Consider the following 144,179-nt stretch of genomic DNA (forward strand, 5'->3'; position numbering starts at 1 on the left):
CCGAAACATTGTGGTAACTCGGAAAGGGAGAAGAAAGTCACTGGAATGTGCAGCGAGTATATTAGTAAAGACGGAATATTGCAACAAGCCACATACGAGTGCCTCAAAACAATCTGCCGCAAGGGTTCGATAACAATCAAATATCAAGTATTTAGGTTTAAACTTAATATAAATAATCTATAAATACACAACGAACAGCAAGATATATAGGCCCAAAAATAACTAGTGTAAAACAATTCAAACAGGAAAACCAACGGTCTAATCTAAATAAAAAAAACGAGAAACGAGAAACTCTTATGAACCACACCAACAAACGAAAACCACTGATTAACAGGGTCCTGACTTAGGACAGGCGCATACAAATGCAGCGGGTTTAAACGTTTTAACAGGCGCCAACATTCAACCTTACCTGAAACAGTAGAGTAACATTACAACATAGAAAGACACGTTATAAAATATCAATTGAATGGATAAACTCGATCAGAAACTTTTATAATCAAAAACAAGTAAACATAAACTGAACAAATAAGTATGATCTATGCCACAATATGAATACAATATAATTAAAAAAAAATGTAGGAATAATGTCAAAAAGACAACTCTAACCTGGGACAACATGGCGTTTAATAAAATAACGTACACAGTTAAATTTCAAGTTAGTAATTTTGTTGTTAAGAGTACGGAAACAATTTTCTACAAAATAAATAAATTTGTTGTTCGCAGTTTGAGTACTGAAGCAAAAATCTATCGTCATACTAAATACTTATCAAAGGTGTCGCATATTAAAAAATAGTGAGACGAGATATAACTAACACAAAATAAGTAGATATTGAATTACAGAAATGCATTGCAAATTGTGTCAACAGGTTGTTAACAAACAAAATCATAGTTATGCTGAGATAAGAGAACACAAGAGAGTTCTCAATCCGATTGTTTTGTCTTATCCTCTAGCGTGTATGTATTGACACGTCTGATAGATTGTCAGCTAGGTGTATGTGTGGACACTTCTGAAAAGATATTCAGTTATGTGTATGTGCGGACACTTCTGGTTACATAATTGGCTAGCCTGTATGTATTGACACTTCTGATTAGATAACCAGCTAATCTGTATGTATGGACACTATTCAAGGACGGAAACAGGGTCCGAGAAAAGTGGATGGGCAATAATTCCTCGTATTGTAAAAAACTATAATCGACCGTAGTAAAGCCTGAAAAAAACATTTGAGGATTATTTGACATAGAAAGCTACTGATTTAATATACCTTGATTGTAAGTGTTTTAGCCAATCATTGTTTCCAATAAGATCCATGATAAGTTTTATGTTACAGCTGTTATCCTAGCTAATGCTAGCAAGTTAAAAGTTTGGTTGGCTTGCTTGCTTTGTTTGTATTAAAGTTTGCTCAAGCATTGTAATTAAGATTGACATCTGCATACAATATAATTATAGACGGAGTTAAACCTGTATATAGGTAAATTTGATTATTTGATAATGTCCAATCAAATTTAAATACATGTATAATGTATTAAAGTTTACAGCCGATTGCATTGAGTGTGTAGTTAAAGGTATAATATGTTTGTTAGCTTGTTTGTTAGCTGAACCGTGAAGTCATTATTAGGTTAGGTAAAATACCCTCCTTTAAGAGTAGACTAGTCCGACAGAGAACCAATCTATCTGTCTGTAGGACTAGACTACTTCGAAAGGAGGGTAGTATACCTCACCTAATAATGACTTCACGTTTCAGCTCGCAAGCAAGCCAACTAAACATATTACCCTTACCTACACACTCAATGCAATCGGCTGTAACTCCTCCTTTGTATATTGCTTTCTGATATCAAACTTTATTACAATGCTTGAGCAAACATTAATACAAACAAAGCAAGCAAACAAAACCTTTAACTTGCTAGCATTATGATATTAGCTGTAAAGTAAAGAATATGTTTACATCTTTTTGCAGATCAAAATGATTCATTTTATTCACATACATAATACTAGTTCTCACGCTGTTTACGTGAAAGTGCCTTCGTTGTGGTATTAAAAAATCACAAGCTTCGAATATTAGAGTTGGCACCACCGCTGATCAGGTTAAACAATGGAGTTCAACTGATAAACTGATAAAGTCGGATAAACTCTTATTAATATAATTATATTCTTCTATTACAGAATGTCATCCAGATTCATCAACAAAGGTCTGCTATGTGACTATATAAAAGTACCTTAAGATGAGAAACGTCTTTGTGAAAATCCTACACTGGGTCTAAATCATGAATTAGTCATCGACAGTTCCTTCTATGTTCACACTGAAAACTGGTTCAAAATAGACAGGCTTTGATGGTATTCGCCATTACCTATATCTAAAATAGTTACCGATAGATATTGAATGGTCTGTTTACCTTGATTATAAGAAGCTTTTGGAAATGAAAATAACAATAAAGTGTTTATGTGTATTTTCATGATAGTATGTATGCATATGCATTCAAATTAATACTTGTCTTGTTATCAAAATTGATTATTCGCATGGCAGAAATGTTGGAATTATATCAGCCAACGAACAGTACAGTACTGCTCAAAAGTAATCAGACTTTAACTTTGTTTTGTTTTGTCTTCGAGAGTCGCAAAGTGTGTTTTTGGTTTTTAGATCTCTACAGATGACACTTTTTCTCTTTTTTTATGTTTCTTGTCTACTATATATTGTCTTGTTATACAGGCTAGCCAATTATATAATCAGAAGTGTCCGCACATACACATAACTGAATATCTTGTCAGACGTGTCACACATACACCTAGCTGAATACTACAAATGTATCAATATTTCCATTTCTTGTAAGTATCAAAGAATGATAACGATGTTAAAATGACAAAATATATACGTTACCTACATGTTGAGTGTAAAGACATAACAGCAATAACAGTTATGTTTTACATATGGGTTTTTTCGGAATTATATGAGATTTACTGCTTCACTTACCTTCCGGAGCAGCTGCTATCAAGTGTAGCCTTTTTATGGGTTGTTCATACTTTAGTTCAAGTTTTACATGCACAAAGGTTTTTGGACAAATTAGATGATTGACCTTTTTCAGTCTTTTTGTTTCATTCCTTTGAATGCGTTAATTGTCTCATTGTTGAAAGCCGTACGGTGACCTATAGTTGTTAATTTCTGTGTCATTTGGTCTCTTGTGGAGAGTTGTCTCATGGGCAATCATACCACATCTTCTATTTTATATTAGTTTTTCCTTTTTGAACTCAAATGGAAAACTTCTAAACGTTATAAAAAAATCTGCGTTTATATTTCCTTTATCGTTTCATAGCAACGAATGCATATTATATTGACTTCTCATCTAGAAAACATTGGTCGATTTTCTTTTATATTACACAATAAAAAGGATGGAAAATTATAATATAGCAACTTGTCGTCACCATTTGTCCCTCAGTAGATGATAGTATCAATTATGTTATTTCTTCTAACAACAAGGTTAATAAAACAAACAATTTTTATGTAATATGGATTTTTTTAAACAAAATATTACACTACTATAGTAGCCACAAGTCCAAAAATTCCATGAAAAAGATGGCGTTTTAAATCGAAAACGTGGTCGGTGACACCATTTTCGTTTATTGGCTAATCTTAAATCTTTTGTCTAGCTTACTAAACTTACTCTCAGGAAGATTAGTTTTAACTAATGGGAATATCCTCTTGAAATAAAGATTATTTATTTTATTTATTTATTTTAAAAGACATTATGTTATTGTTCTATTATAAATTTGAAAATACTTTGAACGACAAACGACAAATTTATTTTACTCCCGTAGTGGTATTAACCATATGTGGATTCTTAAAAATTCTAAAGAACTTCTGGACAATTTTAAATCTCGGTCTATTTCTGAAATTAATTCTAACATAACTTTTGATTTCTTAACCCTGTACACCAACATTCCACAAGTGAAATTATAAAATTGTTTTGAATAAACATTGAATGACAAAATTTCTTCTTATGTGACGTTTACATTTTCTGACGTCAGACACGCGAAGCAATGAATATGGTTTTTAATTTGATAGATGCTTTTGTTCTTTTTTGTAAATAATTGTTTGTTTTGATATTGTAACACAGTGATGACTGCTGTACCCATATTTTGACTATTTTATTTATAATGTCTGTTTTGTTCACGCATCGTTGTAAATATAACGGAATTTGATAAGACTGTCGTACAAGTGAGAGGTTTAGCGCTATAAAACCAGGTTCAATCCACCATTTTCTACAGTTGAAAATGCCTGTACCAAGTCAGGAATATTACAGTTGTTGTCCATTCGTTTGATGTGTTTTGTCATTTGATTTTGCCATGTGATTAGGGACTTTCCGATTGAATTTTCCTCGGAGTTCAGTATTTTTGTGATTTTACTTTTTACTTATAAAGTAAAAAGCAAATTTAAAGAAATTAGTGTAAGTAGATCTGAATAGAATGATTTGTCTTTGATATTATAAAAATTCTATGTTCTTACATAACAATCAATTATCTGACGTGTGCATGTACTTCGGTTAATAGTTTAAACTGGTTAAATGTGGAAAAACGCATTCAATATCAAAAGGCAATACTTGTATTTAAATCATTAAATGATATGGTTCCTAACTATTTACAAGAAAACTTTCATTTTATTGGTAATCAGAATTATAATTTACGTTCAGCTTATGAAAAACTATTAAATCTTTCGAAACCAAAAACAAAACTTTTTAAAGAATCATTTACATATTCAGGTTCTCAAATATGGAACAGTTTACCAAATGAAATAAAAATGAGTAATACACTTGTATCTTTTAAAACAAAATGTTACAAATTTTTCATCAATTGTGCAAATTAATATGCTTTTTCATTATTATCTAGATACAATTGTATATTGTGTATAATATATCATTATAATACTGTATGTACTTATAAATATGTTATTATTATTTTGAGGACTCTCAGGAAGATTAGTTTTAACTAATGGGAATATCCTCTTGAAATAAAGATTATTTATTTTATTTATTTATTTTAAAAGACATTAAGGTGACAATATACCTCCTGTATCTATCTCTTTTATCTTAAATATTTGAAGCATTTACTAGAATGCATTACCGAAGGGACAATAGCGTAAAAAGAAAAGCCAAAATCAGGTAATTGACCTAGTGCTAGTAAACGATAAACAATACTTTATAAACGTTGCGCTTTTCCGGATTAACTTCATCATGAACGCTCAGACCCAAAATTAATTGTGAAAGCACGGATCCGGACTTTAAAAGAAGTAATACGTGAAGAGCTTAATGATACAAAAACAAAGAGACATAAAAAGAATTCTAAATAATTCTGAGGTGAAAAGGGAAAAAATTTAAAAAGCATGAGGGAGCTGCAACCTTAGTTTCTTAATAATTTTCTAAATTACTAGTAACCAATGGAGAATTTGAGAAAGGTATATTATAAATCATATATAACCACTGTTGTACGACTTTGCCCCCAGCAGAGCTATAGAAAAACAGTACATTAACGGGTGTTACACGGACACTTTTTAGATGATACAAGGACACTTTTTAGTTGCTACACGGACACTGTTTATGAATAGAATCACTCGTGCAAGATCAGTGAGTTCATGGGCACTTTAAATTTCAATCAGATTTGAACATTTTGTTTCACCGACATATTTCCTGTCTTTTAAATTAAAATATTTACGTTAGCATCAATAACTATATTTTTTTCAAACAATTCCAGTAACTATTCATATTAATACACTAAGGGATTGACCATTTAACATCAAAAGGTGGGTTATGGTTTTTTCCTAAAAAAAAAACATTTTGATCCCCAATTTTATGAGAAAAAATATATAATGTATTATATAGTTGAAAAACTAAATAATTTTCTTACTCAGAAAAGAACACACCCCCTTTTGAAGCTAAATGGTCGGTCCGTAAATGCTTTTTTTTTCAATATATGACCTTGAATAGTATTATGGACAATGCTGAAAGAAATACTGGTACCAACGTTTATATTTCAATAAAAAAGACAGGAAATATATATAAAAAAAATCAAATCTAATCAAAAGATAAAATCCCTATCAACTCACCAATGCACGATTGATCCTATAAATAAAAAGTGTCCGTGTAATACATGTTCAAATAGGCAGCAAATCTTGAAGAAAATCATTCAACTTATGTCATCAATTTTGGACGGTAAGCTCTGATTGGATCATAAAAATTATAATGACACGTGTTTAATCCTGATCAACACTATCAGAGACATATAAAAACCTATAAGCATGAACATTTTTTTTAATCCAAAATATATGCCTATATATATATCTAATGACAAGACAAAATCCATTTTTTCATAACATTTCATTCACTAATGAGATAGGAAATTCATTCTTTTGATACACTTATATTGTTATTGAATTCATATAATATTGAATATATTTGGCGGCAAACGTACGATTTTTACGATTTTTTTAGGGGGAATGGTGGAAAGGGGGGTGGGGGGTGGAATGGCACATCCTGCCTTCTTTCAACAAAAAAGGATCTTTTTTTATACATTACTTACTTGCGAAGTTGCATTTCAAAAAGTCTCAAATGTGTAAAACATTCAACTTTAACTTGAAATGGTTCTTTTTATAAAGTTATTAGATTCTTGAATTTTTTGAGAAAAAAACTCTCGGTTGAAGGGAAGTGAGAAAAAAAATGAGTTTAAACTGTAACTTACATTAACTGGTATATGGTCATTTAAGTTTCTAATATCTTTAGTTTTGTTACCTCTTCTAAATGCAAAATGTACTTCTTCCTTCTTGAAACGTCGTACAAGTCAGATACAAAACAAAGGTAACTAAAAACAGGCCGGAAACAACCTGCCGTATAGTAGTTTGTCTGCACTTGTAGTCAGGTCAAGGTCCTCGGCTATCGCCTCGGACCTTGACCTGACTTCTCGTGCAGAAAAACTATCCGGCAACGGTTGTTACCGGCCTGTTTCTTTGTTACCTTTGTATTGTATCTAATCCTTAAGAGTTTCTACAAATGAACTTTTTGACATCATCAGTGAGATAAAGTAAATTCTATTCACACGTCATCATTGTTACATCATTAATGAGATAAAGTAAATTCTATTCAAAAGTCATCATTGTTACATCTTCAATGAGATAAAGTAAATTCTATTCACACGTCATCATTGTTACATCTTCAATGAGATCAAGTAAATTCTATTCACATGTCATCATTGTTACATCATCAGTGAGATAAAGTAAATTCTATTCACACGTCATCATTGTTACATCTTCAATGAGATAAAGTAAATTCTATTCACATGTCATCATTGTTACATCATTAATGAAATAAAGTAAAATTCTATTCACTAGTTAAAGATTTTGTAAAAGGATTTTTACATGGTTATTTTCGATTTTTCCCTACGAAACACAATAAATCGACTTCGACTTAGTCAAATAATTTCAAGAAATATATAAATGAACCGATCAACAAGAAGTCAACTGTTTTATAATTACTCACAGGCACTTGGGAAATTGAACACCTATTTCTCCTGGTTTTTTTTTTTGTTTTAATTTCGGTGTTTAAATTCTTTTTTCTTTTAGTAAATCAAATTTCTTAAATATTTCAAATTATTTTTAGTTATTTAATTTGTGCATGTTCTAATTCATACAATTTTACAATAGCTGTACTTTATACGTGCTGTCCCTCTAGTCGTATGTAAACAATTAGAACAGAGGGGCAGCCCATATAAACTATTATTATTGTGTTATACGGACGAAAAAGTGGACAGGATAGATGCATTTTAAATCGACTCTAGTGAAGGCAAGATAACAAATACATCAAGATTCAGACAATATTTGAAAGAAAGAGGCTTAAGGATTTCAGCGAGTCTCGATTTTGGTTCGAAGAACGAGAAGTGTATTCTTGCGAGGGAAGTTAGAACTTATTCGAAAAATACCTATATAGTCGAATTACTCATATGGTCCGGCCCGTTAATAACCAAACGAGTATATACTCATATGATCGGACCATATAAGTATACCCATATGGTCATGACCATACGCGTATGGTCCAAATACTCGTATGGTCCAGAACATATATATACAAGAGCGTCTCATGAAGAATAAAAAGAAGCTAGAATAATCCTTAAACTTCACGTTCCGCTATAAAAATATGATGTCGTCTCACTAGACAATTTAAAATCTGGTGATTATGTTGAACGCATCTATCCCATCGAACTTGAAATAAACAATGACACAGATACATTTAAGTCTGCTTCATATCATGACTTTAATCTAGAGATTGACAAAAGAGATGATATTAGCTTCCCAAATGTGAACTTTCCATTTCTATATTGCAACATTCCAACAGCGCCTGCATATGGAGTATATATCTCCCTGTTGATACGTTATTCCAGAGCTTGTGTTTCCTATCATGATTTCCCTGACAGAGGGTTGCTGCTTGCAATGAAGCTTTTTGACCAAGGGTTCCAAGTGTTAAAGAAAGTCATCCTATCGAAAATTTTACGGACGCCTTCAGTTGGTTGTCTGACTGTTACGTAATATATGTCTCACCTATGACGACAGATATGTTTAAATTGTCGTAACCACAAACCTGTCCTCCTTTCCTCGAAGAGACCCTACCAAACCAGATTCATCACTAAAAGCGTACTTACATGAGCAACACGAGGTATGCCACATGTGGAGCAGGATCTGCATAAACATCCAGAGAACCTATTATCACTATCATATTTTGAATTTAATTTGCAAAACGCGAATCGTATGAAAAGTCAAATTGATAAGCAGGTAACTATTGACACTGAAGTGAGAATCTAGATCCCCTTCTCAACCCATTCGGACGGATTACACAAAGATCTTAAAAAACAAAAAAACGAAACGAAACGGAATGAAAATGAAACATCTATAAAAATGCAATTGAATTTGAAATAATAAGACGTAATAAATTTCCTTGTTTTTTCAAGAATAAATGCTGTCCATTTTTACTTTATTATATCAAATATCCCGGTGCATTGGTGTTATAAAAAAAAAAGGTGTTTCGTCGTGCGGATTCATTGAATCTCAACAATTTATTTTTGTTTTGCATGAAAAAAGTCCCATTATTTTGTAGTCTCGCTCCTCTCGGCGATATCCTTATGGTGGTGACCATTAGCCTCAAATCAAGGATCACCCCCTTATTTCCTCGTTACAGTTCTGGTCAATTACGTTTTCAAATTAAAATGTCATTATGTTAAAACGTAATTTCAAAGTGGGTGCCATTTTTGTTTACTCCAAAATAATGAAAAATAGTAAAAATGATAGAAGACACCAACCAACTACAAGATTATTAGACTATAGAATATCATTTTGTTTTCTTATCGCACTTTCAGAAGTTTGTCATCCCGCCACGTTTCAGTCCAACTAAACTATTGCCTTCGAATATGCATACACTATTTGCCGATTGATTGTCGCTAAGCAGACCTCAACCAAATAATGAATTTATATTTATAAACATGGACTTTCAAGCAAAAAAGTTTCTTTGATACATAATATATTTAAACTTGAATGAGTTAGTCACTTGCATCTTTCAATATGAAAAGAAATATGTGTGATATACCCATCGAAATAATTTCCTTCGATGATCTGGCGACTTAGAACACTTACTGGCATCTAACAAATTCTACTGATCTATATAAAATGTTGTGAGGAGACTTCACGAAACCTGAAGGCATGGTTTTTTTCTTTCTTTTTTTCTTCTAATTGTGCGACTGATGTTGATACCTAGGTTCCTGAAGTAGCGAGTACAATTTGGACTTCTGTTCAATTATGTGCCGTAGTTTATGTCCTTGTTCAATTTAGTGGTCATCATTTTGGTATGTTGATGGCTGTACAGGTACATATATATATTGTGAGTAACTTTTTTTAAGACACATGGTATTTATAGGTAACGAGCAAAGCTGGTACTCACGTAAAACTGAATAAAACTCACCACAGTGTGTGCATTTACAAAGTCAAGTTATCTAGACCATGTGCTATTCGTTGTTGTTTGACTTGAATGTACGCATATTTACTTGGAGAAATCGTTGGTTGGCGTTGTCTTATTACTGTCACCACTCGTAGCGGACGTAGCTGTTTATTTCCACAATCCGCACACCAAAAAACCCTTAAGAGAAGATGGTCGTAGTCTCAATCAAACCAACTCCTTTTCTTTCCTGGTAATATCTTATAAAACAAGCAAATTTTATGGTCATTTTTACTATTTTTCAGAAAAGAACTAATTAATTCCAACCTGCAATATAAGCCCACCTATAAGATAAACAGAATGTGATATGGTACAGCGTGTAACTTCTATTATGAAAAATACTTTTATAACATTTTTTATAGATATTGAATATTTCAAGATAAGGTGCTAAGTATAATTACTCAATATTTGTCCAGCGTGATCTGCTTACGGAAGGTTAAACATATCCTGCTCCACATGTCTCACAATTGAGAACACACACACAATAGGGATTTCAGAAAGAAGCAATCAGAGCAACATTCGAGAAGTCAACAATTGGCAAATTACGGGAACCTACAGGCTACAATCATCTAAAGCAAAATTTAGCAAAAACCAAAAATCTGTAATATTTGAACTCAGCTCCAAAGCAGGAGAGGATATTTGGTCAATTCCTGGTTAGGGAGAATCTCTGGAAAGCATTAGACAAACCCATATAAACAAAATAAGTAATCTGAAAGGGGGTGGTATAGCTAAAAATTCGTAAGGGTTCCGTGGAACTCAGTGTCTCGCATACTTTTGCTGTTGTCTATGTTTTCAGTGTGACAAAAGTCGCAGGCTCAACAAAAATGGGGAAAAAATTATTAAAAAATTTCCTCTAGAAAATCTTTTGATTGTAAGAAGCTTCTGTCCAAGTTTGGTAAAAATCCAGGATGGTTTATGAATCCGTAATAAATGTTTTAAAAACTTTAACTGCAGACTGTATGTAATGTTAACTGGAAGAAAAACTAATTCCATTTATAAGTAATATACGGAAAAACAGGAAATAATTTTTTACAAAATTTCCTTCTAGATACTAGCTTTTGATCATAAACAAGCTTCTGTCCAAGTTTGGTACAAATCCAAGATAGTTTAAGAAAGTTGTTAAAATTTTAAAAACTTTAACCACAGAATGAATGTAATATTAACTGGCAGAAAAACTATACAAGTCCATTTATAAGTAAAATATTGAAAAAATGATTTTATTTTTAAAAATTTACTTTTGGATATTATCTTATGATCATAAACAAGCTTCTGTCCAAGTTTGGTAGAAATCCTGGATAGTTTAAGAAAGTTATTAAAATTTCAAAAACTTTAACCACAGAGTGAATATATGTGGACGCCGCCGCCGACGACGCCGACGACGGAATGTAGGATCGATATGTCTCGCTTTCTCGACAAAAAGCAATCCCATTTGTTTGGGTTATTATTGACTGCATCAGAGAGTCTTTTAACTTTTATTCCGCTGACACACTCAACATCGACCAAATACATATATACTGGCCAGTGTCAAATTAGGAGTGGATCCTGGATTTCTGAAAGGGGTTGTAATTCCATAAAACGGTATAAATACTGCCGAACGGAGCGAGTCGAAAAGAAAATATGCTAAAAAAAATATATATTTTACAATCAAAGCACGCCCTCTTCTCCCCTTACTGGGTGCGCCGCTGCAAATATCATATAGTCTTGAAAATACATGTGCAGGCCGACCAAAACTCACAATACCTATAGCTGCTATAATATATAATTGTTCACAATTCACCTCAGTACATTATCTATACTAGGATTTCAGCACTCTGCATTTATATGTATATGTGGCATCACCATAAGATATAATCTATAGAAAGATTACAACTAAGGCAAATATTGATTACTTCTTAAATCGCATATACAAAAAGAAAAGATGGACCAAGCTGTCTGTTTGGGATGCAATATTAACTGTTTTTATCTGTGACTAGATTGGCTGTTTGTCATATAAGCTACATTGTAGGACCTTAGCAGGATGTCATCAAATACATATATTAAAATTTCACATGTCTCGAGTTCACTGTACATCTATCAAATTTGTTTATTAAAAATAAGGAGGTGTGGTATGATTGCCAATGAAACAACTATCCATCTAAGTACAAATGGAATTGATGTAAGCAATTAAAGGCAACATTAACATTTGGATAAAGTTACCTTAACACCTTTCAAAACCGACATAAACATTAAAGTTGTATGATCGACATGTTTCAATCTTTTACGATTAACCACAAGCCGTACGACGGCCTATCAAAGGAAAAACCGGCCAGTAACTAACCATAAAAATCAGTCGAAAAAGGCTTAACTCATCAGATGGATAAAATAAAAATGATATGCTGATATTTTTAGCTAATATACTACTGATTAGATTTACCTTTTAAACATTGTTATCAAACCTCATTTTAAGTTTAAAAAAAGACCGAAAAACTCATTTAAGTTATCCTACTATTATCAATTAGTTGGAAATCATAAAATGCGTTTATTTGAATGGTGCATGCTTTGTTTTATTTGTTATTATATATGTTTTTATATTTTCGGCGAAAAGTTCATCAGATCTTATGTTTCAAATGTTTGTCAATATGCCGAATCAAATAAAGCTGTACTTACTTTATTTACTAATTCATTTAGAGGCACACGTTTACGATAATTCAATTTTTTTAAAAGTCTTTTCACTTAAAAAAATTTCCCTCGAGGAATTCCGGATACCTTACAGGTCATGTACCAAGAAAGTTCATGAGTTATTTACGGTGTGTGGTTTCCGGTATAAAAAAAATGCCGCGAAATGATGCTTAGTTCTGCATCACAAAAAGAATCTTACAAGTGGTAAACATATGGGTAAAGTTACCTTAACACCTTTTGAAACCAACATAAACATTAAAGTTGTCTGATCGACATGTATCAATCTTCACGATTAACCACAAGCCATACGACTGCCTAGCCCAGGAAAAACCGACCAGTAAAAAATATTGTCTGTACATTAAAATTTTCATGAAAACATTGGAAAGAACTTTATAAACTCAAAGCAATTTTATGAAATGTTGATTTTCTGTTTTTTTTTAAGTCTGATTCTTTAACGTCATCACAATGATTTCAAACGGCAGGTTCAGATTGATTGCCGTTTAACGCAACTTTCAACACATGTGCCATTTCATGGCTGTCGGTTTTTATTGATGGAGGCAGCCAGAGTGCCTACTGAGAACCATCAACCTTCGGTATGAAAGCTGACAATCTGCTAGGCTCAAATGTTGGGGACAACTGTTCAAATTAGATGATATTCCAATTTTGATTTTCTTAATGAACTGCCCCAGTTGACCAGGGGTCATTTGGGGGAAAAATGTTGTAGGTGACATGAAGATATTTTCTTTGTGATGTCAAATGTTCTATGTGAAAAAGCACTAGTTGTATGGTCATGTATCCAGCTAATTGATATTTCCTTTGGGTTAAGGGTTTGATTAGCATGATTAGTAATATTTTCCTCTAAGTTCCAGAACAGCATGAATTTTAACCTTAATTGAAGACTTATTTAAACAATATAAAGGTGATTAAATGTTTATCATGAAGCAGCTTCCTGATACTGTTTGCTAGATTTCACGTTGCTATAAAACATCTTATTATATTTTTTTTGTATGGTAAAAAACATAGAATAGATAACATCAAGCTGAAGCAATCACAGAACTTTATATATCCGCAAGTTCTTGATTCAGTCAAGTTCACAAACAAAACCGTCTTACATAATGATAAAATCACATAAACCATCTATGTAAAATGTAATGCTCTGAATTCTACATCATTTGTTCTCTAGTCTCATTGGCAATTAATGCCAAATCTTCTTATTTTAATATTGAAGATTTAAAACAAAAGTATGTTTTCACTTTTCATCTAATACCCAGTGTATGAAAGTCCCTTTCGTCTGAAGATAGGAAAAGTATGTCTAGTCTCCTCAATTGTATTTGTCATTGAATTTTTATCCAGTAAACTAAAACCTCTATACTCGCATATTTTGTTGTTTCAGTTGATTAATTTTTCCTTCATGTTTTTTGCTCAATATTTTCACGTCTTATTGATTTCAGCTGATCTTTTTTTAAATAATTTTGTATGATCATCCAGGGCTCACACTACCAGGCAACTAGGGCGAAGAAGTCACTTTTCCGTCCGTCACTTCGCTTTGCCTGACCCTCAAAAGCGAAAACAAGTCGCCTTGTTGTTTATGATACTCGCTTTCAGTTGCTTTCGTCGTCGGCAATATTCAATTTTTACCAAGTCGTTGAAACAGCAATTTTTCAGTTTAAAGTAAAAAAATTCAAGGCATAAACGATTTATTTTCTTCAGAAAAGAGGTTAAAGCATTGATTTTAAGGTTGGTGGCATGTTATTTCATAAAAACAATTGTTTATCACTTGTGGTACTTGTTACTCAGAGAGCTTACATCAAATCATTCTAACTTTCGGCAAAATAAGTTGTTACTTCATTAGAACTTGATGAAATTTGCCTAAAGTAAATTTGTTATCCATGTATTGCATTAAAAACGTCATACATGTATTCCTTTCCAAATATTGTGTCAAACATCGTTTATATTTGTAAATTTTTCTTCATCCGCCATTTAAATTATTAGGCATATTATTGTACAACTACAGATCGGAGTCGTTTGACAGGCTATGACCGAAATCCGGATTCTTACAATAATGACTACAGATGCATGAATGGCACTGCTGACAGACAAAAATTGTTCCCAAAAGGAAAAATTACACATTCCACATGCATTAACATACTTTTGGTTAGATCTTCTTGATTAATGTATATATTTCCATGTATATGCATTGTTTCAATTTATAAGTTAAAGTTGCTCAACTCTGGGACTATTACACTAATATAACTATATTATGTCCAAGCTTAACTGTTAAATTTATATATCCTTTAAATGAGAAATACTTAGTTTCATGAACATGAGAACAGAGTAGGTTTTTAATTGAATTTTAATTGATATAACAACTTTCTTTTCCTTTTTGATATAAAAAAAATCTTTTTTATTATTGCCAGATATTTAATTGTTTTTTTCTGACAAGAGGACTCATATGATTGTGTAACTAGATATGATAAAATTAAACAACTTTAAATTTGAACAGTTACTTTAATTGTATACCCAGGTACAAATTGAACAATATAAAAAAAATAGAAACATATGACCCTTAATGTATTATAGTAAAAACCAAACATTGTAGCGCCGTGAGCGAACAAGCACTTCTCTTTCAAATCTCACCACTTCTCCCTCTCAATTTCAAAAAGAGAAGTCACTTCTCCCTATGATTCTGAAGTAGTGTGAGCCCTGTCATCAGTGTACAGTGTAGTTTATCAGTTCAAAATCTGGCAAGTGGCAGTCAAGGGTCTAACTTAAATAAGTTATTAGAGAAAAATAACATACATGTGTTATAACAGATACTTTCATGAGTTGTCTGCTCTTTATTTCTTAATCTGTTGTTATTAGTTAATATATCAAAATACATTTTTAGGCAGTTAAGCTGCCTTATGCAAGCACCCTAGATTTGTGTTCTACCCAATAAATGCTGAAATACGTGCCATTGTTATTAACTAGCTGGCTATTATGTTATTTATAATTAATTGGACAATTTTTTTAATACTCATATTTCTGGAATACATGTACAAAAAATATGACCAGAAAAACTTTAATGATCGTCGAACTACCCAAAACTTTTGAAGTTGCACATAGGAAGTAGTGCTCAATAGAAATCCGTACGTAGTTTATTATCCCCTGTGCTTTTGGCTACGATGTCAAAGAACAATTGTCATGATTGTATGAAATATTTCATCGCCGAAAATCGGTAATTACAAGTCGTTTATATTTCCCAAATGGCAAAATGCGCAGGAATATTGTTCATGTTCAACAAATCTCTATGATAGAGGAAATAAAGTTATATAACTGGGTGGTAATTTTTAACTTATCTTGCCATATAAGATTGTTGTTATTTTATGAGTGAAACGAGGTCATGAAACAGATGCGGAAATAGACGTTGATGGGATGTTTTAAGTAATGTGGACAACTCGTCCCCGAGACAAGTCAGACCGAATCCACTCAAACTGTCTAAGAAGACAACTTTGACCGTTTGTCAGATTTACTTAGGGTTTCATAAAATATTAGACTAACATGTCTAGCGGAGCCATTAATCTTTTGTTTGTGCATTGGGGTCTATTTAAGGGTGTTTGGCGGGGCCTGAAGAAGGGAGGGGTTTACTATAGAACCCTATGGGATTTTATTTTTTTAAATTTTCAAATGACTATTTCTCGAAATCAGTAAGTGATAGACACATGCAGTCTTCAGTAATGAGAACAGGACAATAAAAAAAATCAACCAAAATATAGGGTGAGTCCCTGGGGGTCGTCCCAACCCCCTTCAATTTGAAAATGTACTTTTATCTTGTAAACCGTCGCGATCCCCACCCTAAACAATATATATACTTGTATGGGACAATAAAAGAAATCAAATGAAAAACAATTTGGTGGAGTCCCCGGTGTTGTCCCACCCCCTCCTGTTTGAGAACTTGGAAATGGTCGAGATCCCCACCCCTAAACCATATATATTCATGTATGGGACAATAAAACAAATCAAATGAAAATAATTTGGTGGAGTCCCCGGTGGTGTCCCACCCCCTCCTGTTTGAGAACTTGTAAACAGTCAAGATCCCCACCCCTAAACCATATATTTTCATGTATGGGACAATATAACAAATCAAATGAAATATATGGGGAGTTCCTTGGGTCACCCCACCCCCTCCTGTTTGAGAACTTGGAAATGGTCGAGATCCCCACCCCTAAACCATATATATTCATGCATGTATGGGACAATATAACAAATCAAATGAAATATAGGGGGAGTCCCTGGGGTCACCCCACCCCCTCCTGTTTGAGAACTTGTAAATGGTCGAGATACCCACACCTAAACCATATTTATTCCTGTTCATCATTTCAAAAAGATTTGAATGACATACAGGGTCAATCTCCTAGGTGTCACATATGCATATCACTTTACTAGACCAAACCAATATGAACTGGACTTTGCCCAATGTCAGGAGACCATGGGAATGACGAATTATGGAGGCTTTGTTTGGGAGACTTCGTAACGGCATCCTGTTACAATTATTTCTTGTTTATTATAAAATTTTATTGATGCAAAAAATGAGTCTAGGTGAATTGAAATTACTTTAACTATTTATTAAATTATTTCTGGGCCTATAATAATTTTCATTTATGGCTCATTTTAAAGAAAACATATAAATCTTTCAAGCAGTGTAAAGCCAGAAAATGTTTGACCAACTGCTTTATAATCACCTGTCATTTTATTCCAAACTTGGTATGGAGTAACATCATGCACTTGGGGGTGAAGATGGGGGTCATTTACATTGATATATGAGTTGCTTTTGAAAACCTTGATGAAATATTAATTAATTTGCCTTAATAATCAATTCATTTAATGAACATAAATGTACAATATACAAATGTTTAATGTTTGTTCTTTCATATCTTAAAAAAAATTGAAGCAACACTGCCACAGTTTTCATAATTACGTTTGCCTTGGTTTTTGGTTAACTGCCTACAGTGCTTACAGTGATTGATTTTTTTTTAGTGGGCTCATGGGATTTCTTGAAACTTTGGGCAGAAACTTAATGCATAACCTTGATAATTAATTTTCCAATTCAATTAATACATTTTTGATCAACCATGGTAAATCAATAAGATAAGGCTTTCTTTAAGAGATACACTAAGCTGTAATAACAAGGCTTAGTTATTACAGGCATGTAACTTATAAAATGAAACACTTGGAAATTACTGGAAAGCTTGCTCAGAACCTCATTACATGCTCTGATCATTATTTCTTACAATGAACTATAATACATTGTGATATATGTCTGAGAAATGACTTTGAAGAGATGTAGAAAAGCTGTAAAAACACCCTTTAGTTTTTACAGGTATATATTTTCTGTAATAACATAAGTGTACTACATGTATACATGATTGGCAAATTATAAACTGTTATATCTTTCTAAAGTTTAGTATACATAAAGACAATAATAATACCAGTAGAACTTGTATACAGTTTAACAAAGTAAAGGATGTATATTGCCTCTTTGAAACATGTAACATACATATGTTATCACAGTTTTTATACGACCGCAAACAAATTTTGCGGTCGTATATTGGTATGACGTTGTCGTCGGCGTCGTCGTCATACGAAGACACATTGGTTTTCGCACTCTAACTTTAGTTTAAGTGAATGGATCTCTATGAAATTTTACCATAAGGTTCAATACCACAAAAGGAAGGTGGGGATTGATATTGGGGGTTATGGTACCAACAGTTAAGGAATTAGGGGCCAAAAAGGGGCCAAAAATAAGCATTTTTGTAACTTCCAGAATTCACTTGTTTGTTAGTGTATGGATCTCTCTGACATTGTATCACAAGGTTCCATATCACAAAGGGAATGCTGGGATTAATTTTGGGGGTAATTGCTTCCAAATTTTAGGAATTAGGGGCCAAAAAGGGGCAAAAAATGAGCATTTTTCTAGTTTCATGACAATAACTTGTGTGTAAGTGTATGGATCTCTCTGATATTGTACCACAAGGTTCCATATCACAAAGGAAATGATGGGATTGATTTTGGGGGTAATTGCCTCCAAATTTTAGGAATTAGGGGCCAAAAACAAGCATTTTTCTAGTTTTAGGACAATAACTTGTGTGTAAGTGTATTGATCTTTATGAAATTGTACTACAAGGTTCCATATCACAAATGGAAAGCTGGGTTTGAGTTTTGGGGTAATTGCCCTAAACGTTTAGGAATTTGGGGCCAAAAAGGGGCAAAAAAACTAAGCATTTTTCTAGTTTCAGGACAATAACTTGTGTTCAAGTGTATGGATCTCTCTGAAATTGTACTGCAAGGTACAATACCACAAAGGGAAGGCTGGGATTGAGTTTTGGGGTGATGAATCATAAGGGGTTCAAAAATTTTTTGGGGGGGGATTTTTTTTTCTTTAAAATTTTTGAATTTAATGTATTCAATCTTCTTTATTATTTGAAATATAAAGGACCCCTCTTTTAGAAAAATTGTTCCAAAAATAATGAATTTTCCCCTTTTTTCATGTTATTAGTTTAAAAAAGCTCAGTTTTTCTTTTTTCTTTTATACAACAGCAAAATGACCCCTTGTCTGAGAGATAGCTCTCATTTGTGGGGTTGTTCCCAACTGGTCAATGGGAGATATTTCATAAATTATTCCTGTCACAGTAAATTCATTGTTCTTTATTACTTTAATCAAAAGTCTTGAAACTAATTGAATATATCAATAAAGGTGGTAGAATTTGATGTCGGGTGATGATCATGACCTTGTACCAAATCTGGGATAATGACATGAAAATCACTTGTTTAAGTATCATACCTCTATTTTCTTCCAAAAAATCACTTGTTTAAGTATTATTATTATAATTACCCCCACTAATTTCAACACCCCCGAGGAGTAAAATTTTGATCGCCAACAATAAAATTTAATTACATAATCTGTAAGATGAAACCTTGAAATTTACCATGTTTACAGGAAAAATACTCCCACTGCTGGAGAAAATTTGTTAAGAAAGTGTCAGTTCATTATGTAAAGCCTTTATTATAGCATTTTTTCAACAAATATAGAATTTACAGCTAAATGATTGCATCAAAGGCATAAAGCAAAAGGTTTATTTTTTTCAATTTTACTAATAAGAAGATATAATCTTAACCTATATTTTTTTTTAATTTTGGTAAAACTACAAAATCACAATTTGTGACAAAATTTCGAATTTGCTACTTAAATAAGTGATTTTATAAATCACTTATTTCAGTTTCAGTAATTCCCCTGACTGCTAACTGAAAACGGTTTTCGAAAAAAAAAACGAAAAAAAATCCGGATTTTTAAATTTTTTTATTATTTAACGTCAATAAAATGTTTCCAATCACAGCTGAAAAGGGGGTGGACGGGTAACCGGAAACACACATATATTTTATCTTGGCCTTATTAAAGTATGTGTCTAGAGTAGGTACTTCAGGGAATATAGATAAACTTTGGAATTTTGAGAAATGCTTATAAAAAAAAATTGTTGCTTCTGATTTAGCAATTTAAAAGATTTACCACTAAATGTAAAAGAGCCTATCTATCTTATTTCAAGTCTGGTCCATGGGTTATACATGACCATGTTAGGTACCTTACTTAAATTGTGGAAAAGTTATTTACATAGAAATAAATGGATCTGTACATTCTTTATCCCTGGTTGCATGCAAAATGCTGATAGTCATGGCAAGGCAGTTACAGAATATACAAATTGGACATATATTTAAAAATACTCCATAATATGATGTCTTTAAAATCTAGCACAACATGACACAAAGTGTTTCATTGTCAGGAACATCGGCAGTGCTTTTGTCAGTAACCTTTAAGAACACTTTGATAGCTGAGGAATAAGGAAAAAAAGAAATCTACAGTTTGTACAAACGTTAATCCAGGTTAATTACAGAGGCTATAAGATTTCAAGTTCTGTGGGTTCATCATTATTCTTTGGATACCAATTATTGTTGATTTTATTTGTTAAGGTAAACCACAAATTTCAATGTTCAACAAAAAATATGCACTTTCTGTAGATCAATGGGCTTGTAGTTGTAGGTAGACTTTGACATAACCAGTCAGGGGACTTATTGAAATAAGTGATTTTTAAATCACTTATTTAAGTAGCAAATTCGAAGTTTTGTCACAAATTGTGATTTTGTAGTTTTACTAAAATTTTAAACACATAGGTTTAGATAATATCTTTTCATTAGTAAAATTGAAAAAAATGAACTTTTTGCTTCTTTTAAGCAGCAAGGTTTATGCCTTTAATGCAATCATTTAGCTGCAAATTCTATTTTAGTTGAAAAAATGCTATAAAAAAGGCTTTACATAAAGAACTGATACTTTCTTAACAGATTTTTCCTAGCAGTGGGAGTATTTTTCCTGTAAAATTCAAGGTTTCATCTTATAGATTATGCAATAAAATTCTACTGTTCGCCATCAAAATTTCACTGTTCAGGGGTGTTGAAATTAGTGGGGGTTATTAAAATAATGATACTTAAAGAAGTGATTTTTTGGAAGGAAATTGAGGTATGATACTTAAACAAGTGATTTTTATGTCATTATCCTAGACTTAGTACAAGGTTATCACCTGACATGACCCGATCATCCTATCAACAACAGATGTTGGTTCTGATAATTTTAGCAACATAATTAGTCCCTGGATCATTAGTATTCTATATTTAAAGCTACAATAAAATTAAATCACTTAGTCTAGTGATTAATTTGTACTACTTAAATAGGTGATTATTAAAGAAAGACAACTCTTACTTCCAACCTTTATGGACAGAATGTTACTTGAATCAGTGATTTAGAAAATCACTCATTTAAGTAAGTCCCCTGACTGATAACACAGTCTTAGAATGTTCACAAGCTTTTTCTCAATCCACAAAATTTGAATCCACGAAAATAAATGAATCCACAGTATATAATATTATTTGTATTTTACATTTATAGGAGTAATGCAGTTAACAGAGGCATCAAGGGTAGAGTGTAGTGGGAAAGTCAAGTATTCCGGGATTGATACAGGAAATGTATCGTGGAAAAATGGAACTCTTATTATCCAGCTTCATAATGGACGATGGAGCATGAACTTAGAGTATGATGTCAGTCCAGGCAATTCACACAAATGTATAGCTGTAAGTGGAAGGGTTTAAATCAGTCTGGGTCATATACAAAATAAGAAGATGTGGTATGCGTGTCAATGAGACAATTCTCCATCCAAGTTTCAATGTGTAAAAAGTAAACAATTATAGGTCAAAGTACAGCCTTCAACACGGAGTCTTGGTTCATACTGAACATCAAGCTATAAAGGGCTTCAAAATTACTAGGGTAAAACAATTGAGACGGGAAAACAAACGGTCTAATCTATTTTAAAAAACGAAAATGAGAAACACTTATGAACCACATCAACAAACGACAACCACTGAACAACAGACTCCTAACTTATTGGTCAGTGAAGTTAATTAAACTCCAAATTTTATATTATCATGTAACCTTCAGTAACCTTTACAATTATTAATTAACTTAGCTTCTAACTATCTTATTAAATTCCTATCTTTTCTTTCTTATTTTTTTTAAATGGAAGGTTGTGGTTTAAAAATGTGCCTCCCACGTCCCCTCCCATAAGTTTAATTCTACAATAGCCCTTATATTTAACATTTTCATATTTTTCAGCTTTCTCCTGGTGTCATCAAGAAGTTAATTTGTAAGGCTCAGCTCGTTATTGAGTTACAGACTGGTAGTTCCTCCATGAATTTTCATTTGAAGCCGCACGGTCCTAAAGATGAGCAGGATATGAAACGAGTTTATGAAAAATTACTAAACATTCAGAAATTAAAGGATGGTTAGTTTATGCATTAATTTATTACAGTAATGAATAAAAAGAATGTTTGAATATACACCAATGAGACAGCTACAAAAAAAACCACATTAAAACCAAAAAAAAAACATTTTGATTAAGAGTGATGATATTTCAACCCCTGTTTCACTCCAATTCCTAGATAAATTGAATTAACCAAAAAGAGACTACCTAAAGTTAACGTTCTATACCAATTTCTTCATTTGTTTTCCAATATATTAATTGTATACATGTAAATTAACATGCTAACATAAAAAGACTTGCATAAATTTTATAACGATGATATTTGACCTCTGACATTCAGTAAATTTTATTTTCTAACTAGAAACATTTACCCTCAAACTTCTGATTATTATCCTAGGAAGGTAATCTTGACCTGATTGGAAATTTTTAGACAAAGATTGGAAAGATTGTAGGTACTTGTCATTGGGATCAAAATTCATGACATGAATAAAAGGAGATGTTAAGAATCTAGGTCACTGTGACTGCAATTCAACAGCACAAATAACAAATAGGTTAATGTGACTGCAGCTCAACAACACAAGTAAAAAAAAGTCACTGACAGCAATTCAACAACACAAATAAAAATACCAAAAAGTTCACTGTGACAGCAACACAAATAACAAAATGACATCTAATTGAACTCGTAATTTTATATTACCATCTATCCTTTACAATTAATCACTTAAAAATATCATATTAAATTCCTGTCTATTCTTTCAGATTTTTTTTAAAGGGGGGGGGGGGGGGGGGGTTGTGGTCTTTAAATGTGCCTCCCATGTACTCTTAGAGGGCAAAAAACAGCAATAGACAGGTATCCATTCAATATTTCAAGCTCTAAATCATTTTGATGGTAAATAAGTTATTAATAGATTTAACAGAAACAATGACAATACAAACCTAGAAAAGTCCATGCATGGGGATCATGAGTACAGATGAATATTGTATAAAATTATGACAAGTATTAAAGAACATGTTTCTAATTTAAAATATTGTTTCATACATTAGAACCAGGTTTAGCCAAAGCAGAAGTAAAGATGACACCAACCAAACAAGTCATTAGTAATTACCATACAGATCATCACATATCACCTGATACATTCACAAGGTACAGGTAAATTGTTTCCATAGTAACTGTTGTACCATGCAGATCATCACATATCACCTGATACATTCACAAGGTACAGGTAAATTGTTTCCATAGTAAATATATATATAACTGTTTTACCATGCAGATCATCACATATCACCTGATACATTCACAAGGTACAGGTAAATTGTTTCCATAGTAACTGTTGTACCATGCAGATCATCACATATCACCTGATACATTCACAAGGTACAGGTAAATTGTTTCCATAGTAACTGTTGTACCATGCAGATCATCACATATCACCTGATACATTCACAAGTTACAGGTAAATTGTTTCCATAGTAACTGTTGTTCCATACAGATCATCAAATATCTCCTGATACATTCACAAGGTACAGGTGAATTTCAACAATATCAACTGTTGTACAATTCAGCATATATCACTCACATGGTACAGGTGAATTGCTACCATAGTAACTTGTACAATTCAGGACAAACCTTCACAAAGTACAGGTAATTAGCTACCATAGTAACTGTTGTACAATTCAGCACAGTGACATCTCATATCATTTACATAGTACAGGTAAATGACTACCTATTAACTGTTGTACAAATGTTGTACAATTCAGGACAATAAGGTCTCATGTCATTTACATGGTACAGGTGAATTATTTCCACAGTAATTGTTGTACTTTTCAGCACAGTGTGATCTCCTTGCATTTGCATGGTACAGGTAAATGGTTTCCATAGTAAATGTAGTACAATTCAGGACAGTGTGATCTCATATCATTCACATATGGTACAGGTGAATTGTTTCCATAGTTATTGTACCATTCAGGACAACACGATCTCATCATTAATTTCACATGGTACAGGTAGATTGCTTCCATAGTCTGATAGTAACTGTGGTATAATTCAGCACAGTTAGGTCTCATTTCTTTCACATGTTACAGCTAAATTGTTTCATAATAACTCATGAACTGTTGTACATTAATTCAGGACAGTGAGGTCTCAAGTTAGGTCTCATATCCTTCACATTGTACAGGTAAATTGCTATCATAGTAACTGTTGTACAACTCAACACAGTGAAATCTCATATCATTTACCAGGAACACATCAATTGCTACCTATTACCTGTTGTCAGGGGTGAAACTTAACTTTGTAAGGCCAGTAGCCAGCTGGGCTACTAGACTTGAAAATCAGTTAGCCCAGACAAAAAGTTAGTAGGCCACTTTATTTCACATTGAGTATCACCGGTGAAGCCTGCGAAGCGGGCTGAACTTGCTAGGGGGTTTGGGGGCATGCCCCCCCCCCCCCCCCCCCCCCCCCAAGAAAATTTTGAAATTTAAGACTCAAAACCCTGCATTCTGAGCATACCTGGAGGTGATTTAGATGCTTGGGAAAATGTAAATTTTGTCTTATTTTTGTTGTTGACTTCAATCAAATTTAATAAAAAAAAATCATTTACAAAATGGGAATGAATCTCCATACCCTGTGTACCAGTTTTTTTTTAATATCTTTTTAAGACAACTAAAGAATTCTCTGTCCTTAAATACATGTAGATGATCGATGAAATATTTACTTTTATTTCTTTAATAATCTAATTTATTAAATATCTTGATCGATTTATTTTGCGTAACTAAGTACATTTGTAAATAAATGACCCCCCTTTTTTCTCAAAAGACTTGTACACGTATTTCAAAAGCATTGTCATAAAATTGATATCTCCTCTGATTTTCTCTTTTTTGTAAACTGTTCAGTAAGTAGGAAACTAAAATCATTTTGAACTAATGTTATTTATTTGTGGTCGACAATATTCTACTTTCGTTTTTGACCTTCATTCTCTGGACACCACGTGGGCTTTGAAAAGGGAACTACAAAAGGTACTGTTTTCCAGATTCTTAACAACATTATATATTATACGTTCTTTTATTTGACTGATATTATTTCATAACATGCTATTGTCATCTTCTCTGAATTTCTTCGCTTTCTTTAAGCCAAAACCTAACAGGGTATTTGATCGCTTCATATTGTAAATGACCATCAGAACGTCTCTCTTGTTATCCTTGCAAACATACAATACTTTCCGGACTTTAAATAGACGACCAATCAGTGACCTGAATTAATGTGAACTATATTTAGTCAAAGGTAAACACTGATTTTACATCCTTGTTTATCGCGACAATACGACTCTCGACACTTGCCTGTATATATTTTAAAAAGATTTTTTTTTCTTTTTGAATTTATATTTTTGTCAGTGAAGTAGCCGGCACTTGGAGCCACGGTAAACAGCGGATTTTCGTCTGTAGAGTACTTTGTTTTCAATTCGCCACCTGGGCTACCACAACTGAATAAAAAGATCGCCCAGGTAAATTTCTGGTCGCCATGGGCGACTGGGTGACCGTTAAGTTTTTTCCCTGGTTGTACAATTAAGAACAGTGAGGTCTCATATCATTTTCATGGTACAAGTAAATTATACAAGCCAGTTTTATCCCGTTTATTCAGGCATGTTAGGTACATGTACAGTGACAGTAAACACAATATCAATTTAAGTATGAATATTAATAAAAGGAGACCGTTTGTTATCTGAGACAGCAACCCAACAAACACAAAATCCAAGTTATTTAGAGGTCAAGCTACAATCATCAGCAACTGACAAGTGTCTGTAGAGTTTGTAGTGCTCTAAATTGTCTTGAGTTTAAATAAGTGGTGGAAAATTTAGATCTGCCGTCAACACTGATTTCCATAAAGGACAAAAACATTAAAAAAAAAGGTAAAAATTAAAATATAGAAGACTTTTTAGTTTTCTCGTTTGAATTGTTTTACATTTGTCATTTCGGGGCCTTTTATAGCTGACTATGGCTTTGCTCATTGTTGAAGGCCGTACGGTGACCTATAGTTGTTTATTTCTGTGTCATTTGGTCACTTGCAGAGAGTTGTCTCATTGGCAATCATACCACATCTTCTTTTTATATATGATGAGATTTCTGACTTTGGACATGCACATTTACCATGACAATATACTCAAGAAAAAACTTGCAAAGTTTCCTAAAATAGTAATATATAAAAAGAACTTGCAGAACATGTCTACTTCATGGATTTGATTTTTCTATGAAATCATGGAATATAATAATTATATTGGCTTCTCCTTTTATTCAAATCTTGACATTATAAATGATATCAGATTTATTTATGTTTTTTTTTATTCCCTATATATATATCTCCAAGTTATATGTATTTTATAAGTTTTATCTGGTATTTACATTATTGGTTAAACAAAGTTATATATATTTTATAAGCTTAATATCCTTACATTATTTGTTTGACCAGTGGTCTGGTTCTCTTTATTTTTACTGCAAAATGTCAAGCCAGCTGTCGGACAGACAGCTTTGTTGGGAAAATATAGTTTAATTGTTCATAATGAAAATGATTTGTTATTTATTTTGCAGTGTGAAACCAAAAGACAGAAAAAGATCGTTAGACAATGATAGTGATGAAGAGGGAAAAGAAAATAGGTACAGTAGTCCTCTATTCCTCAATAGAGAGGCCTTCTCTTAAATTGTTCCTCATTAGAGGTCAAACTGCCTACAGTCTGACTAAAGAAAAAACAAGTCTTCCCCCCCATCCCCCCCCCCCCTTTGAGAAGCAAATTATTAAATACATTTGTCTATATAAGAAAGAGCAAACCTTCATATTGCATAGTGGCCTTGGTGGCTGAGTGGTCTAAGTAATTCTTCTACATGTATCACTAGCCTGTCAACACTGAGGTTGTGAGTTTCACCCCACATGTGACAGATACATGCAACTTAATTCTTAATTGACTAGGATTGTCGGTTTTCCTGTAGAATATCAGTGGTTCTCTCTGGGCATTCTGGCTTCCCCAACCAATAAATACTGACTGCCATGATATAGACAATTGTACTGAGAGTGACATTAAGAATGTTCGCTCCTCTTGCTTTTGAATTTTTGCCAGATATTCGGAATCCTCTAATTTTATCCATGTAATGGCATTAAGAATTTTGCCCGCTAACCCCTTCTTTTCTCTTCATTATTTTATATGTAGTTTAAAAAGCCAAATTTGAAAATTTATAAAATCCTTGTTATTTTTTCATAGCTTTGTAAAGAAAAAAGGGGCCAATGTTAAATGTATGAAAAAACTAGAGAGAATCATTTCCCGCCAAATTTTAAATGGCTTATATCTCGAAAACAAGCACATGAACCCTTCATTTTTTTCTGCTGTTTTAGTTCCTTTATAAAGTATCAATTTATAACAGTCTTTTAAAAAGCTTGTTATTTTGAAACAGAGTAGCAAACATCCTTAAGGAAAATCATCCCTCTGATGAGGTCTATTTATAAAAAAGACCAAACTTTATAGGGTAATGTTATAAAGCAAGACTGTCTCTCATTGGGTCCTTTGAAAGACATTTATGAAAAATGTCAAGAGAGTCCATGCATTTGAACATTCATCAATTATTCATAGGTTCTATGTATATAGCTATCATAACATTAAGCAAATTTAAGGTGGTACCCAACACCTTGACTAATATTAATTTGGCTTGTTTAATTTTCATAAAATTTTGACAAAATGTTTACTTTGACCCTTTGACAAAAATATAAAAATTTCAAAAAATTTGAACCAACCAATTTATCAGAAAAATTTCATTGGTTATATAGCAGTTTGACAAACACTAATTTTGATCATTGAGAAGCTTAATATTTCCTTAACAATACAACGTAATTAAAACGTTTAGTTGATTTTTACAGAGTTATCTCCCTGTAGTGTTAGGTACCACCTTAAACACAATTTTTTTTACATGAGTCAAATGAAAGGCTGATATTCCACATGTAAACTAAATCCTGTCAAGAGATTTGCAGCAACATGAAGTGAAATAAGACAGTTATTGGTTTCAATTCTTGCATGTTCTACCATATTTACATTCAACATCAAAGTAATAGAAAGAATGATACATTTTTTTCTTTATTTACATTTAAATTAATGTAATAAAAGAATGATAACACACAATTTTGAATGAATTAGTTGTTGGATTACTAGCTGAATATTTTATGTCAATCAAATAATATTCATGTATAACTGTACATGATGTACACAATGGAGTTATCATTATAACACATTTCTGTAGTATTTTTTTCATCCTTTAGAACAAGAAATGGCAATGAGAAGTTTTTAGAAAGGGCAGCTGAAAAGTCAAGGTTGTGGCGGTCATCAGAAACCACTCCAATAAAATTTTATGGTCAAAGTTCAACTCAAACAACTTATGGTACCCCATATAGGTATGTAGTGTTAACCTTGAGTTTAAACAGGAAAACAATATACTGAATGAAAATTCAGAACTTTTTTAAATGTTTTTATTTTTGCAATGCATTAAGTTTGCTAAAATGAAACCTCACAATTAAAAATTTTATAGCATTACTGTAGTTTCATTTATATTCGTTGGTACCAAGTTTTTGGGATTGAGGAAAACTTACATTTTCGTGGATAGTTGATTTCGAGGAGGTTTGGCCAAAGTCTACATACAAGCATACACATTCTGTATGTGCCTGTCCCAAGTCAGGAGCCTGTAATTCAGTGGTTGTCATTTGTTTCTGAGTATCATATTTGTTTTTCGTTCATTATTTGGTACAAAGATTAGACCGTTAATTTTCTTGTTAGAATTGTTTTACATTTATCATTTCGGGGCCTTTTATAGCTGACTGTGCGGTATGGATTTTGCTTATTGTTGAAGCCCATACATTTACCTATAGTTGTTAATTTCTGTGTCATTTGGTCTCTTGTGGAGAATTGTCTTGTTGGCAATTATACCACATCTTCTAATTTTTATATATAGATAATTTGTAATTCGCTGATCCTTTAAATTCCTGGTTAACCTATACCGACAAAATCCTAGAAAATTGATATCCAACAAATAATAATGAATCCACAATATGTGTATGCAGCATTTACTCTTAATTGCAATAACTAAACTTGCTTTTGTGTCAATTGTCCCAACAATAGCAGTAATAAATGTACCCATTGATTTACGAAGTTACATTAGTTGTATTTACAGTTTCTGCCTGAGGACATTTTGTATGTTTTAGCAATTGAGTACCATGATACTGTCAGAAATACATTTTTTGTTAAGATGGTAAAATTGGTATTCCTCAATGCTATATTTGTCATCTCTTTAAATTTCCTCCTTCATATGATGCTATTTCAAATTTATGTGAGGAGCATTGATATATGCATACATAGACGACTTTCCAGTTGGAGCACTGCCAGCTTTCTGGTCTGACAGTAATTATACTGTGAAATTCAAAATTAGGGCATTTTCAAAATTGATTCTGTTAGTGGGAGGGGGGCATAGGAAAGCATTTCTTAACAAATATTTTTGGTGGTGATTTTTTAGGAACGATAGCCAGTTATAGAAAATAATCAATTAAAGTTTTATGCATGGTGGGATAAAATAAAAAGTGCCTTCAAACCCCTTATTTCATTGATATCATTTTTTTTCCACAGCAGTGGTAGAAGACCTGGATTGATGCCAGATCCAACTCCATCAAAGATACCAAGACTTGGTAATGTTAACTACAGCTGGATGAAACCAAAGTTAACAGCCCCGTCAGATACCTGTCAACAACAACCAAACTTTCATGGGTATGATATTAATAATCTTACCGCAATAGTAATCAAACTTCCCATCACCACTGTCTAGGAAGCACACTTTTATCATTTCTATCAATAGGTGAGTTTTAAGTTCACTTTATAAAAGAAATCTACATGAATTTGGTTTGAATGGAATGTTGTCCCTCAAAAGTTGACATCAGGTTAAGTAAACACAATCAGACAATTCAAACCAGTTAATTAATGTTGATCATGATCAAAGATATGCAGACGATATTTAAAGCAGACAACATATAGAATTTTCACGAATGAAAAATAATTTTATACTCTAATGTAGTTAATAAAGAACTGCTGAAACAACCCCTCCCAAATTTCGTTGTAGAGTTCCCTTAAAAAATGAAAACAATATGTTATATATTTCATGCGTCTAAAGCGCTTTTCTGGATTTACCTTCATCAGGAACTCTCAAAGCTGAATATATAAAAGCCAAGGATGTATAAGAACCGAAACAGTTGAAGAGCTATATGATAAAAAAAGACCTTAAAAAAGCCAAATACATCTATAAAGGTCAACTTTGCCTGAGGGAGTTGAAACCTTAGTTTCTAATCTATTTAATTTAAAAATTTATATTTTCAATTTTATAAAGTTTGTTTTAAATCAGGTGAGCTGATGATACCTACGATATCCTGAAGTGGATACCGTTGGTATGTAAGGTTGTAAAATAAAAATAATTGGATATCGCTTAATTGACAGACAAGTTACAACACAAATAGTTTAATTCTTTGATGAAGACTGTATTCCCATAAACCAATCTCAAGTTGTTTTTTTATGAATTAGCTACACAGCTTAACCCATGGTCAATCAGCATAAATGACGACATTGAACAATCATTCTTACTGTGACATAGGAAATGTACGGAAAGGGCACAAATTTGAAAGTCATCTATGAGATATATGGAAAGAAATAAAAACTTAAAACTTTTAAATAAAAACTGTTGTACTAAAACAGGAAAAAAGGATAACGCTTTCCGTCAAGGGCACAAACCAGACACATTATGAAAGCTTAACATTAGTACTATGGACATGTTCAGCTGAAATTTAGGACCCAGACTAAAAGTTTATCCTAGTTTTTTCCCAGAGTAATGGGATGAATAATGTTATGATAAGTTGATTTTGTATTTTTCAGGTTCTCTAACCTTGGTAATACTTGTTATATGAATGCTATACTCCAATCCCTTGTCAATCTTGATACCTTCACCACAGATCTACTGTATGGAAACAAAAGAATTCTTAGGACGTTGGAATCTTCTTCATTGTATAAGTAAGTTTGAAAATGTTCAGTCCTCAAATTTAATTGAACATATTTGAGCACTTGGAGATAGCTGTCCAAACAAAAATTTGCTTTTTTTTTCTACAAAAATAGGAATTTGTGTATATCATGTATATAGGAAAATGGTTGCATCAAAAGTGAAAATCAAGAAAACAATTCAAACTGAAGAAAATGGAAAGATAACAAATAGAAACAATGTTGTTTTAAACAGTAATTATACCCCCTCTTTAAAAAAGTGGGGGTATACTGTTTTACCTCTGTCTGTCCGTCCGTCCATCCCATGAATATTTTTCGTCGCATTTTTCTCAGGTACTACATTACAAGAATTTCTGAAATTTAGTTTCAAGGTTTATATGAGTGAGCTATACTGTGTGATGCATTTTCAGATTCATCACTCAACAACTTCCTGTTTACCGAACATTTACATATTTTTACACTATTAAAATTATCCATATTTGGGGGGGGGGATATCATCAGTGAGCAGTAGCTGGCAGTTTCACTTGTTTCATCAAAATTTCAATGAAAGGTTAAAATCACATTTCTCATTTCATAGGCTATCTCCCATTCCAGGAAAACCCAAACACTTAAATATAAAAAGTAAGGAGATGTGGTATGTTTGCCAATGAGACAACTATCCACCTGAGATAAAATGAAGTGGTAGTACTTAAGCAATCAAAGGCCACCATATCATGCATATGGCCTTGTACAATGAGAAAAACCCATACCATATTCTAGTATGTTACAATAGCATTTTTCTGAAATATATGTTTGTAATTCAGATCTTATCTACTCCAAAGGGATCTTAAGAGACATGTTTATTTTGCCTATTAAAATGTAATTCTATTTTACAGGTGTATGGTCCTCGTCTTCAATTCTAGATTGAAGAATGTTACTGATATCAATAAAAGAGAATATCTTAGGAATTTGAAACAGGCCATTTCATCATCAGCTAAAAGGTTTTCTGGATATCAACAACATGTAAGTTGTACAAAAGATCAAATACTGTAAATTCAGAAATTATTGCGTTCATATATTATTGCGAGTTTTCAAGAATGGACAAAAATGTGAGTTTTATTATTGCTATTTCGAAAAAAAGTGCATACAGGTTATATTTCAGTTATCACAACCTGCAGAATGCGAGTTCTTATTATTGCGATACTCATCCAGTCGCATTATTGCATTAATAAAAACCTCGCAATAATTTCTGAATTTACAGTAATTGATTGCTGGTGTTAAAAGCCACTTTCTGCACTATTGGATATATTGATGCGGTCAATTTTTATTGGTGGAGGAAGTTAGAGTGCCGGGAGTGAATTACCGACCTTTGGCAGGAAAACTGACAATCCGAGTCAATTAAGATTGGAGTCAAACGCACCGTGGTTTGAATTACAAACCTCAGTGTTGATAGACTAGTCACTAGTGAAATAAATAAAAAAAATTAAAAATAACTTAAAAAATCATTTAGAAGTATATTACGTCAGGTGAGTTTTGTCATTTCTACTTGCCAACTAGGGGGCAGTCAGAAATACTGGACCCAAAAATAATACCACTTCCTCTTGACACTGGGCTCTAGATGGAGCTACCATTACAGGATACTGAACATTTGTTAAGAATTATGGGAAAAACCTTAGTACTTCAAAACACCAAAAAGCTGAAAGCTGTATTATATAGTAAATATTATCATATGGCTTTTTCAATATCACATCCGTATCAACCTGAGACACCAATATCATCCCAAGAGCTCTGCTTGAGGGATTATATTGGTTGAGGGTTGATACGGTGTGTGATATTGAAAAAGGTGTATCATATACACTTTATTATATACATTTGAACCTCACGTAGATGTTTTTTCACGTGACGTAATACAAATTATCTGTTTGACAAATCCTTTGCAACTGGGACTGATATTGATAACGTGACTTCATACAGATTAGGGGTGTGATAAAGCCTTTACAACCGTGACTGAAATCGATATAGTAGACTCCGGCAAATCGGATACCCAAAATGTCAGCTAAAAATATCCGATTACCCGATATATTCAATTAGACGATGAATGTATATTCATTGAATATTCTGCAATAATGAGTAGATATAATCCTGAGATGTTACTAACCCTGACAATTGCTAAATATGTGAAAGGGCTGGAGGATTGATGGAGTGATTTTTATCAGTTACATCACCACGATTTTTGTGTAAAAAATTATCAGCTGATTATGTAATGATTAAATTTGTTTGCAGTTTTTAAATCCTTTATTTATTAGAATAAATCAAATGTCCTGAAATATTTATGTGAATTATTATCTACCATCCATAGTTTGTCTTTATTTGTTTTGTAAGCAAATTAATATCCATTATTTACATTATCACACAGGTAAACTAATTTGGCTATAAATAGATCTAAGCATGTCTGTGTAGAATCTCCAAACTAAAATCGTATTTGTTATAATTTTATTTCTTAAAATAATCAAATTTAAATTTATGAAAATAATCATGATTGATAAAATATTATTGCATAAAGTTTACGTTTTCTGAAGACTATTTATATTTAGGTCATAGTTCTAGAGGCTTCTTTGCCAATTTGTAAACATCCAAAATGGCGTCCATGACATGTGGTTACTTTTGTACATGTGAAAAAAATATATCTGACAAAAGTCAGATTTCTCTTGTCAAAAGGGATTTATATTTATATTGCAATAAATTATTCAGAAGGAGGTACATTCAGTTTAGATTATATTTCTGATTCTGTGAACATTTAGAGTTTAATCAAAATTCTTCAAACAGCAACGTCAACTTGTCAACTGAGTCTTGCATATTTTATAAATGAATTAAAACCATTTGAAGTAAAAGGGCATCTAATTCACATGACAAAGGAAGACAATGATTAAAGACAACAATTTATTAATAAATAGTTCCTTTTATTTAGTAAAAACAAAATCTTCTTGTCTGCAAGATTGTAAATTCGTAACTTCCGGGTCCATTTCCTGTCAGAAATATATTGAAAATATCCGATTGCATGGTTTTGAACAAAATACCTGAATATTCTTGCCGATTTGCTGATATATTCTTATATCCGATATTCGATTACACGATAAAATTAACATTAAACATATAGGGAAGGGTTTGGTGTTTTGAAATAATATTACAATAGCCGATATATTCGTTTAGCCGATATCCGATTAGGTGGAGTCTACTGTATCATCATGGATGGTGGTTGCAGCACTATTGCTTTTGATCGTATTACACATACAATTTATCTGTATTTACTAAGTATATAATAAAACAGTGTATTAAAAGGTATTTGTTTGCTCTTCTGTAAAGACATTTACACAAAACAGTGATGAAAATATACCCTCTCCACCTGACCGCTTGTTGCAATCTTAAAACATTTTAGTTAAACAGTTAAGACCTTCCTGGGTTTAGCCTGGTCATTATTAATGAAAACAGCTTACTGTTCTTTTTTGCCAAAGTACACTTCTTAAATTAAAATGTATATCTATGCGTGTTTGCATAATTTCATGCAATTAATTATGCCTAACAAGTGCTTTACATTGTTGTCATTTAATGAATATTTTTAATAGTTAATTATTGCTTTAAAAGAATGGTTTCGTCTATTTTTGGGTAAATTGTGAAAAATTATGACGGATTTTAAAACATTATACAAGTTATAGATTGTTTAGGAAATTTTTATGATTATGTGTTTACAATCTTGCAAGACTTTCTTCTAGCTATTCTAGAAAAAAATTTTTACTGCTGGGTTGAACACCACATGATGTTAAAAAAACAGTGTTATAAACCCCCCACCTAATAACCTACATTTTTTTTTAGGGATTAGCCCCTCTATAGATCTTCTTTTTTTTCATTGTGAAAAGTTTCACAGATTTCTACTATTATTCCTGTATGATACATTGGACTCTGGTTTAAATTCCAGGATGCTCATGAATTTCTTGGTCAGTTGTTAGATCAGTTAAAAGAGGAAGTGACCAAGATATCCAAGTCAACACCAAGTCCACATCGAGATAATGAGGAAACAGAAAGGACACCTCATGAATGTATTAATCCTACTGTACAGAACTTTGAATTTGAAGTACTACATGGCATCAAATGTGAAAAGTATATATACATAAAAATGACGTACTGTGGATTCCTTTATTTCATGGTTATTTATTATTGCGGATTGAGGAAAATCTGTATTTTCATGGATACTGTAAATTCAGAAATTATCGGGTGCATTTGTTATTTCGATTTTTGAAGGATGGACAAAAATGAAGGATTAATTATTGCCATTTCTGCATACAGATATATATTAGATATCAAAATGAGAGTTTTTATTGTTGCGATACTATCTCAGTTGCATTATTCGCAATTATGAAAACCTCGCTATAATTTCTGAGCTTACAATACTTCATTTCATGGTTGTTGCTAATTCTAGATCTGCATACATGCCACTTTAATTTGGGGTTCAACTATGCTCACAAAATCCACAAAAATAAGTACCACATGATTGGAAACTCATCCACAGTATATAGATATATATATAGATGCTGTTTTATTTTGATCAGATTTATGAATTTAGCTATAGTTGTCATTCTATTCTGATTAATAATTAAAGTTTTCCTTTTAATCCTACTACTGATTTAAGAATATATGGTTGCAGTCTAGTCTTATAACCTTTCATTTATCAAGAATAGCATATGTGTCTAATAATGGTAATCTGTTTTCATATGATATGAAAGTTTGGAACAACACCATGACTGTGGTTTAATATGCTTTAGCAAATGGGGAAAAAGATCTATATAAAAATTTGACCTTTATATTTAAATATTTCAGCTGTGGAGAGGAAGTGACTAAGGAAGAACAGTTTAATGATCTCTCTGTAGACATGCCTAGAACTAGGTAGGTATTATCAGAATCTACAACATCATCATGATCATGAACATGTATATATAGATTCTACCACTGCATCGAGTGTGATACGATATTTATCCACTCGAGACGCGTTTTAAATATTTAAAATTTAACTGTCGAGAGTGGATAAATATCGTATTACACGAGATTTGGTGGTGGAATTTGTTTCTCTAATGATTTTCAAACATATACGCAGGCAAATTTATTCATTCTTTTCGATTGATCTGCAAAAAGATGTGCTCTTTTTATGTGACGTCATCAGGCATGGTCGCCTTTTTTCATGCCATCACAATAGGAAATTCAGAGGAAAGCAAGAAAATTCGACGTCATAATCGGATTTTAACCAATGAAGAACTGAGATCAAACGAACCACACATTGATTAAATTTTTTTTATACAATGGGTGCAGAAAGGTATAAATTGACGAAGAATTAGAGAAAAATATTTACATTCTTCATTGAACTTTATTAATTAATATCTTAATGATAATGTTAGGTTCCATATAGGGTTTGGCATAATTTTAGTCCATAAACCATCATAATGGATGTTTGATGTAGATACACAAACTGACAAATGCTTTATAACAATAAGAAGCAAACAGGGATAGATACACTGTGCAAAGAAGAATATTTTGGGACTTAAAAAAGTACAATCAAAATGCAAGGAATAGACAATATCTATTTAAGAATATGACCATTTCAATCAGGATTATACAAATTGCTGTCTCATGTGTACACCCATTCCATGACCAGGTGTAATAGCTATAAATTTAAAGGCAGAGGCTTCAATAGAACAGCCAAACAATCTACAATGGTAACTTAGCCTGAGGTAGCTTTAACTTTAATTTTAGTATACCGTCTTTTGGTATGCATAGTGCGCATTTGTGTATAGTGCGCACCCCCTTTATGGTCCAAGAAACTTGAGAAAAAAAAGTTTCCGCTTTGTATAATACACATAGACCTTTTCGGAAATGTCACAGCTCCAAAATCGGTAAAATGTTGCTTGAGCGTGATTTTTTTTCGGCAAGGAAATAATGAGAAGTCATGATTAATATCATGGAAAGAATTTATTGTAGCTGAATAAAGAATTTTAATAGTTATCTTCTTTTTATAACCCACAAGTTAATGTTTGTCGTTTGTTGGCAAACAGGAAGTCTAAACTGGAAGTTTTTTAAATGGTCACCGATGTTGGTGAATTCCATACGGAATACGTAACTAATACGAAATTGTATTATCTTTTATGTATTATTTAATTTTATGTTATGAATTAGTGCTGAAATAAACTGTTAAAATCTCATAATTTAATTTTTTGTTTGTTGATTCTAGCTGTTAATCCGGATTATCACACCTCAATCAATGGGTCTAATTGATGTCAAAACAATCCATGCATGACAGGTTCACCTTGTTCCTAATTAAATTCGTTCAGGTTACAATTATGGGATAATCATGTTTTCAATCATAATTTCTTGAACGGTTTAAACAGTTGTTACTATTTAAAAGTTACAAAGTAGAAAACGCATTTATAAAAAAAAAACTTCTCATAGACTAAATCATCACTTTACAATATTAAGTCACATGACTGGCGATCACCTGATACATTAAAAAAAATGGTGGTTTATCTTTTCAAAATGAGCGTGGTTTATTCAATTTTCATACACTTATCTTCTACTCTCCATGATGAACACATACAAAACAGTAAGTTATGACCACAAGAAACACAGAGCCTAAATTAACCGACAACAAAAGCTTCATGGTGTCTTTATTAAGACATGGCAAACTTCCGGATTGCAAACAGATGGACAAATTTACACGATAAACGAACGTAACTTCAGAGATATAAAATGTATTTTATTTGAATAAAACATGACATATCAAGTACAATAAGATACATATTACAAATATAACTTGTAAAACATAATAAAAGTTGAGGTATTGGCAAAAAATTCCGTACTCTTCACTGATCTTCACTTCACCTGTTTTTTTATTTGTCGGAGTTCGGACCTGAAAAAAAGCTAAGAAAATGTTTGTAGGCATGTATAATGCGCATCCCTCTTACAAGAAACATGACCCAGGGTATAAATGTGCGCACTATACATACCAAAAGACGGTAATGTCATTAATATTGTATGTTGTTCTTAAATATTTTATTTTACTTTCCAGAGATTCAACCAATCCTAGATCTTTACAGGATGCCCTAGAATTGTCTTTACGGAAAGAAAATATAGAATATACTTGTGAAAAATGTAATTGTAACAAAGCTGCTGTCTCTCATAAATTTACCAAATTACCAAGGTGAGGGGTTAATTTCGCTCATTTCACGATTGAGATAAAATTTACCTCATGCTAATTTGATCTTTTAGACAGATCATCATAAGACCCTAAAAATGTGAAAATAAAACCTGACAAACAGGTTTGACTATCATATCTCCAACTTTAAATTTTGTGAAAATAGAGCAAAACCCATATTGTATAGTCAGCTCTAAGAGACCCAGACATCACAAAATAGGAAACAATTCAAATGAAAATACACCAATCTCAAGTTGTTTTTTATGAATGAGTTACACTTCTTGACCCAAGGTCAGATGGCATAAACAAATGCCATCTCACAATCGGTTACTGTGACGTAATAAAAAAAAGCATTGTGACACAGGAAATGTGTGGGAAAGTGCACAAATTTAAAAGTCATCTATACCAATGACCTGACTTATGCTAAAACAATATACAAAAAGTTAATATGACACACAGCACCCAAGAACAAATAGTGTTTATAAAGATAAGGAGATGAGGTATGATTGCCAATGAGATAACTATCCACCAAAGTTAAAATAAAGTGGATGTAAGCAATTATAGGCATTTGTTTATCATTTGTGAAATACTCAATTAGATGCATTCTTGATGTTGTCATTGCTGTTGATTTTTCAAATGCATAAAAATTGGTTGTTCACATGATTAGTCAAACAAAAAGCAAAATCTAAAAATTTAAAAAAAGGAGTGACTCATCAATCATAGTTTTATTTTTCAGAGTTTTAGTTTTACATCTAAAGCGATACAGTTATAATATGATGATGTCTCGCCAAGCGAAGGCAGGACAGAATATAACCATTCCACGATATCTCACCCTACAATCTCATTGTGAAGAGGAGACACGCCCACCTTACCCAACCATCCCTCCACCAGAACCTAAAAGGTAAAAGGTGTTATCAGTATTACGAGTTAAGTGTCGTTTCACATATACCAAAACAAGACAACAAATGCAAGGCTAAAGTTTCCTCCTTCAGAACCAAATATAAAATGTTGTCAATATAAAAAATTTGTGCCATTTTACACATAACCAAATAGGAGAAAAAATGGCAAGCTTACCTATCCATCCCTCCTCCATAACTTAGAAGGTAAAATGTGCTACAAGTAAAAAAAAGAGTGCCAATTTACACATTATCAAACGAGAGAAAAAAATACAAAGCTATCCAACCCAGTGATTTTTCTGTCTTTATTTAAGAGCTGAATATCTGCCCCGTTCCTAATTAGAAAAAACCTGAAATTTTCCCATATTAAACCATTTCAATCAAGTTGTAGCGGAGAGGTGATTGATAATTTTATCTTTTGTAGTATTTGATTCAAAATATAGGTTATCGTACTGTTCCTGAAGAAAACACATGGAATATAGACAGATAACAGTCATAAGGATGTCCATACAAAAACCGTTTTAAAAAGCCAAATTTGAAAATCTTATAAAATCCTTGTTATCTTTTTATAGTTTTTGAAATGAAAAAGGGTCCAATGTTAAATGTATGAAAAATCTAGAATCATTTCCCGGCAAATTTTCAATGGCTTATATCTCAAAAACAATCACAGGGACCCTTCATTTTTTTCTGCTTTTTTAGTTCCTTCATTCATATACTATCAATTTATAGCAGTCTTTTAAATAGCTTGTTATCTAGAAACAGAGTAGCGAACATCCTTAACCTTGCATTTCTATATATAAGTAAAAAAAGGTAAATTAAGTGATTAATTAATGTCCACACCATCATAATGGCTCAAATAACAGCTCATTTTACCAACAATCCAGGATTTCTATTGATTCGTTTATTTCATTTTAATTTTTTTTTCAGTCTTACTGTGCCAGACAGTCCACTCAGGGAAAAGAATGAAAACACACCTAGAAGAAAACTGGACGTAATGAACCCTTCAGCAAACCCTTCAAAGTATGTATTGAACAAAATCAACAAAACATTCAAGGTGTATGGTAAACAAATATTTTTCCAATTTGAATCACAAGAAAAATTATTTTGTGAGGAAAATCACTAACGTAATCGGGCTTGTATAGTTCGCACTGGTACATAGTACGCGCCCTCTTCTCTGCACGAAATTTCAGGTAAAAAAACTTTTTGTAACTGTTAGAAAAGGTCTAATGAAACTCCGGTAATTTCAAATCGTGCATGGTCATTTGCAGTATTTTCTTGGAAAAACCTGTTTTCCATCATCAAACAGAAGCTGAAACTGCTTATAAATGATTCTAGAACACTTCACGATTGTTAAATTAAGTTAAAATCACACAAAAAACAATTTAGAAACTTGTGTATATTTAAACCGGAAGTTTGAATAGCATGTGTAAAAGAAGAAAAAAAACGGTGAGAGTCGAAATCTGTACATCATAGATATCACTATAATACGACTTTGAAAGTAAAACAGTTACATCTTTATGTAAAACAGTGTTTAATATATCTATTACATTAATGTTTGAAGGGTTTTAAGCTAATATACAACATATTTGTCAGTATGAAACACGGAAACGGAACGAATAATAACCGATTACGTTTTGTAGTTTACACATCGTAAGCTGGTTTACGGTTGTCTTTTTTACTTTTTTTGTATCGTTTCATTCAAGCAGATACCAGTTTATTTAAATCAATGAAGTGTTTAACTTTTAAATTTATCAGTTTTAATTTGATATTGAATAAAAATAACTTATTAATATGGATTGGGTAAAATTATTAGTTTGAAAAATGATAAGAGCGCCCTCTACAATATCAATAACAAACATGGCGGAAGGTAAACTAACCACCTCACGATTTTTTTCCTCTTATTTCTTGCTTATTGTCTAATTTCTTTACATTATTGGTTGGAAAATAATTGAATAAACTATGTCTTGATATTATTCGTTCGATACCAATTTTCGTGGCTTTTATTGATACAGGGTTACCACAAATTGAAATTCCAACAAATTTCTACAGGAATGCATGCAGACTTTGGCAAAACCATGAAATCAATTATCAACAAATATGCATGTTTTCCTCAATCCAAGAAAATTGGTACCCACGGAAATAAATGAATACACAGTATTCAATTATAATCATGCTATAACTCTTTATAACAGTTTCAGATTTAAAAAGAGTAGAGCATTACCAGATTTTAATAATGATGACGACCCCAGCAAAGCTTCTACACAACAAACCAGCACACCATATAAAAAACTCAAAGAGGAACCAGAAATTGTAAGTAATTTGAACAAATGATAAGAAAAAAAAGTTTATATTTAAGAAACTTACATTCATTAGCTGGCCTTATCAACGAAAATATTATATTAATTTTGTGTTTTCAAAGCACTTTTCTGGATTTATTGGGAACTCTCAAACCCAAACATGATGAGCTTTATGACCAAAAGGAACCTAAAAAGTAAAGCTCAAATTATCAAAGTCAACTTTGCCTGATTGAGTTGAAACCTCAGTTTCTTAATAATTTTTTTAATTTAGCAACAGAAAATTTTAAATAAAGTATGTTATAAATTATTTCAATACAAAAAACTGACAATTGAGCTGATGGTACCCTGGACTAACAGTCCAATGGCAACGAAAATTGAGAGCAATTCAATTGAAAGAAGGAAAGTTTTATTTTTGGACTTGCATTGTGGATCATTTATGTTAGAATATCCATTTTATGTGTGCAAAAATACACATAGAATGTGGGGGATTTTTGAAGTCAGATACATGTACAACACACCCTTCAAAAGCTTTTTTTTTGGGGGGTAAAAAATAAATTGTTTTAATGATAAATGATATTTTGGAAAAAATAAAAAAATATTTGGTCTATGCTAGGAAATGTGGTATATTTTAAAAGTGTCATTTATCATTTAGAAATTTGTATTTTTCAGATAACAGACAGAAAACTGACACTAGATGATGATTTTGATGACCCTGAACTAGCCAAAGCTTTAGAACTGAGTCTAAAAGAAGCTAATGATAGGAACCAGGTAAAATTTTACATTCTTAATGTAGAAGAGGAGGAATCAGGTTAACCATTTCCTTGCTCCTTCCCTTTACTTGCTCTTCAAAGTAGGAAAGGGGTCAATACTGTGGATTCACTGTTATTTGTGAGATAATAATTTTATTTTTGGATTTTGTGACGCATATGATATAAAAAATGTTAAACCATTGTGGTGACGTCAGCCTATTCATTTACCGTGGATTCTTTTTCTAGAATCAACGCTTCATAAATCTGCAACTGAAATGGACTCACCAAATTATATTCAATTGTTTCCTTTGTGTGCCTAATTTCATTAAGTTTGAATTGGCTAATTTACTGATTTCTGTTCACTAATGGAATTAATTTAAAAACTTACCTTTAATTTTTGTAATTTTTATATGCCTTCACTGGGAATTGAACCCTTCCTTGAAATCTGTTATGTGTGACTGGCATCAACACATCGACGAAACCTCTCGGCTACCAATGGGTTACACTATAGATGTCTATTTTATATATTTAAATGAACATCTGATATACATCGGTTCATCGGACACACAGGGTTTGTACCTTTATATAGACACAATAGGCAGTCGTATAGTATGAGTTGGTAGCCGCGAGGTTAGCATGGTTAAAATCAATGAGTTAAAGATAGGGATTTGTCGGTTTAGGTTCGAATCCCTGTATTCTCTCTGTTGTTCCAATTCTTAAGTTATCCTGGTTTTTTTTCTAATTTTGCATGTTACAGTGGATATTTTTGTAATAATAGCGAGTTTTACCGTTTTTTGTAATTATTATTGGCTATTTCACATGTTTGAAAAAAAAAATGATTACATTCTATTTGTCAATTTTTGTTTAATAAATATAGTATGATTTCATCTGTTTTACTACATAATTTTACAAAGGTTTGTTCGCAAATTCCTATGCGAGAAAATCGTGATGTGCCTAGAGTGCTAGAAAAATTTCGATAACATACTTATTATATATACTTTATATATGCTTTTTGGTCGGGTTGTTGTCTCTTTCATACGTTCCCCATTTCCATATTCAATTTTATTAGAAATAATTTCGAATATTTTGTATAAACAGATAATATTCATATGCCTGGTAATTTAAAGATCTTTAAAGGTAGAAGTGTTATATTTGTATTTTGTTAACCAATTAATTGTGATCTGAGATTTATCAATGCATCGTTGGACACGATAACATGGTTAGTTAAACTCACTTACAATACCTTCTAATTAAGAAAAGGCTTTAATTTTGAAAAGAAATTAACACAATAGTTTAAGTTATAGATACAATGGATAAGCGTAGATTCATGAAAAACAAACCATTCGCCCTCCGGGCTCATGGTTTCTTTTTCAAGAATCCACGCTTATCCATTGTATCTATATAACTTCTATAGTCTTGTATGCAGAATTTTTCCAACCATGAAATCAACTATCCAGGAATATAATTTTTCCTGAATCCTTGTAAATTGGTACCCATGAAAATAAATGAATTTGTTATCTAAAACTTTCAGTCATCAAGACCTAGCTAATTTAAATGAAAAGGGAAGGTTGATCAACAAACCTATGCACACCTTGAAAAACAGATGACAATGTGTAGCAAGAAAGCTGATTTGACTTAATTGAAAAGGAAATAATTTTTTTTATGAAACTTATTGTAATTTGAAAACTTTGATGTCATAATCATAAAGCAAGTTATATACATTGTATCAGTTGCTATTTAAAAAGATGCAAGTGTTAAAATATGTTTTCAAAGGATGACAACAGCACAGCAATCCTCCAGTCTGTTATTCTACTTACATATTTGTTATAATAAAAATGTTAAAACTTTATTTGTCAAATGTTTGTGAATGCAAAGATTTTTTGAATAATCATAGGGGGCATTATGGTTTCTTGTCTTTCCGTAAATCCTTCCCTTATCAGGTGGACAATTTAGTTTATATTATTACCATGATATTCTATTGAAGATAATATCTGTTCCGTATCTTTAGGTCTTTCTTGGTAAAAAACAGTTATATACCAAAAGGACCTCCTGGATAAAAAAAACTTATATCATTACTTTATATTAGGGATGTCAACTCTGTGAAGATTTACTAATCAAGTACTCGTTTGATTTACCGAGCGATACTCGAGTACTCGCTCGGAAAAACATCTACAAAATGGAAACACAAAATTATACACATTTTACGTATTGTGGGACGTTGTCTTATGGACGTAAACCCTCAGTTTTATTACCCAGGACTAGATAATAGTCCTAGGACATTTACTAGTATACCATATACTAATTATGTAAGCTGGCAATGATCTAATCAATTAATTAATAAACATCTATAGAAAAAAAGATTACTCAAATAATAGTAATTGGGTATCCTAAAAAAAAAACATTTAATGATCAGCAAAGGGTGGTGATTAGAACTTACTGATGCCTTTAACCATTTTCTGAGGGTCGACACAGGGTGCAACAAAATTGTTCTTATTAAGTAATATTATCTTGTCAGCTTTTTCTGTGATGAGTCGATTCTCAGCTTGGTTACGTAATTAAAAGTCCTGCTGATGAAAATATTTGCTCTGACGGTACAGAGGTAGTTTAATGACTCAGACACGCTACGCTAAAAGTGTAAGTCTTGGAAAGGTGCTCTTGTTCATAGTCCACCTATGTTTGGAGGATTTTTAAATGACAATTAAACGCAAACATTTGAAACGTAATTTTGATTAATTATGATTAATATTAAATTTCCCGGGAGGTGCTCTTAATAAGAATATTATTTCTTTAAGAAGGCAACAACATTATTACAGGAAACCGATTAGTCGAGTATCATTTTGGTATTTAATACTCGGTACTACTGAGCGATACTCGAGTACTCGTTGACATCCCTACTTTATATGTAGAAATTTAAATGAGGATCTCTGTTTCATCTATAGGGCTTTCTTGATGAAGTAGATGGAATGGCAGAAGATGGAGATCTTAAAAAAGTATTGGAAATGAGCAGAAATGATCCAGAAAGCACCGTCACTGACCATGGTATGTCTATTAATCAAATATTATAGTTACTATAAACTCAATAGGGTAAAGATCATAGTATGACTGAAAGCATAGCCACTGACCATGGTATGTCTATTAATCAAATATTAAAGTTACTATAAACTCAATAGGGTAAAGATCATAGTATGACTAAAAGTACCGTCACTGACCATGGTATGTCTATTAATCAAAAATTAAAGTTACTATAAACTCAATAGGGTAAAGATCATAGTCTGACTAAAAGCACAGCCACTGACCATGGTATGTCTATTAATCAAATATTAAAGTTCAAGTAAAGGTCATAGTATTCACTGAAAGCTCAGCCAAGGATCATTGTATGTACATAAACCAAAAAGTAAAGTAACAATACACACACAGGATAATGTGTATGTCTGAAAGCATAGCCACTGACCATGGCTTATCTTTAAACCAAATATTAACTTACAATAAACACAAAAGGTAATGAAAATATAAAAATAAGAAGATGTGGTATGATTTACAATGATTTCCATGGATACAAGTAGTGGTTATTGTATGTTTATGCAAATTTAAACTAAATTTAATTTTAATTCCACTGTTGATATCAGATGTGGAATATACATTCATGAGACTGTAACCAATCACCAATCAAAACCCAGAAAATTAACCTAAAAAGTAGCAACATTCTTTCCTCCCTTTTTTGCCAAGATATCTTGATATAACACATTTTAAAACATTCAGTTATCATATTTCAGATTATGACAAACAATTGGGATCCATGACAGAAGAGGAACAAATAGAATTGGCTATGAAGAGAAGTATGATGGAATTTGAAATGATGCATGATTCCTATACGCCAGAGGATATACGAAAGGAATGTAGCTCTGAAATGATGCAAGATTCATATGAATCCCAAGACATCCGAAAGAAGTATAGGTCAGCAGTGGCTGAAGAACTTTTTAGGGACGATGATGTTAGAATGAATGGTGTAGAGGATAATAGCGTTACCTCAAAGTATTTTAGAACAGCACATAGAAATAATATAGAAGATACTAAAATGCCGGAAAGTAGTTCAGGGATAAAATTGGAGAACGGTTGCTCGCCTCTAAAGTCATGTGAAAATAAATCTACTTATGAATTAACAGAAAATTCTTATTTCCATTCGAATTCATCAGACGTGAAACTTTCTCAAGGCAAACAGATCTCACAAAACTTTAATTCAAATTTGTCAGATAGTACAATTGGTGAGGAAAAAATCCAATGTAATGGAGTAATGTTTGATGCCGATATAAAATCAGAGGATGAGGCCAGTAATGAAAATGAAGTCATGCTTATTTCTGATAACACAGACAGCGAGACTGATAAATGCTCAAAAATCAAGTCCAAAAATTGTACGCAATCAAACTCTAATTTAAATGTTTCCGATCAGTGCATGGAGATTAGTGATAGTGATTCTGACAAACAAAATACGAATAATTCAAACTCTCAGGATGAAAGTCGGTTGACCAACATGGAATCAAAACCAAAATTATCAAAGGATATAGAAAATATTTTAATGGTAGATGAAATGACGTCGTCAGACATAAGACCTTTGAAGAATGTTGATCGTCCACAGCTTGGGAAAGGTATATCACAGGAGGGCACAGATATTGTAGACCTGTTCTGTAAAGAAGAGGATGGTAAGATTTAAATGAAAACTTGTTATTATTATACGCTAGGGCTGTCCCAAAATAAAAACATGGGAGAGGGATCTACTCAAATTGTTAAATTGTGGGTGTTTGCATTTTCTTAGAAGTTCATCTTGTATTAACATTTATAACTCAAAGTTATCTTTGAACAATATTATATGTTTACACAATTGTATATCTTACAAACGGAAAAAACTAAAGATAATGAATGACAGACAAACCATGAAAATTAACACCCATAATGATAAGTACTTTTGTAGTAAATTAACAGACAAAGCAATCTAAAGAATGATTGAAGGTAGAACAGACAACATTTTTTTATTTTAGCTCACCTAGCCATAAAGCCACATGAGCTATATATGAGCTGTGTTGTAGACATCTACCTTATGCAAATGTTTATCAGTACACCTGTTAACATATTTCGGGTTGAAAAAATCTCTATGGAAAATCTATAACTGTTTGAAAATTGAGTTGTTATAAGAACTCTACAAAACAGACCAAAATTAATATTTCATTTTGTATTTGAATGTTCCAAAATCAATAGAAGTCTTATACATGTATGTACATGTATACATGCATTTGCATAAGGACGATTTCTATCTGACGCAGCTCATATCATGATATATATTGCCATCACTTGGAATCTCACGTCAAAAGATCTTGAGGTGAATGATCCTTAGGGTATCTAGAATAAAGTTTGTGGTCTTTTTATATTAGGTATATGGTGAGTCAACAAACATGATGGTCATTCTGGTCATTCTGGTCATGGCTAGGAATAGAACATAGGGGATAAAATGCACTTATTGTCTTAAATCTTGAAAAAACATAATAGATAGAGAAAATCTGATGGGGGCTAGATGCTCCAAATTTCAAGATTTACCAACATCCAATTTTCACTACATGTAAGTAGTCTTGTTGCAGTGTATCAATTTATTATTGCAGGCCATAATCTTGCCGGCGAAATGACGATTTAAGTCGCCAAAGAATTTTGAAAATCGCTAAATCTCGCCAGCCGACTGACTTCATGGTGAAGTCAAATCGCTATGAATCGGTAAAAGGGAGACAATTTGTGAATTACAAGTCTCCCAGGTAAAAAAAATGGCGACTGACAAGGAAAATCGAGATTTTCGAAACGACCCAGGACTAATACTGTCGACGATCAAATTAAATAAATACAACGGCGACTTTGAACATCCTCGGATATAACTTTCAAAACTATTCAATAGGAAAACTGACCGTCTGTTAAAGTTATCATTTTACGATGATTTTTATCTGAGGATGTTGCGTAATCACTCAGCTGTTTTGTTTTATTTTTATTTATTACGAGTCGATCAAATTGTACTATTCGGTAGGTTAAGGTTGGGAATTAACGGTAGATTTATTATATTCATTGAATAAAAATTGAAATATAAAAGGTAGAAAGACAGCTGATGGATAATGTGATTGCAAACGTACGACACTCGACCAGCTGTGATCAGCAGTGCATTTTTTTTTCACAACCATTTCGTTCATAGGGAAGATATCTTTAAAAAATGATAGAAATTAGCTCTTTATCGGTTAATTAATATGTGATTGACAGATATTTTCATTTATAGGCTTACAATCTTTAATGAGAATCTCAATTTACAACTACATGTAACATGATGTCCTGGACATTCACTTATGTTTTACAAAATAATGACAAGTGGTGATATACATGATATAAATTAAATTCCCAGTCATGTGAAATTCATCAGGTAAACTGGGAGTCATATTTTTCTGGACATTTAAAAATAAATTGAGGCAGATACACAATAATTTAATGCATCATAATATTACTAGGCTACTCCCTCATGTCACAAGCAACAAATTTTATTCAAACTTCAATTCAAGTTGACAGTACAAATGGTATCAATGAATAAATAACAACTATATTGTCTAAACCTTTTTATTAAGAACTTTCTATATATACATTTTGTACAATAACATGAAAAAACTGCAAGTATACGTATTTTTTATTGCATATAAAACAATTTCCTTAGTGATAAGCAACGGGAACACTATGCAACCGAAACAGTAATGGAATCTCACTTCTCCAAGAAATTGACCACTTCTCCCTTCTCTCTCATGGAAGGAGAAGTCACTTCTCCCTCTCCAAAATCCTAGATTAGGCCCTGTTATTGGCAAGAATACCAGGTGATGCCTTTGAATAAGTTTCATTAGCTAATATTTGAAATACTGTCATATTGAAACAATTTGAATTATAAGATGTAAATTTACGCATTCCAGATTTTCTAATGGAACAATGGGATAAAGAGAACTACAATCCTGATGGCAGCTTAATGAAAGAATTGGAGGAAATTTTACCTAGAATTGATAATGAGGTATAAAGCATATAATCATGATAATGGGGAAATAATGAATATGGTACAATAAGTATAATTTGATGCAAATAATATAAGTTAAATACCAGTCCTTTTTAAATCTGATTCATAAGTCTATTTCTCCCCTTGTGCTTCCCCAAAAATTTTAATTTATACATGGACAAGTAATTTTCTTACAACATGTACAAAACCTGAATTTTTCAAGTTTTTGGAAGTCAAAACATGCCTCAAACATTTTTTCTGGTTTGCTTACTATTTTTTGATTAGAGTTAAAAAAAAATTATCTCAAAGAACTAAACAAAGAAATCTACTGCACACAGATGTTAAGCTACTTACTGCACAAGACCTTAAAATAGTATTTTGGGATGAAAATAACCATTATTTAAAATACAAAGACAGATTTTCAGTGTTCCATGAAATTATATTTCTACGAATAGTTAATCCAAAAGGGGTGCAGGGGTCCAAAAACATTGTTCTGGGCTGGTTTTGGTGAACCCCATGTATTTTGAATGAATTTTGTTACTTTTATTCTTTGTAAAAAAGCCAACAGATTTCGTATAGTCTTTTGAAGTTACCTAATACTTTGTAAGATTTCTTTTGAATTCCAAACCACTACCCATGCCGTCCCTATCTGTCCCCAATTGAATAATGATGAATTTCATATGTTGTTTGAATTGTTCACATAGTTTCAGTCCAAACCGGTTGGTGAGGTTCTGTTTTGAGTTTTTATACGCCCGTTCACTTGACATATTATGGTATACCTCTAGATCTGTCTGTCCGTCGTCAATATGTCGGACAATAACTCAAGAACACTTTTACCAATTTTCATGTAACTTTGGTGAATTGTTTATAACTATTGACATAAGCTCCCTTTCGATTTTTATAAATCTTTGATTTAACGTTTCTTAGTTATAAATGGGATTTTATTCATAAAAATAGGTGGGATTTTCTAACTTTCAGAAAATAACTCAAAAGTGCTTTGAGCAGTTTTCATGAAACTTTGGTGACTGGTTTATATCTATCAAAATAAGCTCCCTTTAGTTTTTTTTATAAATTTCTGATATGACATAGAGGAGTTGTGGAACTTTATTCATTGAAAAAGCGACTGGCCTATCATGTGCTCATGGCACAGCTCTTTATTCTTGTTCCTGACATATATATTCCTTAAGTTACTGATCAATTTATGTGAATAATCTTATTCATGAAATAAATAAATAAAAAAAAAAACCTTGGAAAAGTTTCCCTCTTTCTAGTACAAGGGTAGAGCATTAGAGCTAATATCCTAATGTATATAGTTGAATTTGATTATTTGATAATTTCCAATCAAATCTAAATATAATGTATACAGATTTAACTCTGCCTTTTTATATTGTTTGCATATGCCAATCTAAATTACAATGCTTGAGCAAACATTTATACAAACAAAGCAAGCAAGCCAACCAAAGTCTTAATATACATGCATTAGGAAATTAGCTCTAAAACTTAAGTTCTGTTCAACCACACACAAAGAATCAATTGTAACTATTGTCAAGGTACCTAACATGGGCACACTGTAGTTGAAGTTTTATGCCCCCGTCGTTGTGTAAGGGGCATTAAGGTTTACCCTTTTCCGTCTGTATGTCTGTACGTCCCGAAATTGGTTTCCGTTCTCTAACTTTAGTTTCCCTTGACCAAATGTTATGAAACTTATACACAAAGCTTATTACCACAAAACACAGATCAAGTTCGAATTTGGGTGGCCCTTTATAAATCAAAAAATTGCTGGATTTTTCATTTCTGTTCTCCAATTTTAATTTGCCTCAACCAAATGTTATGAAACTTATACACAATGCTTATTACCATAAGACACAATCAAGTTTGAATTTGGGTGGCGTCACTTTTACAGTTCTATAGTTATGTCCCTTTATAACGTTTATGCAAGCGGGAGCAATATCTGTGTCCCATGGACACATTCTCCATTTATTAAGTAGTACCTTGGCCAATGGTGAAATGAGGGAAAACTAAAAATCTTCCAGTTGATGCAAGTATTTAAATGAATAATCCCCTTTTTTTTTTGCAGAAAGGAGAACTACCATATTCATATCGCCTAGTCAGTGTTGTTAATCATATTGGTAGCAGCTCTGTTGTTGGTAAGTGGCACATTTCTTTAGATTACTGTAAACCAACTTATTTTCACGATACTTTATTTTGCGTTTAGCCCTTTCTATCCCACTTCTCGGGAATTTAATTTCACGATTTCCAAATTTACTTGATGTAGTAAAATCCTTTACATATTTGCGCTATTTTGCTACTCGCCTACGTCGCTAAAATAAATCGCTCATGAAAATTTGTTGGTTTACAGGAACTAGTTTGTTTGGATTATTAAGATCCATTGTCCAAGTATCAGTTCATTTTTATACCCTTGCCATAGCAGAGGGGGAATTAAGGTTGACCCTTGTCTGTCCGTACTTGTGTCTCGAAGTTGGTTTCCGTTCTCTACCTTTAAATTGCCTCAACCAAATGTTATGCAACTTATACACAATGCTTATTACCACAAAACACAGATCAAGTTTGAATTTGGGTGGGGTCACTTTTACCGTTCTGGAGTTATGTCCCTTTATAATGTTATATGCAAGCGGGGGCATCATCTGTGTCCCATGGATGCATTCTCCATTTATTTTTTTTATTTTTTTTATTTCCAACAAAGCATATAATTCATGACATACATACAATATATTTGTAATAATACAATAATTCATACATGTAAGATATGAAATATCATAATTGTAAATACATTATAGTTGAAAATATTAGACATATTATGTAGAGCAGATCAAAAGAAAAAAATTAGAAAAAATAATAAGCAACAGATAGTAAGAGTGGAAATTAGGAAGAAAGAAAATAAAAGAAGAGGAATTATAAATTATCCAGTTCCTGAAATTTTTTTATGTTAAAAATTAATGCATCTTTTTAAAAGAAATTACAAGTCCAAATGGATTCCAATACAAGTAATCTTTGTTTTTTTCTAGCCCTGTTGTACTGTGAGACATGTTTTCAGCATGTTCAGTTTCTTGAGTTTTGTACTTCTTTTTTGCTGTAAACTTTTATCTGGAAAATGTTTTGCACATATATATGAAATTTTCAACATATTTTTATTAAGTGGGGGTAAAGTTAGTGAAAAATAACTCACCGAACATCTTTTTATATCAGTGATTTGTATGATTTAGGTCATTACGTCAGCGATGTGTATGATATTAAGAAGGCCAGTTGGTTTAGCTGTGATGATTCACATGTATCAAGAACAACAGAAACTGATGTCAGAACCAAACGTGAGAGAAGTGGATACATATTCTTCTATCTGAACAAGTAAGTTATTTTATAATCAAAATAATGATTGATAATATGTTATCAGGTGTTAAACAGCCTTTAAATTTTTCATGTTTTTGATGCAGTCCTGTTGCTGATTCTTTAATTTTCTGTGTTGTGTTTTGTGCACTGTTGTTGGTCTTTTTTCGTTTAAGCTGTGATATTTTTCGGTCTTTCTTTCTTTAACCTATGGTTTTTGAAAGCATCATTAGTATCTTCTTACTTTTTTGAAAATGACTCTCAAGTTCAAAAATAATTTATGAAAATAAAGAACAGTTTTGTAAACATGAAACAGGGAAGTCTGTAATTAAAAAACAACTTTAAGTAAAAATGACATACCTGCCAACGTTTTAAAATCTTCATTGGGGATTTTTAAGCGCAAGAGGACCTATTGCTCCTCTTTCATGTATATTGTCATACATGTTTTTTAATCCACCTGGCACTATATTGTTTAAATGAGTATATATATGCTTAAATTCACTTTCAACTCTGACATTTGAATGTCTGTTTTGAAGTGTTCAGTTTATGTAATAAAGAATTTCAAAATTCAAGTCAATGCCTCTTGTGGGGGATATCCCCCATAAATCGGTATAGTTGGCAGGTCTGAAATGATGTGGTAATGGTTCGTATTTTATTTTTCAGGGATATATTTGATGACTTGAAGGACCATTATGCTGTCCTTGCTAACAAGAAGAAATGATGTACTTTGTGATTAGTTTTCTTTTAGGGCTATTCCATTAAAATGTATGTGGGAGGGTAGGAAGGGAAGTTTGATTATTGAATGTGGGTCATGGGTCGTTTTTCAGTATGCATCTATTACCATTATACAAAATTATCTAAAAAATGGTTCTTGGTTGTAGGGATATTTTGAAAGTCCCTTCCTACCCTCCCACATACATTTTAATGGAATAGCCCTTAGACATATAAGATACAGAGAACAAATATGAACATTGAAAAATAGAGTTGACTAAATTAAGTGATGGTTAATTACAACGTGTACAAAGGTCAAGGAAATGCTATTCGAACAAATTAATTATGTCATCCCCCAACATGTGTTGGGAAAATAATGTTTTTGTCCTGTCTGTTACAAAATTGTGTCTGTGCAAAAACTATATAGCTATCTACAGTTTATAAAGGAATAGAATCAAGCACAACGGATTTTTTTACACTGTGTGTCATGTCTGGTTCATATATATATATTTCAATGTTATTGATTTTTTGGGTTTCCTGTAGTAGCACATGAACTTAAAATAATAACATATGAGGTGGTTTATTAATGTAAAAAATCCTTCAGTTTACATAAGAACCACACTTGACAGAATTATTTCAAACTTCATGTAGCTGTGCACCTCTTTACTTATGTTTGGAGTTTCCTGTAGCAATATGAGGACACCATTTCTTCAAATCTAAACATTTGTCAGCCTAGTATCTCCTACAGTTTTACGTAGGTTCTAAACTTTAACCTGCCACCTTTATTTTTAATCAGATTATATTTTTTTAGTTTTATACTTTAAAATGTATACTGTTCATTTTTCTTTTTTCAACACAACATATTCTACAGTTTGCATAAGAGAATTTAATTAAACAGGACAAAATTGCTTTAAATTTACTTTTTAAGAATGAACAATTATTGGATTACAATTTCAGTAAATGCTGCATACAAATGTTGCAAACAAAATTTAAAATGCAAGTTTTTATTTTTACAATACATGTTCCTTTTCAGTAGCAATTTTGCAATAATAAAGACATTGCAAATTCGAGAGTTTACATAACCACAAGAAATGCACGTGTTAGTCAATTGTTTTTTTTTTTAAGGTGGGGGGGGGGGGAATGAAGTGAACAAATATATGATAATCAATGGTCGGCTACTTATGTGAGGGTCTGGATAGGGTTTACAGAATATAAAATAATGAGCACTCAAAAAAAAAGGGGGGAGTAAAAATAAAGAAATAGAGAATAAAGTGCATGGAGAGCCAAAATATAATGAATAGAGAATGGGCCAAAAAAACAAGAAATTGACCCCAAAAATTTAAGAATACAGAAATGGAAGACACCCATCCAGACCCTCTTACATTTATTGTGTTTTGTTATTAAAATGTTATGTTTTATTTAGAATGAAATTAAGCATTCAAATTTTATATGACAAATATTGGTAAATTTTTAAGTCAAAGACTTGTGTAAATTTACAATTTATCATGTATAAATAAATGTACAATAGAAAATCAAAAAGTACTTTATTAACTTCATGAATTTTCAAGCAATTGTTGTTGATTTTAAAATAAATAAGTTTTTTTACTTAAAACTCTTTTAAGGTTTCTCACTTTAACTGGAAAAAGCCTGAAGTTTTATGTCTGTTGTTCTAGGCACAAAACTATAGGGCTTTTGAAATTCATGGAATCACAAAAATCCTGTGATAACTCTGAAATTTCATTCATTCATTCGGTGTGGTTGAAATTCCAGTTATTTCCCTTGTGTAATTATAAGTATAGACTAACTTGATACTGGCACTTTAAGTCAGAAATTCAGTGTTTAAATATGATTAAAATGAAATTTTGAAATTATAGGTCAGTATATTTCTCTATTCTACATGTACATGTAGAATTTACTATAGCATGGTATGTTTTTGGAGGTCAACTGAACTTCTAAATGTTAACTGTCTAAAATGTGTTTCATAGTCAATTATTTAGTTTCTATTCTATGCATTAAATTCATTTCTACGTAAAATTTGTTAAGTATATTTTTACCTATTTATGATTTGTTTTGATTATTGTTAATATAAATATTTAAAATGCATTCATGTATACATATGTTTTGATTATTGTTAATATAGAGATTTAAATGCATTTTATATGTTTCTCAGTGGTATTAAAACAAAATGTTTATATTGACAGATATTTCTAATGGGTTTACTTGTAGATATGCATGATTATTAAAGTTTTTTTTGTGTGTGGCCAGGATGAATAAAAGCAGCTGTGGGGTATACCACACTAAGACAGCAACCCAATGGTGAAAGTAACAAATAGGGCAGCATAGTCTTCAACAACAAATAGAAATGTGTCTTTTCAATATATCAAGTCTATACAAGTTGATTTACAAAACATACATATAAGTACATACAATAAAAACAAGTGCAGGAAAAGCAATTTCAACTCTTTAAATAGTGGTATTATAAGTATAAACAAAAAATTACAAATAAGTAACAAATATTACTGATAAAAGAATGCTCAAAATTACCCAAAACAAGCTCAAGGTACTAAACCAGCTGATGAAAAATCTAACAATCATCTAGTTTCTGTACTTCATGGAAGATAGTGTATGGAACGATTGTAAGGTGTACTTGTCTATCTGGCAGGGTTCATATGACCTTGACCTCATTTTCGAGGTTCATTGGTCAATGATAAGTTTTCTTAATTTTGTCAGTTTATCAGATACTATAAGCAATAGGTCATATTTTTGTGTATGGAATGATTGTAAGGTATACATGTCTGTCTGGCAGGGTTCATATGACCTTGACCTCATTTTCATGGTTCATTGGTCAATGTTAAAGTTGTGTGGTCAAGTCTGTATCTCAGATACTAGAAGCATTAGGTCAACTATATTTGATGTGTGGAATGGTTGTAAAGTGTACATGTTAGACTGGCAGGTTTCATCTTTACCTTGATTTCATGGTTCATTGGACAATGTTAAGATTTTGTGGTTTGGTCTGTTTTTCAGGTACTATTAGCGATTGGACCACTATATTTGGTGTATTGAATGATTGTAAGGTATACATGTCTGTCTGGCATGGTTCATCTGACCATGACCTCATTTTCATAGAACATTGTTAATGTTAAGTTTATGTGATACTTGTAGTAAAACCTTCATATTACAGACTTTCAACATAAATTTTACGATAAGTAAAACAGGTGAGACATTTCAGTGTGTGTAAAAATAACATACCCTAATAAATGATTGAGGCCAAATTTGGTTTAATATTGGCCCCGTATTTAATAAAAAGTCCTGGTGGCCATCTTGAACAGTAAATCGGCAACAAAGTAGCAACACTTCATGCACCTCACAAGGAACATTTATGCCATGTTTGGTTTCATTCCATTCAATGCTCCTCTAGAAGAAGCATTCCTATGTATTTCCCATAGGGTCTTATGTTAAACTAAGTCCCCTGCTGGCAGTTATCTTGGATGATGGTTCGGCTACAAAGTAACAACACTTGGTCAGCACCTCATTAGGAACATTCATGCCATGTTTGGTTTCATTCTATTCAGTGGTTCTCTAGAAGAAAACATTTGTATGTATTTCCCATAGGGTCCTATGTTAAACTTTCTCCCCTTGCTGGCAGCCATCTTGGATGACAAATCAGCTACAAAGTAACAACACTTGTTCAGCACCTTATAAGAAACATTCATACCATGTTTGGTTTCAATCCATTAAGCGGTTTTCTAAAAGAAGACTTTTGTTTGTATTTCACATAGGGTCCTTTGTTAAACTAAGTCCCTGCTGGCAGCCATCTTGGATGATTGATTGGTTACAAAGTAACAACACTTGGTCAGTACCTCATAAGGAACATTCATGCCATGTTTGGTTTCATTCCATTCAGTGGTTCTGTAAAAGAAGACATTTGTATGTATTGTTCATAGGGTCCTTTGTTAAACTAAGTTCCCTGCTGGCAGTTATCTTGGATGATTTATTGGCTACAAAGTAACAACATTTGGCCAGCACCTCATTAGGAACATTCATGCCATGTTTGGTTTCATTCCATTCAGTGGTTCTCTAAAAGAAAATATTTGTATGTATTTCTCGTAGGGTCCTATGTTAAACTAAGTCCCTGCTGGCAGCCATCTTGGATGATTGATCGCCTACAAAGTAACAACACTTGGTCAGCACCTCATAAGGAACATTCATGCCATGTTTTATTTCATTCCATTTAGTGGTTCTCTAAAAGAAGACATTTGTATGTAGGGTCCTATGTTAAAAGAAGTCCCCCGCTTGCCGCCATCTTGGATAATGGATCGCCGACAAAGTTACAACACTTGGTCAGCACCTTAAAAGGAACATTCATGCCATGTTTTATTTCATTCCGTTCAGTGGTTGACTAAAAGAAGACATTTGCATGTATTTCCCATAGGGTCCTATGTTAAACTAAGTCCCTCTCTGTTGGCCATCTTGGATGATGGAACGGCTTCAAAGTAACAACGCTTGGTCAGCACCTCATAAGGAACATTCATGCCATGTTTGGTTTCATTTCATTCAGTGGTTCTCTAAAAGAAGACATTTCTATGTATTGTCCATAGGGTCCTATGTTAAACGAATTCCCCGCTGGCGGCCATCTTGGATGATGGTTCGGCTACAAAGTAACAACACTTGGTCAGCACCTCATAAGGAACATTCATGCCATGTTTGGTTTCATTCCATGCAGTGGTTCTCTTAAAGAAGACATTTTTATGTATTGTCCATAGTGTCCTATGTTAAACGAAGTCCCCTGCTGGTGGCCATCTTGGATGATGGATCGGCTTCAAAATAACAACACTTGGTCAGCACCTCATAAGGAACATTCATGCCATGGTTGGTTTCATTCCATTCAGTGATTCTCTAAAAGAAGACATTTGTATGTATTGTCCATAAGGTCCTATGTTAAAAGAAGTCCCCTGCTGGCGGCCATCTGGATGATGGATCGGCTACAAAGTAACAACACTTGGTCAGTACCTCATAAGGAACATTCATGCCATGTTTGGTTTCATTCCATTCAGTGGTTATCTAGTAGAAGTTCAAAATGTAAAAATGTTAATGATGATGACGACGGACGCCAAGTGATGAGAAAAGCTCACTTGGCCCTTTGGGCCAGTTGAGCTAAAAAGACAGCAACCCAAAAACACAAACTACTAAATTTATATATCTGTAAGTGCTTAACCAACCACATAGTCTGTGAAGGGGTACAACAAACAGCAATTGAACAAACTATAAATCAGTTGCAAGGACTTGACTTATCACTGTCAGGTTCATCAGATAGGTATTAAGCAAAAAAAAACAAAGTAAACTAGAGGCTCTAAAGAGCCTGTGTTGCTCACATTGGTCTATGTGCATATTCAACAAAGGACATTCAAATATTGTAGACGAGAATGGAATTCATGACAAAAATCTGTTTTGTTGATCTTGTAATGCTAATCATTTAGTCTGTTTAGTTTCTCTTTATCTTCTTTAGTTTTTGCTCAAAACACAAAAGAGGGTAAAAAAATCTTCATTTAAGGGCAATCACTCCTATAAAGAGTGACAGTTAACATTTGACATGTTAGTAGATCTTGCCTTACTGATCATTTTTGTGATTTAAAGTATTTATTTAAAACACAAAAAAAAAAGTCAAAATCGTCATTAAAGGGCAATAACTCTAGGGAGAAATCATCGGACGATTTCCTCCATATTATTTTTTTTTTTTTTTTTTTTAACACATATAAACGTTTTATTCCTAAATATTTCCTGTATATAATTACCTGAGTTGTCCAGGTAACAGACTAAGGGTCCCTGTTTACAAAACAAAATGAGCCATCTATCCAGGGGTAATAGAAGGCCAAAAATGTAGTCCACTTTTTACCTTGGATTTACAATCAGTTTCAAAAATACATTCACATGATGTTAGAAGCATCTAACTCTATACCTTAACTTTAACATAGTAAGTAATTAATAAGATATCCATACAAAAGATGTGCATTGAACGCAACACACATAAGGCTAACACTTTTATATCATTTTTATATATATTTCTCTAATTCTTCGTCAATTTATCCCTTTCTGCACCCGTTGTATATAAAAAATTTAATCAACGTGTGGTTCGTTTGATCTCAGTTCTTCATTGGTTAAAATCCGATTATGACGTCGAATTTTCTTGCTTTCCTCTGAATTTCCTATTGTGACGGCATGAAAAAAGGCGACCATGCCTGATGAAGTCACATAGAAAGAACACATCTTTTTGCAGATCATTCGAAAAGAAGGAATAAATTTGCCTGCGTATTGTTTGAAAATCATTAGAGAAACAGATTCCACCACCAAATCTCGTGTAATAAGATATTTATCCACTCTTGACAGTTAAATTTTAAATATTTAAAACGCTCGGCGAGCCTTGCATTTTAAATTTGAAAATTTAACTGTCTCGAGTGGATAAATATCGTATCACACTCGATGCAGTGGTAGAATCTATATGTATATATTGATAAGATCTATAGTCTTATATGATAAACCATAAAAACATTCGTTTAAAGCTTTTATTATATTTTTTTGTCTAAATTTTCATTATCACTGACTTCAATTTTGTCTTATCGATGATGTCTATACCTTTTAATTGAAGAACAAATTTCAAATTAATTTTGAAGTTATATTTCCAAATACTATAAATATCTTGTGGTGCTATAGGTGTTTTGTTGTATTTTATTGAATTCCTGATTTTCCATAGAGTCCATTTAGAATATGTAATAAATGTGTTTAGAAAATTGTCATATTTGAATATTCCTGTGTTTATTCCTAATATCATGTCCTTTTCAACAATAGGAGTATTTATTCCTATGTTTGATTGGATAAGTATTTCTTGAAGCTTGTTTACAATTAACTTTGATGTACTACAACTAAAAAATAAGTGTTGCAGGGTTTCTATATTGTTGTCATTTTGACAAATATGGCAGTTTCCATTTGAGAGTTTCATTTTTTGTAATCTACATTCAGTATAAAGAATATTGTGCATTGATCTCCATTGAAATTCTTTTACTTTATTTTCAATTATCATTTGTTTTAATCCCGACCACAAATTTTCCCAAAGTAAATTGTTTGCAAATATTTCCTCCCACTTAATTTGACATTTTGGAGATACGTCTTTATCTAATAGCGTACAAATATTTTTGAGTTTTAACTTTGACTGTTTTATTATTTGGTTGTTTAAGTTCATAATCTCAAGGTCGTTTGATATCTTTAATTTTATTTCATTATGCAAATTCTGGTTTCCGCAAGATTTCAAAATTTGTACGAAATCTTTAGGAATTGCCTGTTTAATTCTAGAAAATTCAGAAATACAATTTCTCCGATCAATGAGCTTCCTATAAATTTCATTGCAGCTGATAAAATCTGTATTTTCTGAATTCCAAATGTCCTTGATTGTTTTGATATCGCTTTTTAAAAATGAAGGGTATAACAATGGTTTATTTTTGAACAAAATAGAAGAGTTCCCAAATATTCTCGTATTTAAAACATCTCTTTTATTGAATGGTATATCAATATTTTGTATGAAACCTGACCAAGTATTTATAATTTTCTGATAAAATTGTGGTAGTTGGTTTATATCTAAACCATTCAAATTTGAACAGTTACATACAAAAAAGGTATCATTATATTTTTCATCAAATTTCCGTAGCCAATATTTAACCAATCGCATTCCAGCTTTCCAATGGTTCCTGCATTAAGCGATATAAAAGTTTTATTTGTTTACTTTTTATGAACATATCTATACTTACCATACCCATCCCCCCTTTTATTTCATGCAAGCAGCAGACCTGTCTACCTGGTTAACTTTTCCATCCCATATAAATTTCCAAATTATATTATTTAGCTCTTTAGTATATTTATCCGGAATTCCTTGTATTTCAATCTCATATGAACAGAGAGAAAGTATCATATTTTTAACTATAAGTGTTTTACCTGTAAATGTAAGCTTCCTACTTTTCCATACGTGTATACAATTTTTAACTTTATCAATTATATTTCTCCATATATCATCGTCATCTATTTCATAACCATGGCACACACCTAATGTTTTAACATTACTTTTGATCCATTTGATTTTATTAAATTTTGGTCTTTTTCTTTTAGAAGCCACTAAAAGTAAGCCTTTTGTTTTGTCATAATTTATTTTAGAGCCAGAAGCTTTTTCATATAAGGACAAAATCTTGAATGAGTTTTCTACAGATTTTTCGTTCTTATTAAATACCTGGGTGTCATCTGCAAACATACATAATTTAGTTTCTATAAAGTTCCCCCCCTATATTATCTCAATTGTAGATCTTGTCTTGCTGATCATTTTTGCTTATTTAAGTTTCTATCTATTATAATTTTTAAGATACAATGCAAAAAAGTAAAAATTGTCATCAAAGGGCAATAACTCTAATGAGTCGACTGACAATTTCGACCATGCAATCTTATTTGAAGAACTTGTTTGCTGATCATTTTTGCAAATTTGCCCTTTGGGCCTGGTGAGCTCATTTAAGATGACCTTTTTTTTTTTTTTTTTTTTTTTTAAGGTACGAAGTTTTTTTTTTTTTTTTTTTAATTTTTAAATTTTAAACATATTTTATTAATAATCACCTGTTACATCAACCCTTAGTTTCCCAGGGAAGCAACAATGGGGTCCCCGATTTTTACAGACTCATTTGTCGGGGAAAAAGCAAATGAGAAAAAAAAAACTCACATTATTAATAATTAACATATATCATCTATCTTTGCACAAATGTACATGTAGTATAATCTATCTATTCATTTTTAATATCACAACAAATATAAACGCTTGAATAAAGTATTCATTCTATTGGGTTTTTTTTCTCTCAAAAGAGCTACCTGTATTTATTAGGCAGTTTCAATTTTATAGCACTTCACTCCGTTCTTTGACTTTTAAATAGGCTCAAAACCATCTCATGCAAATGTTTTATTTACTCAAAAGTGACCTAAGGGGGTTATCCTACTTGAGCTGAGTACTGATGTTTTATAATTTTGGTATTGTCTTAAAAACTCATTTACCCCTGGTTTTTGGTGGGGTTGAGTTGCTGGGGCTTTGGTTTTCTATGTGGTGTTTTGTAAGCTGTTGTTTGTATTTTTTTTTTTTTTATTTTTTCGCCATGATGTTATAGAAAAGAAAAGATATGGGGTATCCATCCATTACACAAAATCATGTATGCATACAAAAAAACAATAAAAGCAAAGGAACAGTGCTTTTATTGCTGTTCTTCATCTCAATCTGTAAAACCTCATCTATTGTCAATTACTCCTTTCGACTTGAAATGAAATTAGATTGTACCTATGGTATTTTCCACCTCTTTCTTTTTACCTACTAGTGTCTAATGCCTTATCAGCAAATATGAATCATCAAAGAATTTTAATAGTAACATAATAGGTGTTACAAGTGGAGCAAGAACTGCTGACCATTCTGGGGTACCTTAGTGCATGCCCTGTTGTGGCTTCAGTAGGGTACCACCTTAGGTTGCAAGGTCTCTTAAAAAATACTCAGGGCACCAAGTCGCTTTTCAGCAAGGTTTTGAACATTTTTTAAGGTCAAAGTTTGTTTTAAATAAGGCATAAGTTGCAATGTTGTTTTCAAACCATCCAAGGTTGCAGGTCAGATATCGATTTGACCATGTTAGAGCCACCCTGTTTTGAGGAGGTTATGTTACTCAATCTTTAGTTTTCTCTGTACTGTTTTATTTCATCGCCCTGGTTTCTTCTTTCTATTTTGTAATAAACTATCACAGTCCTAAAACTTTAAATTTATAACATAAAACTCATTTACAAATATCAATAACTTTTAATTCTATTACGTAATATTATTGAGTCTGATAAAATTGTCTATAAGTACATTACGATCCTCTCTCAAAAGAATATCCAATGGTATAGAATAATATATAATGGCTTTATCTTGATCATCTAATTCAATATTCTCTTTAAGTTTCTTGTAATGAGTGCTTGAGATTTCTAGGACAGTAAAAAATATCTGTAAAGAAGAAAATATAATGTTCATCGATCAATCAAATATAAATAATTATAAATAATATTATCAGTCTAAGTCTTGTTCAATTCTAAATCTTGGAAGTCAAAAATACTAAATTGAGGAATATTATTAGTTACACAGTGTGCTAGTGACCTAATACGATATCTATGGGGTCAGTAAATTCCATATGGGTTGATAGAGAAAATATATATAGTATTAGGTCACTAGCACATTGTGTAACAAATGTATCTTACGGACTATCTTAACACCTGTGGCATTTAGACTAGAGGCCTAACAAAGTAATCAAGTCTTTAATATCAAGAACCTACTTTTATTGGTATAAACAAAAACAAATACCAACAATAAGTTTAATTATAGTGCGTGATAACATTTTGTTAGGGAATTCGATGTTTGCTATACCACGGTTCATTTCAACTCACTTTAAGACGATACCACTATACCAATCATAATGAATTTTTTTGCAGTGTTTTAAGAAATGATTTTACTTTGTATCCATGTATTATTTGTGAAACATTAAATGTTTTAAAAGGGCGTATTTTCTGTATAAAGTCAATAAATATGTAGAGTTTTTGAAACCCAAACTTTCTATTGCCTTAAACATGTTAAATACACAAATGAAAGTTCCAAAAACTATACCAATACAGAACGACATGTTTTTGAAATTATAGCAAAACTTTTGGTTGACAAATTTTTATTCGTTATTGCAAATAAACTGTTATCACAGATATATGTCTCGCCTTTTTGTAATTTTGATAATGCAAATGTTGAAATTAAAATAGCAATACTTTAACATGTAAGTTATGCAAATATTCAAAGTCGATGAACCATGACTGAAGGTACATGGCTAAACAATCTCCATGAAATGAGATGTGCCAATGCTAATACAACTGCATACCAAATACCATTGACTTATTATAAGTCGTTCCCTTTAAACAAACCTAAACACAAACATTAACTTGTAAACTATGTAAAAGTTTCAAAGTCAATGAACCATGATGAGGGGTGGGGCTATATAATCTCCATGGAAATAAGACTTCAAATGCCAATAAATTTGCATACTAAATATCATTGACATAACATTAGCAGTTCATCTTAAACTGATTTAATCACAAACTAATACATATAAACTAAGCAAATGTTTCAAAGTCAATAGACCATGACTGAGGGGACAGGGCTGAATATTCTCCATGGAAATGAGATGTGCTAATGCTTATACAACTGCATACCAATTAACATTGGCCTACCACTAATGGTTCCCCTTGAACTGACCTAATCACAAACTAATACATGTAAACTAAGCAAAATTTTCAAAGTCATTAGACCATGACTAAGGGGTGGAGCCAAATAATAACCATGGAAATGAGATTATGAGATATGCCAATGCTTATACAACTGCATACCAAATATCATTGACCTACCACTAGTGGTTCCCCATAAACTGACCTAATCTCAAACTAATATATGTAAACTAAGCAAAAGTTTCAAAGTCAATAGACCATGACTGAGGGGCAGGGCCAAATAATCTCCATGAAAATGAGATATGCCAATGCTTATACAGCTGCATACCAAATATCATTGACCTACCACTTGTGGTTCACCATAAACTAGACCTAATCACAAACTAATACATTGTTGAAGTTGCTGCTGCCGTCGTCGTCGATGCTAGAAACAGCATACCTATGTCTCGCTTTTTGACTCCGTCACGGTGAGACAAAAAATGAACTTAAAATATCTGTCATTTTCTCCATACCCAGTTTACCCCTATTACTTATTATAATGTGGACCGGTCATTGTTATTGAATCTTACGCAATTTGATTGGCTTAAGTTATTATTAGTTTACCTTCAAACTGTTAAATTTGTTCATACATGTGTATTGATTAAATCAGAACATGCATGAATGTGTACAGTAACTTAAATGACCTTCAAACTGGACACTGGATGAGTCCATATTATTTTTTTCAATGAAACTAAAGGTATGAAAGGTAAGAATTGCCACATCTTAAATTTTCACAAAATTTTCCACATATAGTGTAGATAAATTATTTATTTTTTAATAGCCTATTCTGGAGAAAAAAGAGAAAGTTTACAAATCAGACATTTTATTCCAATACACAAGTCATTTTTCGAAGAGAAATGCAGAAATACATTTTACGCACAGCTACGCCAGGTAAAATTATTGTTTATCTTAACGAAAAAAACATTTTTCAGTCTCATTATAATGTTATAATTACAATTAATCCCAAACAAAAGTAGTCTGTAAATAAACTCAAAATATGTCCGATCTGCCATTTTTTGGACATCAAAATTCAATGCGATCGTTTTAATGTCAATTTCGTCTACCTCAGAAAATCTTGTTAGGCACTATAGCTTTTAAGTGTTTTCTGCATTTATTTTCAGACGTTCATCATCAGTTTCTTCATCTGTTGTTTGGGGCGAAATGTTTTAAATTTTCCTTCATTGTCATGTTGTTTTTTCAAAGGGACGTAACACTGCTACTAACCCAATATCAAAATAAACCACGCCCACTAACCCTATATTAAATATATAGGGTCTCCACAAAGTCAATTTTAACCAATCATATTCCTAGAAATAGGAGGTAAGATGAATATATATATAGATTCTACCACTGCATCGAGTGTGATACGATATTTATCCACTCGAGACAGTTAAATTTTCAAATTTAAAACTCGAGGCTTGCCGAGCGTTTTAAATATTTAAAATTTAACTGTCGAGAGTGGATAAATATCGTAATACACGAGATTTGGTGGTGGAATCTGTTTCTCTAATGATTTTCAAACAATATGCAGGCAAACTTATTCCTTCTTTTTCAATGATCTGCAAAAAGATGTGTTCTTTCTATGTGACGTCATCAGACATGGTCGCCTTTTTTCATGCCGTCACAATAGGAAATTCAGAGGAAAGCAAGAAAATTCGACGTCATAATCGGATTTTAACCAATGAAGAACTGAGATCAAACAAACCACACGTTGATCAAATTTTTTTTATACAATGGGTGCAGAAAGGGATAAATTGACGAAGAATTAGAGAAATATATATATATAGCATTACTAAATTAAACTGAATTTAAAACCAGCAAACAACAAACAATCCAAATATAAATCTAAGAAATAATAAATGGCATGAACGGGATGAGTTGGTTCAAAATTTAATGAACGAAGATATTTACCTTTGTACCATCAACAATAATACCAGGCATTGTTAGCTTAGGTTCGTCATCATCGGTACAATGTCTTCTCAGGTCTAATAAAAGTTCTCCAGCATGTTGTCCAAGGACCATAGTGTTTAAACGAACTTCTAAATGGGTAGGTTCTCTAACTTTGTCTTTATATTTTTTAAATTCAGAAGTTCTTTGATTTGATGAAGATGATATAGGATGGGCACTTATTTTTCTCCGTTTTCTCCATGACGGTGCATGTGTCAAATCATCATTCTTTACCTATCAACAAAATACATAATGTCAATCATAACAAGCATACTAAGCATACCACACTCTTAATTTAAATTATCAGAAAACAGAAAGTAGGTGTCCCACAGATCAGACAAGTAAATATAATTATGTATTTACATAATTAAGGCATAGCCCCTTTTTAAGCAGGAACATCAATATATTTTTTTTAAATACATAATAAATTGTTTGATTTTTAAATTCTTAAAAACAGTTTATTTGTTTCAATATAGAATTTCTAAATTAGGTGGGATTAAAGTTTCTCAATCATCATTTTGAGTGTACTCTTTTATGCATGGGCTTTGTTTGTCTTTTGTCTTTTTCCTTTGGTGATGTCAAATTATTTTTAGTAGACACTCAGCAGCCTGGATGGCCAATTGGTCTAATTAATTCAACTACTATATTACTAGGCTGTCAACACTTAGATTGTGAGTTTCGAATTTGAAGCAAATCTTCATTGACCAGTATTGTGAGTTTTTTCTGCAGAAGATTGGCAGTTTAGGCATTCCAGCACCCTCCACCAATAAAATCAGGCCGCCACAAATAACCAACGTGCTTAAAGTGGCATTAAACACCAGATAATCAATCAATTAGTGCACACTTACCTGAATGACAGGTACTACCACCCCAACACATTCATAATCATCATCATCATTAGAGTCACCTATGCCATCTTTGAGAAAGCGTATCACTGGTTTTGAAATCACTTTAGGAATTCCTTTCAAATTCTCCCATACAGTTTCATCACTCTCTGACAAAGAAAAACTGAAATAAAATGATTTTATAATGCTTAAAACTGCATATTTATAACCTGGCACCTACTGGCCTCTAGTTAAGCAGCTATCGCAGGGTACTCACTACGATGAGTTAATGAGTCTATTAATGGACTCAACATTTCTGAACCAAAGAGTCCAAAGATGCATTAAAATTGTATCAGCTGAGTCCTGCAGTTATCATCATTTCATTGCAAAAATTAATCTGAATTTGATTCATTTCTCATTTTATGTTGATAAGGAGACCAAAGTTACAAAGTAAGGCATTGATTTTGTTTTCTACATAACTTTGGACTTGCCCTGCTTAAACACATTGAGTCCTTAGACTGTTAAAAATCCTTAGTGAGAACCATATTTTCCTACTCAGTTTAAAATAAATGTTCTAAATACATGCATACATGTGTGACGTGTAATCATAAGTAAACCTTTTTTTCATTTTTACTGTAAAAATATTTATATTATCAATCCCTCATATACATGATGTACATGTAGTATAATATATTTATGGTACATGTATGTTAGTTCCTGTTGTCCTTTTAAAGTATTATTTAAACATGATTGAACATTTTAGTTTACCTGTTTACCTTGAATGTCATATTAAAACCATACCTGTACAAAGACTGGTTACTGTAAGTTTAGAAATTTGTGCATGTACTTATTTTTGCGATCGTTAAATAAAGGACAAACATTTTTGCGATTTCTGAAAATGCTACAAACATGACAAACAAATAATGCTATCAAAATTAAAAATGCAAGTTTTTATTTTTGTGACATAAATTTTGGAATTTTAGCAATAAAAACATTTAAAAATTTCTTAATTTAAAGTCAATCTGATTAAAATACAGCTACTGCGTCCAAGATTTGCTAACAAGAATCTGCATGATGACACTCCGTTTTTCATTATTACATCAGCCAATGAAATTAATCCGAGAAAACCAGAGGATCACGAAAGTTCTTCAAAACAGAAAGTAGAACGGAGCATTTTCATATCCTTGTAAGCAAAGCTTGGACACAGGATCTATATTCTTATCAGATTGAATATAGATGCTTACAATGTATCCCCGAGCGTTTGAATACTTACTCAACCTCTAGACAACACAGTTCAGCAAATGTTCCAACAAATTTAGTGTAGTTTCCTTCATAAGCTTTTTTATGTATTCTTGTCGATTCAATATCTTGAAAAAGCTTTTTAAAAGCTTTAGTAAATTTCATTACTCTCTTCCTGACATTGCTACAAAAAATATACCAAAACTAAATGGAGCAAAACATGCAATGTACAATGTTCTATAAGAAATTGTTTTATTTCATTAGTTTTTTTCAATTTTATTACTGATTGTTACATTATCTCAATAACATGTAACACATTCAAACTCATCATACTTTTGTACCTTTAGAGAATTTTTAAAATAAAAAAAGAAATCATTTTAGGCTACAAATAACTTTGGTGATGGTTTCAGTGAAACATATATATATTTTTGTAGATTTTGTATTTCTGGTCATTTTACTGTATCTGTCTATATATATAATAATTTCCCCTTTTCAGACAAGACTCTTTGTAACATGCCCTGCCTTTCATCTTCCAGTACTAGTGCCCCTCAGTCATTAAATCCTAGCTAGAGCACAACAATCTATGATCATCATGATCATACATGTATTAATCATAAACAAAATAGTATTGTTTCATTTGACTAGGAAAGGAAATGTCATGTTTTCTGTATTTTAAACAGATCACAGGAAGGTGTATTAAAATGATTAAGTACACATTCAAGTCTTTGTTTTCAACCGGATGGATTCGAACCCACGACCTCCTGCAATTGAGGCGACCACGCTACCACAAGACCACCAAGGCGGTTATCAATGTTTGAATCTCAATCTATGACTTTGAATTTTCAATATCTTAATGTCAATTTGTGACTTTTATTGACCATAATGCATTGTATCTAAATTTAAGATTTATTTTTTCTAAGATACATGATTTTGTACATTTCGAAAAAATCTAAATATATCACTTAAATAAGAAAAACTGTAAGAGAATTAATATATATATATATGTCTATACGTTTGTATTAAAGTAAAATAAATAACTTATACAATTATATATAAAAACAATAAGATGTGGTATGATTGCCAATGAGACAACTCTCCACAAGAGACCAAATGACATAGAAGTTAACAACTACATGTATACAATGTAGGTCACTGTATGGCCTTCAACAATGAGCAAGACCCATACCGCATAATCGTTGTCCTTTATGTACGTTGTAAGATGTAAGTAAATTTGTCAGATTTAAATTTTCAAGATTTGAATAATCTCTTTTTGTTAGATAGCAAAACATACATTTACCTAAAGCATTTTATTTTGTGGTTTGCTAACTATTTTTTTTTAACATGTTCAAACTTATTTGACCAAAATAATCCAGTTGCAACTAAGATTTCACTACATGCTGCTATTTAAAATCCTATATGTAAAAAAACGCAGTCACAGTGTAACAAATAATCAATCAGCCATCTTTTCATGCAAATCTTTAAATTGGCATACGGCAGATTTTACAGTATTGTGTTCTGCCTCCTACTTCCATGATAAATAATTAAAGAAGGCATTACACGAAAAAAAATTATATTTTCTGAAAATTTATTATCAGTAGATCATAATTCTTCAAAAAAGGAGTAAATAATGTAAGAGATTATTGAATGGTTGCCAAGGAAACAGGATACCCACATTTTCTCCTTTTGCACCCTGGTCCAAAATTTCATTAATTTTGGTTTAATGCCTTTAACCAGCAATAAAACCAAAATAAATTCTGAAAGGTAAAGGGTTTAGGAAGATATTCAGCATCTTTCACATTACTATTTCTAATATATTAGTGGAAAAAAAATATGTTTAAGATGATGGACATGTGACATATGGAAAATGGGACAAAAGTTTATGTTTTTCAAAGTAAATGACATCTAATACACAGTAAAAAGAATTGAATAAGTATAAAGTTGCATGTGTTGCCAATATTTACTTTTTACTAGTTTAATTTGTGCCAGATTCTTAAAAGAAAACATGTTTTGAATTAAGGCTGTTGCTAATGTGACGGAGACAAAAATGAGTAACGTTAGCGACATTTGGACATGTCACATTAGCAACAGCATCTTTAAAAAATAAAATGTATGCACACAGTCGTGCTTTATAAATGCTTTGAGTAATTAAATTGTACAGTCTGGTTTAGAATATCTAAATATACAGAATGTCATTGGCAGGTGTACTTTGTATCAAATGAATACACAAGAAACCAATTTGTAATAGTAACATTAGCAACATCTTCTTCAGTAATACATTAAGAAAATTTGCTATCTAGATGGGTCGCACTAAATAGGGCCAAAATTGTTACAGGAGGTGAAAAATAAGATTCATGATATCTTTATCGAAAAAGTTTTCAGATGTAACTGAATGATTCTTCTAGATCTGTTCATATCTTTAGTCGTGAACTGAGATGTTGATATGATATGAGTACCAAATGCAATAAGAACTGTACTTTGTACCAGACTGACACACCAGATTTTATGGATGGATGGATTAATTATTGTTTAACGTCCAGTGTCAACCTAGTATGTGCACATCAGGACGAGAACAAGTTGATGTAATATGATCTCTGCTTTGTACTAGACCGACACGCTTAGATGGATTTTCCACAAAGACTCATTATACAGACTCTGCTGCCTCTGTAAGCTGACCTTTGCTTTTACTCCTAGATGCTTTTGGCTTGGATGAGAAGCAGCAAAGACCCAATTTTAATGTCTTATTTTATCTGGCTACGAATTTAACCTGCAACCTTTGGCACTCAAAACAGAAGGGGGATATGGATTATTTATGAAGCACAAGCCAAAATGCCCATGTAATGTCTACCAAGAAACATCAAACAACAGAAGAATGAACAATTTCAAATCAATTCGCAGTGAAGATGGAAATACCATAGTGATCAATGCCTCAATGACTTTCACCATGGATTTTGGTAAAGAAAGTCTTTTGTAGTCTTCAGAACACCTTGCTTTGCCCATTTAATTCATGATGCATTTGCATTCAAAAGTCGAAAATACTGCCTAGACTAAGAAGCTTAAAAATATTTTAATGTTTGAAAAATTTATCGTCTCTGTTAGTTCTGGAGGACTTCATCTGAAAGAAAATAAATTGAAAATATTACTGGTATATGAATACAATTTAAAAAATGAACAACTATTAAAAATTTTAAAATGTATTGAAGTACTGCCTTCAAATTTACTTCAATCAAGACATAGTTTTTTGCCGAATGCTTTCAGTATATATGGTAATTAAAGATATGTTGTCATCATTAATTATAGCTAGAACAGTTCAAGTTACCATCTTCTTTTAATGATTACCCGAGATTATGCTAAGATACCCCTGAAAATCAAATGTATGTTTATCATTTGGTAAATTTGTCTGTGAGCAATGACTTTTATGCCAATTTTGACAATTTTAAGAACTGGACTAATTTTGGCAATTAATATACTAAGTTGTTATTATAAAAATAGAAGATGTGGTATGAAGCTCTTCGAAAAGGAAAGACTATTACCTTCAAATATATATATAGTAATGAGCGCCCCTTCATTACTATATTAGACTGTTTTAATTTTCTTATATAACATCACATCAACAATATACTGTCCCAAAGTAACGATCGCTACATAAAAATCTGTCCATGTTATACCGTTCGCATCAAATTATTAAAAGAAATGTATTTTGATGAACTAGAAGACTCAACTGTACGTAAAATATGGTCAAATCTCGTTGGGAGATGAAAAACCAAAACAAAAGTTTCTTAATGTGACATTTAAATGACATTACTTGATTCAACGTTTTGTTGCGAATGTCTTTTTGATGGAGGGAATACAATAAAGGACCTCGTGTAACGATATAACAGACAACTTACCTTCTTTGCTTTCCCATTATGTGAGGGAACCGGCTCCGCATCCATTTCTGCAAAGGGCGATATCGTAACTCCTATACAGGAGAGTTACATATCTAAATATATATTGCTCACGTGACATTGATTTGGACGGAAACGTAGAGCAGTAACGTTCGCAAAAACTAAAACAGCCAATGATATTGATTCCGAAAGTCCTTTGACCCCCTTTCGTCATCAAAATTTAATGTGATTGCTATTTATATCAATTATTTATAAAACCCGAATTAAAAATAACAACGGGCCGTCTGAGAACCAACAAATAAATTGCGATCGTAACATACCACAATGGACGAAAAAGATGTGACGTTCGCAATAATATTATTAAATTACCTTTTTTAGCCTTTACCAATAAAAATGTGCCTTAGAATTATAATTAAAACACAAAAGAATACTTTTTATTAAAATATAAGTCCATGTTATTAGGCTCCACTTAAAAATAATACTTTAAAATTCCACTCCAAATAAGCTAGATGTCAGTCAAGTAGGTCACAATGTCTATTCAATGTCCAATATTTTGAAATTGAAAACCCACTAATTCTAACAAAAAACATAAACACAGGATGATTTTTATTTTTATTTACTCAGAAAGACACCTTTTATTAAATAAAATAATGCATTACTTCATTTCACACTCTGTTTCACAGTTTCAGCAATACCTTTTTTGATGGATACAAAAAAGCAATACTTCCTTTTTATTGTAAAATCTGCCATACACAAATTCATTCGTCATGTTCGTGAAACAACTTTAAAAATTTAACCAAACAAAATGGTCATGACTGACATGAGAGTTAAATAATTATCATTAAATATCTTATAACTAGGATTTGTATTTCAAAACTTTTGAAATGTCTGTCCATAAGTAAAGGGCCTGGATTAGGGGTGTGGGGTGTGGTAATCCTTCTATTAATTATTAATTTTTTTCTATTCTTTATTTTTTGGCCCATTATTTTCTATTCTAATATTTGTAGTATTAGAACTGAATGTCAAATATGAATTATACTTATATACTTACATGTTAGTCTCAGTTTTCAATTCTTTCAGTGTTTGATCAACATTTTCTTTAAAACTATCACTATTGAATAACAATTTATCATAATTTTCAACATTAAATGTTACATATTTCTTTACTTTTTGAGCGTAGAACGTTTCTTCTTTAGTCAGTTCTTCAGATAAAGATTCTATCTTCCTTAGAACATCCAAAGGATTTGGTATATAATCGTTATGATAATAAATATTGAGGTATTTTTCAACCTGCGAAATCGTCCATTTTGAGACACATTTGTTTAAACTTTTTGCCATCAGTTTTTCTCCTGATATTGACGAATCTGTTGCTGAATCAGAGGACTGTTCTGATGTTGAACAAGTCGTTTTAGCAGTTGCTGATTGATCCAGTGTTGAACAAGCCATTTGCATTGTTGAACTTATAAGGGATGTTAAGTCCTGGGGAGCGGAACAAGGTCAATGATATCTATTATTTTCTTTTTATGAATCTGCTAACCGACCACTCATACTGCATGATAGACTTTTTCTTCTTCTTATGGTATCCAGTTATCCATCAGACTGTCTGACTGCATGTCACTCCCATATAATTACTGATTGTAAGATCTGATCATGCCGTGACCATTTAATGTAAATGTGGTTGTGCAAATATATATTTTCTATTGTCTATTACAGAGGCGGATCCAGCCATTTTTAAAAGAGGGCGTAAAGGGGGGGGGGGTATCTGCACGGAAGAACGCGAAATAAAATTGCCATTTCACGATGAACGAACAATTAAAAATTTCTTGCACGTTGATCTTTTTACCGATTTCACGAAACACGATGAATAACGAACCTTTTTCACGGCTGCACGTAAAATCAAAATGACAAAACACGTTGCACGAAAATAACCCTTTACCACCCTCTTGAAAGGGGGGTCCCAACCCAGGATATGGGTGGGGGTGGGGGGAGGTTCCAATTATATGTCCCCATTCAAATGCATTGATTGTCAAAAAAAGGGGGGTTCCAACCCCTGGAACCCCCCCCCCCCCCCCCGCCCCCCCCCCCCTGGATCAGCCACTGCTATTTTAGAATGTATTGTGCGAAACAAGAGAAACTGACCACTAATTTTAATAGTCAGGGGCGGGTCCAGGTGAGGGCGTAATGGGCGTACCCCCCCCCCCCCCCCCCCTTTTTCAAAAAAAAAAACAACCAAACAATCGTAATCTGCTTATATTGTATTGAATATGGCAATTTATCATATTTATTAATTAAACACATACTCTGATTTCTTTTTATACTGATTCCCCCATCCGGTGGGTGATCCGTAAAATTTACCATGAAGGATGATCGTCTAAATGCTCTGCTTCTTCTTTATGTTCACAGAGACATTAAACTCGATTATGATAAAATAATTGACAATTACGCCATGAGAAATCCGCGTAAACTGGTTCTAATGAATCCACTCTAGTCTAACCATTCATTGAAAATGAGAGTCCGTCAGTATTTCTGTGTTCATTTTAGGTTTTGCGTTAAGTTACATTTATACTACTAGTAACATGTATATTTGGTATAGCATTTTTACTTCCCATCTGGATAGACTTTGGTAGTATCATATTGTTTCACTATCCATTAGTGAGTAACTAAGTGACATTGACTTACATTTTGCCATGAAGTTCAAGCACAATATTTATTTATGTACCATATACCACCTATCGGAACTAGACAGTGACATGATTGCTTTAATCAGGAGCGTAGCTACCTTCTAAACGAAGTGGAATCACAAACTAAAGGGTGAGGGGTCTGGGGGCCGCCTAAGACCCCCAGTATGTCCAGGGAAAAGCCCTGGTAGGGGGTCCAGGGGGGGGGGGCGAAGCCCCCCGTAAGCTCCGCATATATAGCGTTTCAAAACAATCACAGCCGTAATAAAACTTGGACATTTTTGTTGTGTTTTTGTTGTCAACTATTTGTTTAACTTCGAGTCGAATGAAGACTAAACATTGTCGTTTGCGTTTTTTGTACGCCGTGAAAGCTTTTAAAATCACGGAGATTATTGTTTGTTTTTTTATACTTCTTTGCTCAATACAAATACTAGCATATGGAACAATTAAACTTAAACACACAATACTATATGTGGAGTTTCTGTTAGCATAAACATCATTGGATACCAAATACTTGGTGGACACATTCTCCAATATTTTACTTAACATATGTATTTAGATGTTTAAAAATTTTATATGAATTTCTAATTTTACGCAGTTAGGAATTGTCGAAGTTGAAATTAATGAACTTTTTCATAGGGAATGGTACTTTGATCACGATCTTTTTCATGATCTGCGTTTGTTTATTATCCAGCTAATTAACAAACACATATGCATTCGACCAGTTGTATGGCAATATCTAGATGATAACAGTGAAGATACGTGTATTAAAACTTTGGTGTATCTTTCGAACAAGAATCAGCAGTTTAGTGTCCGACTCGGACAGAAAATTCATTATAAAATTGAATGACTAAATAGTCCAGTAAAACGAGTTAGAATTAACAATTTATTTAAATGCTTTAACAATCTACCATTCGTATAGCTGGCCCATATAGAAACGACTTCCAATTATCGAATCTATATACAAGATGTTTTTTTGTAAAATAGATGAAAACGTAATACATGAACTATTGATTGATTGAATGGTTATTAATGTCCGGTAGCAAATATTAAATGCACACCAGGACAAGAATACGTTGACGTGATGTGAAAATGAACTATTCAGGTTGTCAAAACCTACATACTTAGTCAATTTTGAACTAGTTCACAAGGTAACAGTCATTATTCCCGGATCGATACGAGTTGAAGAGTCTTTGTTCTAGTAAGATGTGTGCTATGGGGCGAAGCGGAAAATAATAATTTGCAAGTTTTTTTGTTAACCCTAAAGGGATTATGTTTTTTTTTTTGCACTCAAAGCGAGTCTACGTTATGGTGGTGGTACCGACAACTATGTAGCTGGTATTTTCTAAACAATGCCCATAATATAAAGAGTTTACACCAGTTGTATGTATTTATGGTACACATACATGTCTTACATGATTAAAAATTTCGCTGCATGTGTATTCCTCTTGCTTTTATTCTTTGTGTTGTTTTTAAAATGCATACATAGAAAAACCAATTCCTATATATGTTAACTTTGTCCCCCTCTTTCTCTGTTTTTTTTTCTTTTTTTTTTGTGAAAACGACGTGGATGCACGTGCTGCCATGCCTCCGGGTAGCTACGCCCCTGTTAATTCAGTACTGAAGTACAATGACGTCAATTTTTCATATTCAATCATGTATTCCACATTAAAGCCTACAATATTTAGAACGAAAAAACTTTCTACTTAGTGTTTGTTTGTCTTGTATCATGTGCATGTGTCGTTCAACGAAACCAGAACTTAATCTAGAATAGAGAGATATTTGTCAGTCTGGCTACTTCATAATTTGATGCTAAATTGTTGAAATCCAGGAGCTTCTTAGCTTCCCCATGAACCCTTTACCAGGGCAACCGTAATTACGCCTCTCGTTCATAAAATCCTGGCCTAGGACTATTGAAATGTCAAGTAACGCCTTATACCCTAGAATTTGGAATTTCTCGTTATTGGTCTACTGCTGTTAAGATCCATCCAATCACATAGGCGGATCCAGGGGAGGGGGGGGTGCGGGGGCGGGGCTGGGGGGCCCGCCCCCCCTTTCTTGGGAAAAATTTGGTTGATTATATAGGGAATCACTGAAGCGTGACTGGATCGGGCCCCCCTTAGGTCAGTCAGCGGGCCCCCCTTACAAAAAGTTCTGGATCCGCCTATGAATCATCTTAATATACCATAGACAATTAATGGAGATAATTCGGCATAACAAATGTCAAACTCTGACACTTTAACTATATAATATACATGCTCCAAGTAAGGAACCGTTGTTACATTAGTGCATTTCACAACTATTTTATGTTTTTTAGCAAAAAAAAGGTCCAATTTTTTTTTACATCGACCATCGACCTTTCTCAATAGCAAACTGATGAGCACTGATTCTAAATTGAGTTAAGCTCTTTCGATACTGAACTTTATTAACTTGACATGAATATGCTTCCTATTTGAATATGTTTTTAAATTTAACATAAGTACATTAAGTAGCACGCAATTTTATATTATAACCACAAGAACAGGAACAGGTTGGGAACAACCCCTCATTGGACAATGTAATGACTATCCCTTTTATGAGGGGTACATTTCAAGTGATAACACAATTTTTTTGGTAAAAACCACTACATCATACTTTAGTATACTATTCCCAAGTTTTGTCAAATGACAAGTGTTAGATAACAGGAAATTTTCCTACAATGCTTGAAATAAAAATCACAGAAAATGAAGTCACTAAACTACTTAACAACTTAAACGTACACATTTGTTCAGTGTATGTTCACTGGTGTTAATATGTCTTTTGATTGAGTTAAGCCATTTCAATTGATATTTTATAGTGTGTCTTTCTATGTTGTGATGTTACACTATTGTTTCAGATAAGGGTAAAGGTTTGGTACCATTAAAACGTTTAAACCCGCAGCATTTGTTTGCACCTGCCTAAGTCAGGAATCGGATGTTCAGTAGTTGTCGTTTGTTGATGTGGTTCATAAGTGTTTCTCCTTTCTCGCGATCGTTTTTTTTTTTTTATATAGATAAGACCGTTGGTTTTCCCGTTTGAATGGTTTTACACTAGTAGTTTTTGGGGCCCTTTATAGCTTGTTGTTCGGTGTGAGCCAAGTGTTGAAGACCGTACTGTGACCTATAATGGTTTACTTTTATAAATTTTAACTTGGATGGAGAGTTGTCTCATTGGCACTCATACCACATCTTCTTATATCTATATAAAGTTGCTAGACCAGACAATATAACACCTAGAATTTTGACAGAACTGTCTTCTGAGATATCACCAACCTAACATTGTTCATTCAAAGAGCCATACAACACTGTATAAGTGAATGTAAAGCAAAATATTGTCCTATGAAATATTGTAGCCCAAGACAATATTTCATAGATGAATTGGGAGATGGGTGGGGGTGGGGGCTTCATGTCTGTATTTTTTAATATTTTTCGCTCATTCTTCTTTATCTTTAAAAATAATGGTTATTCTGTAATTACTTGATAACTGTATTCTGGACATTGTTCTTTTCTGTAATCAGCACTATATTTTAACCCAATTCTTTAATGTTTGCAGTTATTCTTTATCATAGTATTGATTAATTGGTGTTTTCATAATGGCCCTGTTCAATATGTCCTAGGTCTGTTATAATGGTCGAGGATGCGTATTATGAGACGAGGCAACGCCGAGGGACATTACAGCCTCCGAGGCCATCATTACTGACCGAGGAAGAATAAAAGGGTCAATTTGAAAATACCCATTTCGTAACACTTTTATTAACCAAACCGCCAATGTGTAATATTCAATCATATCAAAACATTTTTTGTGTGTGTAGAAATTGTATATATATAATTATACCAAATGCAATACTAAAAAGAAACTTTTAAAGTGATGTGATGGAATAACATGTAAATGTAAATATAGTTTTATTGTTGTCCTATGCAAAGCAATTTATGGCATAAAAAATACAAAATTTCATTCCGGATTTTAAAACTCAAAATGAAATAAATTGATAATGTATAAAGTAATTATTAACTTGACAACTGGGTCAAATAAGATTTTTAAGATATTAGTATAAATCAGGCCGTTACATTTCTTGTTTCAATTGTTTCACATTGAGTTATTAAACATGATGACTTCAGAACCATACCATAAAGGTAATAGATAATTCCCGCGGCACGCAGTAAAACGGGAATTTATTGTCTTCTCGGTAAGGTATTTCCGAGGCGTATAAATTTTTGGCGCCAAAAATTTAAGTGGTAAATGGGTAGTTATATGAGTATTACTTCTAGTCTTGCTTTCGTACTGTGTACATCAAATCTTATATAAGCATAAAGAATGCTCAATTTGACAATTTTTTATGGTCTTATATATATTTCTTTATATATATGGTATGGCTACATAACCGTAATCGGATTTGGATTATGTAATTTGTCTTCAAAATTTTTTATAGCCGTAGTCTTAGGACTAATACTCCCTTTATTTAGTAAGATTGAGCATTTTTTGTACATGCACATTTTTTTTTTAAGGGCGGTCCTACACTTGAGTTTCGCATGGCATTGACACAAGGACGCAGGTTTCCAAATTTGGTTTTTCCTGATCGGCCACGAAACAGTATTTTGTGTGTTTTGAATATTGATATTTTGGAAGATGATGGCAAATAGTATTTTGTATATATATGTTATGTTGTTATAATATTGCTGTATTGTAATAAAAGCGGCAGCTCAAAAAAGATATAAGCAGCGAGCTAGTCAACAAACTTAAGTTTGTAGTTGAGTTATTTTTCTTAGATGCTAAGGTACATAAGTATAGAGAAGACTGGTTTTGTTAATTATTCAAGATCTTACGGTGACTTGTGGTAGTTTATATCCTTGTCTAAGATAATTGCTCCTGTTTAAATAATTCCAACGTTTATCATTACACCCGTTAAGCCCATTCATAATTATTCAGTCGGGGCCTCGGTGGCCGAGTGGTCTAAGTAGTTACTACTGTAATCACTAGCCAGTCAACACTGAGGTTGTGAGTTCGAACCCCGCTCGTGCGGATGCACTCGACTTCAATCTTAATTGACAAGGATTGTCAATTTTCCTATCGAAGGTCCGTGGTTTTCTCCGGGCACTCCGGCTTCCTCCACCAATAAAAACTGGCCGCCACGAAATAGCCCAAAAGCGGTGTTTAAAAGTTGCGTTAAAACTCAAAAAAATCAAAAAAATCAAAAAATATTCAGTCAGTATTTTGTCATTATTATAATTGGTATCGTATACAATGCTCTTAAATATAGGAATTCATTCTTATATGAGTATGATAAACTTTAACGTTTTGAGGTTTACATTTCAAAATAAGGCTTTTTGTCAATATTTAGAATCTGTTTCTGGAAGTTTTAAGGAATTCGGGCACGGGCATTAAAAAAAAAGTCACCAAAGATACTTGGTTTATGATTGTGTTAACCAACACGTGCGTTTTGTCTTCATGCATCTCATCAATGACACTTGAACCAAAACAGCTGTCCGATCTAATCTTTTCACAAATAAAGGAGCGTTGGAAATAACACAACTCCAAAAACATTATTTCAAATTTTGATAAGGCTCGATATTTGATGTGATTTTAACATTTTCTGAACAGAAATTATGCCGCATAGAAGTAGTCTGTAATGTGAAAATGTTTTTTTTTTCTTCTTCATAAAACAATTCACAAACCATGGATACATTTAAAATTAAATGTTAATAGTAGTTTTCTTGATTACTCAAATCTTAAGAACGTTTAGAAGATACTAAAATTGAGGCGAAAAAGATGAACATTTTACTAGTTGCTTAAATTCAGCTCTGAAAAGACAGAGTATAGTCATATATTGCGTTTTACTTCTGACTTCATCAAACCCGGTTGTTTTTTTTTGTGTTATTTTAGTATTCTCGCTTTACGAAGTTACCCACCAGCTGAATAAAGGAATATTTTCATTTACAATATTATTTTATTTTGTTAGCAACATTTTAAATCAAAGTTTCAGACCATTTCTAGTTAAAATGTATTTTAACCGGGTTTACCTGTGCAGAAATTCGGTCTTCAATTTCGAGCGATTATACTGCCATGTTATTTCAACGATGGCAGTTTTGTCTTTTCCGATTCATAATTTGAAAACTTATCTACAAATCCATTTCAAATTTGTATATTTTATCTCTTAAAATAAATGAATTTATAAACGATCTTCATTTCTTTAATAGATGTCAAGTCCTAAGAATTAAGATATTTTTTTTTCCGTTCAAATGTTATGGTCCTTGATTGGTTAACATTATGCTTTATATCATTGCCGAGTGTTTATTTGAGAATAAACTCATCATAGGTAACAGGTTAAAACTTTGTAGGACAGACGCGCGTGTCGTCTACAAAAGACTCAACAGTGACGCTCGAATAAAAAAAAGTTAAAAAGTCCAAGTAAAGTATAAAGTTGAAGAGCACAGAGGACCGAAAGTTGTTCCGAAAGGTTTTGCCAAATCCATTCAACAAATCTATTTAGAATTATAGTTCCTTGATTCTTGGGAAAAAAATAAAGTCAAGTTCATTTTTGACAATTTTAACTTAAACTTCCTTAATTGCTTTGTCAATAAATGTAAGTAAGTAAAATCCGGTTCGTTGTTAATACAAAGTCTATTATTTATTCAAATTCGTCTATAATATATATAACTTCTACGGAATACCAAGCTATAAATAGCCTTTAATTTGATCTAATTATTTCAAAACCATTATCATATTGCTAACAACTGTGACACAATAGATTCCGAGATATGATTTCCTTAAAGAGAGCGATTGAAAATTCTGGTTTTTTATGTCCGTTTTAAAATTCCCCGTCGACTAAATCCAATCTAGTGCATATTAAAATGTTTCTTTTCTTATATGATTTATATATTATTTTAATATGTAATTCCGAGGTGGTAATTTATTCTTTCGCAATGATAAATTTAAACGTCTTTGTATATCGTATGAAGGTACGTTTATTCATTGTTGTGACAGACTTTATTTGTTTTAAATTGTTTGGGGGGGTCTGTAGTATACTTGACAGAAGTAGTATTTTCTATAAAAATATAAAGTAGGGAAACCGTTATTTGCAAATTTTTCCAATCAGTTGTTTTAGGTTTTCCCTGTCCGGGTTTTGTTAAGTCCTTTTCGGTTATATTAGTTCTTCAAAGTGTTTTTAGGTTTTGTTTTATTTCTTGTACCGTGTGGCCTCGAGCATCCCTAAAGAAACATTAATTGTCGAAATGCGCATCTGGTGAAATAAGATTTGTTCCGTGATGTTAATTGTCTATCATTGGTAAACGGTAAAGACGTAATAATTTTAGTTACACAGTCCACAAGTGACCTAATATGGTATCTACAGGGTCAGTAGTAAGCCAAAATAGAGCCCCCAATGGAAATTACTGACCCTGTATATATCGTATTAGGTCACTATGTATCGAATTTAACTTACCGGCTATCTAATATGGGTAAATAAGACGTATTTGTTAACCTTGATATCACAATTTTAAAACCACATTAAACAGATAATTCAATTATCAACGGTGAAAAAATCAGCGTCTCTATATTTTTCGACGTCTAAAAGCATGAAAATATTATAATTATGTCTGTTAAGAATGTATGTTACTTTGAGAACAACACCCTTTTTTTTAAAGGAACGTACTTCTACTAGTAACCGTTTATTGATTTTGTAAAGGGACGTAACATTACTTCTAACCTTGTATATATTCTAATAAAACACGCCCACTGACCAACTATTAAATCTACACGGTCTCCACGTGTTGGCTGTTAACCAATAATATTCCTAGAAGTGTATATGAAGTCAGATAATTTCTGATAACCACAGATCTTTTGAAATATAATTTAAAAACACTATGACATATGATTATTACAAAAACAAAACACAATGACCTATCAATATAACGAAAACGCAATGACATATGATAATATAAAAACGCATTGACATATTTGTATATACAGTGACATATAATTATAACAAAACACAATTAATTATGATTATAACAAAAGCGTAGTTACATATAACAATAACGAAACCCTTATGACATATAGATTATAACAAAACAGAATAATTTATAATTGAGTCCGAGTAATCAAATAAGTATATAGTAAACACATGTTTTCTTTTATTTGCATTTTGATAGGTTGTTCAGAAATTGTTGTTTGTATCAAATTTCTGTTGGGGCATCGGTGGCCGAGTGGTCTAAGTAGTCCAACTACTGTATCACTAGCCAGTCAACACTGAGGTTGTGAGTTCCAATCCCGCACGGGGCAGGTGCACTCGACTCCAATCTTAATTGACTAGGATTGTCAGTTTTCCTACCGAAGGTCGGTGGTTCTCTCCGGGCACTCCGGCTTCCTCCACCAATAAAAACTGACCGCCACGAAATAGCACAATAGTGTTGAAAGTGGCGTTAAACACCAATCAATCAATCAAACAAATTTCTGTTAAACATAATAAACTATAAATTTTAGTCTATTTTTACTATTCAATCTTAAAAATAAAAATGTAAGTAATATTCTTATAACATTAAAGTAAATGATTTGTACAAGAATGAAATATTCACAAGTTTTGAATTTAACATGATTTATGTGTCAAGTGTGCACAAAACATTGACTTACATTAAAAAAAATATTAAACGAAACGCGCGTCTGGCGCACCGAATTATAAGTCTGGTATCTTTAATGAATATTTACACTCATCGCACTTAAATGAAGCGACAAACTACTGTATTAGTAATTAGAAACATTCGTACTGGTATGAAACATGTACAAATCTCAACAAAAAAGAATGATAAACATATTGACTATCAACTTCTTGAAAAGAGAACGTCAAAACGTCACTCATGTTCTGAAAGATCGACTGATAACGTTGTTGTTTGAACTATTTACAATTTTTTAGATATTTTTTGTATTTTCGAAATTAAATCATTATAAAAACTGAAGTGAAAAAGAGACATTTAGGTAATACAACTAGATTCTAAGAAATTATATGCTATGACCGTTATGACTAGAATATTATATTGTTTTGATGAGTGCTTAGTTCTACTGTTGTTTAAGACCTTTTTTGAAGGTCAGCAGAAACAGACATCCAAATTAATCTAGACAATTTCTTAAAAGTAGTTAACAAAGGTAATGTTATTTGAAAATAAGAAGGTATGAAACAAATCATGTCTCATCCAAATTGATAAATAGTATATTCCTAAAAGTACAATACTGTTACACTGGAAACTAAAGCTTTAGCAATATCATGCTGAAAATTATAAACAGACTAGTATCAGAGACTACTGAAAGGTAAGCATAACTATCCCGATTACTTTAAACTATCATATTTCCGTGTGGTCAGGTCCAATAATTTGTAAAATACGGACCTAAATTCAAGGGAAACATGACAAATCAGTTTGTACCTTCCCAAACATAAGACCCAATTCGAGGAAGATTCAAATGGCTTCCCACCACATATAGATACTTTACTTGTAAGTATGATGGGGAAGTAAAACAGATATCTGTGAAGATGAGCCTAATGACAGTTGACACATTGAATCGTGAAGTGACCTTTTGTTAAAGAAATATTTTACCCTATACACAAAATGTTGACATTTTCCATGATATGTTCATTTTCTCGTCGTTAATAAGGGCATATTGCAATGACTAACTTTATTAACTGGCAAATGAGTTACATGTCCGACAGGGTCTATGGTAAGATCGCTATTCCCTAGTAGATGCTTTAATCCCCTCTCAAATCATCTATAATTCTATTACAGTGTACTTTTATTTTATTTTCATCCTTCAGTTTATTTCAATGTAAATAGAATAAATCGTACAATATAATTATTCAAAACGACAGGTCGCTATTGGCACAAGATAACAAAAAAAAAAAAAAATATGCTTAACCCCAAAAACATCACAAATCAATCAGAGACTAACGACTAAACAGGTAAAGATTTCTGACATGGAACAGGGACATGGACAATTGGGGTTGAGAACTCTCCCTATTTCAACATGTTCAATGGATGATATAATTGTTTGTTTTCTTTGAGAGGTTCAATTAAAAGAATAATAAATAAGTACATTATTATCTTTTTACATTTCAAGTAAAAACACTATTTACTTTCAATTTGATGACTCCTTGTTACATCTAATTATCTAACATTTTGGTAAGAATATACTTAGATATTCTTCCGAGTAATGGAAATTAACAAAATATGGCCAACTAAGACAAATATTGTTTCACAAAAAAAATATGTAGGTTATGCTCCTCGACAGTAGGAAGATAATAATGTGCATTGACGACAATCAAACACTAAATAATTTGACCAATTTAAGGAATATTAACAACATGATGAAATACAAAAGTTTATTATATACAATATCCGTGTACGTTAATATCAATTTAAATAGTACGAGGTGTCGTGTTTCCTATATCAGTCTTGTTGTATTCGATGATTGTAGTATGTTGCCATTGACATCAGCAGTGTGGAAAATACATATTAAGAATATTCAAATTCACGTATTAAGTAAACTCCCCATCCATTCTTTGACATTAGGAATAACCGTTTTTTTTTGGCACTTGTTTACTATATAAATCCTTGAAATTACACACATTACTATTACTAGTATATAATATCGGACATTAGCCAAATATTGTAAGTAAAACATAAGTGAATTGATATGGTACAATTGCCATCATATACTTATCATCGCAATATTTTTTTTAAAATAAATAAAAACATATTGAAACAAATCACGATTTAAATGATAATGAATATTTCTGAATGTTTTTTCGCTCTTGAATTAAGAAAGTTTTAAGAAACCTTGATTACAGATTCCTCTGGCAAAGTTGACCTTAGGTCCCTTTAAGTCATAAAAGTTTTCACGTGTCTTAGTATTTATACATCCTTGGCTTTGAAATATTTGGCTCTGATAGTTGCTGATAAAGATAAATTCAGAAAACCGTTTGGATGCATAGAAATTATAAAGTGTTATCTCCATTGTTTATAAAAACATATTCATAATAACGCAACATTAAATATATTTTTTTCATAATTTGTTATTGGCTTTGAACTAGCTGTCAGTAACTGCGAGTACTCTCAGATGTGTACTTAGTGTCTTTTTGTTGTTGTGTGGATGTATTAATACCCTGCCACGTCCAGTTCGTGTTTTTAGATGTTTTTCTGCTTTGTATCGATATGATGAGTTAAGCCCTTTTCAACATATTTTTATAGTTTTTTCTTATGTTATACTGTTACACCACTGTCCCCGGCTAGGCCAAGGTTTAGCGACAGCAACTTAATTTAACCCTACCACATTCTGTATGTGTCTGTTCCAAGTCAGGAACCTGTAATTCAGAGGTTCTCGTGTGTTGCTGTATATCATATTTGTTTTTCGTTCATTGTTTTATACATAAATCAAGCCGTTGGTTTTTTTTTTGTTTGAATTGTTTTACATTTGGCATTTCGGGGCCTTTTATAGCTGACTATGCGGTATGGTTTTGCTCATTGTTGAAGACCGTACGGCTTCCTATGATTTTTAACTTCTATGTTAAAAGTTTTGCCCAAAAATATTTGTTTGTATTGTCAAATAAATTTTTGGAAAATTTGCCTTATTTTTTCTAGGGGGGAATTTAGCCTTAATTTTATTTTTATGTTGGGATTTTGCATTTTTGTTGTTTACAATTCGGCAAACGTTTTTTTATTTTATCAGAATTTTTGCAAAATTTTAATCTATCTTTAATTCGACAAAAAAATACTTTTAGTGTTTTGCTGTAAAAATCAATATTTGTCAGAAAAATCACTTGTAGGTGAATCCGTTCCTGCTTAATCGCTATAAGAACAAGTTATAAATCATTGATTTGCATATGTGAATAGCTTCTGAAACTAAAAAGACAATAATTGACCGCATGAGAAATGTTTGGAGTGAATTCTTGTTCCATGTACCGCAGATGATGAAATTTAAAATTAACGAAAAAATTAATTTGCTACAATGTTAATCACATATCACTAGTTTCATTAACATAAGAAATTTCTTTAATTAACTATATAAATTTCCTCAGATCTTGAATATTCCGAAAAAAAAAGATCTTGAACATTTCATTAAGAAAATAAACTAAATTATCCACATATAAAAGTCAGAAAAAGTTATATGATTGCTAACAACCCATCAAAGACAAAATAACGTGGATTTAAGTAACTGTATGTAAGTGTTATGCCTTCAACAATGAGAAGAGTCCATACTGTATAGTAAGCAACAAATTGACCCGACATGACAAAATGTAAAAAAATAAATAAATTGGAAAACCAACAGCCTGCAATCATTTAGTTAATCTAATATTTCAACTACAATACGCGAATGATATAATATGATAATTTCAATATAAAAATAAGGAGATGTGGAATGATTGCCATTGAGACAAATATCCACCAAAGTTCAAATGAAGTGGATGTAAGCAATTATATGCAACCATACGGCCTTCAACAATGAGAAAAACCCATACTGTATGGTATGCTCAACCATAAATACAACTTGTCTTACAAACTGACTTTCCATAATGGATAGAACGAACGTTTTAATTTAGAAATCTGGGTCACAAATATTTACACTACAATAACTAACTAATTACTATGCAATATAAAACACAGTGAACATAGAAAATGGTAATACATGTGACAACGCATTATTTTTTTTGGCTTTTCATATACCTTCAGATACTAAAGTTCTTATTTACCAATTTTACTGTTGATTCATTGTACTTATTTGTAGGCGAAAAACATGGGAAACTGTTTGGGTTCTTCTACACAAGTGGGTTCTCTACAACAAGTGGGTTCTCCATCTCAAATACCTCCTCCTCCAAATTATGATCTAAAAGAAATATATGAGAACTTGACAACTATTTTTCTTGAAAGCTATGATTTAGTTAATAATCTTCAGCAGACTTTTGTAAGTACAAATATATATTATTGATTTACAGCTTTTTGATTTTAGTATGTTTCAATGACTTTTAATTCTAAATTGTATTTTTTTATGGATGATGAATACATTTTTCATTAGCGATTTGGACTGGACTTGCGGAATTGCCGGTATTAGAACGGACCTTCAAAATAGATATGCGTGAGCACACAATACGTCCACATTGTATTATAAGTAAGAAGTAAAAGGGTTTTGGTATATGCATCATTGTTCATAAGACGAATAAACACTGATAAGTCATAGAGCGAACAAACTCAGGGTTAAAAGAAGAAAAACGACGAAATGACAAACACCAATTTAAAAGCACTACATATAACACTAAAGACTGAGCAATTGGAACCTCACTAAAAAAATTTAAAAACCGGGTTCCATATCGATGCAACCATGAAACTTACATCAACTAAAAGTTTGCATTTTCCTAGGTAACTTGATGGAAAGAGTTCAAAAGGACTGCGAATGAAGATTTATTGTTTTGTTCTGTTTTTATACACCCCTTTTCGGGACGTATTATGGTATACCGTCGTCCGTCCGTCGTCAACATGTCGGACAATTACTCAAAAACGCTTAATCCAATTTGCATGAAACTTTGGTGAATTGTTTATATCTATTGACGTGTTGACGTGAGCTCCATTTCGATTTTTATAAATATTAGATTTTGCGTTTCCGAGTTATAGGGTTTTATTCATTAAAAAAGGGGGATTTTTCAGTTTTCGGACAATAACTCAAAAACACTTTTACCAATTTGCAAGAAACGTTGGTGAATTGTTTATTTCTATTGATGTGAGCTCCCTTTCGATTTTTATGAATTTTAGATTTTAAGTTTCCGAGTTATGTTTTTTTTCTCATTAAAATGGGGCATTTTCCAGTTTTCGGACAATGACTCAAAAATGCTTTCAGCAGTTTTAATGAAACTTTGGTGAATTGTTTAGATCTATTGATATAAGCTCCTTTTAAAATTTTTATAAATTTTAGATTTTAGGCTTCCGAGTTATGGGATTTTATTCATAAAAAAGGGGTAATTTTCCAGTTTGCGGACAATAACTCAAAAGTGCTTTGAGCAGTTTTCATGAAACTTTGGTGACGGGTTTATATCTATTAAAACAACCTCCCTTTAGTTCTTTTTTTTATAAATTTCTGATATGACGTTTAGGAGTTATTGAACTTTATTCTTTGAAAAAGCGACGGGCGTATCATGCGTTCATGGGGCAGCTGTTTGTTGCCTATGCTATGGTATAATTGCTAATATGAACAAATGCGCCTCTTTTAATAGTATTAAACAATGTTCCTATCGGACAATCACAATTAATCCAAGAGTCATTTGAAAACAGTCATAAATGACCGACTTATAATGGTTTACTTTTATAAATTTTGACTTGGATGGAGAGTTGTCTCATTGGCACTCATACCACATCTTCTTATATCTATATAAAGGCATTATATAAACTTAAGTTTGTGACTGAATAGTATGCTACTAAATGTCATTTTATTAATGTGGTAAACAAGAGAAGATACACATTATTTTGTTTTCTATTTATCTTCTCTGTTTTAAAAATCTTGACGAATAAAACCACGTCAACTATATGTCACCGTACGGCGTTAAACAAAAAGCAAAACCCATACCGCATAGTCGACCATACGATATACTGCGAATTCATTCAGATTATCCATTTTTCATGTTCACATTGCAAAATTTTAGTGACAATATCGCAAACAAATTTTGCAATGAAAAAAATGTTCGACGATAATGCAGTGACAGACAAGTACACATAATTCACATTGCTATAGTTCGTTTTTGTCGTTCTGAAAGTTTTCAACTCGTCCAAATCAGAAGTTATTTCACAATGTTCGGATGACAAAGCCATAAAAACAAAGTCGCCAAGTGGACATAGTCATACAATTAATTTTAATAGACGGAATTTTGGGCAGGTGAAAGTCAAATTTACGAATTTAAAGTAGAATTAAAGTCAAGAATGCATTGATTTGGACTGCTTCGTTATTGCGTATTGTATCTCAAGGAGGTGTTTCTACAACAATCAGTCAAGAAAAGGAATCGTTGTCACATACCTGTCCAATGAAAGTGACATCGTTATAAGATAATATTACCACTATTGGACATTAAGTACACATATTGTTGGTTCATATCAAGATCCTAATATCCTTAAAGCTATTGAACAAAGTTAAATTGAAGTCATCCCCTCGAAAGTGTTGCGGGAGCCAACATCAGATGGGTGACCGTTGTTGAACATTGGAGTTGGGAGTAGTGCTGCTGAGTCGTTATTTCTATTTTGAAAAAAAAACACCGAATTTAATCTTACCATGAGCAACAGGACGAGTGCCAAATATGGAACAGGATCTACCCATTCTTCTGAGCACCTGATATCAAACCCGGTTTTAGATCGGGCTGCAGGTGGACAGTAAAGTCTTTAATGTAGTGTTTTTCTTTCGTCGTTTTTCGGATTTTGCATTGATAATGACAGTCTCTCATAATCAACATAAAAGTTCCGATTATCCCTTTGGTTTCTCTCGCGTCTTTTGTATCACGTATGTGATTGATAGAACTTTTTAAAAAAAACATTTTTTTACATTTTCTTTTGTTGACACTCTTTGTATTGAATTTGTTATCTCTTTTACCCACACGGAAATAAGGGTGGTGCTGATAATGGGCAGCCGGATATTTACATCTTTCGCAGTAACTGATTTCTCAAATTTTTAGTTTTGATAATTTCAAGAGTTTTCTTTCAGCATAATTATTTCTTTAGTTATTCAGAAACCTTTCTTTTGCATTTGATTTACCTTATATTACAGAAATTTGTTTGTCATTGAGCATAATTGTTTACATAAATTGAGATTCACAAGCACAATATCATAGTTATAATGTGTATTTATCAGGCAGCGAAAGAGATGCAAAATTCAACGGCTATTGGAGTTGTTAAAAAAAGAGTTACAAAATATTCAATGATGACAAAACTGTCAAATGAAGAGGCAGAGCAAATAGCCGAGGATACAAACAAAGTACTAGTAAGTAAACATGTAAACGACCCTTTCTAAATTTTCAGGAGATTATTTGTACCGCGATAGATTTACTGAACCTAAAACAGACCAATCTGAATAGTTGCAACCATACAGGCAAAATCTCAAAAAATATATTTCAATTAATATTGAAAAATAAAATATTTTGTAAATTTACAACTTAAATTGTGAAATATCCTTCTGTTCGATTGGCTTCTATTTGTTAGTATATTCCTAAGTTTTCGGTTCAATGTATTGAACACTGTTGGCCTGATTTCTTTTTAAGCTACCTCTTTTGACCATACTAATTTGTTGTCCTTCTATAACTTGACGAATCCTTTTACTTTTTATAACTTTCCTTTCTTTTATATTTTATATAAAAATCATCTTCAATCTAAAAGAATAGAATTGTTCGGTTCTCAGAATTCAAATGTATGTACTTGTGGAGTCTTGTGGAGAGTTGTCTCATTGGGAATCATACCGCATTTCTGTTTATATTAATATAAATTATTGAGGTCTTCATAATTGTTCACCTCGCATCAGTAAGAAGAATGATACTAAATTTTTTTGAATTATATTTACATGCGTTAAATAAAAAGTTCTTATATAAAAAGTACAGCATATGTTACTTATAATGAATAGATGAATTCAAGTTATTCTAATTTACATCGTCCTGAATATGCATGAAATATTTGCCACTGGACGTTAAGCAACCAATAATCAATCAATCAATCTAATTTGCAGGAAAGATATTGGTTCAAACGATCTAAAAAGATCATCTCAAGTGTAATAAACAGACTTAAAGACGTCATTGTCAGTACAGATCAACAACCGACTTTATCTACATTAATTAGCAAATTAGAAACAGATTGTCTACAGTGGCTTGAAACTGCAATTAATCAACTAAGTAAAGACATACTTGAGGCGAAAAGTACAGATGAAGGTGAAAATGGTAGAAATGAATCAGTTGATGGTTTAGAAACTGGCCAAACAATTGAGGGTCCTTATGATGACAAAACAGAGGTTTTTAGGTTGCTTTTCACATGTACTTTGATATTGGAAACAGAACGCGACAACTATTCTGAAATATGTTTATATGTTTAGAGGCTACTATATAAGAAAAGTAAAGAATGACAGATGTGTAAATAGAAATGAAAGAATTAATCAAAAGGAAAGTATATTATATTCATATCCATGTACCTACTGAAATAAATTAAAGAATACGTATGCAAGTAACAGCATACTAAAGACTCAAAGACCCAAAACACCACAAGAAGGAAGTTGTTCAAATGTGAAATGTGTTAACAAGCTATAACATATGAGACAAAACTGAATTTGATAGGAGTTTGAAAAAGCGTTTTTTTATTTCATCATAACATTATTTGAGGCTTTCACTGAAAAAGAAATAATGTATATAACATTTTGATGTATCTAATTACTGTTATGAGGCAATAAATTACTTTAAATAATTAACCTAATGTATCTGATTGTTGCCATAAATGCATGTGGTGTTTATTCATATTTTGATGTAAAGATTTTGCATTTATTTCTCTCTTAGATATAAAAGTATTGCTTTAAATAAAAATAAAATTCCCTGTGTGCATTTACTTTATTATCCTTTTCCCAATTGTGACATTTTGACTGTGTGCGGATTGGCATTGCGGGTGATGAATGCATAGCATGATATGCTTACCCTAACAGCGCAACCGGTGTCGCTCCTTTTGCAAAACTCTCAGTCTTTGTTTGTTACCTTGATTTGTATATTCTTACATCGGTACTGTTACCTGAAATTTTGATATCAAAATTCATATCACATAACGTACATAACTCATGAAAAACAGTAGTGCAAACATATTTTTCTCGTGGATTAAGCTTCTTGTATATTTTAAATGCTTTCTTCTATATCAAATCTAAAATTTGGAATAAACTATAATAAATATTTCCAAATATATTTCATGGATTTAATACAAAACAAGGAGATGTGGTATGATTGCCAAAAAAAGCATCTATCCATCAGAGACCACATGACGTAGGTGTTAGCAACAATAGGTCACCTTACGGCCTTTAACAATGAGCAAAAGCTCTAATGCAATGACAAAATATTTGAAAATCCTAAATTTAGTATAAACGTTGAAGAGCTGATGACATTTTCAAATATATAATTAGCATAACAATTTATATATACCTATATGCAGTTATTCCTTGTCAGACTGATAGCCATTTCTTTTGATAAAAATAGAAAGTTCGCAATTGGAAGCTCAGATCATCTCTTTTATTATCAACCGACCCTTGTTTTTAAGATAGGACATGTAGGAGTCAGACTTAATTGTATCTATTAACGTATATTTATGTTCAACATAGTCACCACACTTTGAATTATTTAATATTTAGTGAGAGGACATCATCTATACAGCGGACAGTGGCGTTGATGAATAATGCTAGCTTCTTTCTGTATTTCATAAAAAAAACTCTTGTATGAAGTCTGTCTCATATGAGTAAAGGATCAAGTCAGAAAGAAGCACAGCTATTTCCTATGGGAATGTCGATTGTTTCTTGAAAAATTTGTCATTCAAATGTAACAAATACGCTGGTAATCAAGAAATCAAGCATCGTGATAATGTCAGAGAATTCTGAATCAGAGTGTTTTTACAAAGTATGATGTATTCCTCCGTAAAAGATATTTTTTGTCAACGTTGGCAATTCTTTGTCATGATTCAAAGTTGGACCAATTCATTCAATCGTCTGGTAAGTTTGGAATGAGAAAAACTTAAGTAAAGAGTAAAAAAGTCAAATATTTTTATACTATTGCAAGAGGGAAGAGACTTAGATTGTATTCATTCTTACAGATCTTTGAAATATTTTAGTATCCACATCTGATTCACATCGCCCCTACAGTAGGAAGTTTTACAATAACTCTGAAGCCCTGTTTTTTTATACACCGTCAACATTCGGTTGTTTCTTGCTTCCGGGTCTCTAAATGCAAACACAGAAACTGGTTTAATGTAACTGGAAAGCGATAACTGACGATTTATCTAGATGAGTGAAATTTATTTCATCTTAAAACTTCGCCGTTTGGCGAAAGAATTAATCCTGGATAAGCGGAAATGAGATAGTGTCCATCTTAAAACCTATGAAATGTCTCTTAATATAAAAATAAGAAGATGTGGTATGATTGTCATTGAGACCACTCTCCACCAGAGACCATATGCCGTTAGCAACTATAGGTCAACGTTCGTCTTCAAACAATGAACAAAACTCATACCGCAAAGTAAGCTATAAAAGGTTCATAAATGACAAATATAAAACAATCAAAACGAGAAAAACTAACGGCTTGATTAATGTACAAATCAATAAAGAAAAAAACAAATAATTTATCATGATATAAGGATTGCTAGGTTAAGTTTAAAGTAATGTTGTTAAAATTTGTGATGTCATTAATAGAACACTCAAATTAGACTGTTCCGGTTTAACAAAACAGATGCTTTTGGTTTAATTTCTGAAAGAGAGGCGAAGGATACCAAAGGGACATTCAAACTCATAAGTCGAAAATAAAACTGACAACGCCATGGCTAAAATAGAAAAAGACAAACAGACAAACAACAGTACACAAAACACAATATAGAACACTAGCAAAACTGGGGGTGATCTCAGGTGCCCCTGAATGGTAAGCCGATCCTGCTCCATATGTGGCACCTGTCGTGTTGCTCATGAAATTACAAACCCGATGATATGTCTAATTCGGTAGGTCACATTAGGTACTAGTAGAGGGGACGAGATAGAAGTTACGACAATTGGAACATATCCATCGTCATCTGTGAAACAGATATTCCATAACAGTCAACCAACTCGTGATGGCGTCCGTAAAATTTTCAAAGGGATGACTTCAAATTCACCACTTGGAATTTTTGGTTTAATAGTTTCCTTGTGAGCAGCAACCCTCTATCAAGGAAATCATGATAGGAAATACAAGCCCTAAAATTTAGTATCAACTGGAATGTTGCTACATAGAAATGGAAAGTTCACAATTGGGAAGCTGAAATCATCCCTTTTGTCGTAAAGTTTTGTTTTCAACCGACCCTCATTGTCAATTTCTAGATGAAAGTCAATATATGAGGCAAACTTAACTGTATCTGTTGTATCCTTTATCTCAAGTTCGATGGGATAGATGCGTTCAATAGAGTCACCAAATTTTGAATTATTTAATGAGAGAACATCATCTATATAGATCGGTGACTGATCGATGGCGGCTGACTGATCGCTAAAATAGTAACGCCTAAGGTTCCAAGTACTGTATTTTTTTAATTTTCAAAATGAAATAATTATAAAATTTAACTGAAAAAGAATATTTAGGTAATACAACCAGATTCTAAGAAATAATACTTTATAAACGTTCTGACTACAATATTATATTTTTTCCATGAGTACTTTGTTCTAAATGCATGAAATGCAGATTTTCAATTGTTGTTTTAGAGCATTTTTGGAATGTCAACAGAAACAAATTTAAAAAAGAATATTTCTTATTAGTAGTTAACAGAATGTTATGTTATTTGAAAATAAGAAGGTATGAAATAAATCAAGACTTATCCATCAAAATTGATAAATAGTGTATTCATAAAACGAAAAAACTGTTACACTTGAAACTACAGTGCCTAACAAGATTTAGTGAGGTAGACGAAATTGGCCTTAAAACGATCGTGTTGAATTTTGATATCCGAAAATAGGCAGATCGGACATATTTTAACTTTATTTACTGACTACTTTTGTTTGGGATTAATTGTAATTATAACATTATAATGAGAATGAAAAATGTTTTTTTTTTTTTCAGATAAATAATAATTTTACCTGGCGTAGCCGTGCGTAAAATGTATTTCGGCATTTCTCTTCGAAAAATGACTTGTTTAATGGAATAAAACGTGTGAATTGTAAACCTTTTTTTCCCTCCGGAATAGGTTGTTAAAAATGATTTATCTATTCTATATATGGAAAATTTTGTGAAAATATAAGAAGTGGCAATTCTTACCTTTCATACCTTTAGTTTAATTGATAAAACATAATATGGACTCGTCCAGTGTCCACTTTGAAGGTCATTTAAGTTACTGTACACATTCATGCATGTTCAGATTTAATCAATATACGTGTATGAAAAAAATAAACAGTTTGAAGGTAAACTAATAATAACTTAATCCAATCAAACAAATTACGTAAGATTCAATAACAATGACCGGTCCACATCATAATAAGTGATAGGGGTAAATTTGGTAGTGAGAAAATGACAGATATTTTAATTTCATTTTTTTGCAATACTGAATAAAAATTTGTCAACAGAATGTTTTGCTATAATTTCAAAAACATGTCGTTCTGTATTGGTACAGTTTTCGGATCTTTTATTTGCGTATTTAGGGCAATAGAAAGTTTGGGCTTCAAAAGTCTACATAATAATTGACTTTATACAGAAAATTCGCCTTTTTAAAACATTTAATGTTTCACAAATGATACATGGATACAAAGTAAAATCATTTCTCAAAACACTGCAAAAACATCATATAGCGGTATTGTCATTAAGTGCGTTGAAATGAACCGTGGTATAGCAAACATCGAATTCCCTAAGAAAATGTTATCACACACTATAAAGCTTTGGAAATATTATGCAGAAATACATTAACAGACTAGTTTCAGAGACTACCGAAGAGTAAGCATATCCCCATTACTTTAAACTATCATATTTCCATGTGGTCAGGTCAATAATTTGTACAACACGGTCTTAAATTCGAGGGAAAATACGAAACATTGGTTTGTACCGTCTAAAAATTAGACCCTAATTGAGGGAGATTCAAATGGCTTTCAACCATATATAGATACAAATTTACTGGTCAGTATATAGAGATGAAACAGATTCCCGTGTAGATGAGCCTTATGACAGTTGAAGCATTGGGTCGTGAAGGGACCTGGAAGTGACCTTTTGTAAACGAAATATCTTATCCTACGGTAAATGTTTCAATATTGAACACTATTGGCCTGATTTCTTTTTAAGCTACCTTCTTTTGACCATACTAATTTGTTGTCTTTCTATAACTTGACGAATCCTTCTACCTTCTTATAACTTTCCTTTCTTTTATATTTTATATAAAAATCATCTTCAATCTAAAAGAATAGAATTGTTCGGTTCTCAGAATTCAAATGTATGTACTTGTGGAGTCTTGTGGAGAGTTGTCTCATTGGGAATCATACCGCATCTTCTGTTTTATATTAATATAAATTATTGAGGTCTTCATATTTTTTCACCTCGCATCAGTAAGAAGAATGATACTAAATTTTTTTGAATTATATTTACATGCGTTAAATGAAAAGTTCTTATATAAAAAGTACAGCATATGTTACTTGTAATGAATAGATGAATTCAAGTTATTCTAATTTATATCGTCCTGAATATGCATGAAATATTTGCCACTGGACGTTAAGCAACCAACAATCAATCAATCTAATTTACAGGAAGGATATTTGTTCAAACGATCTAAAAAGATCATCTCAAGTGTAATAAACAGACTTAAAGACGTCATTGTCAGTACAGATCAACAACAGACTTTATCTACATTAATTAGCAAATTAGAAACAGATTGTCTACAGTGGCTTGAAACTGCAATTAATCAACTAAGTAAAGACATACTTGAGACGAAAAGTACAGATGAAGGTGAAAATGGTAGAAATGAATCAATTTATGGTTTAGAAACTGGCCAAACAATTGAGGGTCCTTATGATGACAAAACAGAGGTTTTTAGGTTGCTTTTCACATGTACTTTGATATTGTGAACAGAACGCGACAACTATTCTGAAATATGTTTATATGTTTAGAGGCTACTATATAAGCAAAGTAAAGAATGACAGATGTGTAAATAGAAATGAAAGAATTTATCATAAGGAAAGTATATATTATTCATATCCATGTACCTACTGAAATAAATTAAAGAATACGTATGCAAGTAACAGCATACCAAAGACTCAAAGACCCAAAACACCACAAGAAGGAAGTTGTTCAAATGTGAAATGTGTTTACAAGCTATAACATATGAGACAAAACTGAATTTGATAGGAGTTTGAAAAAGCGTTTCTTTTTTCATCATAACATTATTTGAGGATTTCACTAAAAAAGAAATAATGTATATAACATTTTGATGTATCTAATTACTGTTATGAGGCAATAAATTACTTTAAATAATTAACCTAATGTATCTGATTGTTGCCATAAATGAATGTGGTGTTTATTCATATTTTCATGTAAAGATTTTGCTTTTTTCTCTCTTAGATATAAAAGTATTGCTTTAAATAAAAAAAAATCCCTGTGTGTATTAACTGTAATATCCTTTTCCCGATTGTGACATTTGACTGTGTGCGGATTGGCATTGCGGGTGATGAATGCATAGCATCATACGCTTACCCTTACAGCGCAACCGGTGTCGCTCCTTTTTGCAAAATTCTCAGTCTTTGTTTGTTACCTTGATTTGTATATTCTTACATCGGTACTGTTACCTGAAATTTTGATATCAAAACTCATATCCCGTAACGTACATAACTCATGAAAAACAGTAGTGCAAACATATTTTACTCGTGGATGAAGCTTCTTGTATATTTTAAATGCTTTCTTCTATATCAAATCTAAAATTCGGAATAAACTATAATAAATATTTCCAAATATATTTCATGGATTTAATACAAAATAAGGAGATGTGGTATGATTGCCAAAAAAAGCAACTATCCACCAGAGACCACATGACGTAGGTGTTAGCAACAATAGGTCACCTTACGGCCTTTAACAATGAGCAAAAGCTCTACTGCAAAGAGAAAATATTTGAAAATCCTAAATTTAGTATAAACGTTGAAGAGTTGATGACATATTCAAATATGTAATTAGCATAACAATTTATATATACCTATATGCAGTTATTCCTTGTCAGACTGATAGCCATTTCTTTTGATAAAAATAGAAAGTTCGCAATTGGAAGCTCAGATCATCTCTTTCATTATCAACCGACCCTTGTTTTTAAGATAGGACATGTAGGAGTCAGACTTAATTGTATCTATTAACGTATATTATGTTCAACATAGTCACCACACTTTGAATTATTTAATATTTAGTGAGAGGACATCATCTATACAGCGAACAGTGGCGTTGATGAATAATGCTAGCTTCTTTCTGTATTTCATAAAAAAAACTCTTGTATGAAGTCTGCCTCATATGAGTAAAGGATCAAGTCAGAGAGAAGCACAGCTATTTCCTATGGGAATGTCGATTGTTTCTTGAAACATTTGTCATCCAAATGTAACAAATACGCTGGCAATCAAGAAATCTAGCATCGTGATAATGTCAGAGAATTCTGAATCAGAATGTTTTTACAAAGTATGATGTATTCCTCCGTAAAAGATATTTTTGTCAACGTTGGCAACGTTGGCAATTCTTTGTCATGATTCAAAGTGGCCAATTCATTTAATCTTCTGGTAAGTTTGGAATGAGCAAAACTTAATTAAAGAGTAAAAAAGTCAAATATTTTTATACTATTGCAAGAGGGAAGAGACTTAGTTTTATTCTTTCTTACAGATCTTTGAAATATTTTAGTATCCACATCTGATTCACATCGCCCCTACAGTAGGAAGTTTTAAAATAACTCTGAAGCCGTTGGGCGAAAGAATTAATCCTGGATAATCGGAAATGAGATAGTGTCCATCTTAAAACCTATGAAATGTCTCTTAATATAAAAATAAGAAGATGTAGTATGATTGTCATTGAGACCACTCTCCACCAGAGACCATATGCCGTTAGCAACTATAGGTCACCGTACGTCCTGCAACAATTAACAAAACCCATCCCGCAAAGTAAGCTATAAAAGGTTCATAAATGACAAATATAAAACAATCAAAACGAGAAAAACTAACGGCCTGATGATGTACAAATCAATAAACGAAAAATAAATAATATATACATTTAACAGCAACAACGATAACGACTGAATTACAGGCTGCTGACTTGGGACAGGCGCATACATAATGTAGTGGGGTTAAACATGTAAATGGTCCCAATCCAACTGTTAGACAATCTCTAATTAAACATGTTAAAAGACAACAATAACATTATTGATAAGGAAAACTTCATGGGTGACAAACCGTTTCTTCATGTTTTGAATTTATATTATTATTGACTCTTTTATCTTCAGAAAACGGGATGTATTACAAATTGTTACATATTTGAGACGCATTCTTAATTCATCATGATATAAGGATTGCTATGTTAAGTTTAAAGTAATGTTGTTAAAATTTGTGATGTTATTAATAGAACACTCAAAGTAGACTGTTCCGGTTTAACAAATCAGATGCTTTTGGTTTAGGTACTGAAAGAGAGGCGAAGGATACCAAAGGGACATTCAAACTCATAAGTCGAAAATAAAACTGACAACGCCATGGCTAAAAAAGAAAAAGACAAACAGACAAACAACACTACACAAAACACAATATAGAAAACCAAAGACTAAGCAACACGAACACTACCAAAAACTGGGGGTGATCTCAGGTGCCCCTTAATGGTAAGCCGATCCTGCTCCACATGTGGCACCTGTCGTGTTGCTCATGAAATTACAAACCCGATGATATGTCTAATTCGGTAGGTCACATTAGGGAGAGGGGACAAGATAGAAGTTACGACAATTTGAACATATCCATCGTCATCTGTGAAACAGATATTCCATAACAGTCAAGCAACTCGTGATGGCGTCCTTAAAATTTTCAAAGGGATGACTTCAAATTCACCACTCTATCAAGGAAATCATGATAGGAAATACAAGCCCTAAAATTTATTATCAACTGGAATGTTGCTACATAGAAATGGAAAGTTCACAATTGGGAAGCTGAAATCATCTCTTTTGTCGTAAAGTTTTGTTTTCAACCGACCCTCATTGTCAATTTCTAGATGAAAGTCAATATATGAGGCAAACTTAACTGTATCTGTTGTATCCTTGATCTTAAGTTCGATGGGATAGATGCGTTCAATATAGTCACAAAATTTTGAATTATTCAATGAGAGAACATCATCTTTATAGATCGGTGACTGATCGATGGCCGCTGACTGATTGCTAAAATAGAAACGCCTAAAGTTCAAAGTACTGTATTTTTTTAATTTTCAAAATGAAATAATTATAAAATTTAACTGAAAAAGAATATTTAGGTAATACAACTAGATTCTAATATATTATACTTTATAAACGTTTTGACTACAATATTATATTTTTTCCATGAGTACTTTGTTCTAAATGCATGAAATGCAGATTTTCAATTGTTGTTTTAGAGCAGTTATGGAATGTCAACAGAAACAAATTTAAAAAAGAATATTTCTTATTAGTAGTTAACAGAATGTTATGTTATTTGGAAATAAGAAGGTATGAAATAAATCAAGACTTATCCATCAAAATTGATAAATAGTGTATTCATAAAACGACAATACTGTTACACTGGAAACTATAGTGCCTAACAAGGTTTGTGAGGTAGACGAAATTGGCCTTAAAACGATCGTATTGAATTTTGATGTCCGTAAATAGGCAGATCGGACATATTTTAACTTTATGTACTGACTACTTTTGTTTGGGATTAATTGTAATTATAACATTATAATGAGAATGAAAAACGTTCTTTTTTTTGTTCAGATAAATAATAGTTTTACCTGACGTAGCCGTGCGTAAAATGTATTTCGGCATTTCTCTTCGAAAAATGACTTGTTTAATGGAATAAAACGTCTGAATTGTAAACCTTCTTTTTTTTCCTCCGGAATAGGTTGTTAAAAATGATTTATCTACTCTATATGTGGAAAATTTTTTGAAAATATAAGAAGTGGCAATTCTTACCTTTCATACCTTTAGTTTAATTGATAAAACATAATATGGACTGGTCCAGTTTGAAGGTCATACAAGTTACTGTACACATTCATGCATGTTCTGATTTAATCAATATACGTGTATGAAAAAAATAAACAGTTTGAAGGTAAACTAATAATAACTTAATCCAAACAAACAAATTGCGTAAGATTCAAAAACAATGACTGGTCCACATCATAATAAGTAATAGGGGTAAATTGGGTAGTGAGAAAATGACAGAAATTTTAATTTCATTTTTTGCAATACTAAATAAAAATTTGTCAACCGAAAGTTTTGCTATAATTTCAAAAACATGTCGTTCTGTATTGGTACAGTTTTCGGATCTTTTATTTGCGTATTGAGGGCAATTGAAAGTTTGGGCTTCAAAAATCTACATAATTATTGACTTTATACAGAAAATTCGCCCTTTTTTAAACATTTAATGTTTCACAAATAATACATGGATACAAAGTAAAATCATTCTGATTGGTATAGCGGTATTGTTATTAAGTTCGTTGAAATGAACCGTGGTATAGCAAACATCGAATTCCCTAAGAAAATGTTATCACACACTATAAAGCTTTGGAAATATTATGCAGAAATACATTAACAGACTGGTTTCAGAGACTACCGAAGGGTAAGCATATCCCCATTACTTTAAACTATCATATTTCCATGTGGTCAGGTCAATAATTTGTACAACACGGTCTTAAATTCGAGGGAAAATATGAAACATTGGTTTGTACCGTCTAAAAATTAGACCCCGATTGAGGAAGATTCAAAGTGCTTTCAACCATATATAGATACAAATTTACTGGTCAGGAAATGGAAATGAAACAGATTCCCGTGTAGATGAGCTTTATGACAGTTGAAGCATTGGGTCGTGAAAGGACCTGGAAGTGACCTTTTGTAAACGAAATATCTTATCCTACGAAAAATGTTTCAATTTTCCAGGATATTTTCATTGTTCCATTCGTCAATAAGTGCAGAATGCAATGACTGACTTTATTAATTGGCAAATGAGTTACATATCGGATAGGGTCTATAGTATGGTCGCTATGCCCGAGTACATGCTGTAGTGCTATCTAAAATCATTTGTAATTCTATTTTTTTTTTTCAATGTGAATAAACGTACATTTAAACTATTTAAAGCGACAATATAACCACAAAAAAATATTCACCCCCAAAACATCATAAATCAGTCAGAGACTTAACTGACGACAAAATCAATTGAGATTTCTGACATGGAACAAGAACATGGACAATTGGGGTTAATAATTTTCCCCCTTTCAGTGGGTGGTATAATTGTTTGCGCTATGTTATATCCAGATCCTGTTTAGTAATGTTTTATTTGTCTTTACAAGAGGTTCAGTTAAATGAATAATAAATACGTGTAATATTATATTTTCAATTTCATATTAAATTATTTAACATTTGAAATAAGAATTCACTAAAATCGCATTGATACAAACAATACTTTATCTAATTGGGAATATATATATTAACTTATTCTATATTTCCTGTAAATAAATAAGTACATTTGTTATACTTATCATGGGATTCCCAAATAAGTATCAGAATATACGATATTTTATGTAATTATGTATTGCAAATTACGAAAATTAAACGAAATCGACAGCTTTTTCGACGGAATTTCAAGTAAAAACACTGTTTACTTTGAATACTCCTTATTTTATCCAATTATGGAAAATTTTGGTAAAAATATACTTAGATATTCTTCAGAGAAGGTATGGAAATTATCTAAATATTGCCAACTAAGAACAACTTACTATAATCATGATGATATTTCCACACTTTTTATTATTACAAAATATTATTTCACAAAAAACTATGTGGATTATACTTGACAGCAGGAAGATAATAATGTTAATTGACGACAATCAAACATTATGTAATTTGACCAATTTAATATAAATTACATGATGAAATACAAAAGTTTATTATATACAATATCCGTGTACTATTATAATATTAATTTAAATTGTGTGAGGTGTTCTGTTTCCTATATCAGTTTTGTTGTATTCGATGATTGGAGTCAGCAGTTTGAAAAATACAAATTCAGAATATTCAATTATTATTATATAATATCGGACACTAGCCAAATATTGTAAGTAAAAGATAATGACTTATTGATAACAAAGATAATCTTATAGTACAATTGCCAACATATAACATCACAATACCTTTTTTAAAATGAACAAATACGTTCATTATCACTGAACTAGTATATATATATTTGTTTAGGGGCCAGCTGAAGGACGCCTCCGGGTGCGGGAATTTCTCGCTGCATTGAAGACCTGTTGGTGACCTTCTGCTGTTGTCTGTTCTATGGTCGGGTTGTTGTCTCTTTGACACATTCCCCATTTCCATTCTCAATTTTATATTGCAGCAAATCACGATTTAAATAATAACAAATATTCCTGAAATGTTTCGTTCATTAATTAAGAAATGTTTAAGAAACTAAGATTACAGATTCCTCAAAATTTACCTTAGATGGTAAAGGTCCTTTTCAGTCATATAGGTTTTCACGTGTTTTGGTACTTATACATCCTTGCTTTTAAATTATTTGGCTTTGATAGTTCATGATGAAGATATATTCAGAAAACGGTTCGGACGCATAGAAATTATAAAGTGTTATTTCCATTGTTTATAAATACATATTCATAACATCGCAACATTACGTATAATTTTTTCATGAGTTGTTATTTGAACTAGCTGTCAGTAACTGCGGGTACTCTCAGATCTGTACTTAGTGTTGTTGTGGGGATAAATGATAACCCTGCCACGTCAGGTCTGTGTTTTTATTAGATGTTTTCCTGCTTTGTATCGATATGATGAGTTAAGCCCTTTTCAACTGATATTTATAGTTTGTTCCTATGTTGTACTGTTACACCACTATCCCAAGTTAGGGCAAGGTTTTGCGCCAGCAAACAAGTTTAACCCCACCACATTCTGTATATGCCTGTCCCAAGTCCGGAGCCTGTAATTCAGAGGTTGTCGTTTGTTGCTGTATATCATATTAGTTTTTCGTTCATTGTTTTGTACATAAATCAAGCCGTTGTTTATTTCGTTTGAATTGTTTTACATTAGTCATTTCGGGGCCTTTTATAGCTGGCTTTGAGGTTTAGGTTTTGCTCATTTTTGAAGGCTGTACGGTGACCTATAGTTTTTAACTTCTATGTTAAAATTTTGCCCCCGAATTGTTTTTTTTATTTTGTTATATGAATTTTTGGGAAAATTTGCCGATATTTTTTTGGGAGGAAAATTAGCCTTAATTTTATTTTCATGTTGGAATTTTGCATTTTTTTTAATATAATTTTGGCAAACTTTTATTTATTCTACTAGAATTTTGGCAAAATTTTAATTTCTTTTTCATTTTTGCAAAATAATATTTTTGGGGAATTTTTGCAAAATTTTATTCTCTGCTGTAAAGAGATGAGATGCTATTTTAACCGGGTAATTAGGCAATAAGTGTGCAAGATTCATGCCTTATTTAATATATATAAACTAAAACCTCAATTTGCATTATGATCTTTAAGGTTTTTTTAAAGACTGAATATAGATATGTTCAAACCTATTAAGATTTTTGTTTTTTTGTCAGTCATTATCCTTGCGGTAAAAATCAGTATTTTTTCAGAAAAATTGCTTGTGGGCGAATCCATTCCTGCTTAATCGCTATAACAACAAGTTATAAATCATTGATTTGCATATGTGAATAGCTTCTGAAACTAAAAAGATGATAATTGTCTGCATGAGAAATGTTTGGAGAGAATTGTTGTTCCATGTACCGCAGGTAATGTAATTTCAAATTAACGAAAACATAATTAGCTACAATGTTTATCACATATTGTTGTACCGTTTGAGAATAGATTCATAAGAAATTTCCACAGATCTTTAATTAACCATAAAAATTTCCTCAGATATTGATAATTTCGAATAAATAAGATATTGAATAATCCATTAAGAAAATAAACTAAATTATCCACATATAAAGTAAGAAAAAGTTATATGATTGCTAACTATCCACCAAAGACCAAATGATGTGGATGTAAGTAACTGTATGTAAGTGTTATGACTTCAACAATGAGAATAGTCCATACCGTATAGTAAGCAATAAAATACCCCGACATGACAAAATGTAAAACAAAGATTGGAAAACCAACAGCCTGCTATTTTTTAGTTAATCTAATATTTCAACCACAATATGCGAATGATATAATATGACAATTTCAAGCATGCTCAACCATAAATACATATTGTCTTACAGACTGATTTTCCATAATGAATAAAGCGAAATTTTAATTTAGAAATATGGGGTCACAAATATTTACTCTACAATAACCAACCGACTAATTACTATGCAAAAAACACTGAACAAAGAAAATAGTAATACATGTAACAACATATTATCTTTTGGACTTTTCAGATACCGTAAGATACTAAAGTTATTATTGACTCATTTTACTGTTGATTCATCATATATATTTGTAGGCGAAAAAAATGGGAAACTGTTGCGGTTCTCCTACACAAGTGGTTTGTCATGAACTTCCTCCTCCTCCAAAATATGATCGGAAAGAAATATATGATAACTTGACAACTATTCTTCGTGAAAGCTATGATTGGATTAATGGTCTTCAGCAAACTTTTGTAAGTACGAATGTATATCATTATTTTACAGCTGATTGATTTAAGTGTGTTTCCATGACTCTACACTTTAATTTGCATTTTTCTCTAAGATCAATGAATACATTTTTCATTAGTTATTTGGAATGGACTTGTTAAATTGTCGGTATTAGAACGGACGCTTCAAAATATATATGCGTCCACGTTGTATTCTAAGTAAGAAGTAAAAGGTTTTGACATTCTGCATCGTTGTTCATAAAAAGAATAAACACTGATAAGTCAAGGATCGACAAAATCAGGAAACAAAAGAAAAACGACGAAATGATAAACAGCAATCTGAAAACACTACATATCAAACCAAAGACTGAGGAAAATGAACCCAAAAAACAATTTAAAAAACCGGGGTTCCATATCGATGCAACCGTGAAACTTACATCAACTAACCGTTTGCATTCATAACTTGATGGAGGGTCCAAAAGGACTGGAAATGGTTGTTTAGCTATCCATTTTGTTCTGTTTTTGCCTATGCTATGATATACTTGCTAATATTAACAAATGGTTATCTTTTAATAGTATTAAACAATGTTCCTAGAAAACAATCACAATTAACAGTCATTTGAAAACAGTCATATAGGAAAAATATAATACTTAAAGTTTCTGACTGAATAGTATGCTACTAAATGTCCTTTTGCTAATATGGTAAACAAGAGACGATGCACATTATTTTGTTTTCTATTTATTTTATCTGGTTTACAAACCTTGAGTAATAAAACCACGCCAAAGGCTGATAGAGATAATTTGTTTATTTTTATGCTTGATGTATTCATACAACATGGAATTTCACTCGGCTTGTTTTCGCTAAACAGGAAAATATGTTACAAATGATCAGCTACTTGTTTCTAAATTTCACGAGCAAATCTAATGGTCAACGAATAATAAGGCGAATTGACTGTCGTAGATACCTGTACCAAGTCAGGAATATGACAGTTGTTTTCCATTCGTTCCGTTTGTTGAAAAGAGACAAAAAATTACAAGGGGACGATAAAAGAAATCAAAAGTCTAATAAAAACAGACAACGGACCGCATCATGACCAAATATGGCGGACGTGCATTCGGTATGACTCATGGAATTGACATGGTTCTACGTTATACTGTTATATTCATATCCAAATATGGTCAACATGCATCCGTCGTGTTTCATCTTCCTTACTTCCGGTGATGTCATTAGGGCGGGGAAAGAGGTTGGTATATGCCCATATATAATATTAGGGGGTAAGAGGCGGGGCATGCCCATATTTGGGACAACCAAAGCACCACGGGTTTTGGTGGGGGTTATAAAACCTCAGCTCCTTCTACTCATCATTGGCTTTAAAATATTTGGCGTTGGTAGTTCATGATGAAGATATATTCAGAAAACGGTTCGGACGCATAGAAATTATAAAGTGTTATTTCCATTGTTTATAAATACATATTCATAATATCGCAACATATTTTTTCCATGAGTGGTTATTTGAACTAGCTGCCCGTAACTGCGAGTACTGTCAGATCTGTACTTAGTGTTGTTGTGGGGATAAATGATAACCCTGCCACGTCAGGTCTGTGTGTTTATTAGATGTTTTCCTGCTTTGTATCGATATGATGAGTTAAGCCCTTTTCAACTGATATTTATAATTTGTTCTTATGTTGTACTGTTACACCACTATCCCAGGTTAGGGCAAAGTTTTGTGCCAGAAAACAAGTTTAACCCCGACACATTCTGTATATGCCTGTCCCAAGTCCGGAGCCTGTAATTCAGAGGTTGTCGTTTTTTGCATTATATTAGTTTTTCGTTCATTGTTTTGTACAAAAATCAAGCCGTTGTTTTTTTTCGTTTGAATTGTTTTACATTTGTCATTTCGGGGCCTTTTATAGCTGGCTTTGAGGCATAGGTTTCGCTCATTTTTGAAAGCCGTACGGTGACCTATAGTTTTTTAACTTCTATGTTAAAATTTTGCCCCCGAATTGTTTTTTTATCATTGTTTATTTTGTTATATGAATTTTTGGGAAAATTTGCCGATATTTTTTTGGGGAAAAATTAGCATTAATTTTATTTTCATGTTGGAATTTTGCATTTTTTTAATATAATTTTGGCAAACTTTTATTTATTCTACTAGAATTTTGGCAAAATTTTAATTTCTTTTTCAATTTTGCAAAATAATATTTTTGGGGAATTTTTGCAAAATTTTATTCTCTGCTGTAAAGAGATGAGATGCTATTTTTAACCGGGTAATTAGGCAATACGTGTGCAAGATTCATGCCTTATTAGATATCAATATAATAAAACCTCAATTTGCATTATGATCTTTAAGTTTTTTTCAAAAACTGAATATAGATATGTTCAAACCTATTAAGATTTTTGGTTTTTTGTCAGACATTATCCTTGCTGTAAGAATCAGTATTTTTTTCAGAAAAATCGCTTGTGGGTGAATCCATTCCTGCTTAATCGCTAAAACAACAAGTTATAAATCATTAGATTTGCATATGTGAATAGCTTCTGAAACTAAAAAGATAATAATTGACCGCATGAGAAATGTTTGGAGAGAATTGTTGTTCCATGTACCGCAGATGATGTAATTTTAAATTAACAAAAACATAATTAGCTACAATGTTAATCACATATTGTTGTACCGTTTGAGAATAGATTCATAAGAAATTTCCACAGATCTTTAATTAACCATAAAAATTTCCTCAGATATTGATAATTTCGAATAAATAAGATATTGAATAATCCATTAAGAAAATAAACTAAATTATCCACATATAAAAGTAAGAAAAAGTTATATGATTGCTAACTATCCACCAAAGACCAAATGACGTGGATGTAAGTAACTGTATGTAAGTGTTATGACTTCAACAATGAGAATAGTCCATACCGTATAGTAAGCAATAAAATACCCCGAAATGACAAAATGTAAAACAAAGATTGGAAAACCAACAGCCTGCTATTTTTTAGTTAATCTAATATTTCAACCACAATATGCGAATGATATAATATGACAATTTCAAGCATGCTCAACCATAAATACATCTTGTCTTACAAACTGATTTTCCATAATGAATAGAACGAAATTTTGATTTAGAAATATGGGTCACAAATATTTACTCTACAATAACCAACCGACTAATTACTATGCAAAAAACACTGAACAAAGAAAATAGTAATACATGTAACAACGTATTATCTTTTGGACTTTTCAGATACCGTAAGATACTACAGTAATTATTTACTCATTTTACTGTTGATTCATCATATATATTTGTAGGCGAAAAAAATGGGAAACTGTTGCGGTTCTCCTACACAAGTGGTTTGTCATGAACTTCCTCCTCCTCCAAAATATGATCGGAAAGAAATAAATGATAACTTGACAACTATTCTTCGTGAAAGCTATGATTGGGTTAATGGTCTTCAGCAAACTTTTGTAAGTACGAATGTATATCACTATTTTACAGCTGATTGATTTAAGTGTTTCATGACTTTACATTTTAATTTGCATTTTTCTTTAAGAACAATGAATACAGTTTTCATTAGGTATTTGGAATGGACTTGTTAAATTGCCGGTATTAGAACGGACGCTTCAAAATATATATGCGTCCACGTTGTATTAGTATTAAAGAAGTAAAAGGTTCTGACATGCTGCATCGTTGTTCATAAAATGAATAAACACTGATAAGTCAAGGATCGACAAAATCAGGTTACAAAAGAAAAACGACGAAATGATAAACAGCAATCTGAAAACACTTCATATAAAACCAAAGACTGAGGAAAATAAACCCAAAAAACAATTTAAAAAAACGGGGTTCCATATCGATGCAACCGTGAAACTTACATCAACTAACCGTTTCCATGTTCCTAGGAAACTTGATGGAGGGTCCAAAAGCACGGCGAATTGTTCTTAAGCTATCCATTTTGTTCTGTTTTTGCCTATGCTATGATATAATTGCTAATATTAACAAATGGTTATCTTTCAATAGTATTAAACAATGTTCCTAGAAAACAATCACAATTAACAGTCATTTGAAAACAGTCATATAGGCAAAATATAATACTTAAAGTTTCTGACTGAATAGTATGCTACTAAATGTCCTTTTGCTAATATGGTAAACAAGAGAAGATACACATTATTTTGTTTTCTATTTATCTTATCTGTTTTACAAACCTTGAGAAATAAAACCACACCAAAGGCTGATAGAGATAATTTGTTTATTTTTATGCTTGATGTATTCATACAACATGGAATTTCACTCGGCTTGTTTTCGCTACACAGGAAAATGTGTTACAAATGATCAGCTACTTGTTTCTTAATTTCACGGGCAAATCCATATGGTCAACGAATTATGAGGCGAATTGACTGTCGTAGATACCTGTACCATGTCAGGAATATTTGTTAGATTTTATGGACTTCAAACTTGTTTATTTTTGACATGGCGAGACTACAAAAGAGACAAAAAATTACAAGGGGACGATAAAAGAAATCAAATGTCTAATAAATACAGACAACGAACCGCATCATGACTAAATATGGCGGTAAACTTTTATTGTTTTTATTCTACTAGAATTTTGGCAAAATTTTAATTTCTTTTTCAATTTTGCAAAATAATATTTTTGGGGAATTTTTGCAGAATTTTATTCGCTGCTGTAAAGAGATGAGATGCTATTTTTAACCGAGTAATTAGGCAATAAGTGTGCAAGATTCATGCCTTATTAGATATATATATATATAATAAAACCTCAATTTGCATTATGATCTTAAAGTTTTTTTCAAAGGCTGAATATAGATATGTTCAAACCTATTAAGATTTTTGGTTTTTTGTCAGACATTATCCTTGCTGTACAAATCAGTAGTTTTTCAGAAAGATAGCTTGTGGGCGAATCCATTCCTGCTTTATCGCTATAAAAACAAGTAATTAATCATTGATTTGCATATGTGAATAGCTTCTGAAAAGATAATAATTGACCGCCTGAGAAATGTTTGGAGAGAGTTGTTGTTCCATATACCGCAGATGATGTAACTTTAAATTAACGAAAACATAATTAGCTACAATATTAATCACATATTGTTGTATCGTTTGAAAATTTATTCATAAGAAATTTTAACAGATCTTTAATTAACCATAAAAATATCCTCAGATATTGATAATTTCGAATAAATAAGATAGTGAATAATCCATTAAGAAAATAAACTAAATTATCCACATATAAAAGTAAGAAAAAGTTATATGATTGCTAATTGTCCACCAAAGACCAAATGATATGGATGTAAGTAACTGTATGTAAGTGTTATGACTTCAACAATGAGAATAGTCCATACCGTATAGTAAGCAATAAAATACCCCGACATGACAAAATGTAAAACAAAGATTGGAAAACCAACAGCCTGCTATTTTTTAGTTAATGTAATATTTCAACCACAATATGCGAATGATATAATATGACAATTTCAAGCATGCTCAACCATAAATACATCTTGTCTTACAAACTGATTTTCCATAATGAATAGAACGAAATTTTAATTTAGAAATATGGGGTCACAAATATTTACTCTACAATAACCAACCGACTAATTACTATGCAAAAAACACTGAACAAAGAAAATAGTAATACATGTAACAACGTATTATCTTTTGGACTTTTCAGATACCGTAAGATACTAAAGTAATTATTTACTCATTTTACTGTTGATTCATCATATATATTTGTAGGCGAAAAAAATGGGAAACTGTTGCGGTTCTCCTACACAAGTGGTTTGTCATGAACTTCCTCCTCCTCCAAAATATGATCGGAAAGAAATATATGATAACTTGACAACTATTCTTCGTGAAAGCTATGATTGGGTTAATGGTCTTCAGCAAACTTTTGTAAGTACGAATGTATATCATTATTTTACAGCTGATTGATTTAAGTGTGTTTCCATGACTTTACATTTTAATTTGCATTTTTCTTTAAGAACAATGAATACATTTTTCATTAGTTATTTGGAATGGACTTGTTAAATTGCCGGTATTAGAACGGACGCTTCACTATATATATGCGTCCACGTTGTATTCTAAGTAAGAAGTAAAAGGTTTTGACATGCTGCATCGTTGTTCATAAAAAGAATAAACACTGATAAGTCAAGGGTCGACAAAATCAGGTTACAAAAGAAAAACGACGAAATGATAAACAGCAATCTGAAAACACTACATATCAAACCAAAAACTGAGGAAAATGAACCCCAAAAACAATTTAAAAAACCGGGGTTCCACATCGATGCAACCGTAAAACTTACATCAACTAACCGTTTGCATTTTCCTAGGAAACTTGATGGAGGGCCCAAAAGGACTGCAAATGGTTCTTTAAATATCCATTTAGTTCTGTTTTTGCCTATGCTATGATGTAATTGCTAATATTAACAAATGGTTATCTTTTAATAGTATTAAACAATGTTCCTAGAAAACAATCACAATTAACAGTCATTTGAAAATAGTCATATAGGCAAAACATAATACTTAAAGTTTCTGACTGAATAGTATGCTACTAAACGTCCTTTTGCTAATATGGTAAACAAGAGACGATACACATTATTTTGTTTTCTATTTATCTTATCTGTTTTACAAACCTTGAGTAATAAAACCACGCCAAAGGCTGATAGAGTTAATTTTGTTTATTTTTATGCTTGATGTATTCATACAATATGGAATTTCACTCGGCTTGTTTTCGCTACACAGGAAAATGTGTTACAAATGATCAGCTACTTGTTTCTTAATTTCATGAGCAAATCCATATGGTCAACGAATAATAAGGCGAATTGACTGTCGTAGATACCTGTACCAAGTCAAGAATATGACAGTTATTTTCCATTCGTTCCGTTTGTTGATATAGTCGCGGGCTTAATTTTGTTAGGTTTATGGACTTCAAACTTGTTTATTTTTGACATGGCGAGACTACAAAAGAGACAAAAAATTACAAGGGGACGATAAAAGAAATCAAAAGTCTAATAAAAACAGACAAAATAATGGTCATAAACAAAAATGTTGAAAAAAATATATAGAATACTAAAGAATGACGACACGAACCACGCCGAAAATCGGAGATAAACTCAGGTGCTCTATCTACAAGAGCAAAGATTCTGTGTACTCCCAAAGAAAAAAAAAAACCGACTATTTATCCAACATTCACATAAAATTTGCACACTTTCAAACTTTAATACATATAAACTAATTTATATATTAACATGTAACAACTCGTTGCGAGTTTTGATGACTGAGGTAAAATTTTGTTTATTCATTTCATCAACCTTCTCTCCAATATCATCACTGAACAAAACGGCTATGTCGCCGATAATGAACTGAAGCTTATTAACGCTAGGCAAATCTGAGAAAAACACACCCGTTCCGGCATTGAGAAGAAAATCGTGCATCCATCATTTTCACTTTGTAGTATCTGAATTTGATTTTTTATATTTCTTAATTCCTGGACCAAGTCAGTATTGTTCTGTAAGACTAGACCGAGTTTTTTATCCATAGCTTTTATCAATGTTGGTACGACAATCAGGACTTTTCCAAAAGCCGATAGGGTCGTCTTTCTCGACTTCTACGCACCTTTCATGGAACCACTCTTGACAGAAATTACAACGAATCTGATCTTGGTCTTTTTAATGTTACATTGCAAGGGTGATTTGATGTTACTACAGAAGTATTCTGGGTAGTTCGATGATCTTTTTTTGTTTTTTTTTTTGGTTCGCTGAAACGGTATATTCATACGAGGCTGAGACTGAGATCTTGTGTATTTCTTTTATCATAGTTATGCTTTCATCAGCATTGTTTGTTTCTTTCTCCTGGTTATCTACTTTTATATTGTCTGCATCTATGACATAATCGTGAAAAATGTCGTAATCGGTTATAAGCATTTGACGGAACGAATCTGATAACTCTATCTGATCAGTTTTGATCACTTTGTTTTCCAATTTACTAGTGTTGTTTCTAAGTTAAGAAATTGTTTCGATCGGTGTGGTTTGTAACGTTTTTTCATTCTCCTTTACTACTTCGTTTACCTTTTTAGGGATGCTAGCTTTTCGTTCTCTGATCCGTAGTTCACTATCTCGCTCGCTAGACAAAGCATTTGCTATAACCTGGCCTGCTGAGTCAATGTCATCAGCACAGATGTTTGGTCCTTGCTGTGTTGTACTCGGGTTTTGAAAAAAGACTTTAGTTCCTGAACAGACATGTTTCTTATAATAAGTTAATGCTCTTCCCATATAGTTTTCTCTGAGATGTTAAAGTTTTGTCTAGATTTCGGGGTTAAATTGAAATGTTTCATAATTTAATCGCGTGTAAAGCAAATACTATCACATTCATTTGGACACCAGAAAGGTAAAGTTTCAATCGTCTTGTACTGTATGTATTTTAACCTGCGGCTATAAACCGGGTTCAAAGTCCAATCTAATCAGATCGGTCAATAACGGTGTTTAGAAAATGCTCTCGACCAATGAAATTGTAGGATTTGATGCTTCTTAATTGTGAAGAATGAATGTAAATCATGTTCTTAGTAAAAGATTTTCCTACTGTTTAGACCTATTTACAGTTCAAAACAAAGAGTTTCTATAAATGAGTTTCAACTGCCCCGAAGCACATTTATCAGCTTGAAAGGATTTGTGATTGATTTTTTTTTTTTTAAATTAAATTTTTATAAGTCAGTTTCAATCACAAAATACTGACTAATAAAAATTTAATTTTGAAACAAACAAAAATATTACAATAAAAAATTAGAATATTTTGAAATAACTTCAAATTACTTAAAAATAAACGATACCAAAGCAATGCAAAAAAAGTTTTAAAAAGTTTTGAAATTAAATATAACCTAAATATTTAGCTAATATGCTTGCCAAAACTCAGATCTCTGGATCCGCGGTTGTTAAAAAAAAAAAGGAATTTCCAATATTCTGATAAAAAAAAAGGAATTTCATTTAACTTTTGAATATATCTAAAACTTTTAAAGGCATTTCATTCGAACATTTCCCTGACATAATGAAGTAGCACTTGATGTAAAGAGCTGGACTAAAAGAAGATTGACTGTGAAATAAATTTTAGCTTTAACTCTAATTTTGAATTTATTGATGTGAACTGTAAATAAACAAAAAGATAATACCTCACTAAAACATTACATGAATAACATTCATATTCACAATCACGAAACTTATACAATTCCCACCATTTCATTGTACTGTTGTGTCATCTAGTGTCTAAAACACAATGAATTATATTTTGCAAAATCATAAGAAAATCCTTACATCACTAAAACTAATTCATGAATGAAATACATAAAAAGAAAGTCATGCATTTCTCATAAAAATTGCACTAACAATGAACCTAATTCTTGAATACAACTAATCAAGAGTTCATTTGATCCTTGAGCACTTTACAATATTCTAAGTTTGTAAGAGAATGACAATCCCTTTCATTATGATAAGTACTCGCTAACGCTCGTACTTAATCATGAAGAAAGGAATTATCATTCTCTTACATATAGTAATCCTTATAAAAATAAACATGTCGAGTAAGCTGTCTTCATATGTTGTGATTACATATGTTTCAATACTGTGTCATAAGTTTTCGACATATATTTTGAAATGTCAATATATTAAAAGACTCACATTAGGGCCTTCATGAATATTATAAATCCACACTCGGTATAAATTTCCTATATCAAATAAGTATATAAATACAGGCATGAAATATTAACACATGACAAAGTGCAGGGTATCTTTCGCATATCTTTTTTCCCTACCAAATCGTGTCCTCTGCATTAGTCCTAACAAACACAATTATTTTACATTGATTTCTTTCGATTTGAGGCAATATTAAATTTTGTTGACAGTTTCAAAGACTTCCTACTTGATATACTGGTTACTTAGGTTACACTGAAATGATTACATTTTGATTACTTTAGTAATATAGTTAAACGGAAAATAGACAACGATATGTATCCTTTACTTGAAGAGTTCTATCTAATGGCTTATTCAGAAATGTTTTTGTCACAAAGCTACTTTATGTTCAACCAGATTTCCTGATAGATTTTAACGTATTTCCATCTTTTGTAAACAAATGACATACAATGATTCAAAATACTTCAAAACCTTTATCTAGTATATGAAAATAGGAAACTAGCCTAAGTGAAGTTATGTGTCTATATTAGAAGAATGTTGTTAAAAAAAGTATAACAAAAATACTAGACTTCAAAAAGGGGAAGTCAATAGAAACTGACAAAATCAAACCCTATCAACCAACGAAACAAGTAAAAAACAACTGCCATATTCCTGACGTGGTACAGGCATTTTCCGCAGAATCTGGTGGGTTAAACCTGTTTTATAGCTAGCTAAATCTCCCTCTTGTATGACAGTCGTTAATAGTTCTGTCATATCAACAACATTGGGTAAGCAACCCATTATTTAGATCCTTGGTATGAGCTTCCATCTAGAAAACAAATGTTTCCTAATCAAACAGAAATGAATTACTTTTAATATAGTAATCGATTGTAATCGATATCTTACAGAAATCAGTGTAATCGATCATTAATTGATTAGAAAAAAGTACTTCAAGTAATCAATTAATACTTTTGACACAGTATGACTTGATTTCTTTATCTAGTTAGCCCACTAGGCTTGTGTGGATAATGCACAGTATCATATACATCCCTTTCGAAATAATTGATGGCACTATCAGTTTTGGTGTTGATATTGCTAAAATCATTAGCTTGAAGAAAAAAAAACGTTTGAAAAGTTAACTTTAAGTATTTGTCTTTCTATGTTTTCCATGAATCTTTCGCGTTTTATTTACCAAGACATCATTTTAGACATAAAAAAACTGTAAATAACTAGAGTTTCTAATCCTCATTTGTGATTAAATTTTTCTAAGTGTAGCAAACATGTTTAAAACAGCATTATGTATATTCATCAGGCAAACAAAGTGATACAAAGTCCCCGAATGATTAAAGCTGTAAGAAAGAAAGTTGAAAAAGAATTAAGAAAGTCAAAAAAGACAAAATTTCTGTCAGAAAAGAAGGCAGAGAAAATAGTCAATGATATACAAAAGGTATGTAAACGTTTAAGTATACTGTCAAATTCTAATTAGATCGTTTCCTTTTGATAGGCACATTGAACGTTTTATAGACCATATGGGTATTTTCTACCAAACTGGAAACAACTTGACAATATCGATATTAACATGTACCGGTGTCGTCAAACCAATTTTAAGCATGTAGTTTCTAGATTACATCACATTCAGTTTATATTTAACAACCCGGAATTAGTCCGTCATCGGTAACAATTTGTTTTAGAATATGAATAGTACTCTTTTGTCGCAAATCGGTACCTTAAAGGCTACGTTGTAAAAGTTCTTCTTTAGCATTGGATTTTATCTTTGTTTTTTAATGCATATGTTCCTATTGTTCCTTTATTTTATTTAGTCATGATTTTCGTGTATGGTGAATTTACAATAAATCTGTGTGTCTCTGTATTATTTTCTTTCAGCCATGATAAGTGTTTTCTTTCTACAACGGGGTATTTCATTCCATTCCATTTTTTCTATTTTTTAACGTTTTATCTAAAAAATGATCTTTGGAATTGTTGCGTATACACGGATACGATTGCAACCCAACAACAAATAACAATCATACAAACAACATTCTGAGGTCAACACATTGACTGCAACTACATACGAGAGTCTATATTATATACCAAATTATAAACTGTCCTGTGCTTAAGACAAGCTTTAACAAACATATTTACATGGTTCCGTTGACCAGTTATTAGTATGAAGAAATAAAACAATGCAAAATAATACCATACCATAAGAAGGCTTGCAGTAAGCGAATGCGAAATCTGAGAATCGTATAAACCAAGTCAGTATTTTGTTATTTTCAAGGTTTTGATTACTCTTGTTTTCAGGAAAACGATTGGTTAAAAAGATCCTTAGCAATTGTCACAAATGTAATCACCAATCTTAAGGACACCCGTGAAGATGATCCGTCTTTTATAGATAAACAACCCAATTACAAGAAACTAATTGACAAGCTAAAAACAGATGTTATGACTTTGATAAAAAGTAGAATTAAACAAATTAAAAACCAACCAAGCTGTGCATTCGTAGAAGCAGAAAGTTCTGATGACAGCGAAACAAACGGGCCAAGTGATCATGCGAATAGTGGTAATGATTCTAGTGGTAATGATTCTAGTCACAGTTTAGAATGCGTAAGCGAAAACGAATCAAATTATGGTGTTGAAATTGTTGACAAATCTAATCGTTATCAACGTCAAGTGCACGATTATAAGTTGCTTTATGAATGTACATTAATATTGAAAACAGTACGCGACGATTTTTCCAAAATATACTCAATAATAGAGGGTGCAATGTGCCAGGCAAACATATAAGAATTGTATTAGTGGTAAAAATTATTCCGTATCATGTATATATTATTGTATCGTCCTCTAACTAATAATAATAAACGATTCCAAAATCCATATCCATCAACCTTAGAAATTAATTCAAGGTGATGGCAGTATCTTCGAATGAGCGACCAACCCAACTACCAAAAACAAACGAGGCAGCTGTTAAGATATCAGATTTAGCTCCCTGATATATCATTTTGCACTACTCTCAATTTGCATTGATGGTATTAAAGGCATGAAAGAACGCTCATGATCCACAATATTATGTACGGATTTCCATGCGTTAGAAAATAAACTAAGCCGGTGCTAGGGGTCGTCTTTAACTTGCAGTGAGGTGAGATTTTTTTGCTCCGTGTTGAAGGCCTCACTGTGACTTTGAGATGAAGAACAGCAATAAAAGCTCTGTTCCTTTGCTTTTTGTGTGTTCTTTTTGCTGTGCATGTACTGATTTTGTGTCATGGATGGATACCCCATATCCTTTGTTTTTCCATTAATATATTTTAGCAAATTATTGCTATAAATAATCCATCTCTTTTAAACTGTTGTAATTGCAGTACATATTTTTATTGATATTCACATGGCATGTTACTCATTTGAATTTCCACGATTTTAATTGATTAACTAATGTTTTAAATTTAAAAGAATTCACGCTCTTCTCATTTACTTGCTAATTAAAATTGAAAATCAAAAATCTAACCAGATAATCATCATGAGAGAAAAGAGTCAGAATATGCCAAGGGAACATTCAAAATTCATAAATAGAAGAGAAACTCACAACGCCATGGCAAATAAACGAAAGACGTCGGAAAGACAAACAAGTCCACAAATATTAATATAGAAAATGAACAACTGAACAACAATAACCAATCAAAACGAGGAAGGTGATCTCTGGGGCTCTGGAAGAATTGGAAGATCCTGCTACACTAGGGGTATCCGTCATTTTGTTCGTGTTTATTACAAATAAGGTGATTTATCTTATTCACTAATGACATAACCGAGGAAAAGAGGATGGGGTCGTGGTTGGAACTTATCTGTTGTCATCTGTTTCACATATATTTCATAACGAACAACCAACTCGAGATGGTGTATGTAAAGATTCGAAAGAATGACTTCCATTTACTTGGAACCTTTTGTTCAATAGCTTCCTTAAAATAAGCAATCATCTATCAAGGAAACATAATAGGAAATGCAATGTATTTTAGGGAGGGTATGGTTTTTAGGGAGAGGGGACTACAGGAACAAGAACGTTTTCAACTCAACATTATATTCATTTGATATTCATTTTGTATTGACAACATTTTTTTCTCTAGTTTATAATCAAACAATTTATTAGAAAAATCCTCTTTTTCAAAGTTTTAAAATTATCGGAATTAAACAAAAACGACATATATATATATTAAATATATATAAAAAGGTATATACTATATTTACTGAACATGAGTTTTATCAACAAACTCGTCATACATACCAGGATAAAAATTGTGTACGTTAGACGCGCGTTTAATATACAAAAGACTCATCCATGACGCTCGAATAAAAAAACCTAACAAGGCCGCATAAAGTACGAAGTTGAAGACCATTGAAGACCAAACATTCCGTTTATGGTTATGCAGATATAAAATTACAATAGATAATACTCAGGATTGATTAGGTAATAAATTAGAGTTTACATTTTAAGTAACACTTATGCATGCAGAATTTAGAATTAGAGCTCATAAACTTGAAATACAAAAAGGTCGTTACTGAATTTAATACGAAACTAGAAAATAGAATATGCAAACTCTGTAATGAGTGAAACATGTGAAAAGAAGATGAGATGCATTTTCGTTTAACATGTAAAGCTTTGTTTAATGTTAGAAGTCCATTTCTTTGCAAAATATTTTACACAAATAAATGTATTTAAATACATGATATTATATCTCTTTTTTATTTGGTAAATGGGAAATGAAGATAAAGAAATTTTGGAAGTAATTTGTAAATTATTGGAGGTTTTAATTGAAAACCGAAATAAAATATTAAATTAGATTATCTTTAGTCGTGTTTGTATAGAGTTATAGATATATGATCATATTTACAATTAATAAATAATGATAATACATAACGGGGTTCTGTCCAGTAAAGGGTTCAGAGTAACAAACAATGGGTCATATTATATATTTTTATTATTACTTATTTCATTTACTTTAGTATTAGATGTTAATCAATAAGATCAAAACTAATCATGTCATACTTTGTTTAATCTTTTTTTGTTATTATTTTTTCGTTTTGTGTGAAATTTTGATTGTAGCTATTTTGCTCATTCTGGGAGCCGTGATTGGCAAATAAAATCTTTGTTTGTTTTTGTTTTGTATAAAACGTTCTGATAATGCACCACCTGACCCTTTTGAGGTATGTGCTCTTATAGGTGCAAAAGTACACTTTTATTTTGTGTCTGGAAATGTTTTCTGTTTAAATTCCTAATGCCTGGTCTAAACTTTTCAACTTAAAGATTTTTTTTGTAGATAAAACGGCAAACATTCAATCGATTTGTTCATACAAAATAAAAACAACACTTTATAAATTGCATGCGTCCGAAGCGCTCTTGATTTACCCTCATCGGGTACGCTCAAAGCCAAATATTTGAAAGCCAAGAATGTATAAGAATCGAAACAGCTGAAGAGCTATATTACCAACAAGGACTTAAAAATGATAGCCAAACCAATCGAATGTCAACTTTGCCTGAGGGAGTTGAAACCTAAGTTTCTTAATAATTTCTAAATTTGAAAACGGACGATTTAAGATAGGTTTGTTATAAATTACGTCAGTATCGACGTAATGACTACAGAGCTGATGATACCCTCGGTGACTGATAGTCCACTAGCAGCTGGGTCAAGATGCGAAGTTCATTTCAAGTAAACAAAAATGGTAGCCTTTTCTTTCGTTCCTCTGTTCATTTCGTAAACTTGGATATGTATGATGGCTGTTTTCGAAGCTAAGACGTTTACACAGATATCAAATTTGCAGGGTACGAAGTGAGACTAACTTTTTCACAAATTGGAAAACCCCAAAAACAACATGTGATGCGGCTTCGGCAATTAGAAAGTACGTATTTTCATTCCAAAGTTTTTACATCTTTATTGTACAGTCGTCTGCTCATCAAAAAAGCACACTTGGTTTAGCTCAGTCAATTACTAAAAATAGTGTCATGTCCAATATCATCACTACATTAATCTTCGAAATGCGCATCTAAAGCAGGACATTTGTACCGTTTATGTTATTACTACCACTGGGTCAATATATCCGTTGGTGGACAGTTTTATCAGCCAAGTAGCTATTTTTTCAGTACTGGCATGAAAATATTGATATTGTTTTATTGAAATTTGATGTTATGAAAAACGAAATAATTGTACATTAAGGAATATATCTCCTTCAACCACAGCTCTGATTCCATGTCCGGGTTTGGCTTGCTTTTTTGTGGGTTCTTTTTTGTTTTAGCAATGCTTCAGTGTGTATAAGAGTTTGGACTTTCAAAAAATAGTTTGGCCTCGAGCATCACTGAAGCAATAATAATTGTCAAAATGCGTATCTAGTGCAGGAAAATTGGTGCCGTTCATGTTAATACTGCCAGTGGGTCGATATCTCTGCGGGTGCAATGTTAGTTCCCTATGGTATCACCAGCGTAGTATCAAGTACTCTGGTATTGGATTGAAAATGCGGATATTGTTAATGTTGTTGTATTGAAATTTACTGTTTTCGTAATAATCCTAAATTAAGGAATGTATCTTCTTCAAGGTGTCAGACCACCAATTCAAAATCCCTATCTATTCAACCAAATTTTGCAATTTTCACAGCTTTCTTAAAAATTAACCTCAAGTTTAACTCCATAGAAACCAGGTATATCCTGAATTGTACATGTATCACCTTTCTACATGCCAATTTTCAACCCATGTTTAAAGTCTTCTAAGAAAGAACCGCCTTTTGGAAGACAAGTACTACTAACAATAACCCCTGGTTTTCTTGAAATCTTAAATAAGTATACTATGGAGCGCATTAATCCTCAATTTTTTATGCAAACTCATAGACAAGTTAATTTTGGCTCAAAATGGTCTAAATATATTTCTCTTTCGCCAAAAGTTTCATTTCTGCAAATTTGTTGGTTAGTTTAAGTAAACAATGACATCAAAAGCACTATTTTGTGTCAGGGTAGGACTACTTATACATACGTTCTAAATTGGAGGGAGTGAATTGGTGGTCTGACACCTCAAGCATAGCTTTGATTCCTTGTCCGGATTTGACTTTCTATTCTATCATCTTTGGTATTCTTAGGACTTTAACGTTTGCATTATGTTTTGGATCGACTTTTGAAAAAAAAATGTTTTAGCAGTAAGCATCACTGAAAAGAAATTATTTGTCTCAATGTGCATCTGGTGCAGTAAAATTGTACCGTTAATGTTAAAACATTTGTTAACATATATCAGTGTTATGGTCACATAACTACGACGTAGTTTCTAGATTTTATGCAGGACATAAAAACGCTTATTGCACATGAGAGTTCGTTTTAAAAGGCAAACCTAACTATCTGTGGTATCCTTTATTTCACGTTCGATGGGATAGAAGAGAGGCAAAAGATATCAAAGGGACATTCAAACTCATTAGTCGTGAAAGTGACATCATCAGTATGCTATTTTGTAGATGGTACTGCTGCGAAAGGGGAAGTTTACAATTAAAAAGTGTCTATTTTTAGGTCGTCCATCTTTTTGAATATTGAAGAAAAGATCGATATTAAGCACACCTTCTATTTACGGTAGTATCCTTAATCTTAAGGATGTACTTAGGTCAAGTGTAGGATTTTTTGTCAGATGTAAGGACTCCTTGGTTTTTTTCCTACGATACAGGGTAAAAATATTTTGCCCAATAACACTTTTTCTTTTCATATATGGCTTCAATAGTTCATAAAAGGTCATTTACCAAAATTTAAGCAGATTATAGATTTCTTTTCTTTCGATTTGAGACCCAAATAATACCAATGCATATATAAGGTAAAAGTCCGAGTCAGCCTATTCCCGCTATTTTTCTCAAAAATTAAATATCTCGAAAAGGAGCTCCATAACCTATCAAAATTTTGAGCTTATTTTTTCCTTAACTAATGCTCTTTTGACTTATAGTATAATTTTAAATTCTAGATTTTTTTTAATTTCACCTTAATACATCCTTAAGTTCAGTGGGATATCAGAGAAGCAAGCGCTCACTAAAATGTAGGTTATTGAGTGACAGGACATCATCAATTGCATCAATGTATATCTGAAAGTGAAATTAAAGAATTGTACAAGATGGTTATGTTTGTCTGACAGATTTTTTATGAAATATACTTTATAGGAACATAAAAACTAGTCGGGCAGTAGGGGTGCACAATAAGTATATTGCTCCGAGCAGTATGAAATATTGCACGATCTCGCGAGTGCAATATTTTACATTTATCGGGATAATCTTCAAAATAAGTGCAATATCTCTTTTATGATATACTACAAAATGTTTCAGAAAAACTGATGATACTCTGTCCAATGTCTGCAATGTTGATGACTGCAGTACGGACGTAATCTTCATTTATGTTATTTTTTATCTTTAGTTTTGGTTGAATACAAATATCGTTTTATTCGGAGCCTCTACAGTGCGTACCAAACTATAATGGGAAAGAATAGAAAACAGTATCGGCCAAGATGCGATTTTTTAACTCATCGTTTTAAGTATATCTATAAAGGAATACTAAAAGAAATATCGACAAAAAATGATTTTTTTTATTGAAAAAGAAATCGACATGAAATATTTGATACTAGATTACAAAATGAAATATTGACGACGTATGGTAATTTAAAGAGTTACGTTTTATTCGGTTGAGGGAAACTTATTGTTTAAAATTACGACTATAAACAGAAACTACTGAGCTGTTAATCGTCGGTATTTAACAACATTTAAGTGTGTTGTTTTAATATATTACTTTTAAAGAATATGAAGAAACTGTTGTGCAAAATTTCAAATATAAAGACATGCATGTTTTTGAAAATTGTGTTTTTTTTTTTTTTTGGAAATTTTTATATGTATTTAACACATAACGAAGCAAAAGGTAAGTAATTATTAGTTTACATGATTTACAAACTCATTTAAACGCATTAGATACATGTTGTGGAGATAATTGTATGACTTTTAAATCTAAAAAGTGTAATATTGTGCAATATAGAACACATTCTGTTAATGAGTCACATGTTGTATTTAAATGTGGAAATAATATCATAGAATACTCTACTACTTATACTTATTTAGGTCTAGTTTTAAGGATGTAGTAAGGTGAAATTATAAAAATCTAGATTCAAAATTGATACTATAAGTCAGAAGAGCATTAGTTAAGGAACAAAATAAGCTAAAAATATTGATAGGTTATGGAACTCCTTTTTGTGATATTTGATTTTTTTTAAATAGCTGGAAAAGACTGACTCGAACTGTTACCTTATATTTAGTATTGGTATTATTTGGGTCTCAAATCGTAAGAAAAAAATCTAGAATCTGCTTAAATTTTGGTAATGACCTTTAAATGGAGATTACGTCCTTACTGCGGGTATCGACACTGCAGAAATTAGACAGAGTACCATCAATTTTGCAGAAATATTTTGTAGTATATCATAAAAGGGGTATTGCACTTATGTTGAGGATTATCCCGGGAAATGTATTATATTGCACTCGCGAACTTGCGTAATATTTTATACTGCTCGGAGCAATATACTTATCGTGCATCCCTACTTCCCGACTAGTTTTTGTGTTCATATAAAGTATAATTCATACAAAACCTGTTAGACAAAAATAAGCATCTTCTAAAAATTCATTAATTTCACTTCAGATCTACATTAATTTAATGCAATTGATGATGTCCTGTCACTCAATAACCTACATTTCAATGAGCGCTTGCTTCTCTGATATCCCACTGGACTTAAGGATGTATTAAGGTCAAAATTTTTATAAGTTATGGAGCTCCTTTTCGAGATATTTAATTTTAAAAAAATTGCGGGAATAGGCTGACTCGGACTTTTACCTTATATTTAGCATTGGTATTATTTGGGTCTCAAATCGAAAGAAAAGAAATCTAGAATCTGCTTAAATTTTGGTAAATGACCTTTTATGAGCTATTGAAGCCATATATGAAAAGAAAAGTGGGTGTTTGGGCAAAATATTTTACCCTGTATCGTAGGAAAAAACCCAAGAAAGCCGATCATCTGACAAAAATTTATAAACCTGACCTTAGTACATCCTTGCGTGAATTTTTACATTATAATGTTACTGCTAAAGCTGTTGCAGTTTCGACAAATAGAGCACTTGGTCTTGTTATAGCTAAGTGCAAAATTTTAGGTGGTGTTACTCATAATGTCTTCTCAAAACTATATGAAAGTTTGGTGCTCCCAATTGTTAAATATGAGGCTGGTATTTGGGGTTGCAAAAACTTTTCTTTTATCAATGCCATACATAATAGAGCTAGTAGATTTTTTCTTGGAGTTGGTAAATATACTCCAAATGCTGCAGTTTCAGGTGATATGGGGTGCATACATATTTTTAAAAAATAACGGCAATGTTTAATTCGACTATGGTGCCGTTTGAACAATATGAGATCTAATCGGTTAAACAGAAAGGTTTGCATATGGACAGACATTATGAGTAGAAAACACAAGTGTATAAAAAATTGGAATTTTTATGTAAGGAAAACATTTTCTGAGTACTATGTAGAATATTTGTGTAACATTACAGAATATGTTGATAGTACCTCAGTTGTTAATATTATTATGTCTAGAATGTTTAGTAAATATGTTGATCAATGTCAATGCAATTTACAGTCAGAGAAAGCTCTATCTGGTAAAGGTTGAAACAAACTTAGAACATATAATTTATCTAAAAACAGTTTTGAAACTGAAACATATTGTATAATTCCAATGCCAATTTTACAAAGGAGTTCTTTTACCAAATTTCGAAGTTGAGTGGCACCATTAAGAGTCGAAACGGGGAGATATGAAAATTACTTTTAGAGGAGCGAGTCTGTGATTATTGTAAAGATATTTTAGAAGATAAAGCCCATGTTATTTTATCGTGTCGTTCATATGGCGATTTAAAAAAAAAATATTTGATGAAGCAAAACATTTTAATATTGATTTTATGTCTTTTGGTCATAAATAGAAATTAGTGTTTTTATTTACAGATACCAATATGATTCTTATCTGTGCCAAAGCCTGTTATTTTATTTTAGATAGACGTAGAAATGTTTTATACTGTAAATAATGTACTTATAAATATGTTTTATAATAGACGAATTTTTTTATAATTTTTTAATATTATAGTCTCTTATAATTCTGTACAGAATGGCTCTCTTTTTTATATCTATATACTTTTACACTAAATGTAATGTTGTATAATATAATATTGAGAGATGAGACTTAAATAAAATATTGAATTGAATTGAATTGAGTTGTATAAATATTTGAGTATTTTTTACGTTTTGTCTGTAAATATGATTGATTGATTGATTGATTGATTGATTGATTGATTGATTGAAAAAAAAAACACGGAAGATTTTACTAGCGATATAAATATTCAGTAGTGTCACATGTACCCGTTATAAAGTTTCTTTGTTGGTAAGATGTGCTCACTTATAAGCTGTATAAGTACACCTAATAAAGAATGGTGCCTGTTTTAAAACAATGCACAAATACAGTTGGTAATATCATTTTGAACCACAAAGAGTATATTTAAAGCAAAATAAAAAGAGTGTGGGATACATCATAATGACAACGTTTATACATTATCATAATTGAATGTTTGGTTATATACACTTTCCGTTTATATTTATATACATGCAATATTTCAGTAAGTACATGTGTACTAAGTATTCAATTTTGAAAAAATGCGAGATATATTCTATTCTTTTAAAAAAAGAAGATGTGGTATCATTGCCAATGAGACAACTGTTCACAAGAGTTCAAATTCAGTGGATGTAGGCAATTATAGGCAACCGTACGACTTTCAAGAAGAGAAATACCCATACCGCACAGAAAGCTATAACAGGTCCCGAAATGACAATTGTAAAACAATTCAAACGAGAAAACAGACATTCAGAATATGACATTCAGAACATGTTTGCTGGCGCCAAACTCTGTCCCTAACCAGGGATAATGATGTAACGGTACGTATATCTAAGACTAAAATTGAATGTTTAGTTATACACACTTTCCGTTTATATACATGCAGATTCTCAGTAAGTATTTTTGTACTTAGTATTTAATTTTTCAAAAATTCAAGATATATTCTAAAGGATTATTAAACAAAAAATTCATTGCAATTAATTTTCGAATAAAAAGTCAAAATAAAACGTATAAATTATTTGTCTGAAATCCAGATTTTAAAAATAGTTAAAAGATATTGTACCGCCTGTAACATTTTATGTTGCGTTGCTTTCAACAAAATATGACTACTTTGACTTTTGTTTCTTATTATGTTTTAGTTTTGGTCGAACGCTATTTTTGCTTTTTATTTGTGTCACCCGTTGCTCCATTTTATTTTTATTTTTAAAATAAACAACTTAGATATATTGACAGGACTTAATGTACTTCGAAAGCAAAATGTAGGAAAAATGTCAAAAGTAAGAAAAGATGTTGTAACTGATAGGACATCGCCTTTTCTTATTGTGAAAAATGACGAAGAATGGACGCAAGAAAAATCATTACCTGGTTGGTACCTTTACAATAATGTTGTAATTATTTATTAGTAGTTTTGTGCAATCTACTATTTGAATTAAATAAACGATTATAAGTCAGAGGAATACTCTTAATATCCAACTTTTAAGATTATCTTATAGCATATACATGTTATTCACACTTTTGCTGTTTTTATAGACGCATTTTTTAAGCAAATGAAAATTGTTCAAACATCAAACTTTTTTCTCAAGTGTAGCGGTCAATAAAACAAGTTGAATTTAGTCGATTTAAGAACGACAAATAAGATTATCTTATATGATATGCAGGTACATATAATACTAAAGACATCAAAGTATACACACACAATCCATGGAACTAGGATTGAAGAGTCAAGGGGAATAATTAAAAGTCGCTTTAGATAAACACAGATCGGAATAATGATGTATCATACAGATCTAGAGTAAAAGCTATAAAAACAAGTGAAACTGCGAGCTACTGCTCACTGATGATACAATGTAGCCCCGCCGCAACTGGATAATTTTAATAGTGTAAAAATATGTAAGTGTTCGGTAAACGGGAAGTTGTTGAATGATGAATCTGAAAACGCATCACTCGGTATAGCTGATTTATATAAATCATGAAACCAAATTTCAGAAATCCTTATGATGTAGTTCCTGAGAAAGATGCGACGAAAAATATTCATCGGACGGACGGACGGACTGACGGATGGGCAACGGATGACAGAGGTAAAATAGTATACCCCCACTTTTTTAAAGCGGGGTATAAAAAAGAAAGGAAAAACGTCTCTACTATCGAATATGCAACTGAAGGGAGTAAAATTTAAAGCATGCGTAGATGGGAAACACCCTCGTCTTTACTTCATATCAAAGAAGATAAATGTGTATTATAACATGGTTAAAGGTGAAGAATCTTATTTTATTTACATACATTTAGAAGCAAATTAGAAAATCAAGGAACGTGCTCATTTTAGAGCTATAGCCTCCTCCGCTATAGGTTTCCATTTACGTAAACTGAATTGGTCAGGTGCTATTTCCCTTGGTCGCTATGTTCGAGGGGAAACTGTTTCGTTTTTTCTTTGTTTGAATAAACAAGTTTAAACATGTGGTATGAGAAAGTCTGATAAAAGACCTTCGCAAGATAGAAGTAATCAATGGCTTAAACAAATGAAAATTGTTCAGAAAACTATGTTTCTTAAGTGTAGCGGTCAGTATAACAAGGTGAATTGATTTATTTAAGAAGTAACTTGTTTATGTGACCTCTAATATGGCGGCAAAGGGAAATAAATAAAATTAATGTAACACTATAGCACACAAAAGTTAAACAAAAATAGACGTTCTTTCACACGCTTTTATAGGAAGGTGTTCCCTTGTTGAAGTTGAAAATGTATGCAGGGATAAAATATAACAGGATTTTCTAATTTGATTTCTAAATGTTTGCATTTCATATTTTCTTCTTTTGTTTATTTATTATAAATGTACCAGATGTCTTGATATTTATAATGTATATTCTTTTTTCAGACAACTTTGGCAAACAAGTTACCTGTGTATTAATTGTCGGCTATGTTCGTGGTGGAACAACAATGATATTGGATACACTGGCGCAAACGAGTAGTAATTTTTATTTTTTCGAACCTATACGAAATCTAACAGAAAGTTCTTATGCAAAAATGCCCATAACTTTTTATAACGGAACAGTGAGGTAGATATTCCATAATCTTTTATTGATATCGTCTTTGTTGACAACAGTGATATATACAGAACTTTGGGGACCGGACAATTTGTTTGCCCTTCCCCTTTTTAGCCCACCTGGCCTAGAAGGCTCTCGGTTGTACTTTTTTAAATGATATAACCAAGAAGAATAGACAATGTATTATATTATTAGTACCATTTAATTACTTTCAAATTTTTGCATTATTTTCACACCTTAAAAAAGAGCAAAAGAGATAATCAAAACCAATTAGTCGAAGAGAGACCGACAATATCATGACAAAAACGAACAACCATAAAAGACAAAAATACAAATAACTACATTCAAGTTAAATAATGAGCAACACAAAGCTCACGAAAAACCGGGGTGATCTCTGAAAGGGTAAGCAGATACAGCTCCACATGTCACACACGCCATTTTACAGTTACGTGCATTTTTTGTACTTTTGCCTGTATAGTGCTTAACAAGTATACACATTGTGTAGTCCTTGTTTTTTCCTAATATTGTGAATTAATGACTCAGTTATTTTGCAAGATTAAAATGTACTGAAAACAGGACTTTAATATGTAAAATCAGCCGTGCTGACTACGCCAAAAAAAAAAACACAAAAAAAAACAACAGCAACAACAAAAACAAAACCACACACACACACACACACACAAATTATTTGATCATAACACCTTCAAACACACGGAATGAACGTGACCTTTGTAAGAAAACTCGTTGAAGAGAAGGAAATGTGAAATGGAATTGATTGCTTCATCATCCTATATTTCCTGCACACAATTTGAAATTAAACAAGTATTAAGGATGTTCGTTACTTCTGTTTTTGACTTTTTGTCAGATATTCGGAATCCTTTAATTTCATCCATGAAGTGCCAATAAAAATTGTGCCTGCTAGCCCCTACTTTTCTGTTCATAGTTTTATTAAATATAGTTTAAAAATCCATTTTTGAAAATCTAATAAAAACCTTGTTATATTTTCATAGTTTTTGAAGGGCCAATGTTAATTTATGAAAAATCTAGAGAGAATCATTTCCCGCCATATTTTCAATTGATTATGTCTCAAAAACAAGGACACGGACCTTTCATTTTTTCCCTGCTTTTTAAGTTCCGTTATTTATATGCCATCAATTTAAAATAGTCTTTAAGAAATCTTGTTATTTTGATACAGAGGAACGAACATCTCTAACTTGAGGAAAATATATAGATAACACATAGCTGAGAGGGTAAACCCCGAGAAAACATTGTCAACAGAGGCGAAATAGAGATTGACATTGTTTTTTCGAGGAGTACCAATATTCTCTATCACCCTCTGAGCTATGTGTTATCTAATTTATCATACTGAATGTTCTATCGTTATTGTCTTTTAAATTCTAAATTGAAAGTACTTTACTATGACGTCGTAATACATTTGTACATGACAGTACATTAGAAAAACAACAAAAGTGAAGCAAGATATATTTTTTTATTTATTTTGAAAAAAGTTCTGAGGCCAAAACGTTGAACTTGAGAATTGTTTTTAAAATTATTGATGTAATTTCAATTCATTGTCCCTTAAATTATCGATTTTTGATTGGTCTGCAAGTGGGGGTGACATTCAACACGTTATCTCCCGCTGCCCCATGGGATAGGTACCGATTATCAGATTGTCTGCATATTGATATTTTACAATATAAATATGATGAAAATCTAATAATCGATTTATCGGATTGTATTTGTGCATTTTGCATGATAGGAACAAGTGTTTTTCTTTATTTCACCAGCAAGGATAAGCAAATCAAAATCTGAAGCATTATAAAATAAAATATATAGATTGATTTTTAAAGAAATATTTGCTTTATGTAGCTATAACTTATGTCTTATGATAAAAATGTAAACAAAAACAAAGTAAATATTAAAAACTGATTTAAGTATATGTTGATTCACCTATAAAACAAGGTTTAATCCACCATTTTCTACGTAAGGAAATGTCTGTACCAAAACGATTGTCATGTGTAGAAGCTCTCACCCTTAAGGGCCTACTTCGTTTCGTCCAACTCGGGTTGACTAGAGTTATAAAATTAGTGTTAATGCGCATGTGCGCACCCTTCCCGAATCGAAGTGAAAACTCTTCTCGGGTTGATTTCAAAATGGTGGAATAATTATAGCAGCAGTAGTTAATTTTCTTTTTATAGACGTCGATAATAATCAACTTTATGTTCAAATTTGTAACATTATTAAATTAAGGAACTTTTATCATTTAATAATTTCCAGGTCTTCCCAGGTCATTACATTCATTTTAAAACTCTTGTTGTAGGTAAAGAGAATAGAATTTTCGTAATACATTCACATCTTACTCTTAGCAACTCAAATTCACGTAAAAAAAAAAAAATTCTCTGCTCTATTTATAAACATCACCGACAGTTTTAACACACGAAAAATATTTATTTCATTCCAAAAAGCAAACAAAAAATAATTTGACTAACAGCCCCTTTCTCTGGCTGTATTTTGTAAAATTTAAGTTATTTGTATCATACTTTTCTTTGCTGTTCTTGTTTGTCGCCATTTTGTAACTCTAGTAAACCTGCCCCAACCCAGGGTTGATGTCGAGTTAACTCAGGTAGGTTTAAAAGGTCAAACTCGGGGGGTTCGATTTTAAGTCGAGAGACTCTACTAACCCGAGTTGGACGAATCGAAGTAGGCCAAGTATGTGTACGGTATTCAAAAGGAAGTGACTGAGAAATATAACTCGTTTTTCGTTTCGATAAATACAAAAGAAGTTTTTTCTAGGGGAATGAATGACCATATTTCAATCATAGTATATTACCATTATTTATTTATTAGCTGTTATTTATTTGGCAAAATTTGAGGTACTTTGTTAATTTGCATAGCGGCCATATTGCTTTATCATGACGACAGCCATTGCAATAGGATTATACATGCCCTTAAATGAAAATGAGAATATGCCAATTCCTAGGTCGGATTAACAATTTTTTTCGCATACATGTATAGGTGTTAAATTAACATGGTTTTTTCCTTCTGTTCGTGTACAAATGAACATTGTCTACCTTGAAAACTTTCGGCCTTTTCAGTTTGAAAATCGGAAGCGTGGCTGTAGTATAATTGCTATATGAAATAACGAAATATCGTAAAAAAGCAAAATTCCAGATAGAAATAAAGGTACAAGAAGAGGTTGTTCATGATTTGTTCGAATGTAGAGAAACACCTTGAAGGCTGAATTTTCAGGTTCAACATCTTTTATCTTACATGATTTCCTAAGTTTTCGGCCAAATTCTTTCAAAGATATGATGATTTCATCCTTCACATTTCGTAAATAGTAAAATTTTCAGCATTTCCATTAGAATTACACAACATATTTGTAAATATCCGCCAACGGAAATTTTCAAAGACACGTTAGTTTTACATCCATGACGGAAAAAGACTCGATTATCCGTAATTTTGATATAATTTATATTTTCGGGAAATTATTTAATCAAAAGGGCCCAGGCAACGTTTTCCAAATCATTTGCATAAAGTACCTAGAATTTTGCCATATATGGCTTCGACCTACCTTTCAGTAACTGCAAGTACTCTTATTTCGGTGCTTTGTGTCTATTGTTTTTATGTTAGTTTTTTTTTAGTTGAGCCAATTGCTACTGATTTTTAATGTTTTGTTCTTATGTTGTGCTGTTATCCCACTATTCCAGGTAAGGGGAGGGTTGAGCGCTCACAAACATGTTCACCCCGCCACATTCTTTATATGCCTGTCCCAAGTCAAGAGCCTTTAGTTCAGGGGTTGTCGTTGGTGTATGTCTGTCGTATTTGTTTTTCGTAAATTGTTTTGTTATAGATTAAGCCGTTAGTTTTCTTGTTTGAATTATTTCAGATATTTCATGTCGGGGCCTTTTATAGCCGACTGTACGGTAAGGTTTTCTTTCATTGTTGAAGGCCTTAAGGTTGTCCATAACTGCTTACGTCCACTTCATTTGAACTTGAGTAACACAAAGTCTCATTGGCAATCATACCACATCTCCTCATTTTTATATTTACCTAAATCTAGTTCTGTATACAGAGTCATGTTCACATTATCCGACGGTTATCTATATAGTCTATTTTGATTCTATTTTGACTTCCAAAATCCTACTTTAAGTTTCAATTGTTCACATTTATTTTCTTTTTTTTTTTTCAGAAATATTTTTATGCACGGAAACCTACCCAGAGTACAAACCGAAATGTTAAATCACTGGTTCAACTGTGATTTTACGAAAATAAATATTGGAGACCTGAAGAATAACCATTTGATACACTCACGTGCCACCAAGTCGTACTTTGCTTGTTTGCGAAAATCACCATATCCATTTTGTATTAAAATGATGGAGAGCGTATGTGTACCTAAGGCGAGATGAATATTGAAAGTAGTCCGACAAAGAATGAAATCGATAGAACACATTTTGAGAAAAAGTGATAATCTTAAAATTATTTATGTCGTTAGAGATCCTAGAGCTCAAATTCATTCGTTAATAAAATCAGGACTGCTTGATCAGAAGTCAGTCAAAGTTCACTCTAGAGAATTGTGTGAAGATATGATGTTAGACTTCAACTCAACAAAAATTCTAAAAAGAGCTTATTATAATAATATATTCATGTTAAAATATGAAGCACTGGTAAAAAGTCCAGTACGGAATTTCCGAAAACTGTTTAGCTTTTCTAATTTACCTTTCACGGCAAAAGTAGACAATAGTATACGTCATCATCTATTGGAGAGCGGAACCGGATATGAAGGCAACTTTAACACAAAGTCAGGAAATTCTACCCTAATAGCCAACAAGTGGCGGACAGCTATGAACAAGGAGCATTTAAGTATTACTGACAAAGATTGCCATAGGACTTACGAAACTTTTGGTTACCGACAACTAGATATCATATCTTTGAATACTCTGAGCATTGATATCCAGAGTACACCATCAGAGACAGATATCTTTGATTTGTATTAATTTCCTTCTATACGGGTAAAGGAGGGAAAAGGGTAATGAGACAGCAACCTAACGAAACATTAGAATTAAACCGAAATATATCTAAAGGTTATTGTACAGTCTATAAGACAACAGTCAACTTGATATTATGGACTTAGCTTGTCATAGAACATACGAAACATTTGGATACCGACAGCAATTTCAAATCTTTGCAAATTCTAGTATTGATATCCAGAGTAGGCCATCGGAAACAGGCGCTTCTGATTTGTATTGAGGAATAAAATGTGACGTGGAGTACACGTCAATAAGGCAGTAATATAGGCTTGCAATAACTTAAACAAAAAGATACATAATGAGCAACATGCAGTCTTCACTAATACACAATATGCTATATATGCTCTTATTCGTCCCACGTCTTTAAACTTTAGAATATATTAAAAAGAAACAATGAAAGATCTGTAAGGAACACTAAATTCTCCAAATTACTCCCAAAAAATTAGTACGAATATAATAATATTACTATATTATGAGTATGCAAATAAATTTGGTAAATGTACATTTGAAAATATATATCGTGTTTCTTTTATCTGATTGATTTCGATATCTTTACAACAGAGAGATAGCATAATTATGAAGCCAGAAAATATATTTCTTAAGTTGTAGACCTATTTTTATAGAGATCGTTTAAAAATACCATTGTCAGTTCGTTATTTGAATAAAGAATATCATAAATGTCTTGGATTCCTCGCTTTTGTGTTATTGGTATAAATGAGTGTTACTTTTCCCCGAATGTGACCTACCGAATTAGACTTATCCCCGGGTTTGTGTAATTACACGAGTAACACAACGGTTACCACATGTGCAGCAGAATCTGCTCACTCTTCCGGAGCACCTGAGATCACTACTGTTTTTGATAGGTTTCATGTTGCTCGGTCTTTAGTTTTTCTATGTTGTGTTTTGTATACAGTTGTTTGTCTTTTTAATATAAAAATTAGGAGATGTGGTATGATTGCCAATGAGACAACTATCCAACAAAGTTCAAATGAAGTGAATGTAAGCAATTAAAGGCAACCGAGCGGCCTTCAAAATAAGGAAAAAAACCATACCGTATAGTCGGCTATGAAAATCCCCGACATGAAAAATATGAAACAATTCAATTGAGAAAAATTAACGGCCTAATTTATAATAAAACAATTCACGAAAAACAAATATGACAGACACGAAACAACAACAACCACCGTACTACAGGCTCCATGTTTTTGAGCGTTCAACACTCCTCCTAACCTGGGACAGGCTTTTGATCTTTATTTCTTTTTTGGCCATGGTGTTGTCAGTTTTTTCTTGACTTCTGAGATTGAATGTCCCTTTGGTATCTTTGGCCTCTCTGTTACTGTACATATGTATGTAGACCAACCTTCAACAGCATATATGTTATATATGACTTTCTAAAGTAAGTACCAATAACATCAAAAATACGACCACTTGATATTTTATGGTAGGAGAATTTTGAGAAGGAAGATTCTTGCCTGGTAAGAACTAACAAATAATAATCTTTGCCAAGACAGGATTGCAATGAACATTCCACACCACAAAATTATTTTATAAAAAAGTGAACTTTATTAATTTTTCGCTCGGATTTGCCTAGCAACAGGTGAAAACGAATATTCCGTATAAAAGGCTCTGACATTATAAGATGTAACACAATTCAAACGACAAAACTAACAGCCCGATTAATATACAAAACAAAAAAACGAAAAACAAGTATGCCAAACAGCTAGATGTATAAACGACAACAACTGAATTACAGATTTCTGACTAGAGACAGGCATATCATAAATTCAAGATGTGGGAATTGACCTACTGTACACAACGTTAATGTTATATAGTAATATAATATATAAGTGCCTATAAATAGCAACACATAGCATACAAATCTATTTGAGTGTGGATTAATAAGTACAAAGATTAATTCAATTACACAAATGAAATTATAAGTTGCCTAACAATGTAATTTTAACACACTGTTTAGTATGAAAACCTTAGAACGTTAAAAATATTTACAATGCGATAAAAAGTAAACGCAATATTTCGCTGGACAAACTAGCTTCATCGAGCGTGCATCTATCCAGGTGAAATCGGATGTAGATAAGAAACTTTTGCAGCTCATTGCACATGAATTTCGCTGCCTTGTAAAGAATTCAAAATTTGGATGAAGTTCAAGATTATTAATTTATTTACAAAACTGATGGTTGAAGTTTGCAACGTCCAGTGGCCAATATTACAGGATAAAAAGGACGATGCTGTATAATAAATTATTCTTTATCTTTCCTGTATCTTTTCTCGTCTTTTTCATTAAGCCCATCAGGTTCTAAAATGAGGAGCTGGTGGATCCAAAAGTTTTCTCTTCTCCTTCTCGCCGTGGTGTCCCACTCAGTGTTGACTTCTATGATTTGGAAAGTAACATTATTATTATTATTAACACTGAGTTTGACAACACGGCAAGAAGGAGAAGAGAAAACTTTTGGAAAGCATGAGTTCGAATCCCGGCGTGGGAAGAACACAAATTTGCTTCCGCGAATTTGCAGATTTAACATTGTTGTGCTGATATTTAAAGTAATTATGAATATAAAATGTGGTGATCCAATGGATGGAGTTGTCACTTGTTTAGACGTACTTATCAAAATTATTATTTCTGTGACTGTATCATACGATCCTTTACGATAGATATTTAGCTAATCTGCAATCAATTCCATCTTCATACCTAATATATCATGTACTGTGTTACAACTCTAGATTCTACTGACGAGGAAAAGTAACACTAGGCCACCGAAAGCTGAATTTTTAGTTCAGTCTAGGTGGCTGAGTGGTTTAGAGCGATGGACACAGTGCAGGCGGTGTTGTCTCGATATCCCAATAGCATGAGTTCGAGTTCCGGCTGTTGAATACAGAGAAAAGGGTTCCAATTTTAAGTAATTTAGGTATGTAGCAATGTTCAAAACTTGTGTTAATTAGAAGTTGTAGATACTCTAGAAATGTTTCACTAGCGTGAATGAAATTTTCAGCAGTGATTCCATAATAGTCCATATCTTTATTTGTATTTAAGTTTTTGACAGCATTTTTCAATTCTTGGATTGAGACTTTTTCATGTGAATACTTTTCCTAACATATATTTAAAATTAGTTTTGTTTCATCTTCTACTGCTTCTAAATGATTCGGATCAAAGTTCTGATAGTCAGATTTTTTGGCAAGATCTCCAAAATGTTTTGTCCATCCTTCCATTACACGGTCAGATGTTTGATATGTTTCATTTTCTACTATAAGGTCTTCAATAAATCTACCCAATTTACCCCTCTGTTTTCTAATTAGCTTATAAAATAAGGCAGTATCACTGGATTTAGCATCCAAGATTTGTTGGCGAACATTAATCCTTTCTAGTGCTTGCTCTTTTCTACATAGTTTCCTGAGATCATATTTAGTGATTGTTTTTTTTCCTTAAGATAGAAGTTATCAGGTTCTTTTGGCTGACCATGTTGTTTCCATACGAAGAAGGCAATTTTCTTCTTTTTCACAGCTTGTAAAATTTCATCATTCATTAATGGTAGTTTCTTTTTTTTCTTCCCCTTTTGTTTTCTTGGAGCAATTTTTGAGGTTGTATCTGATATTATTTGGTTCAGTTCATCAAAGGCTTGATCTAAATTCAATTTTTCTGATACTGGTTTAATTTTCTCTAATTACTCATTGAGCAAAGTTTTATATTCATTCTTGTCTATAGATATAATAAGATGTGGTATGAGTGCCAATGAGACAACTTTCCATCCAAATCAAAATTTATAAACGTAAACCATTATAGGTCACAGTACGGTCTTCAACACGGAGCCTTGGCTCACACCGAACAGTAAGCTATAAAGGGCTTATTCCAGTTTACTTTGGAGTTTTTTGTATTAGTATATTCTTTCATCTTTTTATAGGATATATCATATTTCAATGACAACATCAGTGGAATATGGTCAGAGACATTGCTATCTAATTCCTATGTTTCAATCTTGACAACATTTGCCTTATAATTGTCTTGAAACAGTAGTCTATTGCAGACATGGCTTGGGCACTTGGATGTATGAAATTAATTCCACATTCAACTGTTGAACGTTTATGTTCTGACATAAAATCAGATATTGCTGTTTTTCGTTGATAATTTGTTGAGCTGTATATGTTTTCATTAAGTCTCCACCTATTATCAATTGATAAGAGTTTTTATAAGTTTCAAAAAATTCATGGAGGTGGTCCAAACATTCATTGAGTTCAGTAAAGGGGTTATTAGAGCCCCTACATGGCAGGTAAACAGATATAAATATAGTATTGGGATTTCCTATGATTTCTATACATTGAATTCTCTCATTTCCTAGTTGCAGCGGAGTAATTATATCGTCAAACCCACGTTTCCAGGGAATACCCACTCCTCCGTAACCTCGAGGCATATGACTTGGTGGAATAGTATCATACATATCAACCGCTTTACCAGATTCATTGAAATTTTTATGTAGTTCTTGTAATAGATGTATTTGACAATCAAAAAGGCAATGTTCTTGTATACGCATTATATCAATCTCATGTATGAGAGGAACAGTAGTTAATTTATTTTTACAGTTAAAATCTAAAACTCTTCTCTCTTGTTGAATCACATTTATGATTGTTATCAAATACAGATTTTGTATTAAAATCTAAAACATGGTTCACATTATTTACATTGCTCTGTTTATTTACAGTTGTACATACATTAGATGAGGTATTGTCTTGGTTTTCTTTTAGGCAGGCAGTTATATGATTTTGTGTCTCTCGGGAATGAGGCTTTTTTGGACTAAAAACATGCTGCTGCTGCTCTGTTTGTGTATAGAATAAGGGTTGTCCTTGACATGCATTATGAAACTGTTCTAAGGATTGATGTACGTCACCATTAGACACAGTTTTAGTTCTTTTCTTCGAGTCCCTATCATTAATATCTGTTTTCCAACATTTGGTTCTTGTGTCAGTGCTATGATTGGAATAGGAGTAGCATGGGTGATTATTTGGATCTTGTGCTGGAACGATCTCGATAAGATTTGAGAGAACTGCACATTTTCTTGAATCAATTATTGAATAGTTGGTCTGGTGGTAATCACTTGCTCATCATTCTGTACACTATAACTGTTACTCATAGAACAATCAAGAGAGACGTTGTGGTAGGACCCAACATCGCTCCCCTGATGTCTATAAGCATTTTGATTTGATGTATCCGCACAGTTTTTTTAGTTCATGTGATGTTGAATAATGACCATAAGTATATGGTTGATATGTATAAAATGGTTAATCTTGGGAACTATAACATTTGTCACTTGTAAGACGACCAGGAGAGACGTTGTGGTAAAGCCCACCATCGCTTCTCTGATGTCTATACATACTTTGATTAGAATAGTCAGTATGCTGGTATGGTTGGTGTGTTCCTAAACCCTGATAATGAGAACTATAAGAACAATTACTCATAGGACATTCAGGAGAGACGTTGTGGTAAAGCCCACCATAGCTTCCCTGATGTCTATACATACTTTGTTTAGATTAGTCATTATGATGGTATGGTTGGTGTGTTCCTAAACCCTGATAATGAGAACTATAAGAATAATTACTCATAGGACGATCAGGAGAGACGTTGTGGTAAGGCCTACCATCGCTCCCCTGACGACTATGAGCATTTTGTGTCGAGTCATCATTATGGTGGTATGTTTTGTTCGTATCAAGCCTGTAATTTTGGGAACTATAACTGTTGTCACCTGAGAGACGATCGTGTGATAAATGGTGATCGCCATATGATTGACGTATATTTTGTCTGTTACTCAGTGGATTAAAATCTGTAGCCAATGAGTTAAGCTTCTTATTTTTGTCCATATCCAGAAGTTGCGACAATTCTTGGTCCACTTTCGTCAAAACATATTTTGGGACTCTGTCTCTAATCTCTACCACGATGTCATCACTGCTATTTCCCTCTTTCTTATTAATTTTACTATCTATTGCTTGATGCAATGTTTTTATTGTATGTTCCAACTCCATATTCTTACTTTCAGCCTTTAGTATTCTATCTAAAAGTGTGGTCTTTTCTGTTGCATTTTCATTTAAAATTGCCTCTTTTATCTTCAATTGCTCTTCCTTTTTCTTTAATTTTTGTTCTATCTGCCTTATCTCTTTGGGGTGACAGTCTCCTGTTTGTTGTTGTCAGGTTCTATAGCTTTTTGGTTATTCTTGTTTGTTTTTGATGTGGATATTGAGGATTTAACAGTGGTAGGGTTGTTATAATGATGTTCTTTACTTTTTTCATCTACAGTAGTGAAGGTCTCTGTGGTAATGTTAAGGTTCTCCTCAGGTTTTTCTTTGGGGATGTTTACTGAAAGTTGATAATTTACACCTATACATCCAAAACAGGTTTCAGTGTTTTTGTCAATGCATTTACTATGAAATATGTCATTACATACAGTACATGTACATTCATCATCAAGGATCTCATTACAAGAAGGTCAATTTTTGTCTATTTCTTCACGGAGGAGACACTCAGCAATAGAGATATGGATTGTTGAGGTCACATTGTCTTCAAGAACATGTTGCTCGATGGAAAGAACATTATTCCTTATAGGCAGGTGTTTTGAAACAGTAATATCATGATCTTTATTTTGGATATCATGCTTTTGGAATGTTTGGGGTGATGCATTGTAATCTAACATGTGTACCTCATTTTCCTTGCAACATGATCGGCAGGAATATGGATAATCCCCCTTTTCCAGCTTTGAGATATCATCTTCTGATAGTCTTTCACATCTATAGTGAACCCAGTGCCCACTTACGCATTGTACTGCTCTTGTTTTGCAGTTTCGCTTGCATACATAACATTTCTCTTCAGTAGTACTTGCATTGCATTGAGATTCTTTATTATCAGTCACATGATTTGGTGTTTCCCAAGTTTGTAGAGCTTTTTTGAGTGTCTGAGCAAGTTTTTTATTAAATATATGAATGTCAATACAGGAGTTATTAATTTGTGTATTATCCATGATATGTTGTAACTGTTGTAGGTCTCTTTCTAATAGCATGTTGGTATTGGCACCATTGATAAGTAGGCTACATTTGGTTGAATATGCATTAATGGTATATCCTACAGATGGACTATCAAACACACGAAATATGTGTTGAGTTTCGTTACCAATTCTGTCTTTCATTGTTGTTTTATTGAAGCTATCTATTTTAGTAATAGGGTTTTTGTAATATTGATCACAGGCATGTTTAAATAGTTCAAATGAGATGGGGTCGAGCTGTATAGTTATGCCTCCTTTAGTAGAGTTGAATGTGATTTCATTTCTATTTGTGCAATCAAGTTTCTTCTTCAGAGATTTCTTTAAATTCAAAACACAGCTTTGGTTGTATGCAGGCACATCAGAACTTTTTGCCGATTTGTTTTGGTCATCATCATGGTCTTCTTTATGATGGTGAGGGACTGCTATACATGTATCCATGATTTTTGAGTTTGATAGTATAGTTTAATTAAATAAGGAATTAAGCCAGTTTATACGGAATATAGAATTGTTCCATGTATATATATGTGTGTATTTACTTTCAATATCTAATAAATTCAACAGATGCTAAGTTAAGTCCATAAAAAGTCTGATATTAAAAATAAAAGACTTATAATGTCAATTAAATTTCAAAAATTCAATACAAATAGGACGTTGTGGTAGGACCCACCATCGCCTATAAGTATAAAGTCAATAGATAATAATAGATTTATATTATGGAATAAATATGAATACGGAAATATATATAACACTCACTACTAGCAATCAGTTGTAATCCTGTTTGAAATTTTTCTTAGCCAGACTTTGAAAGGTTGACTTTTGGATGAATACCATCAATATATAAATTAGAGTTATATAAATCTCTTGGTAGTTTGCGACTGTTTTTTGATTTACAGGCTACAGAATGATATATGTCAAGGGAGAAAGCTGGTGATCCTACCTGTACTATGTTGTTGAGTTGTCGGATTTGGTGGTTTATTTCAAGTAT

The 144,179-nt window shown here is 32.1% G+C and overlaps 2 protein-coding genes and 4 long non-coding RNA genes across 8 annotated transcripts; 4 read left to right on the top strand and 2 right to left on the bottom strand.

The window, feature by feature from the left end:
• Nucleotides 1-12,813: 12,813 nt before the first annotated feature.
• On the top strand, nucleotides 12,814-56,023 carry LOC127736631 (ubiquitin carboxyl-terminal hydrolase 37-like). 2 transcript variants are annotated; one of them, XM_052247192.1, is made up of 22 exons: nucleotides 12,814-12,888; nucleotides 21,644-21,825; nucleotides 22,364-22,532; nucleotides 23,556-23,661; nucleotides 27,090-27,155; nucleotides 28,801-28,932; nucleotides 30,155-30,292; nucleotides 31,445-31,579; nucleotides 32,440-32,566; nucleotides 35,517-35,698; nucleotides 36,416-36,481; nucleotides 38,652-38,783; nucleotides 39,514-39,678; nucleotides 40,601-40,693; nucleotides 41,866-41,983; nucleotides 42,640-42,738; nucleotides 45,659-45,758; nucleotides 46,493-47,416; nucleotides 49,694-49,788; nucleotides 51,848-51,917; nucleotides 52,995-53,133; nucleotides 53,776-56,023. In XM_052247192.1, exons 1-22 carry the CDS (start codon nucleotides 12,885-12,887, stop codon nucleotides 53,831-53,833), a joined length of 3,300 nt encoding a protein of 1,099 aa, XP_052103152.1. In that variant the 5' UTR covers nucleotides 12,814-12,884; the 3' UTR covers nucleotides 53,834-56,023. The 2 variants fall into 2 exon arrangements, with proteins under 2 accessions (XP_052103152.1, XP_052103153.1); XM_052247193.1 differs by having other exon boundaries at nucleotides 23,556-23,655.
• A 7,633-nt stretch (nucleotides 56,024-63,656) lies between these two features.
• On the bottom strand, nucleotides 63,657-74,528 carry LOC127736632 (uncharacterized). 2 transcript variants are annotated; one of them, XM_052247195.1, is made up of 5 exons: nucleotides 74,219-74,528; nucleotides 69,202-69,351; nucleotides 67,953-68,112; nucleotides 67,069-67,338; nucleotides 63,657-63,862 (listed from the first exon to the last, which is right to left on the bottom strand). In XM_052247195.1, the coding sequence occupies exons 2-5, from the start codon at nucleotides 69,330-69,332 to the stop codon at nucleotides 63,686-63,688; spliced, it is 738 nt and encodes a 245-aa protein (XP_052103155.1). In that variant the 5' UTR covers nucleotides 69,333-69,351; nucleotides 74,219-74,528; the 3' UTR covers nucleotides 63,657-63,685. The 2 variants fall into 2 exon arrangements, with proteins under 2 accessions (XP_052103155.1, XP_052103154.1); XM_052247194.1 differs by having other exon boundaries at nucleotides 74,103-74,528.
• LOC127736633 (uncharacterized) lies at nucleotides 72,217-73,137 on the bottom strand. The gene is made up of 2 exons (XR_007999088.1): nucleotides 73,055-73,137; nucleotides 72,217-72,279 (listed from the first exon to the last, which is right to left on the bottom strand). It is a non-coding gene; the product is annotated as an uncharacterized LOC127736633 (long non-coding RNA).
• Nucleotides 74,529-86,374: 11,846 nt separating the features above from the next.
• Nucleotides 86,375-93,320, top strand: LOC127736640 (uncharacterized). Its single transcript, XR_007999090.1, has 4 exons — nucleotides 86,375-86,396; nucleotides 88,510-88,686; nucleotides 91,606-91,734; nucleotides 92,470-93,320. It is a non-coding gene; the product is annotated as an uncharacterized LOC127736640 (long non-coding RNA).
• A 19,772-nt stretch (nucleotides 93,321-113,092) lies between these two features.
• On the top strand, nucleotides 113,093-118,365 carry LOC127736642 (uncharacterized). Its single transcript, XR_007999092.1, has 2 exons — nucleotides 113,093-113,153; nucleotides 118,230-118,365. It is a non-coding gene; the product is annotated as an uncharacterized LOC127736642 (long non-coding RNA).
• Nucleotides 118,366-129,293: 10,928 nt separating this feature from the next.
• On the top strand, nucleotides 129,294-135,680 carry LOC127736641 (uncharacterized). Its single transcript, XR_007999091.1, has 3 exons — nucleotides 129,294-129,456; nucleotides 130,962-131,142; nucleotides 135,323-135,680. It is a non-coding gene; the product is annotated as an uncharacterized LOC127736641 (long non-coding RNA).
• Nucleotides 135,681-144,179: the final 8,499 nt, after the last annotated feature.

This window comes from Mytilus californianus, unplaced genomic scaffold (genome assembly GCF_021869535.1).
Source record: "Mytilus californianus isolate M0D057914Y unplaced genomic scaffold, xbMytCali1.0.p SCAF_34, whole genome shotgun sequence".
In the NCBI taxonomy this organism is placed as follows: Eukaryota; Metazoa; Mollusca; class Bivalvia; order Mytilida; family Mytilidae; genus Mytilus; species Mytilus californianus.

What these genes read in the sequence shown, in the direction of transcription:
- LOC127736631 (XM_052247192.1), top strand. An exon ending in AAGCACCGTCACTGACCATG is followed by an intron (nt 45,759 to 46,492) that starts GTATGTCTATTA and finishes ATCATATTTCAG; the next exon opens with ATTATGACAAACAATTGGGA. An exon ending in TACCTAGAATTGATAATGAG is followed by an intron (nt 49,789 to 51,847) that starts GTATAAAGCATA and finishes TTTTTTTTGCAG; the next exon opens with AAAGGAGAACTACCATATTC.
- LOC127736632 (XM_052247194.1), bottom strand. Translation starts at nt 74,503, where the DNA reads ATGCAAATGGCTTGTTCAACACTGGATCAATCAGCAACTGCTAAAACG. An exon ending in TTGAAAACTGAGACTAACAT is followed by an intron (nt 69,352 to 74,102) that starts GTAAGTATATAA and finishes TATTTTTTGTAG; the next exon opens with CAATGTCAGGAAGAGAGTAA. An exon ending in CTGTGTTGTCTAGAGGTTGA is followed by an intron (nt 68,113 to 69,201) that starts GTAAGTATTCAA and finishes ATTTTATTTCAG; the next exon opens with TTTTTCTTTGTCAGAGAGTG.